Raw genomic sequence first — 121,896 nt, forward strand, 5'->3', positions numbered from 1 at the left:
GCTTCTAGTTCGCCCCACACACTGTTCTTCACTGGTCCTCCTCCTCCTTTCTGGAGAGGAGAGTGATTTCCTCTGCAAACAAGAGGATATGAATGGGGGGGACGACCCCCATCAATTGGCATCTTAGTTTGCCATCCTCTTACCCATAGCAAGCAATATAAAAGGTAAAGGTACCCCTGCCCGTACGGGCCAGTCTTGACAGACTCTAGGGTTGTGTGCCCATCTCACTCAAGAGGCCGGGGGCCAGCGCTGTCCGCAGACACTTCCGGGTCACGTGGCCAGCGTGACAAGCTGCATCTGGCGAGCCAGCGCAGCACACGGAACGCCGTTTACCTTCCCGCCAGTAAGCAGTCCCTATTTATCTACGTGCACCCAGGGGTGCTTTCGAACTGCTAGGTTGGCAGGCGCTGGGACCGAGCAACGGGAGCGCACTCCACCGCGGGGATTCGAACCGCCGACCTTTCAATCGGCAAGCCCTAGGCGCTGAGGCTTTTACCCACAGCGCCACCCGCATCCCCAGCAAGCAATATAGGAGACATATATAGGAGACAGGAAGTGGATGGATACTGCTTGGCAGTTATCTAGTGCTATACATTATAGAGGTTCCCCCTCCCATATTCCTTACCTCATTAATGAGAGAAGAGAAATGCTAAATACCTGTAAGGATGGAGGACATCCCAGCCCTGCTCATTGGAGCTGGGCCACAATCCAACAAGGAGACAAGGTCAAACAAAGGGTGGCTGATGCTCTGAGCAACCCCACAGACACTGTGTGGGGTCTGCTTCTGAATAAACACGGGCGAGATTGCACAGGAACGCAGCAAGTTCCTAACAGGTATGGGGAGGATATTCAGATGAGGAATCAAGATTTAATTTACAAAGGTTCCAGCTGCCATAATACACTGATTGTAGCCTGCATGCTTTGTGGGGCATTACATTTCATCTGGGGACATGGGTGGTGCTGTGGGTTAAACCACAGAGCCTAGGACTTGCCGATCAGAAGGTTGGCGGTTCAAATCCCTGCGACAGGGTGAGCTCCCGTTGCTCGGTCCCAGCTCCTGCCAACCTAGCAGTTTGAAAGCACGTCAAAGCGCAAGTAGATAAATAGGTACCGCTCTGGCGGGAAGGTAAACGGCATTTCCGTGCGCTGCTCTGGTTCGCCAGAAGCGGCTTAGTCATGCTGGCCACATGACCCGGAAGCTGTACGCCGGCTCCCTCGGCCAATAAAGTGAGATGAGCGCCGCAACCCCAGAGTCGGTCACGACTGGCCCTAAAGGTCAGGGGTCTCTTTACCTTTACATTTCATCTGACGTCTTTCTGTGCTCACCGTACACACGTAGGTCCAGATTTTGATTCCAAACTTGTTTCTGAGGTTCCAACCATGGGAGACAACTCTCTGGATCTGGATCTAAGAGGTTCCAGGGCTCTTTTTGTGGGGGGGGGGGGCGGGCAGTCCTCTGGACCCCCCTCCTCTGTTAGTGATGTAACCTGGTTTTGGTGGCAGCTGGCTTTAGTTCACACATTGAATTTCCCATAGAGCCACAGCAGAATGATCTATCTAGCATTGCACTGTGGGATTGTGGGGCTGAGGGCTGGGGGGAGGAATGTAAGGGCCCCCCAGAGAGACATCAGATGTGAGCTCTTCCACGGCCACAGTGATCTGATTCTAACCCTGTGGCCAAGTTTGGGTCATATCTGAACTGAATTTAGACCTTACTACTGCCGTGATGACCACTACTGATGCTCTCTTCATTTGTCCAAGTTAATAGCTATTAGGCTAGAGGCAATATGTGCTTATTTTTATCCATTAATGTTCCTGTTAGGCTGGGTTTTTTGTTTTTTGCTTTTAGCATATGCAAGAGGAAGGGGCACCTACTCACCGAAGACCCACACCTATTGGGTACTATCCCACTATGTTTTACTGCAATTTGAGTGGGTCTGCTCTATGAACATGACAAGCTAGGTAGGTTTATTAATTGCAGTGGGTCTACTCTGAGTAATGCCATGTTGCTCACGTTTCCATGTAATTATTGTTCTGGGAGATATGCCTCTTGTTCAAGAGAAGGTGAAGTACCGATCTGCAACTCATACACACCAGGGATGACTGAACACAGACATGACAGAATTATCCCCACCTGATTCACAGGTGGTAAGACCCATGCAATTAATCCTTCGGCCTCGTCTGTGGGTGGCTACCTTGAGCCCACAAGTCGACTTTAACTATTTAATTAATGTATTTCTCACAGCACACTAGGAGTTCTCTCATCGCACACTCAGTTTAAGACTCACTGCCAGAAAGATATCTGCATCATGCCCAGTCAGATCCTGCTCACTGCCTGGCTTGTTTATTGACTTTGATTTGTAGGTTGCCCCAACACTTGGGGTTGGTAAGGTTGACTTTTCCTTATCTTAATCCATGCAGTAACTCCCATTTTACAGAAGGACAACTGAGGCGGACTTGCTGAAGGCCACCCATCAAGTACATGGCTGAGCCAGGGTCTCAGAACCACAAATATTCAGAAAACGTTACACATCACTTGGGAAGACAGGCGAACCAATGACAGTGTACTGGAAGAAGCAAATATCATTCTTCAATATCAACTTTGTTGGACTGGTCATGTTGTCCAGAGGCCTGATTATCGTCTTCCAAAGCAACTACTCTATTCCCAACTTAAGAATGGAAAACAAAATAGGTAAAGGTAAAGGTACCCCTGCCCGTACGGGCCAGTCTTGCCAGACTCTAGAGTTGTGTGCTCATCTCACTCTATAGGCCGGGAGCCAGCGCTGTCCGCAGACATTTCCGGGTCACGTGGCCAGCGTGACAAGCTGCATCTGGCGAGCCAGCGCAGCACACAGAACGCCGTTTACCTTCCCACTGGTAAGCGGTCCCTATTTATCTACTTGCACCCAGAGGTGCTTTCGAACTGCTAGGTTGGCAGGCGCTGGGACTGAGCGACGGTAGCGCACCCTGCCGCTGGGATTCGAACCGCCAACCATGCGATCGGCAAGTCCTAGGCGCTGAGGTTTTACCCACAGCGCCATCCGCGTCCCTAGGACAACAAAATACCAGTGGACAATAAAAGAGGTTTAAAGCTGCTCTCAAGGCAAACTTTTTAAAATGCAGTATGAGCACTGATAACTGGGAAACACTGGCCTGCGAGTGCTCCAATTGGAGAACAGCCTTTACCAAAAGTGTCATGGGCTTTGAAGACACTCAAACTCAGGACGAAAAGGATAAATGTGCTAAGAGGAAGGCACGCTTGGCAAACCCTCACCGTGATCCACTCCCGCCCAGAAACCAATGTCCCCACTGTGGAAGGACGTGTGGATCCAGAATTGGCCTCCACAGTCACTTATGGACTCATTGTTAAAACTGTGTTTATGGAAGACAGTCTTACTCGGCTAAGAGTGATCACCGAAGAAGAAGGAAGCAGCAGCTCAGAACCAATCTGCATGCCTTCCTTCTAGGACAGATGGAGCTCTTTGGCCCACTTTCCATTGCACCTTCTGCAAAGCAGCTCAGCACCAAATCCTCTGGCTTCCGAAACAGATTTTTAAAAAACGTCCCTAACAAAAACCCCACACAGGGCACACCCTGATGCAAAAGCACAGTTGCCAAGACAGACCTGCTTGCCATAATCTGTACAGAACCGCGTTACTAACATGTTTTTTTTAAAAAATAAAACACACACGAAACAAAGCAAAACAAAGTGCCAGTCCTAATTCACCTCCAGAGTGTAAACAGCTTGAGAAAGGCTTAATGTTACATCAGTCTGATTTTTATAAACATGCTGTCTATTATGCGGGGAGGTTGGCTTAAAGCAGCCTGAATGGGAGAGAAGGAACACATCAAGCTAGTGAAGTGGAAAGGTTAAGGTACTGTATAACCTATTAACCTTTCAACATGTGCCTTTGTCCTTCCCAGTCTGCTCCAAGAAACTTAACTCTTTCCCTCTTGCCCACCACTTCCGCTGTCCAACAGTTGAGTTGTCACTTGCCCTAGATAGAAATGATTCTGTTTTCACTTGCTCACACATGCCAAGCTACTCCAATCCAGTTGCCCGTAGGAAGGAGTGTTCCTCTACTTATTTATCTTTCCCGCAGTAACATGTGTTTGTTTAACAGCCCACATTGTTCCTCCAGCTCAGAACAGATAACATTTCATTTCACTTCTGTTAATGGCAGGGGCGGCCCAACATGGTGCCCTGCAGATGCTGTCGGGCTCTGACTCCCATCAGGCTCAGCAGGGCCAATGCTCAGGATGATGGGAGCTGTAGTCCAACAACGTCTGGCTGGAGCAATGTTGGCTATTTCTGAGATCACCTCACCAAAACCTTGTAACTTCCCACCTCTCCAACACCCTCCCAAAAAATAATAAAAATACAGTGGTACCTCGGGTTAAGTACTTAATTCGTTCCGGAGGTCCATTCTTAACCTGAAACTGTTCTTAACCTCAGTGGTGTAGCATGGGTTGTCAGCACCCGGGGCAAGGCAAGTAATTTGCGCCCCCTAACCCGTGGATTTGCGCCCCCTAACCTGTGGATTTGCGCCCCCTAACCCATGTATTTGCCCTAACCCCCAGATGTTGCGCCCGCTGTGTCCGGCCCCCCCTGCACCCCCCCACGCTACGCCACTGCTTAACCTGAAGCACCACTTTAGCTAATGGGGCCTCCTGCTGCTGCTGCGCCGCCGGAGCACAATTTCTGTTCTTATCCTGAAGCAAAGTTCTTAAACTGAAGCACTATTTCTGGGTTAGCAGAGTGTGTAACCTGAAGCGTATGTAACCCGAGGTACCACTGTAGAAGAAAACAAGTCTTCTGTTCCTTTAAGAGCTTGCAAGAAGGGCAAAACGAAACAGCATCTGGAGCTTTCTCTGGCACTGGAAGACATTTGTAAAGAAGGCTCCTCCTGTTAAATTTCTGCTTTTTGACTCAGGTGTTAAAAGACACAAGAGCCCAGCCATCATTAAAAATAACAACCCCAGCTAGTGATCTTTCTCACTTTACAGGGAGAAGAAAGCTGGTGAGTCAATGGAGGCGCAGACAGCAAACTCTCAGTATTTGGAGCCATGGTGCAACATCCAGGTAGGAAGAAATGGGCTGGAATTGGTGTCCTGAACTAAGAACTTAAGAAGAGCTCTGCGAGGATTTGCACAAAATGGCTATTCCAGCGCCCTGTTGCCAGACCCTTCCAGAAACCACCAAGGTAACAGCTATATTCCCACTTGGTATTCAGAGACCTCTGTGCATGTGCGGTTAGCTGTGTTCTGTGAATTTGTACTGCTCTGATTGTCATGGTTTCCTCTCAAGGAATCCTGGGAGCTGTAGTTTGCTAAAGTTGCTGAGAGGTTGGTAGGAGACGCCTGTTCCTCTCGCAGAGCTACGATTCCCAAAGTCCCCTTGGAAGGAGGATTTATTGTTAAACCACCCTAGAAGGGGTCTCAAAACAACCCTCAGCCCCCAGAACAAGCCTCATTTCCCAGAACGCTCTGGGGAAGCCATGACTCTTCAAGTGGTACAACAGTGCTTTAATGTATGGTGTAAGAGTTGTGAGTAAAATGACAAGGACATGCAAAAAGCACAGTTCAACTAGAGTTAAATGTACAGTGGTACCTCAGGTTAAGTACTTAGTTCGTTCCGTTCTTAACCTCAAACTGTTCTTAACCTGAAGCACCACTTTAGCTAATGGGGCCTCCTGCTGCCGCCGCGCCGCCGGAGCACAATTTCTGTTCTCATCCTGAAGTAAAGTTCTTAACCTGAAGCACTATTTCTGGGTTAGTGGAGTCTGTAACCTGAAGCGTATGTAACCCAAGATACCACTGTATGCAAAATAAGTCCCAGCGGTCACATTTCAAATTTTGAGACAGGGTTGGAGGCACCAGTCAAAAAATAGCTGCCATGGGGTGGGGCATAACAAAATTAGAGAGACAACTACCCCCATGCTTACCATGATAATAATAATAATAATAATAATAATAATAATAATAATAATAATTTATTATTTGTACCCCGCCCATCTGGCTGGGTTTCCCCAGCCACTCTGGGCGGCTTCCAACAAAGACGAAAAATACACAAAAATGTCACATATTAAAAACTTCCCTGAACAGGGCTGCCTTCAGATGTCTTCTGAATGTCAGGTAGTTGTTTATCGCTTTGACATCTGATGGGAGGGCATTCCACAGGGCGGGCGCCACTACCGAGAAGGCCCTCTGTCTGGTTCCCTGTAGCCTCACTTCTCGCAATGAGGGAACCGCCAGAAGGCCCTCGGTGCTGGACCTCAGTGTCCGGGCAGAACGATGGGGGATGAGACGCTCCTTCAGGTATACTGGACCGAGGTCGTTTAGGGCTTTAAAGGTCAACACCAACACTTTGAATTGTGCTCAGAAATGTACTGGGAGCCAATGTAGGTCTTTCAAGACCGGTGTTATATGGTCTCGGCGGCCGCTCCCAGTCACCAGTCTAGCTGCCACATTCTGTTTTTTTTTTAAAATAATATTTATTAAAATTTTCAAAAGTACAGAAAGTAAAAATTAAAGTACGTTCAAAGCCTTATTTTCATACATTAACTTTCCGGGACTCCCCCCTTCCCCCACCCCCACCATATTCCCCTTTCATATTGTTGGCTCCACAAGTTCTCAGCTCTAATTAAAACTTAATTTGTTTAAACCATTATTCAAATTTAAATTTAAATTTATACAATCCTCATATTGAAAGACAAAAGTTCTCTCCCCAGGGCCCACCCCATTTCCATTCCACAATTTCCCCTTTTTTTTTTAATGATACAAACACCCCACACAATAGAAATATAAGAAATAAAAAAATAAAAAGTATAGTAGATAAAAAGAAACCAATTCAGAAAAAAGTTGGCAAGCCTTTGGATTCTAGTTCTCCCCCCGCTGTCCCCGGTTTAATTTCCCTCTGATCTCCAATCCATGTTGTCTGCCTGGAATTGTTAAAATCCATAAATCCCATTTTTCCCCCAACTCCTTGCTGGCTTTTCTTTTTATAATTATTCTTAAAGTTATTTTTAAACCATTTAGCTTCAAATCTTTAATAGGCCTCCCCCCATTGTTCTTTCCAAGTTGTAGTCCAGTTTCCTCTTATTTCTGCTTGTTTCCTCTTGTTCTGCTGCTAGTTTCCTCTTGTTCTGCTGCTAAAACGTTCTTGTTCAGGAATTTGGTAAGTCTGCAGGGATTATTGTTATTCAGGAACAAAAACTTGCGTTCAGTCCCTCTTCAATAGAAAGTTCTATTGTCTCTTTTAGCTGAACACCCTGTAGACACAATATTGCAGCTTTCCCAGAAGATAACCAGTCCTGTAGAATTCCGATGGTATTTTTCCACTCACGACCTTCTTTGTAATGTCCCGAAACTCCTCTAGGGGGATTGTTGTACAGTGGTGCCCCGCAAGACGAAATTAATTCGTTCCGCAATTTTTGTCGTCTAGCGAATTTTTCGTCTTGCGAAGCACGAAATCCCATAGGAATGCATTGAAAATCAATTAATGCGTTCCTATGGTCAAAAAAAGTCCAAACAAAGCCAAATTTGGTACAACAACAGTTTATTAACTGCTCTTTAAAGTCACACATACTGTAAAGAGCAGTTCAAAAATTGAAGGGAAAATAAATTAACTTTATAAACAAAACATGTCTTTGTTTTTAGACAAAGAAAACAAAGTCGCGAGACGTTTTCGTCTTGCGAAGCAAGCCCATAGGGGAAATTCGTCTTGCGAGGCAAATCGAAAACGGAAAAACCTTTCGTCTAGCGAGTTTTTTGTCTTGCGAGGCATTCGTCTTGCGAGGTACCACTGTAACTTTGTTTTCTCTAGTCCAAAAGTCCGATTGTTATCCCTGTTTTCGCCATTTTGTATCCAAGTTTTAACAGATTATAAAAAATTGTAACAAAATTAACCAGCAAAGTCCTCATAATAAAGTCCTCTTTGTATTTCCGACTTTGACAGCTACTTTGACAGCTGTCAAAATCTCCTTCGCTTTTCGCCAGGCTCCCTCCTTAATCACCCCGGTTCCCAGGGGGGGGGGTTACGTTTTCCTTCTCCCTCAATTCTTCCTCCAGCACAGTTCTTGTAGTTTCCCATCGTGGAATTCTTAGTTTAATACAATTCTTTTTAGACCTTGGTTTCCCAGTCCTTGTTTTGGAAGGTTTACAATAGGGAGGGGGACTGACTTCCTTTTTGGATCCCCCCCCCGATCGTATCAAATCCGAAAAAAATTTCTTTTTTTCTCCTTTTAAACCCGGTTTCCAAATTACTCACGGGTTGTTGTTAAAAGTCCGAATTCTCAATGGAAGAAGTCAGCGCTCTCCGCCGGATGGCATGCGGCTTCGCTCGGCAGGGATAGCGAAGGACTCAAGGCACCACGCTTCTCCCCGGCACCCGATCCGTAGCCTTTAAAAAGGCTCCTTCACGAGTCGGGAGGGCGCTAGCGGTGCCAGCCGAGTCTCCATGTCCACGGCCTCCGTGGCCGTGGTTTTTAAGGGTCCCCGCATCGCCGGTGCGGTAGGACCCAGCCCCTGCCGAGCAGGCTCCCTCCGGAGCTCGGAGGGAGTCCGCCATTCGGCGATGGCGCCAACCCGGAAGTCTCTAGCTGCCACATTCTGGATTAGTTGTAGTTTCCGGGTCACCTTCAAAGGTAGCCCCACGTCAGGTATGTCCTGCTAGTCTTGATTGTGGAGATAACACAATATTGATTACACACACACACACACACACACACACACACACACTTATGTTGTCTAATGACAACAGTCCTAGGAAAAATGGTCACCTCACACACAGTTGAATTTCACAGAGAAGGTACCTGCACATTTTGCCCCACAATTCTCTTCCTAGGAGGGTTTGAGACTTACTTTTTTTAAAAAAACAAAAAACTCATTATCTGGGGCACCTGTGAAAGCCTTTGCAGGCACCCGCAGGTGACCCCTGCCTTTTACAATAGCAGTAACTGGTGATAGCATAATCATCTTAGCATGCTAAGTGGGACAAGAAACTGTTATCTCTATTTAGACCAAATGAATAGAATCAAACATCAGTACTAGATTTAATTCAACTGATACACCCTGAAGTCTCCCTTTGAAACCTCCTTGGCAAATGATCATTCATTCATAATGCAGAACACTTCTATATCCTCGGATGGTACCATTCTTTATCAGGGAAGGGTCAAAGGGAGATTATTAAACAGCCAGGAGTCAGAAATCCTTGCGTATCTTCAGCAAATCTCCCAGTTGATCCAGCTCTAACTTCTGTGTACTGCTGCCTTAGATTTTAGAAAACTAAGCCACACTTCAGGAAAGACAAAGGAATAAGCAAGGGGGTGAGGGAAAGTGTGTGTGGTGACATTTCTTAACTCCTGCCACAGTTAATATTTTACACACACACACACACAAACCCTAAGACAAGGACACAGCCATTGTTGGGCGGGGCCGAAATGAGCAAGGGCTTATCCCAGCTGAAACCCACAATCTGTTTTCAGTGACATGGAAACTGCTTACTTTGTTTGTTTGTTTGGTGTGTATAGTACTTCTTAACAGGAACTTTGTTTTATCAGATGTAGAGAGTGTTCTTGCTGGCCATCTATCATGCTTGCTCAGTTGAGATTCCTGCTTGGCAGGGGGTTGGACTAGATGGCCTTCATGGTGCCTTCCAACTCTACAATTCTACGATTCTATAATCTTAAGAAGATTTTCTTAAGGTAGAGCCTGGGTAGCAGTTGCTGTTCCTTCACCTTTTATATAAATAATATTTATTAGTTCTACTTGCATTGTCTGTTTTTTCAAGTTGTGTTTTCTACAGATCAGTTCCATTGGTTGTGAGACATTAGTGCAGTGGCGTAGCGTGGGTTGTCAGCACCCGGGGCAAGGCAAGTAATTTGCGCCCCCTAACCCGTGGATTTGCGCCCCCGAACCCGTGGATTTGCGCCCCCGAACCCTACCCCCTGATGTTGCGCCCGGTGCGGCCGGCCCCCCCTGCACCCGCCACGCTACGCCACTGCATTAGTGTTACAAACAATGTTATGTTAGGAAGAAAAGGGGGAAAGAGGGGGAAGGGGGAATGATGAGTGGGGTGGGGTCAGGTGGCAATGCTTCAATTTTTCTTCTTGGTGTATGTGTGGGGTTTTTGTGTCAGTGTTGCTTGTGCGGGTTCTCTTTCCTATTCGCTTGTATTCCTTTGGTGGTGAGAGAGGTTGGAGGTGGCCTAGGGTGTGGTTGGTTGTCTTTGGTTGGCTGTAGTGAAATTTGTTTTTGTGTGTGAATGGGGTGTGTGTGTGGGTGTGTTTGTGTGGGTGTGTTTGGATCAGGTTGGCCAGCTTGATTCGAATGCTGTTGGCGGGTTCTTGTAGTTGTCTTGTTGGGCTGTGTATGTGATAAAGGGGAACCAAACCGGGGTGAAGGCATCTTCTTCTATTTATCCCTGTGTCAGTTAATAATAATAATAATAATTTATTATTTATACCCCGCCCATCTGGCTGGGTTTCCCCAGCCACTCTGGGCGGCTTCCAATAAAACACTAAAATACAATAACCTATTAAACATTAAAAGCTTCCCTAAACATGGCTGCCTTCAGATGTCTTCTAAAGGTTTGGTAGTTATTTTTCTCTTTGACATCTGGTGGGAGGGCGTTCCACAGGGTGGGTGCCACTACCTAGAAGGCCCTCTACCTGGTTCCCTGTAACTTGGCTTCTCACAGCGAGGGAACTACCAGAAAGCCGTCGGTGCTGGACCACAGTGCCTGGGTAGAACGATGGAGGTGGAGACGCTCCTTCAGTTTATTGGTTAGTTTTTCTAATAAGGCTGTTTCCCATACTATTTGGTACCATTGGTCTATGCCAGTAGTGGCCAAACTTGATCCTCCAGCTGTTTTGGGACTACAATTCCCATAATCCCTGACCACTGATCCTGTTAGCTAGAGATGGTGGGAGTTGTAGTCCCAAAACAGCTGGAGGGCCAAGTTTGGCCATGCCTGGTCCATGCTTACTCCTGACAGCTCTCTCCAGTGTCTGGCTATGATGCTTCTGGCTGCTAAGAGTAGGTGGGTTATGAGTTCTTTGTGTTGTGAGTGGGCATTATTGTCTTGGGAGATGTTTAGTAGGGCCAGTTCTGGGGTGACTTCTAATACTTGCTTAGCTATTTTGCATATTTCATGTATGATGGAAACTGCTTACTTCAATACTCAATTGTTGCCAGGGAATGGCATGCGATTGGACACCTCAGGTGGGTGGCCACAACCCTGTTATTTCTTTCTTCTTTGCTTCTCCTTTAGACTTATATCCTTGCCTTTTGTTGGCAGCTGGCTCAAAGTGGCTAACGAAATTAGCATTCTACGAAACTGCGATGACAATTCAGCACCAAACCAATCCTACTGGAGAGTTTTCCTGCTGGAGAGCTGGATTTGGTACCTCAATTACCCACCTTGACTAATGCCATTTTTAGAGGCCTTTCAGTGGCAACATGGGTAATGGAACATGGAAGGCTGTGATTTGTCTGTCACTCATAGAAGCTGGTGGTCTTCTATGAAAGCAGTGAGGGAGGGCTGGCACTCTTGGCTCTGGTTTTCCTTAGCTGTAGCCAGAGTGTGGCATCTCTGACCTGTGGGACTAATGAGGTCGCTTTGGCCAAGCCATGCCCAGCTGCAGGACCTTGCAGGCACCACTGGTCAACTGATAAGTGGCCCCTGCAAAATCCTGGGCTTGCAGAGAGATATGCAGGGCTAAAAGAATGGAAATGGTTTATTGAATGTCTACAGACAAATGGTAAACAGATAAGGACATTGGCAGGATTATTGTAATAACCTGCAGTTTCGTAAGAATATCTATTTAAAGTAGATGAATAAAAGAATAAGTTAAATTAGGCTATGCAGGGAATGTAAAACAAATTTAAGGAAATGCAGAAAGAGAAGGAAGGAAGAAGTTTTTAAATGTTAGAATGATTGTAAAACTATTGAAATACTTATAAGTGAAAACAATTTTAATTTTTTTTAAAAAAGAGATGTGCAGGGCATTTTGAAGTCCAGACAATCAGCTGATTATATGGCCTTCAAAGCATAGCACCAGGCTTTATGCAAGCATCAACAATTTGATGATCAATTTGATTATTTGGTGTGTGTTTTCTAATGGGCCAAGGAATTGCAAATGTTTTTATAAATAGACAAATTCCATTTGAAGCTTTATTGAAGTCAATTTCTCTTGCATGTTCACATTTAATACACAAAACAGCTTTTGCTTCTTTTATCTATTAAATTATTATTTATTAAATTTATATACTGTTCTTCATCCAAGTACTACAGTTCCCTTTGCTTAATTTCCTTGCATTTTTGGCTGCCTGATTTGTATTTCATAGCATGGTTGGGGTGGGTGGGTGTGAACCAGATTTTTATTCTCATATATTTTTTGACCCAGTGAATCAGCAGCATTGACTCTCCCTGTGCCTAGAATCAAGCCCTTTCCCGTCACTTGAAACATCCATGTGTGCTTCAAGGAGGGGCTTTTTAAAGACATCTGCCCACCCACCCCTAATCCACACCTCTGTCAGGATACTATAAGCTGTCTGAGCCTCAAGTAAGCCAATTCCCTGCTTCCATTTTCCTTGGGGGGAAATGAAAGACGCCCTCAACATTCCATGTCTCAACTTACTTTAACATTCCATAGGTCCTTGAAGTCACTAAGCACAAGCCCTTCTGGGACCATTAATTTGAGGTCCCGTCCCCCCCAAATGTGTTTTTCATTACAAAGTTAGTCAGGTTCTTCTGTGCACCCTAAGTACGCAGAAACCACAACCTTATTTTGTGATGCGACTATTTCCGCTTCCAAATTGATAGGCACCAGATTACCCAAATCTGAAATTAGAAGGAATTGTGAGGATGCAGATTCTTACACTGGCACACTAGGGAGTTCGGGCTAGAATTGTTCCATCAGCAGTACCCACACCCTCAAATAGCTGTCTGGCAGTGCTGTTTGGAGCACAACGTCAGCTGCATGTTCCCCTGAGCGCCCTCTGTGTTTCCATCGGTGTTCTCCTGCCACCGTAAACAATAAAACGAAGTATTTGTATACTGCTCCCTGCACGTACAAGCACTACACAAATATTGTTTCTGTAATCCTTACAATGCCTGTGTAAGGGAGATCGGTGTCATCGCTCCCCTGCTGGAGACAAAGTACCGAGGCTTGGAGATTGTGGCTTTCTTAAGGCCACCTGGTAAGTTCATGGGAACGGCAAAAAATAATATCAGCCAGAAACGTTGTGGTTTTTTTATTCGTATGGTTTTGATTATTAATTGCATTTGCAATTAATTCTTCAAAAAAATGTCTCAAGGTAACGTAAAACAAAAAAATGATGCCAAAAGAAAGCCAGATAGGTAGAACTAAAAGCTGAGAAAGGAAAGGAGAAACAGGGAGCACAAGTTCAACATACTTAGTCACTGTGCTGCGCTTTAAGAAAGAGCTGTCCTTAAAATACTAATAAAAAGGATGGACATTGCTAGAGTGTGTGGTAGCTGTTCTTCACACGGACAGCTTGAGATGAGAATAAGGTCTCTTGCTTTATTTCAGCATTGTCATCTCTTTGGAGAGCCGTCAGAGGACAGACAGAGGATGGCCCTCCATTTGAGGGAGTCCTCTGTTGGAAGGGCTGCCTGGTCTAAGTCCATCTTAAAGATAAAGACCCCTAAGAAGGGAATGCAAGGACTCAACCACAGCAGTCAGGTCACCTGTGCACAGGTGTATGGTACTGAATATATTTCTAAGTTGGTATCCATTTAAATGAGCAATTGCAAATTTTGTCCAATTTTTTTCCAGGTGATGCTTTTCCCTTTTCCCTGGAAAGTTGTCACCCGGAATTTGAACCACCCGTCAGGTTGCGCCAGGAAGAGATACCCATCCATCTGCCTGCATGTGTGAATCAGACCTAATAATCTTCCTTAGTACTTTATCCTAAACTGATTTAACTCACCCACCCCTCCCATAGCAGCAGCCTTTGCAGGGACCAGAAAGTAAGTGCAGAGCCTAATTAATGCCCCAAACTGTTGCTATATCTAAAGCAAGCACACACACTAAAGGTAAAGGTAAAGGGACCCCTGACCATTAGGTCCAGTTGTGGCCGACTCTGGGGTTGCGGCACTCATCTCGCTTTATTGGCCGAGGGAGCCAGCGTACAGCTTCCAGGTCATGTGGCCAGCATGACTAAGCCGCTTCTGGTGAACCAGAGCAGCGCACGGAAACGCCGTTTACCTTCCCGCTGGAGCGGTACCTATTTATCTACTTGCACTTTGACGTGCTTTTGAACTGCTAGGTTGGCAGGAGCAGGGACCGAGCAACGGGAGCTCACCCCATCGCGGGGATTTAAACCACCGACCTTCTGATTGGCAAGTCCTAGGCTCTGTGGTTTAACCCACAGCGCCACCCGCGTCAGCACACACACTACTGCACCTTTATTCAGCAATTCATCAGATAACTTGGAGAAAGGAGCAAAAATGCTTCCTCCAGTAAACACGTTCCACTAGCAATTGAACTGAGTTTATATCTGCATTTTCCAGGACGATTCACATTTCCATATGATGAAACTGAACATATATTACTAGAAAAACCAGAAAAAACAGTGCTTAATGTAATATGAGATAATTCAGCGCAGCAAATTTTAATCAAAATCTGAGATGTAGTAGTTTATATATATATATATATATATATATATATATATATATATATATATGCAGGTTTTGGTGTCCTCGGGTGTCTTCCCGTGTAAAAGTTGGGGTGTCTAGGCGACGTTTCGACGAGGTCTCACTCGTCATCTTCAGGCTGGTGCTTTCGGCTTCTTGTTACTGGAACAGAGCAGGATCTCAGTGTTTGAGTTCCTATAAATACTGTTGAGGGGTGTGGTGTATAGCCTCCAATGTTCTGGGCCGAGAGGAAGTTCCCAGGCTAGTGTGCCTTTTCTTCTTTTGTTCCTTATATAGTGGACTTCTGCCATGGAACAACACCAGTGAAGAAGGTAACCCTGGTTACCCAGGCTTTGTTGCTCTTTGTGAAGGTGCCCCCATAACAGTTCAAGCTTCAGGGTCCCCAAACTGTAGGTTTGCCACTGCCAGGATGGTTTCAGATTGGAGGGGGGGGGCTGTGTGTTGAGATTTCTGCAATTCAAGGGGTTGGACTAGATGACCCTGGGGTCCCTTCCAGCTTCTATGATTCATTACCCTCACCACCCCTGCTTTCCTACCCTCCAACATTTCTCTGATGAAAATAGGGATGTCCCATCCCATAATGATAATTTTACTATTTATACCCCACATGCCATATTTTTCGCTCCATAAGGCGCACCTAGTTTTTAGAGGGGGAAATCAAGAAAAAAAAAATCTTATTCCCCCCCCCCAGCCCCAAAGCTACTGGGGCTGCCGGGGGAAGCCCGGATTCCCCCACCCCCAGCCCCATAGAGCAAACAAGCCAAGACAGCGAGCCGGATCCATCCCGCTGGCTGTCTTGGCTTCCTCTTTAGCCGCGCGCAACCTCTCCAGCTGAGAGAGGCTGCGCTGGGCTAAAGAGGAAGCCATGCGCGGCTATGGCGGCTATCCCTGAAGCCTTCAGAGCACAGCGCAAGTTCACGCTGCCTATCAGCGCTTGCGTGCAAGCAGGAGGGGGCAGGGATCTCTCAGTTAGGCAACGGGAAGCCTCCCTTCCTAGCTGAGGGATCTCCACCTCCTCCTGCTTGCACACAAGTAGGAATGGGATTGGGGCTGCTTTGATGGGAGGCATCGCACTGCCCGAGCCTCACAGCCGCTCTTGGCCCTCCTTCTCTGCCTTCCATGTCTGACCCACTGCAGACCACTTCCCCACCACCACCACCAACTCAGGGGCTGCCCAGGCTCATGGAGAAAGGAGGTAGAGGCCTCGAAGGAAGGGGAAACGTGGCAGTTGAGGTCAAGGCGGTGGCCTCCTCTCTGCCACCGCCATCGCTGCAGCATAAACGTCCCGAATGTGTAGTAATTAATTAATTAATCGAAGTGTCCCCAGATTCATTGAAAAAAATCTGGTAACTTTATACTTTGAGTATCTTTGCTTGGAGGGAAGTGTTCCTGAACTCCGATAGCGCTTCTCACTCCCCGGGATGGAGGGTCGAAAGGGGTGTCTGAATTTGTGTGCAAACTAGCCTAGTGTCCAAAGTTCACGTTTGTTGCCTCACCCCACTTTTCCCTCTGCCCCCCCCCCCCAAAGCACATGGCTCCTGGAAAACTTTCCAAAAAGAAATGTGGTCCTCAGACTGGAAGAGGTTCTCCACCTGAACTGCAGTCACTGATTTACTCCAAACTACGGTGGTGTTTTGTAGACGGTAAGCAAGCTCTTTGTTTTCTGCCTCCAGTCTTTGCAGTCTGAATCTCCCCTTCTCTACTTTTGGACTGTCAGATGTGACTTATTGCAAAATGTCAGGGCTGTACATGTGAGCACAAGCGTGTTTGGTTAAGCATCGCTTTTCTAAAACAGTAAAGTGACGTCCCGTTTGAGAAACAGCCATGATGAATGATTTTAGGTCAAGGAAAGTCATTTAGTATTTGTTGTGTAAATATCTATCTATTATGGACTATGAGTCTGTGAATTATGCAAGCGCATGTGAAATAACTTTCTCCCTTCCCTCTCATTTATTCAACAGAATATAAATGGGTCCTTCAAATCAATTAGGGCCCTTTGTGTTAGAAGCTATTGTGTACTTAAAAACATTTTTTTTTAAAGGGAACATGCATTATTTACTTAAAATAAGCTGATATTCAAGAGTTGTGTTAGCACAGATGCCTTTTAGGATTGTGGCCAGACGGCTGAAATCTGTTAGGCTGCATCCAACCAAGAGATACTCCAAGTAGACCTGTTGGAATAGATAGCTTCAAGTTAGCTATCTTCAATGGGCCTCCTCAGAGATTTAATCATATCATAGAATCATAGAATCATAGAGTTGGAAGAGACCACAAGGGCCATCGAGTCCAACCCCCTGCCAAGCAGGAAACACCATCAGAGCACTCCTGACATATGGTTGTCAAGCCTCTGCTTAAAGACCTCCAAAGAAGGAGACTCCACCACACTCCTTGGCAGCAAATTCCACTGTCGAACAGCTCTTACTGTCAGGAAGTTCTTCCTAATGTTTAGGTGGAATCTTCTTTCTTGTAGTTTGGATCCAAACAGTGTATAACGCACTGTGTTATAACCATCAAATCATAGGCAGTCTTTTTTTTTTTGCCTTGATTCCTTGTACAGATAGATGCTTAAGACACTCTCTTCATAGGCCCTGGACTGGAGACTAACGCTGATGCCTTTTCATGGCTTGTGGCTTGCCTGGGCAGGCAAGTCTAGTTAGGTCCTCCAGGCCTTCCCAATTGGCTTGCGAGGCCATTTTGACCAGCCCACACCCACCAAGCCCTACATCTGAGGTCATATATGATGTCAGGCAAAAGCACATCTGGACAGAAGGAGACCTGCAGACCTCATCACCTGCCAGGCCGTGTGCAAGGTGCTTTGACTGTCAGCTGATTGCTGGGACTTGCAAAGTGCCACGGGTGACATTTTGCAAGTTCTGATGATCAGCTGGTTGCCTGTGCAAAAGCAGGCCACCTGACACTATTGGGGTGTCAGGTGACTAACAAGTGTGAGGCCCTGCCCATCTGTCTAACTTGGCCTTGCAAGGGGGAAGGAGATTGGATCTGGCCTGTTTTAGGAGTTGGAAGGTAGTCAATAAATAAGACAGGAGTCCTGAATTTTGGGCATTGGCTGCCTGTGTGTTGTTTACTTATGGAGGAGTTGATGTGGCCGAAACCCTAACCCTGTGTGTTTGCCTAATAATTAATAATAATAATGTTATTATTTATACCCTGCCCACCTGGCTGGGTCTCCTGAGCCACTCTGAGCGGCTTCCAGCACATATAAAAACATAATAAAATGCCAAGCATGAAAACCTTCCCGATACAGGGCTGCCTTCAGATATCTTCTAAAAGTTCTGTAGTTCGGAGCCACTGCTGAGAAGGCCCTCTGCCTGGTTCCTTCTTAACTTCACTTCTCACAGTGAGGGTACTCCATCTATTCAATTTACATTATTGTAAATAAAAATATTACAAATAAGCCTCCATGTCCCCAGTAAACTTTCTTTGCAAGGGGCACAGGCTGCCCTAGAACTTCCTACCACTCAGGGAAGTGGGAAGCATAAAAAAAAACTACTAGTAGTAGCCAACTACGTTTAACTCAGAGTAGTTCCATTGATATGAATGAACATGGCTAAGCTAGGTCCATTCATGTAAATGGGTTTCCTCTGAGTAAAAGCATGCGTCACGCTTTTCGGGAGAGCCAGTGTGGTGTAGTGGTTAGGAGCAGTGGACTCGCAATCTGGGGAACCGGGTTCGCGTCTCCGCTCCTCCACATGCAGCTGCTGGGTGACCTTGGGCCAGTCACACTTCTCTGAAGTCTTTCAGCCCCACTCACCTCACAGAGTGTTTGTTGTGGGGGAGGAAGGGAAAGGAGAATGTGAGCCGCTTTGAGACTCCTTCGGGTAGAGATAAAGCGGGATATCAAATCCAAACTCTTCTTCTGGATGATCAAGACTAATGCCCGTTTGTATTTTCACTAAATGACAATGATTATTATATAATGTAAAGTTCCTACTGGCCTTCAGCTTTACTTTTGACAAGGTGGGCCGATGGGGAAGAAACAACGAAATCTCTCTGCCCCAAACAATCCAGCCTCCAAAGTGCCGTCACCTGGCAGGCTGCTTGTTCTGCAAAGACACGCTTGCAATGATAATCTTATCTTGGGCTTATCAAGAATGGGAGGAGGCACAGGGCTACCCCAAGGGGAGCAGGGCTGGCCCTGCCGTGAGACAAGGCGAACGCTTTGCTTCAGGTGGAGCCAGGGCCCACCAGCTGCCACCTGTCTCCTAAATGAAAAGGTGACTGGAAGACTTTCTCTTGCACCTGAAGGGAGCTCTGCACTGGCAGAGAGAGGCAAGTTCAACATTAATCCAAGATCAAGGCTGGCAGCGGCTACCATGATTTCAGATCTCACCCAGAGCCTCCCTCTCTGGGGATGGACAGAGAGAAAGAAGCATTTTAGGGTGAGCGGAAGCAAAGCACTGTGTGGAGCCCCACCGACTTCAGCGGGTGAGAGCTGCGCTCGTGCTGCACAACTCCCCCCACCCCTTAAATCAAGGGGCGCTAAAAGTGTCCAGAAGTTTTGGCTGAACGCCGAGTCGCCAATGTAGCCTTGCAAAACGTGCTGACACATTGACTGCAATAATAATAATAATAATAATAATAATAATAATAATAATGGGGGGGAGAGATGGGGACCTTTTAAAGATTCCCGAAACAAGGAAAACATTGACTCCCCAAAATCAGACCCCCGGATGTCACCACCGTGCCAAAGTCTCCACTTGCGTAATTGGCCCCAAGATTTCGGAGAGAATAAAATCCAATTTACCTGTCAAAAAAGTAGGTCTGAATAGGTCGCGGCCAAATGGGCCCCGGGAATGGAGTGCCTCTGGCTGCCTCCAAGCCCCCGTTTCGCTTCTTTTCACTCTCCTCTCCGCAGGCCGCCCTTTTCTCGCAGAGCAGAGAGAGGAGGAAAAGTTGGAACAATCTGCTAAAGAGGCACAATGTTCTTTGCACAGTTAGTCCACTAATTACTATTAAGCTCTAGTTCCCTTTTGTGTTCCAATGGGGAGCCTTCAATGAGATGCTACCTCTTGGGCCTTTCATGGGGCTGGCCTACCCCTTGAATAGCAGACTTCTCCCCCACGTCTTTTCCCATATTAGTTGTCCCCCCTCCCCTCATTCTTCCCTCCCCTCCTTCACCCCCATTTTCTTCAGATGCCTCTTTCCGCCCCCCCCACCTTCTTTACTTTTCCTCTCTTTTTTTGTCCATGTTGTGTAAGGCCCTAAATGAATCTTGACTGCCCCCACGGCCGACTGGAGACGCACAAAAGCGTCCCGTTCCCCCAGCTACAGCGCCATTATGCGCCCTAACAATGTACTAATTGGCAGTGACAATCGTGCTGTTGGGGGAGGAAGGGATTGTAAGGGGGGGGGGAGCTTGGTTCTTTTCTAATCAGCAAGCCCACTAAATAATAAAAAATAAGATAAAATAAAGAAAGGAAGGAAGGAAGGAAGGGGAGAGAGAGGCAGAGAAAGGTATGGGCTGGAGGGAGAGCAACACTTTGCAAGACATGAGGTTATTTTGTTTGGGTCAGAAAAAGAATTAAATCATTTTGGTAGGGGGGTAATGTGAAGCAAGGCGTGGTGGTAACGACACATAAATCGACATTCTCTCTTTTCTGCATGGGGGCGTTATTCTGTCAAGAAAACTTGAGGAGAAGGTAGCGGCGCATGCAGGTGTAAAAGGAGCGAATGCTTCGCAAATGATTTCCACATGAACCTTTTGGCACAGATCTGTTTTCCCTACAGGAACGTATTTGGGGAAGAAGTAACCTGTAAATGTGTTTCCCACACCTCAGGACCAGTATCTCACAGAGAAACAATTCTCATTCCATTCACTTGAGGTGCTTCCAGCCGGTTGTGATATTGTGGGTCAGATTCAATAGTGCACCAGCGAGCTCTGGTTGCGCAATTCAAGTGGATTTTTGCGCTCTCGCACCATAAAACCACATCTTCCCTCTCCCTGAAAAAGAGAACAGTGGCAGCAAAACACACCTGGTGGCTTTAATTAGAAAGATGCAAGTGTCTGCTTAACAGTACAATTAACACCCCATGTTGTCGATACACTTCTTTTTATGCCTCTTAGCAAAACATATCACTCAACTCTGCCAACTCTGGAACCCCAAAGGCTTATGAGGACACAGTGACTGCAGTTCTGGATGGGCAGTGAATATGCATTCATATCCATATTGTGAATTTGCTGGATTCCATTTCTTGTTATGTGTGGCTTGTTGTGCATGACAGGAGCAAGGTCGTGGCTGATATCTGCTTATTCCTTATTGCCGATGCTGCCTTGAGCCACAGCTAGATTTAACCCAACACTCGCTCCTTCTTTGACTGACAGGGCTTCTCTTGCTACCAGTGCTTGAAACCGAACTTGAGATGTTATGCATGCCAAACACGTGATCTTCCACTGAGCTCTAGGGCCCTCTCCAAAGACTTTAAGTATCAAAAACTTGGTGGCATTTACTTTTTTTTTTTAAAAAAATAGCACCTATTCACAACATGTTGTTGAAAAGTACATCACAAAATGATTAAGCTTTGTAATACACCAGCCATTGCCTGCCTAAGCCTTCCAGGTGTGTTGGGCTATAACTCTTTAGTCGTAGTCAAAAACATATGGAGGGTACCAGGTTGTTGAAGGCTGTATCATAGGAAGACTTGGAAATTCTACTGTGCTGACTTTTTTTTTTTAAGGCAATAAGAGGTTGTCCTATTCCAAATATTTCACAATGGGGATTCAGAGGCAAAGGGAGTACATAATATTACCTGCGCAAGATCTCACCCTACTCTCCGTAGTAGAGAAAGTTAATGGAAATAACCCAGATAATTATATTTTATGAACATCTAATCTACCAAGACTCTGGCCTCATTCAAGAGATGCAGGGAGCAAAGCATTGAATGTTCTGTGTATGCAAATAATGATCTGGTACAGGGAAACATATTTTCACCAAGTATCAGGACTGATTGAAAACTTTGCCCAGTTCCCACCTTTACAAGACCAGTTCCCAGGTTGCCCTTTGTCCTGGGATCCCATAGCAGCCGCAGCAGAATCTGTAATCACCAGATCACACAAATTATGCCAGACGTGTCTGTAGTTGGGAAATTAGAGAGAGATGTGCTCTGACCTAATCTGAAGACACATCTGGTAAGTGCCACGTAAATTTTTTTTTTTGATGTAAAGCTGGAAATATACATAAAAACAACAATGTAGGCAATGTTGCCTTATTATTTCTGTCACCCAGCCGTGAAAAGACTGCTGTGAACCACTTCTTTTTGCCATAAAGGTAAAGGGACCCCTGACCATTAGGTCCAGTCGTGACCAACTCTGGGGTTGGCCAAGGGAGCCAGTGTTTGTCCGCAGACAGCTTCCGGGTCATGTGGCCAGCATGACTAAGCTGCTTCTGGCGAACCAGAGCAGCGCATGGAAACACCGTTTACCTTCCCGCCGGAGCAGTACCTATTTATCTACTTGCACTTTGAGGTGCTTTCGAACTGCTAGGTGGGCAGGAGCAGGGACCGAGCAACGGGAGCTCACCCTGTCATGGGGATTCGAACTGCCAACCTTCTGATCAGCAAGTCCTAGGCTCTGTGGTTTAACCCACAGCGCCACCCACATCTTTTTGCCATACACCTGCGTAAAATTTTGGACCTTGTACTACAATGCTTTCTAACATCTTGTCCTTCCTTAAATGCTTTTCCCCATTTGCCTTGTGCCCCCTTCGGGTCCTAGGAGCCTTCATAAGGGCTCGGTGGCTCTTTTAACCTGACCTGTTGGTAAGCTGTATGCTCACTTAAATGTTCATGTATCCTAAATTAATGGTTAAATGTTGATTGTTACTATTTTAGTATTATCTTGTTGTGATGTTTTATTACATATTGTTATTGTATTACTGTCTACACCAATTTCTGCGTGAACCACTATAAATTCCAGTTCTGGGAAAGCATGAATTCAGCTGTGTGGCAAGCAATTCGAAATGTGACAATGGTAGGTGGGGAAAGGGATTTGTGCCCCCCCCCTTCTTCTGTCCCATGCGCCCCACTGGAAGTGGCTTTCCCTGACTCAAGGAATGTTGCATTCATCTTCATGAGGTGTCTAGTTTGGCTTTGAGATTTCGTTTTCTGCATTTTTCTTTTTTTAGCAACATGATTCATGCAAAATTGACCATATTCTATTCAGCAAAACAAACAGTGGTCCCCCCCTTTTAATATAATTTTTGGGATGCAAAAAACTTATTCAAATTACATAAGCATCTACATGTCCATAAGCATATATGTTTCGAATCAGTTCCACTTGCTACTTTGCCTCCCAACAGATCCATGAACTGGAAATCATAGTAGGTGTTCTAGAGCCGAACGCAAATAGTTTTAGTTTTCAGTTGCATGTAAACCAGGAAGTGACTTCTGAAAAGCGTGTGCTTTTTGCCAAAAAAAAACAAAAAACAAGATAATACAATCTCCAGGGATAGAATTGCCGGGAATGGCAGCCTGTCAGTTCTCTTGGGGCAACTCCTAAGGGGGACATGAAGCTACTGCTTTGCTCTGTTGTTTGTTCCATTATTGGGAACCAGAGGCAATGTGTTGTTGAACAGAGATGTTTAGCTGCAGAGGTGTCTAGGGTGCCCGTTTGGCCAGGTGGGGTGGAGGACTGCACAGCTATGGGGGAAGGGAGGAGCCACAGTAAGACGCAATACAGCAGCAGCAGCAGCAACTTTGCCAGGACTCCTTGCTGGGCACAACCCACCCAGTGGGAAATGCAAGTAACTGGATGGGTTCACCTGTCTTAGATGAATTCATCTCATCTTTTTTGTAAGTCACCTAAGCTGGAGGCTATCGCTGCATGCAATGAGTGCTGCAAGTTAATTACACGTATGGAGAAGTTCTGACAAATCAGTTACGCCTGCTCAAAAATGTTTCTCCAAGCCTAATTTTTGTTATGAAGATGAGAAGCAAAGAGTTGCAACAAAGGCCAGGTACAGCAAGCGAAGAGGAATCATCCCATGAGTATCACACATGGCTTTTTTGTTGTTCTTCTATGAACAGGTTACTTTTCAGAGAGGCTTGTTAAGAAGTATTCTCTCGATGCTGGCTATGGTACAGCGTGTGAAATATTGAATTATTTTTAATACGCTATCTTTCCCCTCTCGTGGCAAGGGGCAGGTGTCTTAACGTTATTTTAAAAATTGCAAGCCTTTTCGCCTTCCTTGTAAACAGCTAGGCTCTAAAATATACAGCTATTCTTGAACCACCTGTCTAAACAGTAACTTTAAAATGTGTTTTTTCAAAAGCATGCAAAATCAGCATTTTGGGAGGCCTCCCTGAAGGAGGACGTTCCATAAGGCCAGGGCCCTGGCTTTACCCTTGCAGTCATTATCTGCTACATACAGTGGTCGGATCTGAAGCAAGGTTGCTGCAGAAGATTTCAATGATCGTGTGGTTCAGGGTTTTTCTGGTCCACTTACACTCAAGAGGTCATGCAGAGACAACCAATCCATGCCATTCTGCAGGGCAAGTCTGATCTTTTCTCGACAGAGGCACGCTGTCTCCTCTTCTCCATGTTATGGAGAACAACAAGCCCCCTGTTTCTGTACTTTCTGGCGGCACACACCACTCTGCTTTGTGCCTTGATTTTGTCCAAGTAGTTAAAGCAAAAGGATGGCTTGCCCTGGTCCTCTCTAGATATTGTGGGATGCCAGCTCCCAGATCTGGGAGGGTACCAGGATAGTTACCTCTCAGTTACAGCAGCACTGGGAATGGAGAGCAACAATATGCAGCTCTGCCCATGTGTTCAAGCTTGCATTGGAGAGATTCCTTGAGCCATGGTTCTTGTTTCTTGCAATGGGTTTTCCCCGCATAGTTTGAATGCACAGCATCTGTAAGTTGTACTTCCATGGAAAACCTTCCCCCGTGAAAAGGCTTGGGAGAGACAGGTTAGATGCCAGTGGAATAATCCATGGCAAGAACTCACATCTGTGGCACTGTGGCTTTGCAGGAAGAGGTGCATTCCTCCCTCCCAGCCCAGTCAGTGCAAAACTGGGCATTTGACAAATCCTTTAAGCCTCTGAAAAACCTCAGCTGCTGCAAACAATGGATTCGTTTAATGCCAACTGTAATGGGATTTTTATTAGGAACCAGAACAAAACCAGGACTTCCTTTCACAGTAGGCTCAATCAACACTCATCAGGTGGTAGGAATTTTTAACTGTACTGAGTACCAACTTGGGTTGCCTATGAACAAACTGCAAAAACAACCATTTCAATGTCAGCTGCCCCTCTTCTCCGCCGTTCACCAGGTCTCTTGCTAATCATTCCCAAAGTGAAACCTGACATTAAGAAGCCTATAAATCCACCTCTTCCACGGTCAATTGGTGGATCAACTAGATGCCAGGAAAAGGAAACCCCAATGCTTGTTATTAATAAAGACTGATAGTCTAAGCATTGTGCAGCAATGAAAAAAGATAACACTTGCCTACAGACACCATAGCATCTGGAGACCTGCTACAATTCATTGTAGACATGAAGGACTGATAGTCTTCCTCAGTATATTAATAATAATTTATTATTTACACCCTGCCCATCTGGCTGGGTTTCCACAGCCACTCAGGGCGGCTCCCAACAGAATATTAAAAACACGATAAAACACCAAACATTCAAAACTTCCCTAAACAGGGCTGCCTTCAGATGTCTTCTAAAAGTCAGATAGTTTTTTATTTCCTTTTATATTTCTGATGGGAGGGTGTTCCACAGGGCGGGCACCACTACCGAGAAGGCCCTCTGCCTGGTTCCTTGTAGCTTCACTTCTCACAGTGAGGGAACCGCCAGAAGGCCCTCGGAGGAGGACCTCAGTGTCCGGGTAGAACAATGGGGTGGAAACACTCGTTCAGGTATAAGCTGTCTTCTCAACAGTGAAAAAGGATGGGGGAAAGCATTAGAGTAGCTTCTGCTTCTCTCGACAATGGATGTTCTTGCTGTGTGCAGCCTCCGTTAGCTATTTGACGGAACCAGAGTGTAGTCGCATCCTGCTCTCCAAACCCCAGGCAACTGGCAGTTGTGGGACCAAGTTTTGGTGTGTTTTTTTCTGGTAGAGGGCAATGAAAAGCAAGTTCTCTGCATCTGCTTCTTCTCTGGCTGATGGGCGAGGCCAATGTATTTGTATCACAATCCGCTGAATTTCTAGATTGTTGACAATGCATTTATTCATTCCACATGGGGGAATGGCCACAGGAAGGAAAGCAAAAATGAGTCCAGCAACTGGTTGCAATTCACTGAACTGACAAGAGGAGCAGAGGCAGCCCAAGACATTTTGTAGCCTGAGGATAAGTCAAAATGGCACCACCCTCTCCATGATGGTATGCATGGGCCAGCCCAAAGTTAAAGCATGTTGAAACCCCACTGACTTCATTGGGAGAGCTAAGCAGGCGCTATAATCTTGCTCATTAAAGTCAACGGGACTTCAAAGAACTAAATTTCATGCTCGCTGTTTAAGAAGCACCTTGCACTTTAAATGCTTTCAATAAAGACTATTGTGAAGATACCCATTTTATATTGAACTGTTTATTGAGTGTTGCCTTTTGTACAGTAGGGGTCAGTCGCCCTCAGCAATGTGTTATGGACCACTTAGGCTTACCTGGGAACAAGTGCCTTTGAACTCAAGGGATCTGCCTCACTGTAGAGGAGGTTAGGACTGCAGTGTAAGAGATCAAACCCAGATACATTATCAACACATCATCTAACTCATTTGAGTGGAACTAATAATATAACATGTATTATTCATAAATTAAGCACACTGACGTGATAGCAAATAATTTAAAACATACAATACAAAACAATACATGTAATTGACAAAGGTGTTGGCTCCATTGCAGTTTAAAAAAAACAAACATGTTTCACACACTTACAACAAAGTAAAATTAAAAATAGCAAACCATCTCCAGAAATAAACAAGCAATTGTCAGGTTTAGATAATGCTTGGTTGTATTTCCCTCACTCAAACTGGGGAGAAAAAGCTTTGCATTTTCCAGGTTTGTAGGTAAAATGGCTGAATGTTAAGTAAAGAGGCAGGGGATGGACTTAGATCCCTGAAACACTACAAAAGTACATTTCAGTACAGCTTCTCCTCATACTGGAACTGGGTTGTTTTAGCAGGGCACAATTTTAGAGCAGCTTATTTCTTCCAAAGCAAATGAAATAACTTTTATGAGAAGTTTTGGACTGCCAATCTGACCAACCAATGAATTATTATAGAATGTGAGGTTAAGTTAATTAGATACATCCATTCCATTTGCTGATCCTCTGCTTTTATTGACTATTCAGTCAATCGATGGCTGCTAGCAGACCAAATTATTTAGCTATTTGGGCTGGATTAGCCAACAACCCGTTTAACTGGATAATTCACAAACATACTAAGATCAAATAAAGTTAAATAATACTAACAATCTATAACTGCAATGCCTCTAAAGTAAAAGCAGCTTTATTATTCTAAGACACAGAAAAATTCACGGACTGTGTGGAATAGTGACATGGATCATTTGGAATTAAGCTTTTCAAAAAAAAAAAAAAAAAAAAACCACAACACCACCCAATGGGTGGGGGATTGTGTTAGTGAAAAGGCTGCTGAGCTAACTATAAACTGATTAACAGCTTCATAAATAATATCAGCAAAAAGCTGGATGAATTCGGAGCATTCATCAGAGGGGCAAGTAGCAACTTGCAGGACAGGAAATGGGAGACAATTCAATTGATTTCTTCTTTTTTTAACATTTGGTTACCATTTATAAGTGTTAATCAAAACATGACATGAATGTTGCTTACCCCTACTTTAGATAGTGAGGGGAGCAACCGTACAAATGTTACTGGACTACATCACCCCAAATCATGGATGTCTGAGGGTCACGGGTTGTTCCCTCCTGCTTTAGATAATGACATTTTTTGTATATCACAATTTTAGGAAACATTGCTATTTCAATTATCAGTGTTACCAGCACACCTTTAAAGGTTTGTTGATATTTACTGCAATTCAATTGACTCAAATAATAATGAAATACACTGATAATTAAATCCATACAGAAATGGTCATATTCAATGGTTAGTCACCTGATTGTTTTTAAAAACACATATTTTGTTAATCCATGATATCCTTCATCTACCCATGCAATCTAATGCCCTTCTTTTCTTAAGAGTAACCAGCTAAATTCAAATACCCTGGGCGGGATTCAACATTGTGCTCAAGCTACCAAAGATGTTGACTTGTTATTCATAGGGGTTGACGCTGGCTTCAAAATTACCCTCTTTTCTGTGAGCCAATAATTTGCCCATGTCTCAAATTGGCTCATAGCTACTCTAAGTAAAAGAAAAAAGAAATAAATAAAAAGTTTACATAAAAAGTAGGAAGAGATGTTTCCTAAAGGCTGTTAGAATGTGTTTTAAGGAAACCAGTAATTTGAAATAACTCCTTTCCCTCGTAGCATGGAAGTCAATGGGGCTCAACACGGAAACTCAATAAACTCAACACGACTTGGCACTTTCTCATGCAGAGACTCAGAAAGAAGGGCAACTGTCCTTGGCTTGGGAAACACATGGCTACAGAATCTGAAAGTTCCTGCTGACAAAGCAGGAATTTAAGAACAGCAGATTTGTGGTGCACCTTTTTATATTAAGTGCTCAAGCATCCCTCGCTGCCCTATTCTATTCTGCCATTGCAACCCATGTGACAGTGGCGACTGCTGCCCAGCTCCCAGCTTCCAAGGGAAAGAAGAGGCATCCCATAGTATTGTGCTGCAAACACAAGAAACAAAATTCTGCTCTCTGCCATGTGGACAGGACACCTCCAGCATAAAAGTCCACCAAGGACAGACCACTACTATCAGTAACAAGCCATAGGCAGTGTGAAATGTGATGCATGCCTATTCACTTTGGTTAGTCTTTCCAAGTGGCATCAACAGTTGGCAATTCAATGTTAGGTTAGAGCCTTTGGAGCTGTTGACGGTGCCACAGTCAAGAATTTACCTGGTGTGTGCTATTTCCTTCTACAAATGGCTGCTATTCCCTTCCTTTCCTTTCAACAACATTATACTGTTTTCAGATGTGGGCCCCCCCTTTCTCATGTTACGGTAGATTCTCAGGTCACATATTTCAAGCAGGGGACAATTCTCACGTATCACACCTGTATCTGAATACATTTGCAGAGCTCTTAAATAAATGAGTAAAAATGTTACTAATGGACACCATTTTACAGGTGTGTCCTGGAGCAAGTTTCACAGGATAACATGTTTGTACATGTGCACATATGCAGATGCAGGAGTGACTTACAGAAAAGTAATGTGGACAGCAGCTCCAAGATCCTGCCATTCTTTTCACTAAAGCTTTTAGCTACAGAAGCACTCTATATCCCTACCCCTGCTATTTCTTATGTAACCAGCCTTCCCACACCTCTCATTTATAAAATTCCCGTTTCAGACAGAAGTTTTTAATTTCCTGTTTAAAAGGCACGTTAAGGTTTGGCTTACTCAGCATCCTCCATTTTAAATATATTTGTTGCCTTCAATCTGTAATCTATAAGATACCGGATTAACCTAGTACTCTCCAGATGTTTCAGACTAGAACTCCCAAAACACCCGACCACTGAGCCTGATGGGACCTGTAGTCTAAAATACCCGGAGGGTACCACAGGGAAGGATGCATTAACAGGTAGGTATAAATACAGCTATGCATCATTTTCACAGAACAATGCACTTCCTACAAATTAGTAACCACATTTGCATCAATATATATGCACTGGAGGAAGAACAGGAAATATGGAGAAACTGCACTGAATAATAAAAGATCTGAGAGACTGTGAGCATTTGGACCTAATAATAACCTAAGGTTTACTGCTGCTCGCTACAGGAACAAGCCTAGGGAAGCCTCAGGCTGCTACCTTTGATTAATCTCAGTTTAGTGTTTACGCCCAAACCCTAAACTATGGTTAAGCTTAACTGGTTTACTGAAACAGGTTGGCAGCATCAACCAAGATGTGAAGTTGGCTTGTTTCACTAAACCATTGTTCAAACCAACAAAGGCCAAACTGCAGTTATCCAAAAGGGGAAGCTTCCAATCTCCTCCGTGAGTAGGAAGCACATGAGCCTGAGATTCTCCTAAGCATGTTGCTCAAATGATAAACCATAAACCTCTGAGCACAGCCTCAAAGTGGCTAAAAACAAAGAAACAAAATCAGGCTCAGAGAAAACATTTATGAGTGCCAGTAAATTCTGCTACCTTTTTATGACTCTCTGCCTTCAATGTACAGACTCAATAAGAATGAAGGCTGGAATTCTCCATTGATCTGGCTGGGAAAGCTTACATAAGCTGCCAGTAGGTGAATCTAGGTGCACAAGACTGGTCTGGATAAGGGCAAAATAAATGCAGCATCCGCAAACTTCATTTGACATATCTTTAAGTACCAGATACACAGAACTGGGAGGATTAATGGGCCTCACTCCAAAGAGAGATGAATAAGTGGGCAGAATGTTATGTATTACTAGGATCCTCAGGCAAAAGACAAGGAAGCAAGTTCCAATCTCTATCATAAGACACACGGAAAGTGCATTGCTATTCACAATCTGCTGTGTGCACAGTGTGTGTGGATGCACACCTGACAATCTGCAGCCACCATGTGCCGTGTTCTGTACATGCACTTCCTTATGCAGAATTAGAAACTGCACAAGTCCCAATTTCTCAGCCAAGGTATTCCAAGATGTGCCGCCTCCTCACTGCGCTGAAGCATTTGTCCCCAGCAATTGCTCAGGCTGCTATTCCGGGTCCCCATATAAATTGCAGCCAAAAGGATAGAGCAGCAGAGAGAGAGAGACGAAGCAGACCCCGGCCCTGCGAAACCCTCAGCTCACCATTTCAAAGTGTATGAAGGTGGAGAAAGGTGCTTAGAAAAAGTGGTCAACTTCCAAAGCAGCAGCAAAGCAGTGTGTACATTGTTTAACATCAAAACAGATGCATTTTGGTGTTTAATCGTGCTACATGTGAGAAAAATCACAGGGATTTGCATTGTTGACTTAGTAGGAGATTGGAATGTTGTGCAGATGTAAAGCTGTGCATGTTCTACAACCATGAGCTGCTGTTCCAGCAGTCAAGAACAGTAATGCAAGAACTAAACAGCATTTAGCACTTGGTTCATATAGCGTACAAGGATTGCTATTCTAGTCATCTAGATGTGGATCTATAATTGAGTTTACTTTTTGAGAGGTGGGAGAGGAATGTAGTCTTAAGGACGGTTTACTAAGACATCCTTCTAAGCTGGAAAACCCCCCACAAATACATCTCATAGGCCTCCTGTGCAAAGTACTCTGGGGCCTTTAGGTTCCAGTGCCACCTTTGCTATTTCTGCAAAATAGTTCACCTGGAAACGTAATAATAAATAATGCACACAATATTTCTATTTCTAACAATAAATGCAAAGAGAATAGGAAATATTTCAAGTAAACTACATTTGGCTTTAGACCACCTGGTTGACCTTAGACTTCATGAACGCGTTCTGCCTTCAATCTTCTTAGCAACATTGGCCCTTGCTATTCAATAACCGAAAAGGTGAATATTAGCCAATCTTTCTGCAGGAAAGGATTCTTCCTGGCAGTGGAACGTTGCCTTGTAAGCATTCATTCTACAGTAGGAAAGGGATCTCTGCAGGTTGCCAGCTTCCTCCTTTGAGTCAAGTGTTCTGATAGGACAGTTCAAACATGTTGCAGGCCTCTTCCAGGCTTTCATCCATGTTGAGTCTTCTCCAGAAAGACTTCTGCTTCATCTGAAGCTCCCTTCGCACACACCTGGGGCATGGCACCGACTTCACCTTGCACTCTGAATGGAAGACGGCACCACAGCTGTCACATCTGTGAGAACAAAATCAGATATTTGTATATGAATATGTAGGTTCCTAGCTTCTCTTCCCCACCCCACTGTGCAGAGGAAAGAAGTTCTGTGCTGGCTGTATTCTGACCTCTGAAAGCCAGCCACACCGAGAAACGCTCAGAGGATTCTCAGACATCGTGGAGTCCCAGTGAGAAGGTGTCTTATAGCGTCGGAACATTGAGTTGCACTATGGCAGTGGTTTAGCGAGGCAGTTAGGGCACAATGCTATGTGCAGTTAATGAAGTCACTGGGATTTAAGCAGCCTGACCGGATGCAGGGTTGCAGCTGTTAGTATTTCCTTTAATCTCAAAATCTCTGGAAGATTTTACAAGCTTAATTACTTAAGCATGTTACCCATTCTTTACTGGATTGGAGCACATGCAGGCAACCCAAGTGGGAGCCAAGATGACAGCCAAAGAAAACAGTTGTGCCTTTAGAAATTTTAAATCATCCACATCTGACACTAATGCTGACTTTATCAAGCTAATTCCCCTTTCGTTAGTGATTTACAATTCCTTGGGAAACGCTGGAGACCAATGATTGATGAGAGTGTCATTTTGCATTCATTCATGGCCTCTCCCTTTCCCCTCTTTTGATCACTCTTCTCAGTCAACTGGAGAATGTAAACGCTTATCAGGAATTTCTGTCGAAATGGACGCCGGCAGGATTATGGAAGAGTGAAACACACCTGCCGTTGCTACCCAGATGCATTAAATCAGGGGGCGGGGAGGGAGAAGAGAAGATGGATGATTTCAAAATTAAGAGCAAATACATCATTCAAGCCATTTGAAAAAGTTGCAAAACACAAAAAGACCCACCCACCACCCAAAACTTCTGTATGATCAATAATCAACTTGTTCCTTGATAAAAGGGAACAGATGATTACAAGCAGGAGGACAGGGAAAAGCAGACATGAATGACACTCTTCACGGGCTTTGCTTAAAATCCCACCAGCACTTACGCTTCTAGCTCCCAAAGCCTTCCATAAATCAGCTTCTTCATTTTAACCAGTTATCCCACACTACGGGACGCGGGTGGCGCTGTGGGTAAAACCTCAGCGCCTAGGACTTGCCGATCGTCAGGTCAGCGGTTCGAATCCCCGCGGCGGGGTGCTCTCCCGTTGCTCGGTCCCAGCGCCTGCCAACCTAGCAGTTCGAAAGCACCCTCGAGTGCAAGTAGATAAATAGGGACCGCTTACTAGTGGGAAGGTAAACGGCATCCGTGTGCTGCGCTGGCTTGCCAGATGCAGCTTGTCACGCTGGCCACGTGACCTGGGAGTGTCTTCGGACAGCGCTGGCCCCCGGCCTCTTAAGTGAGATGGGCGCACAACCCTAGAGTCGGACACGACTGGCCCGTACGGGCAGGGGTACCTTTACCTTTACCTTATATCCAGTCATTCCAGAACAGTAGCTGCATATAGCACCCTAATCCCATTCATAGATTATTTGCTCAGAAACAACTCCTACTGCTTAATGGGATTTGGTTCCCAACATGCATACAATTGTGGCCTTCATTAGGGACGAACTGAATCATTGCCGCATAAGCTTTTGCAGGAAAACTTCACATTTCCTATGATAACTGTTGCATGCAGAAACAGAAAAGTGCAAACAGAGAATCCCTCCTGGACAAAGACAGCCTGGTCACTGTGACCCATGCCCTGCTAAAATCCAGATCAAACCTTTGCTCTGTGTTGTACACGGGTCTGTCTTTCAACACCACATGGACATTTCAGCTCAGTACAAGGCTGAATTCCATTACCAAATTGAATCCCCTAATTTTAAAGCAGCTCCTCATTAACTTGCCCTCTTTGAGTCTGCGGTCATTAGAAGTCTTTCTCTGGATAACTCTGGCAGCACAAGTTAAAAGGATGGCTACTGAGGAGAGGCACCTCTCTCTGGTGGGGTCCCAGGTAGCTCTTGCTAGGGCTACCTGCCTGATGCCTCCGCTGCTGAGCTTTGGGTCCCAGATCAATTATCATCATTAGCAGAACTTGTTACTTGCTTGTTACACAAAAAGGTCTCTCCATGACTTAAAACCTATTTAAGATCATAGACCAAAGTAAAAATGCATTATAATAAAAACCCATTTACACAAAGCATGTGCAATTCATTAAAATTGCCAAAAGTAACCTCCAGGAACAGCAGCATAAAATTTTGGCTGCACAACCAGCAGTAAATAACAGCGAACCAACATACAAGACCAAGACTTTTCTATCTGGCCAGGCTTTTCATTAGTATTTTTACTAATAGGGTCTATACTAAGTTGTCACCATCTTCTATGTTACACAATAATTTGGATTTAGCTTTTTGAAAATCTTTCTTAGAGGCTAAACACTTGTTACCTAGTACAGATTTTCAGGTACGGGTTGTGGGACAAAGTGTTAAGGGTGAGCTGATGGTAGAGAGAACAGTGACAGAGAGATTGGAGAGAACACGACTGCTTCCTTCCCACAATGTTAGCACTCAAACGGCAACTTTCCAATGCAGTTTTCAGGTTCTCGTGTGACCCAGATGGAGGGAAACGTGAGGTTCCTAATAAAAAGCAGGTAGTGTTCTGGTCTTTCCCCAAAGGTGACTTTTGTGGGCTGGAAGTTCCACAAGGCCAATTCAAACCTTTTTTTTTTTTTTTGGCTGGTTTGCCCAATTCTATTCCAGTAATATATGGCAACGGTGATAACTTAGGTTGAAAATTTGAGTCAAGTGCATTGTGAAAATCCATTGGATCTGCTGTGCTCTGTTTGCCAGGAGCTATTCTGACTGGGAAGTAACACTTCAATTGCTCAGACATCTTAATTGCTGAGACAATGAACACAAGAAATCCAAATCAACTAATTGGCCAGAGGGTCCATGAATCTGCCTTGCACCTAATTACCATAGCTTTATTTTCAGGAGAAGGAGGTGGGTTTCAGTGTTGTGGTTGTGTAGAAAAGCCAGGAACACCTCTGAACAGTTTCTGATGAAAACTTGTTAAGACACAAGGATCTTGATGAAGCAAATATCCAAGGAATGAAGCCCACAAGTTCCACACATTTCCCCATTTTGACGGGATTTTAATGTGTGTTCCTGAATACCCACTGCAAACCAGCATTTCACGAGTCCGATTTCTCTTTCCTATTAGGATTATTTCACACATTCCAAAAGTGGTTTGCCACCAAATGTACACTCATCAGCTAGCTGCAGTCAATCAAGGCTCTTATACGCATTTGCAGGTGAATATTTGACACAGTGACACGTAACACTTAAAACATCGTTGATGTCAGGCCGAGCACCATGGGTTGGCATCACTGGGTATCTGCCCAGGTCCATGCCCCAGCAAGGGCCCACCACACACCAGATTCTCCTGACACATGCAAATTGCTGCTGGACAATGGAAATGGCTCTACTTTCTGCTCTTCTTGCAAACATGGACAGCTCCTTCTTCCTTGCCACTTCTGCTTGCTCCCTTCTTCAGACCCAGTGGCAGCAATGAGGTAGAGGAAATGTTGTTGCTGCTGCTGGTGCTGCCATTTACATTACTTACCTGCTCCCAATGGCCCCCCCCTCCCCGCAGCCACTCATGCCATCTCATTGGGTAAGGAAGAAGAGACTGCAGCTACTGTCTTCCTCCCCACTTCCAGATTGGGCCCAAAGAGGAAGAGAATAGAGCGGAAGTAGTGGGTGATGGTGAGATGAATGAGGAGGAGCTGCCAGTGCTGGGGTGGACCAGAGTGAGTCCTGGCTAGCCCTGCCAGCCCACTTAGGACCACCTGCACATGTGGTAGAGGACCTGATACACAAAGGGAATGCGTGAAGTCAACTGCAGCCTCCCCAAGGGACTGACAAGTGAAAACGAAATATGGCACTTAAGCACTCTGTTGATTTTGTGTTGTGCAATTCACTATACGGCTTAAGGAGAGAAGGAATCACGAAGCTGAGATGAACCTGCAAAACTTAAAAGCTGAAATCTTTCCCAGCTGCAACCTACTCTAACTTCCATGGAAAATTACAAAGGTGTATCTCCTGGCTGTGGCTGCAAGACCGCTCAGCATTTCAATCAAGCGATCAAACACCTGCTTCTTATCTGGCCCAGGCCACAGCTCGATGCTGCGTCACCCACTTCTCTAACATCTGAGGGCAATGAGAAGCACCTGTGTTGGGAAAGAGGGTGTTCCTTTTATGGCACTTATTTACAAAACAGTCTCATTATGGCTAAGCCTTTATTCTCCTTTTCTCAGATCCTTTTGAGCACAAATACAATGACATTGTGGAGAAGACATTTGTTGCTTTGAAGATGACAAAAAGATGAGACCTTAAAAACAAGCAACTGTGGACTCATTCATGTCTTCCGTTTTGCCTGCAGCAGTCCCAGAGGGGGAAAGTCCACTTTTCATGTTCGGCTGCCTATGGTCACAGCTGCTGTAGGAGTGCAATCGTATGGCTCAGTGCCTAGATTATGCACATAGCGCCAGTGCCTGAAACACCTCTGAATCGCCGTGAAGGTTTTTGCATTTTAAATGATCGGGCGTATGCTCCTGTAGGGCAGTCATTCTTAACACGGGAGATTTGGGGTGGGTGAAATGGTGGGTGGAGGTGCTGGAAACTGATAGCGGAGGCACATATTTCTCCTTAAACTTGTGTCCCAGCCAGCCCCATCCTTAACCAACTTCCTCCCTTCTAGCATTCTTTCCTAGAAGCCACAAGATAATTTCAGCTCTGAAGTGCAGAAAATTATACTTGTTTGCATGCCCTGAAACATATAACACAATAACACATTTCTTTTTTTTTTAAGCAAGATGATTCATTAGTATGGTAGCCAGTGAGATGCTTGAGCAAGTTATTTCATTTTCTGCATAGGCTGGAGTCATGATTGTACAGAAGGGTTGTTCTTGTGTTGTTGTTTTACAAAAAAGTAACACTGAAAGATTAGTATTCCTATGACCCACTGCATGCAACAGCATGTGGGGCTTAACGCTTGTGCAGTTTATGGGCACATGTGTATATAGGCTCAAAAGTGGTAGGCAGCTATGCACAGCGACCCTGCATGCTCACAGCTGTCCTTAGGTCCATGTGTTAAGGTTCGCTAAGATGCGTCAAGTGATAGCCAGGGTCAGGAGCAAGAAAGTTTTTAGCTGGTGGGGGTCAAAGGCAAGTGGTATGATCTACAGCGGGCAAAAGTCAGTTCTCAGAATGGCTGCTAGCAGGCAGATGGGACAGAGGTAACCAGTGTCATCTAGAAAAGCAAACGGTCAAGTTGCAGAGGCAGAGGGTTCTGTGAAGGAAGGTGAAGAGCAGAAACTCAGCGTGGCAGGTTCTTCTCAATGGGAGTCAGGTTGTTTAGGGTGGGCCGAAGAGGATATCCTGGGGTAAAGGCTTCACAAGGCCAAGTGGAACTGCACTGATTCCACCTGACTGGGTGATGCACCAGCCAGTGGGTCTTCTAATGCTTTCTAGGTCTGTATAGTAAAAGCTATGGTTTTCCCAGTAGTGATGTATGGAAGTGAGAGCTGGACCATAAAGAAGGCTGATCGCCGAAGAATGGATGCTTTTGAATTATGGTGCTGGAGGAGACTCTTGAGAGTCCCATGGACTGCAAGAAGATCAAACCTATCCATTCTGAAGGAAATCAGCCCTGAGTGCTCACTGGAAGGACAGATCCTGAAGCTGAGGCTCCAATACTTTGGCCACCTCATGAGAAGACTCCCTGGAAAAGACCCTGATGTTGGGAAAGATGGAGGGCACAAGGAGAAGGGGACGACAGAGGACAAGATGGTTGGACAGTGTTCTCGAAGCTACCAGCATGAGTTTGACCAAACTGCGGGAGGCAGTGGAAGACAGGAGTGCCTGGCGTGCTCTGGTCCATGGGGTCATGAAGAGTCGGACACGACTAAACAACTAAACAACAACAACAACAGAGGACACCTCTGGGTAAAGCAAGAGATTCCTTCAGCAGATGGGCTGCGTTGGTGGCAGAGGAAGAAAGGCACTGGGTCTTGGTTGTCTGTGTGGAATACCAGTTTGAGACCCCTATCCCTGAAGTTGATCTGAAAAACCAGATCAACAATGACCCAACAACAAAATGTTTCCCAGCGCTGACAGGTAGCAGAACCTGGAATTTCGCCATCAGCATTTATCAGCATTTTACTTTGCAAGGAAGAACTCGTTTTTTGAGTCCTTGCAGTAAAAGGTGAAGGAGATCTCAGCGACAAGAGCTTGTATCCGAAAGCTGCGAAAAATTCACAATGCAGTATCTTCAAGCATGTGCAGTGCTATTCCACCACCACAGTGAGTAACGACCACCTGACACTCTGCCCCCTGGAAAGTGAAGCTTTCCTGAGAACACTGTTTCCAGCAGGCTTAAGTCAATTTCCATGTCTATTTAAAAACTAATTGCTGGAGCTGACAGGAAAAAATCAGAAGACCCAACTATTACAACATTTCCACTTGCACTTTACTATTCTTCTATTTTTAGTTTTCATTCCAAAACCCGACACCCAGGAAATCCAAGGAAGGGGAATACTTTAACTAAGCAATGCAAAACCAAGCAAGAAAAAAAAAAAAAAAGAGAGAGAATTATTTGAGCATTATACACCAGTGCTAAGACAGCAGACTTGGAAGTTGTGCATTGTCGGACAGGATGTAAGGAGCTTGCCAGGCACAGCCCACAAAACCCTGCTAATTAACTGAAATGATTGTGTTTGTTTTGGAACCATTTAGCCAACAAAGGAATGTGTCACACCGATTAGCAAGAAAAGGGTATGTAATATATGTGCATTCAAAGCCAGATGAGTGCATTATCCAGGTATTTGCTCTGTTTGCTCAAGGACTGACAAAAAATGAATGCTGAGCAAACAGCCTCCATGCAAATGGAAACGCCAGCTCTTTAAAAGCGGGCGGGGGTGTCCTTCTGCCCTGAGATTTATCTGTCTCAGTAAGAGACAGGCCTTGAGAAATCACATCTGGAAATGGACCCACAGAAAAAACTACTTTTCTACCAGAACTTGTTCTCTCCCTCAGCCCCTGTGAGGATGCCATTATATCAGGATGGTCGTCATCCAGTGCTGACCCTCTGGCAGGTCTTGGCAAGGGCACCTGAGACTCATCGCTTTGCTTTCTTCTTTGTCAAGCGGAAAGGTCAAGGCAAAAAGGCAAAGGGAAAATATATGCAAAGCAAGGTGCAAACACACTTCAATTCCTGGTCATCCAAGAATGCCGTGAATGCAGGGGAACTCTTTCACAAAGTACAAACAGCTTCTTATTAAGGCAATTTATTGTTGGGGGTTTTTTTATATACCACTCTAACAGAGGCTCAAGATTTATTAAAAGTCTAGTTTTGCACTCTTTTAAAACACAAGAGGCATTCATTTTGTTTAGATTTAGTGAAGCTGAACACATGCAAGTGAAGGAGCAGAAACAAAGACATTAGGATAACGGTAAGTTCATCACAATGCACATGTGTTAATATTTATTTTCATCTCCATTTAGGGGCAAAGCTTTAGAAAACTAATTTGTGGATCTACAAAACTGTAAATGTTATATATCCCTCTTAGATGGTTGTGGGAGGGGGTGTTAGTGAAACTTGCTGAACATGCCAGCTTAAATTACCCCGTCCTCCTTCCCGAAAAAACATCAACCTTCTCAATCCGTTTTGGGCACCTACTCCAATTCAAAGGCTATCCATTGTTTTTTGCTGCAACGGACTAACAAGGCCACTCCTCTGAAATTCAACGCCAGGGCTTGTGTTTGCTGATATGACGGTATAAACCTTTCAGGAGAACTACCAGCAAGGGGACGCGGGTGGCGCTGTGAGTAAAAGCCTCAGCGCCTAGGGCTTGCCGATCGAAAGGTCGGTGGTTCGAATCCCCGTGGCGGGGTGCACTCCCGTTGCTCGGTCCCAGCGCCTGCCAACCTAGCAGTTCGAAAGCACCTCTGGGTGCAAGTAGATAAATAGGGACCGCTTACTGGCGGGAAGGTAAACGGCGTTTCCGTGTGTGGCTCTGGCTCACCAGATGCAGCTTGTCACGCTGGCCACGTGACCCGGAAGTGTCTCTGGACAGCGCTGGCCCCCGGCCTCTTGAGTGAGATGGGCGCACAACCCCAGAGTCTGGCAAGACTGGCCCGTACGGGCAGGGGTACCTTTACCTTTACCAGCAAGGGGAATATCACTGTATGGTATTCTTTGCCTACTCAAAAGTGGAAATGCGGAATCAGGCGCCAGGGTCCAACTTGTTCGTAACTCTGCCATCCTAGCAGGGGCTCAGGGTACAGAGGGCTATGAAAATCCTAACAGAGTAATATAAGAACTAGAACAGAACATATGAATCCTAGTTAAACGGGGCAAACATTTAAGGCAACGATTACCTAAATAAGGGAATGCAACCCTACCAACAGAAATCTCAATATATTGAAATATTTGTGAGGTTTTTCTTTGGGGCGGGGGCAGGAGCACGTGAGCCCCTGACTCATACCAAGTTGAAACACCCCACCTCCCCCCCCCAAAAAAAATAGAATGGACAAAGAGGGTTATACTTTAATTCAGAGTGAAACATAGAATCTGCAATGACTGGGGCTGCCAAGACCTGGCTTGAATTAAAAGGCAGCCCACTTGATTTCTTTTAACAAACCTAAATTTAAAGCATTGCCTATGTGGCAATCTTATGAATGAATCCTATTTTAAAAAGAAATAAACTATTACATCTATTAATGGGCAACCTGCTTTCTATCAACACAGTGCCCCAACAAAAGAACATTATCCAATATGCAGACAGATAATGTTCAAACTAATTGCCAAAATAAGAATTAACTGATCAAACTAATTCACTTTTGTTACTGAACCACAACTTCACTGGTACAGCAATATTAAATATTATTTGGAAAATGATGTGGCTATATCAGTGTCATTAAATCTGTTTTTGTATTGAACATGTACACATATATATTACCTGCTGCCAGTGTAATAAGCACCAACAGAAGTCATTACACCCAGATATCACTGACCTGAGATGTACTGCAAATTCTCTCAGGGCATTTAAGATTTCAGAATTCTAAGGCATTTAACCTGTGATTTTAATGCACAGCAAACACTCAGAGTAATCAAATCATTCTGCAGAGAAACTACATGCATTGCACTGGGAAACCTTCTTACATGAAGTATTTTGCCCCTTTCATTATCCTCACGAGTCCCTTGCAGATATCTTTGCCTTATATAGCCATGATCTTAGTTCTCCACAACTTTCCGTCCTAGAAATTACTGTTTTGCAAGTGTTCTCTTTCCTTTCTTAATCAGTGTTTGCACAGATGTGCTCCACACCTCATTTAATATACGTTCAGGGCTTGGACCTCATACTAAAAACAAGGTACTGAAACAAAACCAGCGAAAGATGGGGCAAATATTAGCAGTAAAAGAGGTGCCAGTCAAAAATCTCAGTAAAAGGTGGCACTGGCACGGAACTCTTCTCCCAGCTGGGAAGAAAAACAACTCTCAACAAATTACGCTAACAAAATAATCCTGGCCATCTCACAAACTGCCAACAATGCCCAAGGGAGGATCAACATCATGAATATACAAAACTTAGTTATTTATGACTCACTCCTGGACACTCCATTGAAAAACTCAACTGGGGTGACATAGATGCTTTATCTGTGCCTGAATGACACAGGCATGATATGCAGTCAGATTAAGGGATAAGCATGCATGTGTGAAAAAAGGGACGCGGGTGGCGCTGTGGGTAAAACCTCAGCGACTAGGACTTGCCGATCGCATGGTCAGCGGTTCGAATCCCCGCGGCGGTGTGCGCTCCCGTCGTTCGGTCCCAGCGCCTGCCAACCTAGCAGTTCGAAAGCACCCCCGGGTGCAAGTAGATAAATAGGGACCGCTTACTAGAGGGAAGGTAAACGGCATTTCCGTGTGCTGCGCTGGCTTGCCAGATGCAGCTTTGTCACACTGGCCACGTGACCTGGAAGTGTCTTCGGACAGCGCTGGCTCCCGGCCTCTAGAGTGAGATGAGCGCACAACCCTAGAGTCTGTCAAGACTGGCCCATACGGGCAGGGGTACCTTTACCTTTACCTATGCATGTGTGAATCAGCCCCAACATGCAGCCTGGTCAGCTCCTTTATCTAACAATCCCTGAGTCCAATATGCAGGAAGATGATGCACTCAGTTGCCAATAGCACAACTACTTACAGGCTGATGAAAGACAAGTGTCAAATGCCTGTCTCCTTTTCTCCTATCCTCAGGCTTCCCATACATACAGGGGGCCATGAGAAGGGAATAGACAGTCTGGATACTGACCCCCACAAAAGCTAAATATTCTTGAAACTTGTCGGCTTGGGATAGGCAGGTCCCATTAACCTTACCTTGCCTAGGGCCTCTAAAATATCAGACTTGCATTTACAATCTGAACTGCTTAGAAATAAATGTCTTAAGGAATTTTAATGGTCAGATTGTGAAAGTCCCTCTTGAGTTCACAAGTCCCCTGAAGGCCCCTTTGTGTGTTATGTACACTGTTGTGCTTGCCGTAACTACACGTGTCTAGTGCTTTGCATTTACACACCGCAGGGAGCGGTGCTGAACTCCAGTTCCTTCCAGTTACAGATCTCCCAAATGAATCCCTTTTGACTACAAAGGCTGCAGTTGTAGACATGGGAAGTGGCAAATTTGCATGTACATGTGGTGAAGCAGACCAAAGCATGATGGTACATACCCCATGAATATGCACACTTTCCACTTGTACTGGCTACAAATGCAAGTAGCAGCTGCGGTGGGTGATTACTGGTGGTGATGGTGAGAGGGAGTTTAACTGTAGTCCACATGAAAACCACTCCTTTGAAGCTGCTATTTGCACGGAGAGGAAATTCCTCCATTGGTATGAAGATGCATTTAATGTTGCGCCTCGTTTGGCCTTCATAAAAGGTTTCCACATAGAAAGGAGGTAAGCTGAACTCTTGCTCACGTTTGCATCAGCCCTCTCATCATTACTGTAAATGTGCACACATGCAAAGCAACACATGAAATCACCGTCCTTTACCTGCTTGTAGAAATGTCCTCAAAGGGGTACAGGATCTCGCCGTTGTTACAGATCTCGCAAATGAATCCCTTTTGGCTACAAAGGCTGCAGTTGTAGACATGGGAAGTGGCAAATTTGATTACCTTCCCAAGGAAAGGGGCCAGCTTCCCTTCAATAACCTGCAAAGCAACAGAAAAGAGACCCCATCACCAAGAATCAGCAACAGAAATGACTGGACATTATTCGTGTGTCTCATTACCAAACTAAAACACAATTCAGAGTTGATTAAACAGTGAAGGGCTTGCTGCAGGATGGGGTGAATCAGGCAATTCCGGCTGAAGAATGCCAAATAAAACCCACCTACAGCAACAAGGTAACAGAACATTAAAAAGGTAATTTTACACCTGTTTGGAGATGGGTAAAGTTAGATTGTTTAATTCATTTACTTACAATGCTTGTCTGTTTTTATTTTACTAGTGTTTTTCTTCTATTGTTTTACTCAACTGATAACACTGGAAGAGAAGGGCGAGAGCCTGATTTCACACAGAACTATGGTGTGAGAAGATACTATCATTCTTTCATTCATTCATATATATATATATATATATATATATATATATATATATATATATATAAATTTAAGAGGCATGCAATGGCCCTAGTATGTGAAAATCCACATTTGAATGTTCGCTTAAATGTGCCGGTTCCCTCCACCACGTGACTCAGTACTAGCAGTCTTTCTGTTTACTCAAAATGTTGAGTATCCAATTACCAATGCCAAAACAACTGTTTTAGTAATGATTACTGGTAATAACATAATTATCACTGTGTCTGTATTTATTGTGTTCCATTTACCTCTGCCCTCACTATCTTCAATCTCCTCCCGAACCTTGTGTGCGTGTATATTCTGCTACTCACTGTAATATTGTGTACTGTAGTCCACAAAAACTTAACACTGTAATAAAACTGTTCATCTTTAAGGTGCCGCTAGATTCAATTCTTAAAGCAAAATAAGAAAATGCAGATTCCATAAGAATGCTCACCTCACTTATGCTAAATGTATTTCTTATTCTAAATGTATTTCTGAAGGCCTAAACTGCAGCACATACACTAAATGGAAAAATGTAGGCAGGAAAGGAAGTTCATGGGATGGCTTGGGTCGCTGCCACGGGATGGAAATGCTGGAAAGCCCTCGTTCTTGTAAGAACATCTGTGGCAGCAGGAAGCTGAAATGTTATTGCTAGCCATGCAGACTCGACATCTGTTTGTACTGCACGGAAAGGTGATGCTTTTATTGTGTCCTGCTATAGAATGATGGCCTCACTCTGGACCTTAAACAATTCACAAAGGTCACTACGGGAAGGTGCGGTTCAAGGCCAGGGATCTGATACTGCTCTATTATAACAGACGGTCAAAGTCAGTACTATAAGCAACTTTTTAAAAATCTCTTCCTTAATTAATTTTGGTAATAAGAGTCAAAAGTCTAAACTGGTTAAGGGGAAATGATGTCCAACAAATATGAGGAAACGCAAGGAGCAGCAGATATGTTAGTGATAGAGCATATACACTTGCAGATTAATGTAAACAAAGAAATGCAGGCCAGAACAGAGGAAAAGCGAATGATGCACCAGGATCAGTAATATCCAGCATTAAACAATTCAGTCTCAGCCTTACCGTATAGCCAATAGGCTGCAATAATAAGTTCTTAAAATAATAACACGCAAATTGATATACACAGAAGTGCACAATCTCCATGCTTTACTAAGAAACCAGTACTGGAGGTTTTGCTGGATCTGGATTAGTTTGGAAAGGATGTTTCATGTGAGGGGTAGAAAAGGGGGGGGGGGTTAAGAGATATTAAGACAGCATCTTAAAAAGCAGAGACATCACCTTGCCAACAAAGGTCCGTATAGTTAAAGCTATGGTTTTCCCAGTAGTGATGTATGGAAGTGAGAGCTGGACCATAAAGAAGGCCGAAGAATTGATGCTTTTGAATTATGGTGCTGGAGGAGACTCTTGAGAGTCCCATGGACTGCAAGAAGATCAAAGCTCTCCATTCTGAAGGAAATCAGCCCTGAGTGCTCACTGGAAGGACAGATCCTGAAGCTGAGGCTCCAGTACTTTGGCCACCTCCTGAGAAGAGAAGACTCCCTGGAAAAGACCCTGATGTTGGGAAAGATGGAGGGCGCAAGGAGAAGGGGATGACAGAGGACGAGATGGTTGGACAGTGTTCTCGAAGCTACTAACATGAGTTTGACCAAACTGCGGGAGGCAGTGGAAGACAGGAGTGCCTGGCGTGCTCTGGTCCATGGGGTCACGAAGAGTCGGACACGACTAAATGACTAAACAACAACAACAAGAGATATTATTTATCTATTCATTTATGAATCACTTCCTGTGAGGCATCTTGAGGTACCTGGTGGGTAAGGCTGCATGCTACTGGCTGGGAGGCAGAGACCGGCTGACAAGCAATTTATGAAAATTCTGGCCAGAGCAGAATTTTTTGCAGACAGCACTTGTACCCTTGCAGCCAATTGTCTCTAGTCAGAGGCTACTTGCTGGTACCTAAAAAGAAATGCAGTGCCACCCAGTTGCAAACCACTGAGTAGAGAAGGACTGCGCCATGACTTACATAGTTGCAGATGTGGACAGGATAACGCACTGCAAAGCTGGAACATGCTTTGAACATACAAAACAGTCGTGCTGATGTGGTTCAGCTGCATTAATGTGTTTAACAGGTGGTTTCTAGAATTCTAGAATGGATGCTTTTGAATTATGGTGCTGGAGGAGACTCTTGAGAGTCCCATGGACTGCAAGAAGATCAAACCTATCCATTCTGAAGGAAATCAGCCCTGAGTGCTCACTGGAAGGACAGATCCTGAAGCTGAGGCTCCAATACTTTGGCCACCTCAGGAGAAGAGAAGGCTCCCTGGAAAAGACCCTGATGTTGGGAAAGAGAAGGGGACGACAGAGGATGAGATGGTTGGACAGTGCCTGGCGTGCTCTGGACCATGGGGTCACGAAGAGTCGGACACGACTAAACGACTAAACAACAACAACATTCTAGAATTCAGGAAGACAGGATTTGGAGCAGGCACCCCCAACCTTCGGCCCTCCAGATGTTTTGGACTACAATTCCCATCATCCCTCCTGTTAGCTAGGGATCATGGGAGTTGTAGGCCAAAACACCTGGAGGGCTGCAGGTTGGGGATGCCCAATTTGGAGGCTTTTTGACTTTGTGATTTTTTTGTTTTGAGAGTCTGAAAGATGGATAATGTGACCTCCTTCGATTTGTAAGGCAGACTAGGTAGTCAGACTATATCTAGCAACAGAGGGCTTTGAAGTTTTTTTGGTTTGTTTTTAAAGCAAGTCTGTGATGATGAGAGTTGTACGGTTGATCATTTTACCTATGTGTGTTTGCGGAATGGCAAGCATGCGGTGTATTACTTCCTGGAAGTTTTGCATAGCAGGGAGTGATAGAAATATATAAAACAAAAAACCTGAAATACAACCGCATTAGCAGAGCTTTGAGTTAATGATTGTACGCTGTAGCGGGGCTTCCTCGTGCGCAAGCACCCTTAGGATTGCACTGCTAAATAGTTTTATTATTATGAATATATATAATAACCTGCAATACAGTCTTGAATGTATGTTTTATATTATCTTGCAATGTAATGTACCGTATTTTTCGCTCTATAAGACTCACCAGACCACAAGACGAACCTAGTTTTTGGAGGAGGAAAACAAGAAAAAAAATATTCTGAATCTCAGAAGCCAGAACAGCAAGAGGGATCGCTGTGCAGTGAAAGCAGCAATCCCTCTTGCTGTTCTGGCTTCTGGGATAGCTGCGCAGCCTGCATTCGCTCCATAAGACGCACACACATTTCCCCCTTACTTTTTAGGAGGGAAAAAGTGAGTCTTATAGAGCAAAAAATACGGTATGTTTTACATTGTAAGAATGCTTTAGTAATGTTTAACAAAGGTGTTTTGCACAATTCTGTACCCTTTTCAGTACAGTATGGGATTTCCTTGCCTTCCGGTCACCATGGTGTGCTGTAGTTTGCTGTTCCATTTATTCAATGCCTGCAGAGAAGAGGGAACACTTAACAGCCAAAGTTGCTCTTTACAAAAATAACGCACTGGGGAAATGAGTACAAATAGCTTCTATAGAAAAGGCCTTAAGGAAGTCTCATTGAAAGCTGTACTGTACAAAGAATGTTATCTCCGTATCTTCACAATGTATTAGGCATACGCCTAACATAGTCAAAGTACAACTAGAGAGCTAAATCAATACATGGTGAGAACTTCGCAGGGGAGGGGTAGGGAAACATTGACTCAGCAAGCAAATATTGTGCCTATATTTTCTGAATGTGGTGGCAACACTGTCCATTGTTACTGTTCTATGCCAATGAGGCACTCCCCCAAATAACTGGGCAGAAATGCACCCCAAACTAACTTACTAAGCCACTAGCTTTGTTCATCATGACTGGCCTCAACAATATATTCAGAGTATGCTAAATGCTTACCATTGTTAAACACAGCCAACTGAAATGTTATAGCAGGGAAGTGTCTCCATGTTGTGGCAGCTCCACATGGGACCATGTTGCATGAAAGGAACTCAGCAGCATGGGAAAGTCTCCAGGCCAGCACCAGCAGGCCACCAGGAATGTGTGCTGTTCTGAAGAGCAGGACTCTCTGTGGAGGGAAGGAGTCTCCTTCCCTCTTTCTCTCTCTCATGGGACAATCCATGCGGAGAGCAGCTTTCAAATCTTAGGTGGAGTCAACACCACAGAGAAGCACTTTCTGTGAACTTTACACATTGATTCCATCGTGTTTGAACTGGCCTGCATTTGACAACTCTTCTCTGAGTTAAGGGGAGGCAAAGTCAAGAGATATGGCGGTTGCTCAAAACTACCCAAGGAATGTCATGGCAGAGCTGAGAGCTTAATCCAAATCACCCTGTCCAGTGAACTAATGTTTTGAGTGCTAGGCTGGCTGTCCCTCATGATATCACCTGAAGGGCCTTGCCTGCCTCCTTCCATCTGGGCAGAGAGGGCTCCGTTTTTGTTTTTTAAATTGCTTTTATTTTTTATCTTTGTCATTTTAAATTGCAATTGATATTAAAGCTGTGTTCTTAGTTTTAGATTTTATGATTTATGTGGAAATAGTTTTCCATTTGGTTGTGTACTTTTTGATGTGTTTCATTTATTGCTTATGACTTTTGTTGCATTGGTAATTATGTAAATCTTGTCATGCTGTAAGCCGCCTTGAGCATCGTTTTAACTATGGAACGGCGGCATACAAATAAAATGGTTATGATGATGTTTAAAATTATGGAAGCTTAAAAAGAAAATGCCCCCAAAAGGTCTGTTCAAGGCCTGCCATTTAATGAGAAACGCACAAGCAAAGAAGAAGAAGAAGAAGAAGAAGAAGAAGAAGAAGAAGAAGAAGAAGAAGAAGAAGGAGGAGGAGGAGGAGGAGGAGGGTAGAAGAATATTAGTAGGTAAAATATAAAGTTTCACAATGTTTGATCATTTTACTGAGCCTGATTTGCTAGCTCACCGATACTTCAAGGCAGCTAACCTTGAGCTGGGCATCTCCAGGAAAAGGCAAGTGGAGTTCAACAAAGAGAGGTTAAGCCTGCATTTACCCTCTTTAATTTTAACGAGGGAGCATTGTGTTTTGTGAGGTTGCAGGTTAGGGTTAATAATTGAAGCTAAAGAGGCGACAAAGCCTACATACCAAGGTGCTGTTGCCACTGGGAAGACAGTGCAGAGTCTGCAAATATCTTGTGACCCCACCCTTGTAAATCAGCACGTTAATCATTATCATCATACTGACGATAAGATTCTTTGTAAGTCAACACAGAGGCTGTAATTTCAACCGTCCGTTCACAATCTGAATTATTTCCGTTAAGTTAGCTTTTATTAAGAAAGGGCTCTCCTGGAAATTCTGGTTGGCTGGTAAATTTCTTTTGACATTCTGGGACTTTCAGATTTGAAAACGTGTGATTTGCTTCCTAAGTAATGCACCAAGTTAAGCAGCCGCAAGCACTGGCGTTTTGCTAAGTCTAGGAAAAAGGAGAAAAATGGATTATGGTAGCAGGCCACACTTTTTCCAGACTGGAACTGGAAATAGCGGCTGTAGGTGGCAGAATAGTGTGGTGTTTATAGAATTTAGCAAAAGAGGAAACAGAAGGACTGGACAGTGTGCAATGCACAGCCAAAGACCGTGGAGGACTCTCCTCCACCAGCGGGCAGTGTCAAGAGTGAAAACATTAAGACACAAAGGTTTAGTTTTAAAAACACCACCAATGTTTTGAGCTATTTCTTCATCCACCACTTTTACAGCATGGTGGTGTAATTTTCTAGATCCATTTCAGTTGGGGTTTAGGCCTGGTTTTGGCACAGAAACTGCCTTGGTCACTTTGTATGACCTGTATAGGGAGAGAAACAGAGGGTATGTTGTCCCTGTTCTCCTTGACCTCTCAGCGGTTTTGGATAACCACAGTATCCTTCTGCAACGCGTCATATAACTGCAACGTGCTATACGTAGATCTGCCTTTGAAGACAGTTCAGAAACTTCTGCTAGTGCAGAAATGGGTGGCACGGTTGCTCCCTAGGGCGAGATGGCCTGAGCATATTATACTGATGCTGGCCTGACTGCACTGGCTACCAATTAGGCCCCAGGCCCAATTCAAAGTGCTGGTTTTGACCTATAAAGCCTTGAATGGCTCAGGACCGCAATACCTCAAGGACCGCCTCTCTTCATATGAACCTACCTGGACCCTGAGATCATCCTTTGAGGCTGTTCTTTGTGTGCCTCCTCCATGAGAGGTCTGGAGGGTGACAACACCTGTTGCTCTCCACTTGTGGGGTGCTCTCCCTAGAGAGGTTCGGCTGGTGCCTTCATTATACTTCTTTTAGGTGCGAGGCAAAAACATTTCCTCTTGATAGACATCCTATGCCCTTTTGTGTTGTGGGGGGGGGGGATATTGGTTTGTTGTTGGTCTTATTTTTACTATGTATTTTGTGATTTTCACGTTGTGATTTTATTTTGTGATCTGCCTGGGGATCTGTAGATGAAGGGCAGCATGCAAATTCAATTAACAATGATGATGATGATGATGATGATGATGATGATGATAATGATGAAGATGAAGATGAAGATAGATAGATAGATAGATAGATAGATAGATAGATAGATAGATGACAAACAAAATGTTGTGTTGAGACAGACAAAATGTTGGGCCTGGATATGGGAAGTTCACCTTCAGTTTTCCACCTGAACCACAACACTGGTTGGAGCAAGTGACTATATAGCACCCTCACTCACTGCACAAAAGAAATGTTGCAAGGATAAAACGAGATAAGGAATGTAAGGCACCTAGCTCGCTCCTATGGGCTAAACCAACCGTAGCTTAAAATATTACGCAAACTGCCAGGCCTCTCACAATTGTGCATTAGAGCAAAGACCTGATTACGCAAGATTGCTTTTCTGGGCTTGTTGCCTTCTCACAATATTTAGTTTACGGTCTTAAAAGGATTAAAGCGACACCAAATGCCAATTAAGAACTGGCCCACCTCGTGGCAGCGCTTTCCTCCTATCTGGCTGGAGGGGAGCCGCACCCTTAGCAGAGGCCTTGGATGAAAAGAAAGCAGGGTTCAGTAGCACCTGGGCTCGCTTCCTTGACTGCTGCCTGCTGCTCGTTTCCACTCCGCAAGGTGCTGCTGCTAGGCCAGAGGCAAGACACCTGGAGCCTGTAGAGCAGAGGTAGCCAATGCAGCGCCCTGCAGAAGCGGCTGAACTACAGTTCCCAGCATCCCTGGCCACTGGCTAGGCTGGTCAGGGCTGATGGGAGTTAAGAGTCCAATATCATCTGGAAGTCATAATGTTGGCTACCTCTGCTGCAGAGGTGGCAGCAGCTGTGCCCACATCGTATTGTAGGCCTACGTAGGAAAATAAAGAAGCGTTTAGTGGGATTGTGTAGCTGGACCAGCTGTTGTGCTCAGCACATGATAAGAGAAATGGCTTTATTTCATTTATTTATTTTCATTAAATCCTATGTGTGACTAACCGCAGTTTCTTTGGTTAAAGATCAGACCTGCTGAGCCATTCTTATTTGCACCCACGGTGCTTTCCAAATCATGAAAAGAATAAATGGCATTACTAGTAGTTTGACAACTTTACCAGAATTACGTTCCTCCTGCTTCACACCTTCCCTTTTGTGCTACACTATTCTGTTCATGGAGCACAGGAGCATTAAAGGCTATTATGGAGTGGATTTGTCTTCGATTGTCCTATAATTACACTGCAACAACCACCACCTGGGGCAAAACACCTGTCCATTCAGCAGCTTTTAAAGCCACCTTGCATATCGCATTCACACAATTCCACTCGCACAAGGAAAACCTAGTTTTCTTGGTGCTAAAATGGAACCAATGTGTGGCGTACAGCTAATACAAGGTTTGTTCAACACAGGTTCACCAGGTGCAAATGCATGGAAAGCAGCATTGCTATTACCTGGGAGTAAGCCCAATTCAACTCAATGTGACTTACTCCTAAGTAAACACGGTTTATCATTTATTAGCAGGACAAGCCTAATCAGGAGCTGGTCGCACTGAGTTAAATGGGGCTTTCTTCAAGGTAAGCGGGTTTAGGACTGCAACCTAAATTCATGTGCATTATGGAGTGCTAGCATCAGGCACCAGACCTGTTGGCAGACCAACTATGAGTTATACAGGTGTCTACAAACATGACATAAAGGCTGGCAACATTAACCCTGCCACGTGAGAATCCCTTGCAGATGACCACAGTGCCTAGATACACTTCTTTTCTAATAGAATCCATTCAAACTGATTTTCTTCCAGGGATATGGTTTCAAGGAACATGAGGCATTTTGCTCAAGGTAAGCAGGTCTAGGGGTGATCAGTGCCTGGATGTGAGACTTCCTGGGAACCACATGTACACTGATTTGGGTCCCATGGATGTTAGACAAATCAAGAATGTCACACTTCCTGAATAAGGATCTGGCTAGGACATCGCTAAGAGCACCTAAAGGGCATAGCTGTCAACGTTTCCCTTTTTTTAAGGGAAATTCCCTTATTCCAAATAGGATTCCTCGCAAGAAAAGGGGAAAGTTGACAGCTATGCTAAAGGGTCCCGATCTTCTTCCAACCTTATCATTTCACCATTTTGACTGAAATGGCATGGCAGTTTTCTCACTTAAGAAGAAAGGAAATTGTGGAAGGGGAAGGAGAGAGTGAGAGAGAGACTTTCTGGGCTGATAATAAGGATCCAGCCAGATTAAAAGCAGAATCCAATTTAACGCACCCGAGCCACAACTGTAATTGAATTACATGATGAAAAGTCTGGGATGCAGAAAGGGAAGAAAATAATGTAAATGTGTATCAGGACAAAGAAATCTGTCAGAGTAGCAGCTAAATAAATGCGTGCAGTATGACTCTTGCAAGCCTCCACCCCCTTAATGACAACTCCCCATCCCTCCCAAGGAAAGTTTGATAAGCTACTGATCGCTTCTTGAAAGTCCGCTATCAATACTTGGCGCTAAGCAGCTTGCAAACTATGGTTTTCCCAGTAGTGATGTATGGAAGTGAGAGCTGGACCATGAAGAAGGCTGATCGCCGAAGAATTGATGCTTTTGAATTATGGTGCTGGAGGAGACTCTTGAGAGTCCCATGGACTGCAAGAAGATCAAACCTATCCATTCTGAAGGAAATCAGCCCTGAGTGCTCACTGGAAGGACAGATCCTGAAGCTGAGGCTCCAATACTTTGGCCACCTCATGAGAAGAGAAGACTCCCCGGAAAAGACCCTGATGTTGGGAAAGATGGAGGGCACAAGGAGAAGGGGACGACAGGGGACGAGATGGTGGGACAGTGTTCTTGAAGCTACCAGCATGAGTTTGACCAAACTGCGGGAGGCAGTGGAAGACAGAAGTGCCTGGCGTGCTCTGGTCCATGGGGTCACAAAGAGTCGGACACGACTAAACGACAACAACTTGCAAGGCATTGATTACGAAACTGGCAACTGGGGAGACTGACACCCCAAGTTTAGGCCACTTGCTCTTCTGCAGTTTGATTATCTGAAGAACGAGGCACTTACAAAAAGCTTCACGAAGACCTCTGCTCTCTGGCTTTTCCCTTGAACCGGTTTGCTTGTTCCTATCTCACAACTCCAGGACGCAGGTGGCGCTGTGGGTAAAAGCCTCAGCGCCTAGGGCTTGCCGATCGAAAGGTCGGAGGTTCGAATCCCTGCGGCGGGGTGCGCTCCCGTCGTTCGGTCCCAGCGCCTGCCAACCTAGCAGTTCGAAAGCACCCCCGGGTGCAAGTAGATAAATAGGGACCGCTTACTAGCGGGAAGGTAAACGGCGTTTCCGTGTGCGGCTCTGGCTCGCCAGAGCAGCGATGTCACGCTGGCCACGTGACCTGGAAGCGTCTCCGGACAGCGCTGGCCCCCGGCCTCTTAAGTGAGATGGGCGCACAACCCTAGAGTCTGGCAAGACTGGCCCGTATGGGCAGGGGTACCTTTACCTTTTATCTCACAACTCCGCCAGCAGACAAGTCACTTCCGCGATACAGGCGCTCAACAGCTTTTAATGATTATTCAGCATTTTATGTAATGCTTTTGGAACATTCAAAATCAGTTCACACACATGAAATCTTTACAATAGCAATGTAAGCTAGACTAGTATTTTAAATCTCTAATTTACAGGTGGTGTTCTGAGCCTGACAGAAGCATGGCCCATTTAAAGTCATTTATGGAATTCATAGATTAAGTCAGATTTAAACTGGGGTCTTCTTGGCTCACAAATAACCCCTTAACCACTTATATCGGCTCTCATTCATGAGCTTCTAACAAATGTACGAGCTCCTTTGCCCTGTATCTTTACATCCATGTAGGCTTTATTCCGGTTAAGGACATAAAAGGTATCAGCTCATCTGCCATTAACTGCATTAATGGCAATAAATCATCATCACTGATATTCTGGTTATAGATAAGAAGAGAAGAGTTTGGATTTGATATCCCGCTTTATCACTACCCGAAGGAGTCTCAAAGCGGCTAACAACCTCCTTTCCCTTCCTCCCCCACAACAAACACTCTGAGATGAGTGAGGCTGAGAGACTTCAGAGAAGTGTGACTGGCCCAAGGTCACCCAGCAGCTGCATGTGGAGGAGCAGGGAATCGAACCCGGTTCACCAGATTACGAGTCCACCGCTCTTAACCACTACACCACACTGGCTCTTAAGCAATCTATGTTTAAGGCATTTCTCTGAGTTACCATTTAGGAAAGCTTCTTGGTCTGGAAAGGCTCACCAAGACATAGCTTGACAAAATCTGTATTCACAGTATGTATAAGGCCCAGCTTCTGGAGAAACTAAATTCAATTACCTGCTGTAGGTCTGCCAAGGAGTACAGGTGGATCTGCTGAAGAAGATACTCTCTAGGGAAAATTCTTGGTGAAAAACAAGAATAAAAAGTGAGTATTTGTATAATTTTCAGAGTACAAAATCTCATACAGAAACTTCTTATAAGATGATATTAAAAACACTGAATTCTTCAACCTCCACGAGAAAAAAACACCCTTCCACCATCAACCCAATTTTTAAAAACATGATTTAGAGAATCTGCATTACTTTCACTGACCACAGCATTTCCTGCAGGCCTACCATTTCCTTCTCACAAAGGAAGGTCTTCTTTAAAACTGGCTGGCACACGGTATGATCACAGGCCACAGGATGAAGACTGCAGAGGAAAAACATGCCTCTACAGATGGTTCCAGCTGCATCTTCCTAGAACCCCGTCATTTCCATTTTATCCCAAAGTTTGGAGAAAGACTGGCACAAAATCTGAACCATCCTGGAGACTGGTTGTTGTTGTTTTTTAGTGCTGAATATTAAAGATTTTTACCCATTCACAAAATTCCACACAGCTTTAAACTAAAAACCAAATGACCTCATTTTAAATTGAGAAGTAACAGTGGCATCTTAACAGATCTGTCGTTTTGTATATGCCCACATACAGGGCTTTCTTTCCGAGCCGGAACTCAGTTCCAGCACCTCTCAGGTGGGCACCATTGCCATTATAAGAGAATGCGGGGGGGGGGGCATTCATGGTGAGTTTGGGCACCTCTTTTTCTAGAAAAATAGCACTGTGCCACATGTCTGTTGGTTTTGCCTCCTTTTTCTCTGAACAGTTTCTTGACAGGACATGGTTCTCTAACAACGTTAATAACATTCAAATGACAAATATTAAATTTTTGTTAGGGACATACGATTCACTTTATGATTGTAAACTGCTACAATTAATAATAATAATAATAATAATAATTATTATTATTATTTATTATTTATACCCCGCCCATCTGGCTGGGTTTCCCCAGCCACTCAGGCATAGAAGTTCATCCTAGGTTTTTACCACTGCAAAAATATGTACAATGTACTTCTTGATGAAGAAAAACATTCCAGACCGGTATTCAAAAGTAATTATGTCTAAATCTATCAATCATACAGTGGTGCCTCGCAAGACGAAATTAATTCGTTCCGCGAGTTTTGTCGTCTTGCGATTTTTTTCGTCTTGCGAAGCACGGTGTCGGGAAAGTTTTGGAAAAGCTTCAAAAATCACCAAAGTCTTTAAAAACCTCAAAAAAGGCTACCACACCGCGTTCTATGAGTTGCTCCTCGAAGTCAAGTCGCAACTGTATTAACGGTGTTAAGAAAAAGGAAACAAACTTGCAAGACGTTTCCGTCTTGCAAATCAAGCCCATAGGGAAAATCGTCTTGCGAAGCAGCTCAAAAAACAAAAAACCCTTTCATCTAGCGAGTTTTTTGTCTTGAGAGGCATTCGTCTTGCGAGGTACCACTGTACCTAGGAAAGAAGAGTTGGAAATATCGTTCAAATATAACCAACACACACACACACACACACACACACACACACACACACACGGATGTTTGGGGCAAATATGCTATGAAAGCAGCTTCTCAAAGTGACATTGGCAGAGACGTCAAAAGATATCCCACCTTTTTGGTTCCATAAGAAAGCACTCTATCAGGGATGAAACGCAACAAACACATATTGGAAGCAACAAAGCACATGACCAGTAAGTGAGAAACCGTAAGAAAAGCACACTTATTCCCATTGCCATGGAAACTGGGACAGGGAAGGAGCCTTAAAAATAAGGTCTGCCCAATTTTGTTGACTTTTTATTTTAAACAAAACTCCTATTACTGCAGAAACAGGTCTTGTTCATTTGCAATGGAAGGAAGCAGCAGAATAGCCAAAGCCCACTTCTGATGACAGCACTCCAAGTGCATTAAGAAGCTCTCCTCGTCAAAATCAAAGAGAGCAGAAGGCACTCAGTGGCACTAAGATCATGTGCCTAATGGATGGAACCAGTTGCATCCAGGGTCTGAGTGCTTTAAAGGCAACCTTATGAACATCTGCACAGTCAGATGGAGGTCAATTCAGCCAGGACATCTAGTTCAGCGCAATATTTTCTTTGAAGAAGCACCAGCAAACATTGTCATTTATTCACATTGAGAAATCAGTTTAGATCTTGGGGGGGGGGGGGGACTGCATTGCAAAATAGTTTGGTTTAGAAGAAGAACTAGCACGCTTAAACGAATGTTCCTCCTTTGCTGCAACTTTGGCACAGATTTTTTGAAACGCTTTGAGAAGTATAAAAGAAGACTGAAACAAAAATCACCGCAGCAGGGAGCCAGCAGAGGTTGTGCCTCTGGGTTCCTTTGGGAGGAAAGGCAGGATATAAATTCAATAAATACATAACAATAATAAAAAGGTGCAGATGGGCACGGCAATCCTTTACTCAGACATAAGCCCCACTGAGTTCAATACGACTTACTCACAGTGTGTATATAACTGCAGCCTAAAGGTGAAACGTCAGTGGGATGCAATATTCTCAGCAACAACAATGGAAGGCAACACCAATACATTCAGAACAACAATAAAAATGGTGCAAGCCAAAGCTGTTTCAATCATTCCAAGACTTCAGGGTTAAGGACGTTGGTTTGTTTACTTAGGGCAGGTGTGGAGAACCTGAAGACCACATTACAGCTGTTGGAAAGGGGTGTGTGCCCAAACCTACAACCACACAACCTTTAAACACACAGAGAGCTTTTCCCTTCTCAGAAGGAGGTTTGGTGATGGGGATGTGTACTCTGAATTCCAGACACATCCCATCGCAATCTGTCCGCTGGTGTGGACAGAAAATAGTTCAATCAAACAAAAAGAAATAGAGTATTTTTTGCTCTATGACTCACTTTTTCCCTCCTAAAAAGTAAGGGGAAATGTGTGTGCGTCTTATGGAGCGAATGCAGGCTGCGCAGTTATCCCAGAAGCCAGAACAGCAAGAGGGATTGCTGCTTTCACTGCAGAGTGATCCCTCTTGCTGTTCTGGCTTCTGAGATTTAGAATATTTTTTTCTTGTTTTCCTCCTCCAAAAACTAGGTGCGTCTTGTGGTCTGGTGCGTCTTATAGAGTGAAAAATATGGTAAATAAAAGCTTAATGATTGCATGGAATGGGCACTGTAGTTTTGCAAGCCACCAAAAAGGGAAAAGAAGGCGGCTTCCGTCTGGAAGCAACCTGAACCTTACTTTTAAGATGGAATGGTGGGAATTCCTTTTTTTTAAAAAAAAAAAAAAGGGGGGGGGGGAGGAAGAAAAGGTGAAGCCTCTTCTGGGTGAACAACTTAAGAAGGTACAGAAATAGAAATGTAGGCTTTTGCCTGTTGGTTCAGGGTGGGATTAGAAACATTACATCTAAGTGAGGAACTCGGGCACCGTGGGCAGTTTTTCGTGTGTTTCCATTTCTTTTTCACTGGCAATTAGTTTGAAGCATAACCATTGTGCAAGATCGAACCAGACATTTCATCCATCCTTGGCTCTCAGCCTTATCAGGGATGTATCTGCACAAACAAAAGGTTATCTGGGACTTTTTGACTGTAAACAGAACCCAAGATAAGGCTTTGTTTTCTGCATTTAGGGCGAAGTTGCAGGGTTTGTAGCTATGTCCCTTTGTTAAGAATAAACACTGTCCAAAGGCATTTAAGAGATGATTTGTCATCAGCTCAGAGTAATTTTTCTGCACTGAATTAAGCACTCTGACAGCTAGGCTAAAACAACTGCAAACAGACCTGCCTAAGACCTATGCGAAAAGCCAAAGTACAAAAGTGATAAGCGCAGAGTAAATTCTGAAGTTCACAGTCTGCAGCTCAATGAAATCGAGGCAGGTGGGCATAAATCAAGGAACTGTTCTTATGAGGATATATAAGAAAAGGATTCAAATACCTTGGTTCTCAAATATTATCTGTTCCAGAAGTCCGTTTGACTCCCGAAACTATTTGAAAACCAAAGTGCAGCTTCCGATTGGCTGCAGGAGCTTCTCGCACTCAAGTGGAAGCCGTGTCGGACATTTGGCTTCCAAAAAATGTTCGAAAACTGGAACACTTACTTCTAGGTTTTCGGTGTACGGGAGCCAAAGTGTATGAGTACCAAGGCGTTCGAGAACCAAGGTACGACTGTACTACTGTATGCAAAAAACAGTTTGATCAAGTGCCATTCTCTTTCAGAACAAATAGTGCTGCTCTTGATCTACCCACTTTTAGAAGTTTATGTCCAGAGTAGATTTAAGCCCAGATCCTTTAAAAAAATCTGTCTGACTGTTCAGTCCTATAGACTCGATTGTCCTGCAGCAGTGCAAACTGATTTTGTTTCAATGCTGGACAACTAAAACAGAGCCGCCCAGCTGCTTCCCCCGCCCCCTTGCCAGACAAACAACTTTAGAGTGAAAAAGAAGCACCAGGCTGTGCCGATGAATTGCATCCTAAGATGACCAAAAGGCTCTTAAGATGTGGCTGCTGGAAGCCCCTTCCCCACCTCTTCTGTGCAGCTTACTTCTTCTTGCTTTTTAAAAAAGATTACTGTATTAAACATTTTGGCAAAAAAAGCAAATAATCTAAAGAAGAGGTCTGCACAAAAATGAAATGTCAATGTCAACAAAGTGAATCCAGAAAGCAAAGTAGTTATAACACAGAACTGCTTAATCATCACCATCACCATCATATTTATATGCCACCCATCTGAATGGCTTGCCCCAGCCACTCTGGGCAGCTTCCAAAAAAATATAAAAACACAATAAAAACATAAAAAAAGTTCCCTACGCCCGGCTGCCTTCAGATGTCTCCTAAAAGTCATACACTTGCTTATCTGTTTGATATCTGGTGGGAAGGCACACACCACTACCAAGAAGGAACCTGGAACCCCACTTTTTGCGGTGATGAAATTGCCAGAAGGCCCTCAGAGCGATATGTTAAGTGAAGGTGAAGTAGAAACCTAAGCAGACTTGGCTAATAAGATTTATACTGAGCTAGTTTATTTTGTTCTGAGTTGGCTCCATCATTTATTTATTTTTAATACTGCAGTACTGTTTTGCATTTTGAATATTTGCAATTCAGAATATAATTGGTTGTTCAGAAACATCTTTTAGTGATCTTGTTTCTTTATATCTGAAAAATGAAGTACTGGGCAGGAAGTATTTAAAAGGCTAACCTTTCATCTACTTTGCCACAGAGGCAGTTGCTGTTTCTGCAGGTGTACTTTACAAGATTGCTGCAAGCTTTTCCTAAAGTGATAAATATATGCTGGACATAGGTAGAGCCAATTTTTCAAGCAATGCTTCTGCAAGTGAAAACAATTTTGAATCTCAGTGGGATTTTTTAAAAAGGCAATCTCTTATGAAAGAAAAGGGGCATTTGTCATTTTCTAATATCCAGTGTTTTCTAATATCTCTTCTAAAATATGATCAATGCCATTATCTCCTTTGTCATGCAGCAATTTTAGCAATCTTATAAGAAATTCTACATGCCATTTAAAGCTGGTTTTTGGAAAGCTGTGTTACGTCAGTCCTGCAACAAATACAGCATTTCTAGAGTCCCATGATTTTAATGTCACCTATTCTTTCAAAATCTGCAGTTTTGTAAATTTGGGGCGACAGATTTCCAGGAGCTGCTCCTGTGGAGAGTATGAACTTGAAAATACCTTATGCCAATTTTCAACATGGACAGACCTGCAAGTTTGTGAAATCCCAGATTCTAAGTGGTCCTTTTAGGAAAGCCAGTCAACTTGCCTATATATGGTGCTTGTGTACCATAAAATAAATTCACCTATGATGTTATTACCAATCCATGTAACATGTTTGTACATGCATGCAGGGCAGGACATACTTGTGAGTGGAATGTTGTTGTGTGGAAAAAGTCCTGTGGGTGAGATGGAGAGACTTGAAGGCCAAGGATGGTTTGGGAGGACCTGGCAAATTGCTCTGGCTGAGATTGCAGATGACCTAGTTTTGACATTACAGGAGCCGGAATCTAGTACGAAAAGAGTATTACAACTGATTCAAAACTTTGGTCGAGTGGCGGGATTTAAATTAAATAAGCAAAAAACTAAGGTTTTGGGGAAAAATTTGACAGATACTGAGTTGGAACGGTTTCAGAAAGAGACAGAATTAACTGTGGTTAAAAAAGTCAAATACCTAGGGGTGAACATAACAGCAAAAAATCTGAGTTTATTTAAAGATAATTATGAAAAATGTTGGTCAGAAATTAAGAGAGACTTGGATAGTTGGTCAAGATTAAAACTTTCCTTGTTAGGCCGGATAGCTGCCATCAAAATGAATGTATTGCCAAAAATGTTATTTTTGTTTCAGACACTACAGATTGTAGACAAGACAGAATGTTTTCGGAAGTGGCAGAAAGATATTTCAAAATTTGTCTGGCAGGGCAAAAAGCCCAGAATCAAATTTAAAATATTAACAGATGCGAAAGAAAGAGGGGGCTTTGCCCTGCCAGACTTAAAGTTGTACTATGAAGCTGCAGCTTTCTGCTGGTTGAAAGATTGGATACTCCTTGAAGATACGGATGTATTGGATTTGGAAGGTTTTAATAATGCATTTGGATGGCATGCATATTTATGGTATGATAAGGTTAAGATAAACAAGGCTTTTAAGAACCATATTGTCAGAAAATCAGTTTTTAATGTCTGGACAAAATATAAAGACTTATTGGAGAATAAAACTCCGAGGTGGTTGTCACCCCTGGAGGCTAAGGCCCGAAAAAGAGCCAATATGGAGGCCAATTGGCCAAAATATTGGGAGATATTAGAAAGAGATGGTGACAATTGGAAATTGCAGAGTTTAGAGAAAATGAGAGATAAAGTGCGAGACTGGTTACACTATGCTCAGATTAAAGAAGTGTTTAAAAATGATAAAAAGGTAGGATTCCAGGTGGAGAAGTCAAAGTTGGAAACTGAACTGTTAGAACCTAAGACTAAAGTACTTTCAAAGATGTATAATTTGCTGCTGAAATGGAACACACAAGACGAAATGGTTAAATCGGCAATGATAAAATGGGCTCAGGATATTGGGCATAATATTATGTTTGAAGATTGGGAAAGGTTGTGGACCTCTGGGCTGAACTTCACTGCATGTAATGCTTTGAAGGAAAATGTAATGAAAATGATATACAGATGGTACATGACCCCAGTCAAATTGGCTAAAATATACCATTCGTCGGATAATAAATGTTGGAAATGTAAGGAAAATGAAGGAACATTTTTTCACCTCTGGTGGTCTTGTCCTAGAGTGAAGGCCTTCTGGGAGATGATATACAATGAGTTAAAAAAGGTGTTTAAGTACACCTTTACTAAGCAACCAGAGGCCTTCCTCTTGGGCATTGTCGGCCAGAGTGTGTTAAAAAAAGACAGAACATTTTTTATGTATGCAACAGCGGCAGCAAGGATACTGATTGCTAAGAATTGGAAGACTCAAAATCTACCCACTCTGGAAGAATGGCAGATGCAGCTGATGGACTATATGCAACTAGCTGAGATGACCGGCAGAATTCGAGACCTGGGAGAAGAAAGGACGGAAGAAGACTGGAAGAAATTTAAGATTTATTTACAAAAGTATTGTAATTTGGTTGAATGTTGACCGGGATGTCAGAATAGAAATGATTGTCTACCACTAAATTAGATTTAAGATTAAATTATATGTCAATGAACAAAATTAAGATTATGGATAAAATGATAATTTGTTTGGAAACAATTGTATAATGATGTAAGTGTCTGCGGGAGGCGTGGGGGAGTCCAAAGCAATAATGGAAAGATGCTAAACAATCAATGTTGTTTTTGTAATATGCTTTTGTATTGAAAAAACTTTAATAAATATATATTAAAAAAAAAACAAAAAACAAATTGCTCTGGCTGAGAAACCAACTCACCATAGCAAATCAATTACATACATACATAATTTTATCTGTATCCGCTTTTCCACAGTGCAAACCGTGCCACAGGTGGCTTTCAGCATTCTACATAGCCAAAGTAGTCATAAACAATTTAAACATTTTAAAAATACACAATTAAACTGAACATATTCCACATAAATCACAATAGCTAAAATAAAATTACAAAACCCCAAAAAACCCTCCTGTTTAGGGAAGTTTTCAATGTATGATATTTTATTGTGTTTTTAAGATTCTGTTAGGAGCTGCCCAGAGTGGCTGGGGAAACCCAGCCAGGTGGGCAGGGTATAAATATATTCTTATTCTTATTATATTAAAAGCAAATACCACTTCAGCCTCACGTTCCTTATTTTGACCAGATACACATACTTGATTTGTGGTATTAATTGTGTTGTAATCTTCCATATTTCACCATCTATCTCCCTCTTAACCACTGGTCAATAACACAAATCTTGGTTGATGGGTTGTTGTTTTTCTGCTTATTACAACTTTTGCTATAAAAGCGAAATGAAAACGTTTTGAAAAACCATCTGTGATTGCATTATCAAGTAGGAAATTAAAAGGGAATCTTAAATATGAACTCTTTTGGAGCTACTACGAGAGAGACCACTTCTGGTGGTGGTTCCATGTTGCCATGACGTGAAGGAGAATCACATAGCTCTGCTGTTACTGCTGGCTAACACTTCCACTTTGCTCCTACCGAGGCCACCGCAATGTTGTGCCACTTTTCCTGAAGGAACTATTGAGAGAAAAGGCCCACCGAGGGCCAAAGGGCCCCCAGAAATGGCACATTGCTTCTAGATAGCTCTATTGTACTGGATACAGCTAAGCGAGAAACCACCAGTCCATCAGAGCTGACAAGCGCCATGGCCTCTCTAGGGTCAGATGTTATGGACTGTGACAATGCAGCAGGATGCACTCAAACTCAAGCTATTCACTTTTTTTTTTTTGCAAAGCACTTCTGTTTCTGTACAGTGGTACCTCGGGTTAAGTACTTAATTCGTTCCAGAAGTCCGTACTTAACCTGAAACTGTTCTTAACCTGAAGCACCACTTTAGCCTCCTGCTGCTGCCGCGCTGTAAGAGCACAATTTCTGTTCTCATCCTGAAGCAAAGTTCTTAACCTGAAGCACTATTTCTGGGTTAGCGGAGTCTGTAACCTGAAGCGTATGTAACCTGAGGTACCACTGTAATAATCTTAGCCTTTATTTAAATAGCCGATGCAACAAGCACCCGGGAATCATCAAGAAAAGTGATCTGATAAATCACCGTAAATACTACTTTGTTCAAAGGGAACACAGAGAACTCCAAGACTTCTTTTCGTTCTCCAACATGTTAGGCTATAGTTGCTTCGGAAATAAACTGCAACTCCACCACACAGATTTGGCAGCCATTTCCCCACACTTTCTGTTGTGAACTGCCCTGGGATTTTTGGATGAAGGGTGGTATACAAATCAAATAAAAAAATATTATTATTATTATTATTAGAAATACCCTTGTGTGTTTTAACACACAAGCATGGATAGTAATGAAAACCAGTAGAAAAACAGGAGCAGACTCTTCTCTTTCCCTCAGAAGAACGGCTATCCATGCTGTAAAAGCAACAGGGTGCCATCGTGATTAATCAGTCCGCTCTTAGTTCTCTCTGGACGGCCCTATTAACAGTTTTGTTTCAGCTTGTTTATACCACACTGACAGGACTTCAAGATGGTGTTCTCAGAGCTGCTGGTTTTTCACATAACTGAAACGAAGAATAAGTGGGAACGGGGTGGGTAATAATTTAACCATGAAAAAACCAACTCCTGGATTACCTCACGTTCTGCAGAAATGGCGATTGTGTTACAAATAAGGGCTACAAAATAGGAAATAACATAGTGGATAATCACTGGCAAGGTTTTCGTTCGCAGAACAAGAAACTAGGAAGTGTGATAAAATCTTGCACACGCACACTCAAAATAATGAGGTTAAAACACACACCCACACACACAGAGTGAACATGAACAAAAAGATGGAGAAAGGGAAAAGGATTTATCCTCATGATAAGAGTTGTTATGAGGTTTGAGGGCATGACAGACTGTGTTCAGAGAATTGTAGCTACCAATATGGTTCTATAGTCCAAGGTTAATCCAAACTGACCTGACCACAAAATAAAATTAAGCTATGTTCTGTTACTCAAACACCTTTTAATTTAGCCCATTGGAAACCTTTTCAATATTTTTTTTCTTCCCACTGATTTTATTGGCAGCATCATTCCATGTGCCTACCACGTCTTGCCCCAACGGGCTATGCTGCAATGCTACTTTCCCCCAACGCTGATAACAATTTGATATTTTCATTTCTTGGAAGCCCCCGAAAACCACATCCCAACTTCACCCTCCCTGCCTCCAGCACTATGTCCACGCGCCTGCTTCTTCCTCCGCCTCTAATCCTCCTTTGTTTGGGCACTTTGTAGCTCCCAGCGGTTCTTATTTTCTCAGGTTTGCTTTTGTTCCTGTGCTCTCCTGAATGCCTCTTCACAGCTTCTCCTGGCCCCTTTTCCATCACCTTTTCCCCATCAGCTCTGGCTCTTCATCCTCAGCCCGCATCCTCACCTTCCCCTCTCTGCCCCATGTCTCCAGGCCCTGTAGCTTTTCTCTCTTTGTTTCCTTTGATCTCTTTTCTCCGACTCTCTTCATTGACTTGGTTCAGCCCTCCCTGCCTCTTTATTTTAATCAGAACATTCTTTTATTTTTTCCACCCTTTGGTGTTAATCAAAAGCAGTAATTTCTTTCTCCGACACCTTTTTCTGAACTGCACCCTCCATAAGCCATCCTGCCTTCATACTAATTGAAGGAGGCACTATTACCAGTATTACAAAATGAAGGAAAGGAAAAAAAGCAGAAGATAATGTCGCTTGTGGATGCGTGTGTAAGGGCAAGGCAATAATTTGTAAAGCATTGCACGCACCCTCCTTACAAAGTTGCAGATCTTTTATTTAAAAGAAAGAAAAAGCTCCGTTCAGCAACACACGCTTAAAACAGGAATGTGGTTACCAGCATCTCCCACCTTCCTGACACTGACGACTCCCCTTAGCTGTTCTTGACATTTTGAACCAAGGCACTGACATAGGTTATCTCCTGAATGGCAAAGATCACTTCCCTTTCATTACTGGCAAAACAAGCAGGTGTCAATTGTCTTTCTTCCCCTACCCTGCAACAGGGCACAATTTAGGGAGGATAGCAGGGAATTATCTATTTATATGAAAGCAAATCCACATTATTGTGTTCTGGCCACACACCCACACACCCACATTCTGGCACACCACAGTGTGACCAAGAGACACTACCAAGGTACCATTCCAGTTTTTGGCTTCCTTGGCTCTTAATTATTTCCAGTGAACTCCATGAGACAAAAGAAACAAATAGTTTCTGGGGTTTGTTGCGTGGGTGCAAATCTGAACTTCCCTCCCCTCCTTCTTAGGCCTTGTAAGCCGTGTTCAATTCAGAGGAGGAGGAGGGCACCATTTCAACAGCAGGCCTTACCCTGTTCCTTGCTCTGCCTGAGGCACCGACCTCAGTGATGGATGGGGGAGGAAAAGTCGGGCAGTAGGTGACTCCAAGCCACAGGACTTTAAATGCAGTTCCCCCGGGATGCTAAGAGCTATTGCTGGATCGCCCAGTGGCAATTATATTTCAGACGCATCACTGAAATGCTTTTGCAAATGCACAAACCCCAGCCGAGTGGGAACTCTTCCAGCAGTAGCAGCATAGCCAAAATAACAGCCATGCTCATGTGCTCAAAGTGTGGTGTTTTGGTGCAGCTCAGTGTCACAGCACATGGTCTGCATGAAGCACTGCCAGGCTCAATCCCAGGCATCTAGAGTTGTAAAGGATCTCATGTGGCAGGGCAGGGAAAGACGGCGATCTTGGAGAATTACAGCAAGGCCAGAATACACCATGCGAGACCAGTTGGATTAATGATCTGACACAGCGAGTCAGTTCCATATGCCTTGTATGTATGTAACTTGTTCCAAAGCCTGCATATTCTATTGCTCTCTAATTGGCATGCAATGACTGCTAAGTTTACGTCTGCTGCACAGAAAACCATTCCTGCTGTAAGGCTGTCAGTCTGCGGAGCCGCTCTCTTCCCAATATCCTTAAGAGAAGCGCTGGTGAATCAGAGATATTTTAAGGCCGTGGACCATCCAGTTGCATGGGAAGTATCCAGTTACAACGAGTAGGCAGACACAACGGGCAGCACTTTAATTGCTAGGTCATGGGAACCGAGAAGAGGAAGTGAGAGACAGACAAACAGGGGAAGGGAGCCCCGAGGAAGCTTGCCTGATACCCCTTCTTCCTACCTCCTTCGCAGGTCTTCGGCCACTGCTGCTCTGCAGCTGAACAAATAGGCTCGGAGGGATTTCAGCTGCTGTCTCAGACGGACCACCGTTGTCAGTGGCTCAACATGTCTATACAGCATCGGGTTTTCCTGCTGGATGTCAATCAGGGGCTCTTCATACACATATTCCAGGAACTCTTTGGCTTGCTTTGATACCTAGAAAAGGGGTGGGGGTGGAGAAATCCATTAAGCTTAGCTCAGCCTCTAATAAAACCTCTAAATGCTCACGGGCAATCGATACTATCTCCTCAGCGGTGTTAGACTAGTTACGCTAAAGTGTTCTGAGGTTGTAATACAACCTAATTTACCCAAATGGCTCAAGGGACATCTTTATGCATCTGTATGACTGGGTGCTTGGATAGCACTTGGATGCCTGAAATGCTATTCAATATACTGTCATGAAGAGACAGAGGCTACGGGGGGGTGGAAACAACTGAATTCAGATATTCAGCTAACCTAGATTCAATTACTGGAAGCTTCTACAGAACATACTGAACACACACACACACACACACACACACACACACACTGACTTTAAGTGTGCATATGAATAGCAGATTCTGCAGAACCTAATCTAACCGCACTGGCAAAGCCTGGATAAAATACAGTATATGCTGGATCAAAGCTCTCTCATTACCAGAACTGTATACTGTTCTTGCACTAGAAAGGCATTTGGGCTGGAGAGCTGTTTTAATTCAGCTCGTGTCCGTCCTCTGATCCTAGTATCTGCCCATAAATGTTTCTATGTGAATGCAAAATAAGAGGCTCCTATAGGTTTTGAGGCATTCCACCCTTGAAACTAACCAGACAACTGAGGAAGACTATTACTTTTATTACCACCCTGCCCACTCCCCAATGTCAGCTCAGATACCTTTCCTTATTTTACTCAAACTCATCACAATCCTGCAAGAAAGGCGACTGTTATTTAATAGGATGAAGTACTGAAAGGCCATTCACCTGATTAAGACATTCAATGGCTCTTCATAGAGCAAGGTACAGTTGTGCAGAAGTAGTAATACAACCAACAGGAAGCACTACTTGGCAGCAACTTGTATGTGTGTCAGGGTTAAAACAACAATAATGGAGCACTGTGCTTATGTGAATCGTCACTAGGACACAATACATGCAGTGCTGGCTCAGGGATTTTGGGGGCCTCAACAGGATCTTTTAACATGGAGAAGATGGGAAAGGCAAGTCAGATACTTTGTGTAAAGTGGAAAGGGGAGCTGCGGTAGTCTAGCGGGCCTCTGCTGGATTTAGGATTTAAATGCCCAAGCTCCCAATCTGGAACCAGTGGAACTAGTGTGGTACGCATAAGCATGCCTGATCAGATACGTGGAAAGTGTTGGTACATCCAAACCAGGCCAAAGGCCATAGCCTGATGAAGTTATACCAGGGGTCTGCAACCTTTAAGACAAAAAGAGCCACTTGGACCCGTTTCCGAAGGGGAAAAAAACTGGGAGCCGCAAAACCATTGCGACATTTAAAGCATGCGCACCGCTGCCCTCCGATCTGACAGCGGGTGGGAAGGTGACGTCGGGACGGTGCGTGACTAACGCACGCACCGCCCCCATGCGATGCCACAGCCAGTACAGCGCCCGCCACAGTGGGGAGTGTCGGGGCGCACAATGCGCCTCCTCCCCTCACTAGTATCCGCCCCGGAGCCGCGGCAAAGGTGTAAAAGAGCCACATGCGGCTCCGGAGCCGCGGGTTGCAGACCCCTGAGTTATACAATGAATTTCAGGGCCAAGTTGGAAATTGAATTCAGTTCTCCAAAGCCAACAATTTTGCTGGGCCCTGGAAAGCCATAATTGCAGTGTTCACAGTAAAAGCAGGATGACTTTCACTCCGCAAGCCCCCTGGAAGCTGTCTGGATCTATTGAACAACTTTATTTTGAATCGTACAGTGGTACCTCGGGTTAAGTACTTAATTCGTTCCGGAGGTCCGTTCTTAACCTGAAACTGTGCTTAACCTAAAGCACCACTTTAGCTAATGGGGCCTCCCGCTGCCGCCGCGCCGCCAGAGCACGATTTCTGTTTTCATCCTGACACAAAGTTCTTAACCCGAGATACTATTTCTGGGTTAGCGGAGTCTGTAACCTGAAGCGTATGTAACCTGAAGCGTATGTAGCCCAAGGTACCACTGTATTGGCTCTCCAGTAGAGGAAAAAGGGAAGATGTAAGAGTAACAAAGAAATAAAAGGGGAAGCCCCAGAAAAGGGATACTCAAGTGTTTAGATCTGAGCTTTCCCAACTTTTCATGTCGGTGACACGCTTTTTAGATATGCATCATTTTGCGACACGGTAATTCAGTTTTACTAGCAAACTGCAGGTGAATCTAACCCCTTTCCAGGCCTGGGAGGAATGCAGGGAGCATTCGTGTGACACACCTATATGCTGCAGTCGGCACACTAATGTGTCGCAACACACAATTTGGAAAGCTCTGGTTTAGATGTTATATAAGTCTTTTGTGCACCCAAAAAAAGACTGTTCCAAAGTCATCCAAAATTACCAACTCCACTAAACGCTTGGTGCTTACTCATAATTACACAGCTGTACATTTTAAGACACAGGTGGGACTGTAAAATGAATTAAAAGAGCATGGCTTTCCAGATGTTCAACAAGCTGCACTGAAACAGTCATTTGTCAGCTGCTACAATTAAACAGCAAAACGAGCCCATTTTTTCTCAGTGCTTAGAACAAAGTAACAAAACAAAACAAAAACTCATAATATATCTTCCTGCACACAGTTGCTTTCACAGAAATTCCATTCAAAACAGTGAGATTTAAAGCAACTATGCATAGGACCATAAGCCAGAAAGTAATAGTGTTGGTTTAAAAGGGAAAACAGAACATGCCTCTGTTTTTACTGAATTATTATTTGAAGTGCTCAGGTTTTCCCTCTTTGTTCTCTACTTGGTCCACACTTGGTCATCTGGATATCGTGGATTTTATGCAGCGTGTGGCTATGGGGTACAAAACTGAAGACCCTCTCTGAAGACACGAAATGGAATAGATTAAAGTGATCTTCCGGACCTTTTCGGCTTTATGATATAATTAAAAAAATTAACTGCAACACCTTTGAGTTTAAGGAAAAAATCCATCAGATAATTGCTACCAAGTACCGAAATGAACAGTGCTCAAATTAATGAAATATAATAATCCTAAGAATGAAAACAAGCTTTCCCAACACATTTTTAGGGGCAAAGTATGACCATGAGAGACTCTCTCTCATTGTTCATTTCTGTATCATTTTTTGGGCAGAGGAGTGAGGATGGAAACTAGCTGCACAGAACTGAAGAACTGTTATCGTTTTCTCAAAAGTTTAGGATGTAATAATAATAATAATAATAATAATAATAATAATAATAATTTATGATTTGTACCCCGCCCATCTGGCTGGGTTTCCCCAGCCACTCTGGGCGGCTTCCACAGAGACCAAAAATACACTAAAATGTCACACATTAAAAACTTCCCTGAACAGGGCTGTCTTAAGATGTCTTCTGAATGTCAGGTAGTTGTTTATCGCTTTGACATCTGATGGGAGGGCGTTCCACAGGGCGGGCGCCACTACCAAGAAGGCCCTCTGCCTGGTTCCCTGTAGCTTTGCTTCTCGCAATGAGGGAACCGCCAGAAGGCCCTCGGCGCTGGACCTCCGCGTCTGGGCAAAACAATGGGGGTGGAGACGCTTCTTCAGGTATACTGGGCCGAGGCCATTTAGGATGTACACCCTTTTAGTTGGCTATTGTCTCAAAATTATACATTTTGGCTTATGGATTACCTGCCCGGTCACTATGGGGCATGCTACAATTAATTCAGAAAGGTGAGGAGGCAGGCAGTAGAGAAGAATTGCTTATTTTTCCTTGCTATCCTCCTGCACTTAATTTGTGCTCTATCAGAAACTCAGCTTTGATCCAAGAGTAGGTAAAGTGCACAGCTTGGAAAATGAGATTTTGAAACTATGATAACCCAACCTCACCTGCTTGGAACCTTGTCAGAACCTTGTTCACGAGGAGCTTCAGGGACAGCAAAGGACAAGGAATATCAAACAAAGTCAATTCTATTTACAGTCAGGGCGTTGTCTCCTAAATTCTCAGATCAGCAAGTAAATTTGGCCTGAAAGCTTCTAGAGGGGTCAGGGAGCATCGCCTGGCTCATTCTGGCCAGTTGTGTCTAAGGGTCCAGCATTGGGATAGCATGAAAAATCATGCAAGGAACATGAGGCGACATGAAAATTCCCCTAGTAGCATTATTCACACAATCCATGTCTCCAAGGATGGTTGTTGTTGTTATTTAGTCATTTAGTCGTGTCCGACTCTTCATGACCCCCTGGACCAGAGCACGCCAGGCACTCCTGTCTTCCACTGCCTCCTGCAGTTTGGTCAAACTCATGCTGGTAGCTTCGAGAACACTATCCAACCATCTCGTCCTCTGTCGTCCCCTTCTCCTTGTGCCCTCCATCTTTCCCAACATCAGGGTCTTTTCCAGGGAGTCTTCTCTTCTCATGAGGTGGCCAAAGTATTGGAGCCTCAGCTTCAGGATCTGTCCTTCCAGGGAGCACTCAGGGCTGATTTCCCTAAGAATGGATAGGTTTGATCTTCTTGCAGTCCATGGGACTCTCAAGAGTCTCCTCCAGCACCATAATTCAAAAGCATCCATTCTTCGGCGATCAGCCTTCTTTATGGTCCAGCTCTCACTTCCATACATCACTACTGGGAAGACCATGGCTTTAACTATATGGACCTTTGTTGGCAAGGTCAACAAAAGGATGGAACATGAGAAAAACCCAGATTTCAATCATATTATTCCGTTTTAAAAATCAGTACTTAAATAAAGTGGAGACTCTTAACTCAGCTCTTTTCCTGTCTGCTCAAAGTGCTCGACACGCAGTTCCTTTTCCATGTTACTGTACAAATCTATGGAAAGGTCAAAATGCTTTCCTACATGTGCCATGTGGAAACTGTATTCCTTTGGGCAGAAATCCCTGATTAATAGCAAGAACCGAGCCCAGCTATAAACACGTTGAATAATAATTTAATCATAAAGTACTGGCAAAAAAGCTTACATATGACTTCAATGGGACAGTTGCACATTCTGAAATACAGGTGGGGCCATAAAACCAATGTAATGTTATGGTTCTCCAGATGGCTAGGATCAATAAGCTGCAATAAATGCCCCATCTATTTGTCAGCTGCTACTATTATTTTTTAAAATAAACAAGAAAGAAAATTGTCAACTGGCAGCCCCATCAGACACAATAAATCTGCAAAGACAACATCACAAATCTCAAAATTACAGAATCCTTTGAGAGAGAGAGAGAGAGAGAGAGAGAGAGAGAGAGAGAGAGAAGGGAACCTTTGCAGACATTGTTGATTTGCACTGATCTCTTACAAAAATAATACTAAAAATTGGAAGCAATAATTTGAAGATTAATAATGACACAAAACACTTGTATGTTGTTTTATAATGGTTTACCAATGGTGCTGTACACCACGAAATGAAATGCATACACACATATAAACATACAGAATATAAATGTTGGTATTGCTTTAAAAACAAAGGGGCTTTTATCCACATATTGCAGCTATGTGAAAGAACAAGAAAACTGTGGAAAATATAGTATTACAGATATTATAAATGAAATGTGTAAAATTAAAACCAGAACTGAAGCTCTGCTTGCTGCATTTTGTATTTTGCAGTATTCAAATGCCAGTTCTGTATACAACAGGCGCAGCCAACGACATTTGCTAGATTTTGGAAATGTTAAAAAGAGGCAAATAACAGAGAGAGGGTAAAGGCTTGGGACTTATTATCTCTAGTTAAATGAGCAGGTTAGCAAAAGGAAGATACAAATGATTTTGTGGAACCTGCACAGTCCGCTTGCGATATAGTATTTATGCCATTGTGATAATAATATTTTGTTTGAGGCCGCCCAGAGTGGCTGGGGAAACCCAGCCAGATGGGCGGGGTATAAATAATAAAAATAAACTATGATGATGGTGATTTAAATCTTTTAAATCTAACGTCAATATGCTCCTCTATAAATGATTTTATAAATTAATGAACTGTGCTATTCAGTGAGAATTAAGATTATTAAGATTATTGAATGTGAATTACTGCCTGAAAGTGAATTTTTATATTCTATGCAGAGTATTTACGTTGTAACTGTATTTAGGTTTTGTATATCACCTTTTCTGGCAATTTTATTGATTCTGCATGTACAAAAAACATGCAACGTAACATTCATTAACAAGCACACTCAGGTCTCCAATGTTTACATTTGGAGGGAACATTACATTTGGGTCAGCATCACTGACCCAATAGCCGATGTACTTTAGCGCAACAAGTCTCTCCCAAAGCTGGCATGAGATCCAGGTGGACAAAGATCCTCTGCTGATATATTAATGAACGTGATAAAGAGAAAACAGATGGCTTCTAAGGCTTCTCGCTCAGCTTGGCCCACAGCCAGCCTAATGCTATGGCTTAGTTTCCCCCTCAATAGAGCACGGTGCCAAATGTGTTCATACCAGTTCTCAATCGAAAAGTCTGAAGTGGTCTCCTGGTCTCAGCCACAGTCGTCCTCACAGCAACCAGAAGAAAAATTGTGAGGTCTCTGTGAGCCAAGCTGAGGCCCGAGAAGGCAGCAAGACCAGCCACAATGGCACAGACTGATGGGCGATCCTAGAATCTATCTATCTGTAAAGGTAAAGGGACCCCTGACCATTAGGTCCAGTCGTGACCGACTCTGGGGTTGCGGTGCTCATCTCGCTTTATTGGCCGAGGGAGCTGGCGTACAGCTTCCGGGTCATGTGGCCAGCATGAGTAAGCCGCTTCTGGCGAACCAGAGCAGTGCACGGAAATGCTGTTTACCTTCCCGCCGGAGCGGTACCTACCATATTTTTTGCTCTATAAGACTCACTTTTTCCCTCCTAAAAAGTAAGGGGAAATGTGTGTGCGTCTTATGGAGCGAATGCAGGCTGCGCAGCTATCCCAGAAGCCAGAACAGCAAGAGGGATTGCTGCTTTCACTGCGCAGTGATCCCTCTCGCTGTTCTGGCTTCTGAGATTCAGATTTTTTTTTTTCTTGTTTTCCCTCTCCAAAAACTAGGTGCGTCTTGTGGTCTGGTGCGTCTTATAGAGCGAAAAATACGGTATTTATCTACTTGCACTTTGATATGCTTTCGAACTGCTAGGTTGGCAGGAGCAGGGACCGAGCAACGGGAGCTCACCGCGTCACGGGGATTCGAACCGCCGACCTTCTGATCAGCAAGCCCTAGGCTCTGTGGTTTAACCCACAGCGCCACCCACATCCTATATCTATCATCTATCTATCTATCTGTCTGTCTATCTGTCTATCTGTCTGTCTATCTTCCCTACCTGCACACTTATATTCTAATAAATAAACTTTGGCTCCATCCATTCTTTTCCCGATGAAAGGACAAATTTTAAGACCACAAAGCTAGTTTGCCTTGCTATACAAGAGTCATCTGTCTTAAAATGGAATAAAGTAGTCCTTTGTATTTGGATATGGAATTTCCAAGATTGCCACATTCTTGCAGCTCACGTTAGAGCCACTGTAGCGGTGAGAGTTTTGGCCTTAGATTGGAGAGCTCCAGGTTCAAATCTCAACTTGGCCACAAAGCTTAACTGGTGACTTCCCTCTCACTCTCGCCTAATTCTAAGGCTTGTTGGGAGAATGAAATGGGGAGAAGCAAGCAAGCATGTCACATTGAGATCCTTGGAGGAAAAGGGTGAATAAACTGTTCCAAAGAGCTCCTGATTTCTATTCAGCCATATTTATCACCAAAGCTTCCTTATGAAACAAATCACCATCTCACGAGGGAAACAAAGTCCAAGACCTACTAAGAGCTCCAAAAAGCACTTCTAGTTTGAAAAACCTGGTGATGCTTCCTCAGTGATCAATCAAGTTGTTGCAGGTTGAACTGAAGCAAACAGCCACAAAGATAGTTGCGTGGTGTCAATCTTGGTTGTACAAAGCAACGGGGAAAGACTCTATTTCAATCAAGCTGTGAACGGCCAGATGAAACACAGCCTACCACTAGCCAGATATTTTTGCCTGCGAAGTGCTTGATAACCCCATCTCCTGTCCCAGGGCAGATAGCAAAAACAGGATTTTATCAAGTTTCTGGTAGGCATGGTACCAGCATGGTAGACTGAGTTTGACCTAGTGGTCATACCATGCGCAGGTCTGAACTCCAGTTCCATAATCCCAAGAATTTGTCTCATCAGATAAAGACTCAGCGAGGATTTTTCTGTGTCTTTTCTCCATATTAAATGTACTTAGTAAGAACAAAATGTCACGTGCACCAGGGTAAGTCAGATATTATTCTGCAAAATGAGTCCAAAGATTTTGCCTTTATAATATTACTATTTTTAATGTAATTAGTTACATTATAATTGGGAAGGATATATGGAATGAATGGGATGTGAGCTCTGCAAAGTTGTCAAAGGGGGTTGGTTGGACAGGTTACTCATGGCTATAAAGAGGACTTGGTTTATTAACTACATTCCTTGGAAGAAGAAATGTCACATTTCAAGACAGTTGTGCTCTTTTGCTCACTGGCACCCTGATGTGGTTAGAGAATATGACCTTTTGTCATGTAGCCCTTGCAATAATAATAATAATAATAATAATAAAGTCTATGTCAGTTAGCAAGAGACTGAGCAAGTATAAGAACTTTCGGGACAGAACCAATTTTGGATGAAGACCTCTGCAGCACCCAAGGAACAGAGCGAAGCTTCCCACAGTTGCTCCATTCAACATTCAAAGTGTTGGTGCTGACCTTTAAAGCCCTAAATGGCCTCAGCCCAGTAAACCTCAAGGAACAGCTGCACCCCCATTGTTCAGCCAGGACACTGAGGTCCAGATCCGAGGGCCTTCTGGCAGTTCCCTCACTGCGAGAAGCGAAGTTACAGGGAACCAGGCAGAGGGCCTTCTCGGTAGTGGCGCCCACCCTTTGGATGTCAAGGAAATAAACAACTATCTGACTTTTAGAAGACATCTGAAGGCAGTCCTGTTTAGGAAAGTTTTTAATGTCTGATGTTTTATTGTATTTTTAATATTTTGTTGGAACCCGCCCAGAGTGACTGGGGAAACCCAGCCAGATGGGCGGGGTAAAAATAATAATAATAATAATAATTATTATTATTATTATTATTATTATTATTATTATTAGTAGGTACTAGCCTGCCTATCTAGTTAGACATAACAACTGTCTTTGATAAATAGATCAATTGTGAGTGTGCTGCATGTATAGATGAAATTAATTAATCACTTCTTTTGAACACTGGTACTATTGCCTTGACCTCTGTGCTTTCCTCCTCTGATCCCAGGTTGCATCCATGACGGATTGTAGCATTACACTTTTTCTAAGATTTCCCCCATGGCATCCAGTTAAGACTGCAAAACAGTGTGAAAATACACCTCCAGTTGCCCTGAAGCTGGTCAGCGCAAGCTCATCTTCATTCTAAATCCTGCTGTGCTTGAGTGCCTCATATTCCTGATCCAGCACAATGCTGAATCACTGCCTCCAGTGCTTTGCTAGATTTAGACCTCTGTACACGAAGCAGCCGTGTGGGCAGGGAACGGGATGACACGTAAAACACAGTTGATATTACACATGAACAGTGAGTTCCGAGTGAACAAATGAAAACACATGCCTAGTTGTATCAACATTACCAAATAAGGCTCATGCTATGGCGCATACATTGATTCCCCTACGCAGAACTGTTGCAGAGAAAAATAACAGGTTCACATTTCTACCCGGGAGCAGCAATAAGAACAGGAGGTGAGCGCTCTCAATGGCTCCATTTGACTCATTCTGTGCTCTGGAGATTAAGCAGCGCCAAAGTTTCCAAAATAATTTGCAGAGGCACAGACATTTGCGGTTGGGAAGCATGTAATGAGGACTGAAATCTCAGCAGGTCTCCGTGAGGCTTCATAGGAAATGTCTTGTGCACAAGTGAAAAGGGTGGAAAGCCAGAATTAAGAGACAACCTTCTGTCTGTCAAAGCCGGTCAGCGCTGCCCATCTCCGATAGCAAGTTGACATCAAACCCTGCTTTGGCTGTGATACCCAATGGATCTCAGCTCAAGGTCCCCACAGAATTCCTCCAGATATAACGGTATCTGAGCAAGCGGTCTTGCACTTGTGGTGACTTTAAGTGTCAAAGCATAGGGGAGGGTGTGCACCTTACTTGGGCTAGGCCAAAGAAGTTCAGCCAAGACTCCCTCCACCACACAAGCATTGTGGGGAAGGGAGAAAAATCTCAAAATGTTCAGACAGAGGTGGGTTTATGTTTAAGACAAGGTGTCTGAGCGTTTTCCCTTTAAACGGCCTCAGTCCAGTATACCTGAAGGAGCATCTCCTCCTCCATCGTTCTGCCCGGACACTGAGGTCCAGCTCCGAGGGCCTTCTGGCGGTTCCCTCACTGCGAGAAGCCAAGTTACAGGGAACCAGGCAGAGGGCCTTCTTGGTAGTGGCACCCACCCTGTGGAACACCCTCCCACCAGATGTCAAAGAGAAAAATAACTACCAAACTTTTAGAAGACATCTGAAGGCAGCCCTGTTTAGGGAAGCTTTTAATGTTTAATAGGTTATTGTCTTTTAGTGTTTTGTTGGAAGCCGCCCAGAGTGGCTGGGGAAACCCAGCCAGATGGGCGTGGTATAAATTATTATTATTATTATTATTATTATTATTATTATTATTATTATTATTATTATTCCCTCTCTTCCCCCAACTCATTTCTACAGAAAAAGAAAGCTTTGCCAAGTGGTGACGAAGCTGCACCCTCAGAACTATTCCCTCCTCATGGGGGACAGAGTGCATGATGGGAACATGCTATGTCACGAGGTTGTGTGGATTCCAGGGGCTTTCTTGGGGATGAGGAAGATGGCTTCCCCCGCTGCTTTCGCACTCAGCGCAACTGTTCATATGGGCATTCGTCACTAAGGGCAGGAGAAGGGATTCCTTCATGTCCTACCTTGTATTTTGAAGTGTCCCAGTTATGAACCAGCCGAGCAGGAATTAGAAAGCTGTCGTCCACGTGGCAGATGCTGCAGTAGTACCACCCGCTGTAACTGCACACCTTGGCTTTGCCATTGGAGAGGCCTATGGACCGCTGACAACCTGCCAATACGGGGGGGAAAGAAAAAAAAAACAGCTTTAAAAAATGCAGGACTCTTAGCAGTATTGGAAGGAAATCTCCATAACTACACGCTGCTGTGTTTTAGTAAGCGAGTGAACACAGAATATATAATTACTTTTCAAAACAGAACAATTACAGCTCTAAATAAATATTAGCAGAATGAGAGAATGAGGCATTTTTGATAACTGCTTGTGTGACATTCCATGCTATCCTATTATAAAATACAGTTGTACCTTGGAAGTTAGACAGCTTAGTTCCCTGAATGTTTTGGCTCCCGCATGTCGCAAACCTGCAGCCAATAGGAAGCTGCGCTTTGTTTTTCGAACGTTTTGGAAGTCGAACGGACTTCTGGAACAGATTCCGTTCGACTTCCAAGGTACGACTGTATAAGAGTCTGAACCACACAAATCTCTAACATGTCCTCATATGCTATGAAATAGTTTCAGGAATCCATGTACAAGCCCAGTTTCATATTACAGTGGTACCTCTGGTTACATACTTAATTCGTTCCGGAGGTCCATTCTTAATCTGAAACTGTTCTTAACCTGAAGCACCACTTTAGCTAAGGGGGCCTCCCGCTGCTGCCGTGCTGCCACCGCGCCATTTCTGTTCTCATCCTGAAGCAAAGTTCTTAACCCGAGGTACTATTTCTGAGTTAGTGGAGTCTGTAACCTGAAGCGTATGTAACCCGAGGTACCACTGAACAGCTTAGCAACTGGAAGCCCAGAGCCAAAGTGGGTCTCCTAAAGAGATAGTGGTACCTTGGGTTACATACGCTTCAGGTTACATACGCTTCAGGTTACAGACTCCACTAACCCAGAAATAGTGCTTCAGGTTAAGAACTTTGCTTCAGGATAAGAACAGAAATCGCGCAGCGGCGGTGCAGCAGCAGCAGGAGGCCCCATTAGCTAAAGTGGTGCTTCAAGTTAAGAAAAGTTTCAGGTTAAGAACGGACCTCCGGAACGAATTAAGTACTTAACCCGAGGTACCACTGTACTGTATTGGCTGTTCTTCCTGATGACCATGGTAACACCATTTGCTCGGCAGCCTGCTTTGTGGAATAGGTTAGGGCAGGGGTCTGCAACCCGCGGCTCTGGAGCCGCATGTGGCTGTTTTACACCTTTGCCGCGGCTCTGGGGTGGATACTAGCGAGGGGAGGAGGCGCATTGTGCGCCCCGACATTCCCCACTGTGGTGGGCACTGTACTGGCTGTGACGTCGCATGGGGGTGGTGCGTACGTTAGTCACGTACCGTCCCGACGTCACCTTCCCGCCCGCCCGCTACATTGTAAGGGGCATGTACGCTGGTCACTGTTTTGAAGGGGAGTGAAGAACACACACACACACACAAAAAGGTAACTTGTTAATTTAATGTTTATTTCTATGAGGAGGAGTAATTCTGAGGGGTCAAACAAAGAAATAATAAAAAAGTGACAAAAGAGTTATTTTTATAATGACAAGTTTTGCGGCTTCCAGTTTTTTTTCCTTTGGAAACGGGTCCAAGTGGCTCTTTTTGTCTTAAAGGTTGCAGACCCCTGGGTTAGGGTGTGTGAAGAAGCTTCTCAAAAGCACCCTTCTTACAATTCTATGATTCTAAGAACACTGGGCTTGCTTTGAAACAATGTGCTCTTAGAATGCTCAAGCTGATAGCAAGTCACACAGATTTGGGGGTGAGGGAAAGGGGATTGTTAGCAGAGAGGAGATTTTTTTGGTTCAGGCACTGATTACATGTGTCCACAAAAGAAGGTTTCATGGAGGCCCTGAACGATCTGCCGTGAATGTCAGGATGCACAGATTTTGCTTATCTGTAAAGTCCAGGTGAATATGCCCAATATAGGAAGGAGAATGTACATAGCTCGCTCATACAGCCCATGCAGAAGGTCCCAGATTAAATTCTGGCCATCTCCAGGCAGGGCTTATCTGAAACGCCGAAAGGTTGTTTCTGGTCCATGTAGACAATACCGAGTCAAGATCAATCAGTGGTCTCGCTCAGTAAATGGCAGCTTCCAATGTTCCTAATATATAGTGTGGGAGGAGTTAATTGGTTCAATTTAGCATCTATTCAAGCCTATCAACTTCTGCGTCTGGGTGTGCCTTGCCAAATTTTACTTTTTTGAACCCAAAAAAGTGTCCAAATGGTGCATCCTGGAGATTCAATTGTTTTGATAAATTCAAACTCTGATCTCAGATTCAGTGATGATGTGAAATTGAATGCTTGATTCCGAGCCTGCTTCTCGTTTCTTCCATATTTTTTTAAACTTAGGAGTAACCATCAACGTGGCTGCAGAGTATATAGCAAGGGGAAGAATATTCTGTGAGAAACCTGACTGGGAAAAGTTGACAACAGGAAGCCGAACAGCCATAAAAGCTTCATTCACAGAAATTGCCTGAACATTTTCAGGCATTTCAACTAGAAACCACGAGGGCTAGAAACATGAATCTTAAAATAAAAAGCTGGAATTCCCAAAAGTCAAAGTTCTCTGCCAGGTACCGGTCAGCCCTCTACACATATGCAATCCTGAAGAAGGCAGCCCTTCCTCTAGAAGTCTCTATTCTCTTTGCTCTATGACCTCTCCCAAGGAAGCGATTGCTGCTAAACCTGTTTTCACGCAGCAAAGCCATTCGCTTTCCACTTGATTTGTACTTGCCCTCCATTTCCTTGACAACACATTTTTGACCTGGGTCACACAGCAGAATGCACACAAACAGCCCTGTGTAGCCGAGTGAATTGCAAAACGACAAACTTAAGGAAGAGAGAGAGCTGCAAATAACAGTACAGCATCTTCCTGTCCCATTAGACACGACCGCTGAGGTTGCGGCGTTCTCCCTGCCCCATCTGTGTTGAAACCGTTCAACATCAACATCCCTCGCCTTGTGCCTGTCGCCTGTTTTATTTTACAAGGACCGTTATTTCTACAACCCCCTCAAATCAAGTTATGAAAGCAGTCGATTCCTTTGATGTTAGGAGGTTCAAAGTGATGCACGGTGACAAATGTATCTCAGTGGCAGACACCAATTAAGCTATTTGCAAAAAATAAAGAAGGGAAAGAAAGAGGTGGGAGCAGTGCTACAGCACAAGGTTGAGTACCTCTGTTGCATAGAGTCTGGATTCTAAGGCTTACAATGCCATTCCTTTCTTAGACTTCAACCCCCCCCCCTCTTATTAACACCATTACATTTACTGGAATGAAATGCCATTGGGTATCCCTTTCCACACTCGCCCCCACCCTCAGTACAGGATTTTTAGGGATGCAAGTGGCCCATTTTAACTTGCAAGGGCACCTCTGTTGAATCAGCAAGCAGCAGCACTCTGTTCAAATCCACACAGGAATTTTTATGGCATCAGACGTACAACATAATATTGGTTATTGATTACTAAGACAGGGGTGGGGAACCTTTTTGGTCTCAAGAGCAAGATTCTGTTTTGCTCCCAACTCCTCCTTTTCAGGGTCTTCCAACTCTCCAGTTCTATGATTCCTTTGTACATGGTGTTGTATGTTTTAGGACGCGGGTGGCGCCATGGGTTAAACCACAGAGCCTAGGGCTTGCCGATCGGAAGGTCGGCGGTTCGAATCCCTGCGACGGGGTGAGCTCCCATTGCTCGGTCCCTGCTCCTGCCAACCTAGCAGTTTGAAAGCACCTCAAAGTGCAAGAAGATAAATAGGTACCGCTCCGGCGGGAAGGTAAACGGCGTTTCCGTGCGCTGCTCTGGTTCGCCGAAGTGGCTTAATCATGCTGGCCACATGACCTGGAAGCTGTACGCCGGCTCCCTCGGCCAGTAAAGCAAGAGGAGCGCCGCAACCCCAGAGTCGGTCACGACTAGACCTAATGATCAGGGGTCCCTTTACCTTTTATTACAACAACAGCCGATTGAACGGGCAGGAGGAAAGGGAGCATGGTGCTGAAAGCCTGAAAAGATAAAGTAGGTACCAGGCAAACTTGAGGAGAAAGAAGGGCCCTCTCCCTGGCTGCCACACACCACACCTCAGGGGGCTGGGCCATCCCGAGGAAGGCTCCCAAGGAAGATATCTTTGCCTAGAAAATCCATGGTCAGCTGGTATCACCTTTGAGGAAGCATTCTGCCATGTGCGCGAGGACGAGGAGGAGGAACACCTCTTCTAAGATGACACCTGCGCGCATGTCACAGCAGGCACTACCGAAAACCAGAGAAAATATTTGCTCTTCAGAATTCCTTGTGCGTCATTGTCTTTGAGAATTGCATGCCTGGGGAAAGAGACAGTCTTTAACACACTGAGCTTTGTGAGCTGCTCCGGGAGCCTGGGTTAAAAATATATATTCCATATTCCTCACGCTTGGCTTTTCAAACTTCAACAGATTCAAAAGTGCAAACAAATCCAGATCTTTAGGATCCGTTGGCTATGGTTTCTTTAATCAGGTGGCAGCCCTAAGGGGGGTGGGGGGAGGCAAGCACAATGTGCTCTCAGATAAGACCCTGTTGCAACACACATATGCAAGCAGTCTGTCCATGACCCTATGTGCCATCTTGCTAGGTCATCTGCTCTGCAGGCTTCGCAACATAAATTGTTGGCAGCCTGAAGACCTTTGCACAAGGCTCTGGTGACCAGTTTATGTCAACAGACAGTATTTGCGGGTTTTTCTGTGTGTGCTGCTCAGGAAGGCCATCGGAGAAAGCACAAGTTAACTCTCCTGCTCATTTCTCGGTAATTACAGTTGTGGCTCTGCTCTGGAAGGGGAGAATGAGATGGTCTGCAGACCACCATCACTGCCCGGCAGACAAGAGAGGTAGAGGGCTTCACTTATGCTGTGAACAGTTCTGCGCTCTGTGCATGTTCATTTGGCACAATTGCAGAAGTCTAGCAACTGGGTAGGGACACGGGTGGCGCTGTGGGTTAAACCACAGAGCCTAGGACTTGCCGATCAGAAGGTCGGCGGTTCGAATCCCCGTGACGGGGTGAGCTCCCGTTGCTCAGTCCCTGCTCCTGCCAACCTAGCAGTTCGAAAGCACATCATGTGCAAGTAAATAGGGACCGCTTTGGCGGGAAGGTAAACGGCGTTTCCGTGTGCTGCTCTAGTTCACCAGAAGCGGCTTAGTCATGCTGGCCACATGACCCGGAAGCTGTCTGCGGACAAACGCCGGCTCCCTCGGCCTATAGAGCGAGATGAGCGCACAACCCCAGAGTCGGCCACGACGGGACCTAATGGTCAGGGGTCCCTTTACCTTTACCTAGCAACTGGGTAGGAAAGCTTTCAAGCGCTTGAAAAATTCAACAGTCCTTCTTCGCCTGTGCATCCTGAAGCTGGCACACCACACCAGACACAACACAGCTGGCAGTGCACAAAATGGACCACGGCAGCAAGAATCTGGATGCTAATAAATAGCTTGTAGAATGTCCTGGTACAGACAGGCCTGCGGTGTTTCACGCAGAAAGGTTCTGCCTTTTCCCAATCCCATTCTCCTTTCCCCAGCCTCCCCCTCATATCACGGGCAGTGGAAGGAGAGGTGGAATACATATGTAGTAATAAAAATAAATAACAGAAGGACTCCAGAGGTCTCTCTTATTGCTGGCCAAGTTGCACCAGCCTTTAACAAGGCAAACCATTTTTAAATAAAAATTTAAAAATCCTGCCCTTTGGAATGTTTGCAAACCTCAAAATCTAAGCCAATAAAACCTGAGTGAAATACTACACTGGTTATCTCGCAAAGGTGAATACGCTGCAGGAGAAACCTTCACCCTTGAAACTGGCTGACTTTTTATTGCTTGGATTTCACAATCTCAGCATCACAAAACCACCAAGTACAACAATGCGGCACATTGCACACCTGCAAACACGTCTCACCCCCGCCCCCCGCAATGTTAGAAGCAATAAAGATGATGCAAGGACTGGGGAATAGCATGTTTCAGAGCTGAGTGGACCTGCTCTTTGGCGAGGTGAGGAATAAGGACGGGAATGGGGAGCCAACCGTTCCCCAAGCAATGCATTTCTCACACGCTTGCCTGAAATGTGGGGGAAAGGGTTTTGCCTGGATTCAAAGGAGGGAAGGGTTTTTCTCCTCTTATTTATTTCATAAAAATTATACACCCCTTGCTTGAAATGGATCTGCAGCGGATTCAGGGCAGCGAAAAGAAGAGCTTTCTCACACACAGTATCATTAACATATGGAATCTGCTAATGGCACCAGTTTCGAAGGCTCTGAAAAGGGATTAGCCAAATTCATAGAAGGGCATTCTTATCGGGGGGGGGGGGGGGGTGTTAATTAAAGATTTTTTTGGCGGGGAGGGTTTTACAAAAGTACATACATCGTTTCTGTTTTCAGATCATCAAGTCCTTTCTACAGATAAGTTATATTCAATGTGAGACATTAATGTTGTGGTCAATACAAGGTTGGGGGAGAAGGGGGAGGACAGTAAACTTTCATTCTCTTGCATGGTTGCTACTAGCTGTTCTAGATAAATGACAACTCCGATTTTGCCGAATACCAGTTGCTTCCAAGGGGAGGGAGAGGCAAGTAGGAAAGACATGTTGATTTCATGCACCCTGCTTGTAGGCTCCTTGGAAGATTCTGGTTGGCCACCACCGCAAACAAACATGGGTGCACAAAAGATCTGATCCAGAAGGGTTTTATGTTCAAGGATGAGGTACATTCTGTTTTTCTTTTTAATCTTTCGTTAGATAGGACCTCACCTTGACCGAGGCAGAGGGCAGTCCGTCCTTCCTTCCCCCTAACCAAAAGCCCCTGCGCTGAACCACTGCTTCCATCAGCCGCAAATTTGCACATTGCAGGAAACATACTGTGATAACAACAATGCTAAGGTAAAATTGTGGCACCAAGTTTGTGGGCTACATGTGCATGCATTATACACAACTCCAGACCTATCGGAAGGTTTTCAAATGCCCCTAATATGCAAGAATGATGGCATGACTGGTCGAGCGTGGAAAATGGCCCTGCACCAAAGCATTCTGAAGGCAAAAAAACCCACACACCTTCATGCATATGAACTGAACACATGCAAACAATCTCACTTTATTTTGAGGTCTGGTGAAAGATAGTGGCCAAGAGTGCCAGTCAAGACCAGGACAATGACAGGGTATCTCTGGCTCGTGGGCCCATAAGGCAATTTCTGACCAGCCTTCCTTCATGCGAGTGACTTTGTTAAATGTGGCATGCTTTCTGATCCAGCTCGTCAGATGAAAGTGGCTTCCTACCCCTAGACTAGGATCAAAGAGACCAAAACTTAAAACACAGCTGCAAAGCTCATTTGGTAACGTTGGCCCACTCACAGCCTCTCATTTTAACATATCTCATGGGGTTGTTGGGTGGGGGAGAACCACAAATGCCATTTTGGAGAAAAGGTGGGATACAAATGAAATAATAAGGCAGCGAAGTCCTTGGTTCTGTCCTCATGTCAGCCATGAACAGTCACACACAAACACTTTTGCAATATAGAAATACTGATTTTGGCCACTGACAAGGTGGGAGTCAGAGTCCATATATATATATAAAGGTAAAGGTAAGGTAAAGGTACCCCTGCCCGTACGGGCCAGTCTTGACAGACTCTAGGGTTGTGCGCCCATCTCACTCAAGAGGCCGGGGGCCAGCGCTGTCCGGAGACACTTCCGGGTCACGTGGCCAGCGTGACATCGCTGCTCTGGCGAGCCAGAGCCGCACACGGAAACGCCGTTTACCTTCCCGCTAGAAAGCGGTCCCTATTTATCTACTTGCACCCGGGAGTGCTTTCGAACTGCTAGGTTGGCAGGCGCTGGGACCGAGCAGCGGGAGCGCACCCCGCCGCGGGGATTCAAACCGCCGACCTTTCTATCAGCAAGTCCTAGGCGCTGAGGCTTTTACCCACAGCGCCACCCGCGTCCATATATATATGTGTATATGTGTGTGTGTGTGTGTGTGTGTGTGTGTGTGTATATATATATATATATATATATATATATATATATGGAAGGCCTTTTGTTCCCCACTCCTGGTCTATGGAATCACCATGAAGTTTACTATACTTAAATAACATATATGAAGTCGTTTGAATTCTCTAACACATTAATATAAATTATGATTATGATTCCAAGCTTCATATCTGGGTTTGTAGCAGATTCTCCCTACCCTGGAATTGTTCGCTTTTCTCTTACAGCTGCTTGACTTCCCCCTTAAGTCTTTCCTATTGCAATGTGTGCATGGGAATCGGAAGTTTACAGGATGCCGACAGAGGCATTTAGCATCCTAACACTTGAGCAATAAGAAAAGCCATGTAAAAATAGTAAATGAACTGTATAACAATTGGGTCCATAGGATGAGGTTGCCATAAACAAAACAGGGTGGGAACAAGCTTCCTTAATATGTTTATGCAGCACAAACTATAATGGGACCCCTGCCTGAGCTAAGCATATATACCCATTTCCTATTGCAATGCTTAGGCTGCAATCCTCTGCACCGTTACCTAGAAGCAGGTCCCAGTAAACTCAATAGGCCATGCACAGGATCGCACTATTAGGCTGCAATCTTACTGCAAGTTTAGTAGGAGGCTACCCCAGTGGACTTCCTTCTGAGTAAAGGAGATTAGGAGCACAGTGCACATCCTAAGCATGGTATAATTACTAGCATTATTCTAGTCCAGCAATAGTTTCAAATAGCTTCAGTATCTCCTGAACAATTTTACTACATCCTTTAGTTTAATGCATAGCACAGACAAGGGCAGATCTTTTTACTTCGTATTCAAAGGACACCCTGCCACCAAAACAAAACAAACCAAAACACAAAAGCAACACCCCAAAATAACATTGCTGAATTAATAAGAAAGGGCTTTAAGATAAACTAATTCATGAAAGACAGGATTGCAATCAACAACTGGGAAAGATGCCTTGATGGTCCCTTTGAAACACTGGAGGTGATGAAATTCTTTGGCCGTTTGGCACAGCACCACGGACAGTTTGTATCTGGATCTGACCACTGATGCAGAGAAGATCCTAGGTGCTGAAAAGGACCTCACAGCAAAACAGAATCAGACACACTTATTCTGGTGGGAAGAGCTAAATGCAAATGGACAGAGTAAAACCTCTTCTCTTCCCAGGCCGAGTGAAGGCATCCGTTCCTGAAGGAAAAACTTTTCCCCTCCGTTTTTGTTTCTTTAATCTGCCCTCCTGACCCTGATACACTGAGAATCCATTTCCCCCCTTCCTCTTCTCCTTCTGCCACATCCCCAGGCCTGATATGGCTGCCCTGGCTTCTATCCGTGGTTGGAAAAATGCTAGCTGGCGCCCAAGATAAACTTGTCTAAAGCTACATTCTTCCTTCTCCACTTCTGAGTGTCAGCTGTTTGTCTGGAAGCTTTTGCTGCAAAAGCTTTTAACAAGGAGGATAGGAAAAGGGGGGGGGGGATGTAGAGTGCAATTCAAACAAAACCAACTCTGGCCCCCCAACCACCACCACCCCAAATCCCTGACACAAGAAAAAACAAAGAAAGAAACAAGGATGGGGGGAGGAACCTTCTCCCCAGCAAATCTTTCCAACAAACTCCTCTATCAGAGGTTCATTGTCAATCAATTAGTCAAGGCAGTGGGACTTAGTCGGTTGGGGGGCAGTTGGAGAGACAATGGGTCATATTACTATTTAATCACTTTTACTAAATAAATAAAGCAGCCCTAAGGTGCTGTCATGTCAAGGGAATTTACAGCAAAACAAAAAACCCCAAAGAAAGAAAAAGCCTAATTTTTCCATTACTTTTTTCCTCCCCTGAAGAACAAGAGAGGGTTATTACTGTAGCCTTAAGTCTCATCTTTGTGCAGCTCCTCTTTGATTCCCACTCGGACCCTGCCACTTTCTGGCACTAATTTGTCAGGCTGAACAAAGGAGGGATTTGTACCTCCTGTAAGGTCTCAATTAGGAAAGGCTTCTGCTGTATTATGTGCCATTCAGACAGGACACAATGATGGTAATTACAGGAATTTGCACTAAATGGCTGAAGAATTCGCAGCAAAACTTTTTTTCCTCCACAAAGCTTGCCCCTCTTTTGCAGCTGTGGGGGAATTGGATGAGGGTAGGGGGGTGGAGAGAAGGGAAGGGTGGGCCTGAGGCCTACAAGATGCAATTACCAGCAGTATTCCTATTCAGTTAAACAGCCACCCCGCAAAGTTAAGACAGCAGACATCTTTCCAAGTGGGAAAAGACCTTCAACAAGGACTTTCAACAGACAAGCCCGGTTCAGCCCAGTTTCCACAGCACGGCCTTTCCACTCGTTAGCTTTAACGCATTTATTATGTCGTTAAATTAAAATGAATGAATAATGGTAATGCATCTTTTTGTTCTTCCCTTCGGGAACCCCAGGGCTCTTTTCATGGGATTATGTGATCCATCTAGAATGAGCTGCAAGATTGCATGCACACACCTCAAGCCATACCCAAGTTCACCTTTCCTGGGGAGAAATGTCGGTGTGAGCTAGGAAATCACAGCTAACTTGAACAGTGCATGAACCTCTATAGGGTTCTCCAGCTGGTAGTTTTTTTTCTGAGGCACGGATCCTGCCAGAATGGCTCAGTAAAAACAGTAAAGTGCACCTTTCAGCCAATGCACAGCTGGAAACTACTAGCATAAATTGCCAGTGCAATGCTGCATACAGAAAACTGGGTTTTGAGCATACAAGGCCCAGGTTAGAAACCCTGCTCAACGACAAAACCTACTGGATCGCCTTGAGCTACTCATGAGATCTCAGGTCACAAATGCACATGCAGAGGTCCCTGGAGAGTTTCTGTTCGGAATGTGCCCATGCCCAGATAAAGAAGGGTACAAGGCTTCTCTACAACCTTCTGCTGCGATGGCAAAACACCGGGACCCTACACACACCTGCCCCCACCTACATCACCTCCAAAGTGTTTCCTTGCTGGAAAGATCTTAAAGGTAAGACTGGAGAGAGAAGGGGCTGCAAGGGGGCTGCGGAAACACTAGTGAGCAACCTGGGCTGCGTGCACAGATGCAACCGGCAGTGTCCAGCTTCAATATTTGCTAACATTTTGCCTTGCCTTCAATGTCTGTATCTGTGTATATCCAATACCTCAAGGACCACTGCTCTCCATATGAACCGACCCAAGAAGAAGAAGAAGAGTTTGGATTTGATATCCCGCCTTTCACTCCCCTTCAGGAGTCTCAAAGCGGCTAACATTCTCCTTTCCCTTCCTCCCCCACAACAAACACTCTGTGAGGTGAGTGGGGCTGAGAGACTTCAAAGAAGTATGACTAGCCCAAGGTCACCCAGCAGCTGCATGTGGAGGAGCGGAGACGCGAACCCGGTTCCCCAGATTACGAGACTACCGCTCTTAACCACTACACCACACTGGCAATCATCATCTGACGCCTTTCTTCATGTGCCTCCTCCGCAAGAGGTCTGGAGGGTGGCAACATGAGAAAGGGCCTTTTCTGCAGTGGCTCCCTGTTTGTAGAATGCCCTCCCCAAGGAGGCTCACTTGGCACCTTCATTATGCATCTTTAATCGCCAGGCTTGAACGTTTCTCTTTAACATACTATGGCTTTTTAAAAGTGTTTGTGGGAGCAGGGCTATCGGGTTTGATTTTGTCCTTGGTTTTATTATTTATTTTGTGTTCTCATTTTGTATCTTTATGTTGTGAACTGCCCCGTGATCTTTGGATGAAGGGCAGTGTACCAATTTAATAATAAATGAACGTGCTCCTGCTTTCACACTGACCTTCTTCATAGGAGAACTTAGGGAAAGCTCCACTAGGAATTTGCCTGAACTCCTTCTGCTCTCCTAGATGGGAGCAAAGGCAGCTGATCTTCCACCCACTTTCAATATGAATGGGGAGAAAGTCAATCAGGAGTAATAACTTTGGGTCGAGGGTAAAGGTTTTTTATTTTTGCAGAGAAGTCAGCAGAAATGGATTATTGGGTGTGATGCAATAAAGGGGAAACAAACATAGTGAGCAGCCTCTCCCAAACTGGTGCCCTTCAAATGTTTGGGACTACAACTCCCATCAGTCAGTATGGGATGGGAGTTGTAGTCTAAGTGTCCAGATGTTGCTAAACTGAGGAAGGCAGGGGGAGAGGAAATGGCTGGTTTATTTTAAAGCTAAATGTTCCTTTTTTTTTTAAAGAATAATGATTACTATTTACAGAACAAGCACACCAGTCTCTCACTTCTAGAGAATCTCTATATGTAACTGTGGTGGGATGATGAGCTGCTTGTGCGTAAAATGCAAGTCCCTCAGAGTTTGATCAGGTTTTCAAACCTCTGCCTGTGACGGAGCCCCTCCGGCATGGCTGCGTCAATCGCTAGTAGAATCCGAAAGTGGTTGCTTTCGGAAACGTTTCCAACATAAAAGCTCTTTCACGGAAACACGTCTTCTGGACTCTCTGCGTGACAGTTTCCGGCGAGGCGTGGGTGTCCCTATAGGAGGTCCTGAGACCTCTCCACTGTTTTCGCTGGAAACGTCTCTGAGCCACCCCTCCGACTCACTTTCCCTGGAAGTTCCTGCTCGCCCCCTACTGGTTCCCTCTTCAGCTGCTCCGTCTCTTTCAACCTGAGGGAGCCTTTGCACCTCCTGTCCTTCCGATGGCAGTTCCCTGACATCCACCTCCCCTCCAGGGCCCCCTTCACCCCCTCCCGTCTCCTCCCCTCCGGGCTGGGAGGAAGTAAAACCCCTGAAAGAACCTTCCTCATCGTCCGAAGTTTCGAACACTTCCCTCCACCTGCTACTGTCCCTCGTCTCTCGATACTCCTCGTCTTCGGAGTCTATTCCCTCTTCCAACTCCGACTCCGTGAATCCTTCCATTTCCTGTTCCTCGTCGGTGGTGCCGAAGTACTCCCTCCTAAACCTTTCTACCGGCTGTGGTTTCCTAGGGAATCTTTGGTGGAACGTTTCTGTTAAAACCTCGTCATTGACCTCCCCTGCAGTCACCCAGGTGTTTTCTGACTCCGGTTCCCCTTCCCACGCCACCAAATACTCTACCTGATTTCCCTTCCACCTGGAATCGAGGATTTCCGCTACATGGTTGCTGCGTTCCCTCTCTTCCAAGGCTGGTCCCCTGACGTGCTCCCCTTCACGTCCCCCCCTGTATGGTGACAGTAACGACCTGTGGAACACTGGGTGCAATTTCATGTGGTTGGGTAACCGGAGTTTGAAAGCCACCGGGTTGACCTGCTGAATGACCTCAAAGGGTCCCAATCTTCTGGGCCTCAATTTCTTACAACCCCCTTTGAACGGCAACCCTTGGGTTGACAGCCACACTTGATCCCCCACCCTTATGGTTTCACCTTCCCTTCTGTTCTTGTCTGCCTGCTTCTTATATTGTGCCTTGGCCCTTTCTAAGTTGAGCTGGAGCTGATGATGGATCGCTTCCATCTCTTCTACAAAATGTTCAGCCGCTGGAATGCTCCATCTCTCCCCTCCCTCCCCTGGAAATGCCCTGGGGTGACACCCGTAATTAGCCAAAAAGGGGCTCATCCCTGTGGACACATTCTCCGCATTATTGTAGGCAAATTCTGCCAGCGCCAACTTTTCGACCCAATCGTTCTCTCTGTCATTGACATAACACCTCAGATATTGTTGAAGAATGCCATTTGCTCTTTCCGCCTGCCCGTTGGTTTCAGGGTGCCGGGCCGTTGAAAAATTGACTTCCACGTGCAGCAAGCTCATGAGCTTCCTCCAGAACCTGGAAGTAAATTGTTTGCCGCGGTCTGAGATCACCCTCAAGGGAGCCCCGTGCAACCTAAAGATGTGTTCTACAAACAACTTCGCTGTTTCTTCCGCTGTGACTGCATGTGAGCATGCTGCAAAGTGGCACATCTTTGTCAACAGGTCTACTACTACCATGATGGCTGTCTTCCCCTTGGACTTCGGCAGATCCGTCATAAAATCTATTGATACCGCTTCCCAAGGCCGTTCTGGTGTGGGTAATGGTTCTAATAACCCTGCCGGCGCCCGTCTTTCCCCTTTGGCTCGCTGACATTGGTCACACCCTCTTACATACTCCCTTACATCTTCCCTCACCTTGGGCCACCAGAATTCCCTGGTAACCAACCACATGGTCTTGTGTTGCCCAAAATGTCCCGCCGTGGGGCTATCGTGCAACTGCTTGAGTACTCTCCCCCTCAATTCACCTTCGGGTATATACAGTGCCCCTTTGTAATACAATGCCCCATTTCTTTCCTCAAAACCTTCGGGGCTCTCGCCCTCCCCCCTGAGTCCTCTGAGCTTATCCTGGGCATATTCATCATTTTCCGTTTCCTCTACCAGTTCTCGTTGCCCCACCAGCGCCGCCCCACACACCCAGCGGTCCTCAGGGATGACATGTCTCTCTTCAATCGCCCCCTCCCCCTCCCAATACTCTGGTTTGCGTGAGAGAGCGTCCGCCCTGACGTTTTCTGGACCTGGCACATAACAAATTTCAAAGTTGAATTTAGAGAATTCCTGTGCCCATCTCACTTGTCGTTGGTTGAGCACTCGAGCTGTTCTCCAATACTCTAAATTCTTGTGGTCGGTGCACACTTGCACCTTGTGTTGTGCCCCAATTAATAAATGTCTCCACCTCCGGAACGCTTCGTGAATGGCAAGTAGTTCCCTGTCATACACCGTGTAGTTCCTCTCGGATTTATTCAGCTTCCGCGAGAAGAAGGCACACGGTCTCCACTCTGACATACTCCTCCCCGGTTGAAGAAGTACCGCCCCTACCGCCCGGTCGGACGCATCGGTTTCCACTCTCATGGGTTTTCGTAAATCCACATGCAGAAGTTGTTCTTCCGAGGCGAAAGCCCTTTTCAGTTCTTCAAATGCTCGCTCCGCCTCCGCCGTCCAAACAAATTTCTTCTTGCTGCTGAGGCAGTCGGTGATGGGCGCCGTCAAGTGGGCAAAGTTCTTGATGAACTTCCGATAAAAGTTCCCAAACCCCAAGAATCTTTGCACATCCTTCTTGGTCTTCGGTGTCTTCCATTCCAGTACCGCTTGGACCTTGCCTGTATCCATGGCCAATCCCTTGTCTGACAAGCGGTACCCCAGGAATTCCACCTCCTTGGTATGAAACTGGCACTTCTCCAGTTTCACCCACAGCTGGTTGGCTTGCAGCCTGCCCAACACTTCTCGAACGTCCCTCACATGCTGCTCCTCATCCTCCGAATACACCAACACGTCGTCTAAAAAGGCCACACAGTTCTTGTAGAGCAAAGGCCCCAGAACGTGGTTAATAAACGCTTGAAAGCACGCGGAGCCTCCTTGTAGACCGAAGGGCATAACGAGGTATTCAAAGGCTCCCAAAGGGGTGAACATGGTGGTCTTCCATTCATCCCCCTTCCTTATGCGTATCAGATTGTACGCCCCCCGCAGGTCCAGCTTTGTAAAAATCTTTCCCTTCCTTACCCTGGTCAAAATGTCATCAATTCGGGGCATAGGGAAAGCCAGGGGTTCCGACACTGCATTCAAGGCCCTGAAGTCACACACAAGTCTCGGCTTATCTGTGTTTTTTTTGTCCACAAAAAACACTGGGCTGCCCCCCACCGCTCGGGACTCTCTGATGAAACCTCGCTTCAGGTTTTTGTCAATGAACTCCCTCAGCTCCTGCATCTCCCTGTCGGACATGGCGTACAGCTTGCCCACTGGGAGTTGGGCCCCAGGGAGTAGGTTGATTTGACAGTCAAAGGGTCTATGCGGCGGCAGTTTGTCTGCTTCCCTTTCGCTGAATACGTTGCTCAGATCTGCGTATTGCGGGGGCACCTTCCCTCTGCCCATTACTTCCATCCCGGCTAGGGTGACTCTGTCTCCGCCCTGAACCTTCCCCTGCTTGCAGTGTTCTAGGCAATGCGCTGACCCAAAGGAGACCACCCTCTGATGCCAGCCCACTAGCGGATCGTGTAGCGCCAGCCAGCTCATCCCCAAGATGATGGGAGCTCCTCCCAAGGTGGCCACATTAAACGCTATCCGTTCGGTGTGCCTTGCCACCCTCATTATCATCGGGACAGTCTGTTGGCTAACTTCTCCTCCCAACAGCTCTCTGCCATCAATCGTGGTCACCTGCAAGGGATTACTTAAAGGGATGGTCTGTATCTGGTGCTCAGCTGCAAACTCCTTACTCATAAAATTACAGGAGCTGCCTGAATCCAAAAGCGCCTTGACCTGTAGGGGGTGTCCATTTGGCAGCTCTAGTGACACTTCTATCACTAAAGCAGGTCTGGGTGGTTCTGGCGTGGGCACTTTCACTGCTCTTTGGCCTGGCTGCTGTGCCCCGACGGTGGCAGCCAGGCGTTGGCTTTTACTTGCTCCTTGTTTTCCTCCTCCCTTTCCCCCACAGCTCCTGCCATCCCTTGCCATTCCTTTCTTTGTGGGCAGACTCTGGCAAAGTGCCCTGGCTGTTGGCAGAGATAACATTTCTTGGCGCTCTTTCCCTCCTTCTTCCGCCCTTCACTGGGATTTGAAACTGCGCGCGCCCGCGCTGTTCCAACTTCCATCGGCTCTGCCGGCGGGAAAGGTGGCTCTGGAATGTCCGGAATGCGCAGTTCCCTCCAACGTTCTCCTTTCCCTTCCCGCCTTTCCAAAGCTCTCGCTTCCTGGCGCGCTCCTATGGCCAGCGCGGATTTGGTCAACTGGTCCATAGACTCCGCCCTTGGCCCCCGGGAAAGTTCATCTTTAACGGCCGAAGAAAGCCCCTCTTCAAAAAGCATTTGGATGGGTTCCGCCGATAGGTCCCACCCCAATTTATGAATCAGCATAGTAAACTCAGTCCAGTACTCACGGACAGATCGGCTCCCCTGTTTGCAAGCCATTAACTGCCTTCGTACCACCCCCTGCTCAATGTCACTGGAAAACATCAGGTCCATGGCACGAAAAAACTTCCTCGTGTCCTTTAGTATCTCATTATTCACTGCCATCAGGGGTCGAACCCAATCCTTCGCCCCCCCTTCGAGATGGCCAATTACAAAAGCCACTCGCGATTCCTCGTCGGGGAAGTCATCATACTGCAGGTTGAGAGCGTATTGCATCTCAGTTCTAAAGGCATGATAGTTTCTGGGATCTCCCCCGAATTTCTGCACCAATCCTGGCACCTTTCTGGCTATCGAGGTGGTTTTCTCCTTTCCCTTTTCTGCATCCTGAGCCCTCCTCTCCTCAAGCCTCGCCGTTTGCATGGCCAGCTGGATCTCCAACGCCCTGTACCTTTCTTCCAGGCTTGGACCTCCTCCAGCTGCTCCTGCTCCTCCGGTTCCGGCTGGGTCGCTCATGATGCCGCTGCTTGCACAAGCTGGCTTTCAGTGACTTTCGGATTGCTGTGGTGGGATGATGAGCTGCTTGTGCGTAAAATGCAAGTCCCTCAGAGTTTGATCAGGTTTTCAAACCTCTGCCTGTGACGGAGCCCCTCCGGCATGGCTGCGTCAATCGCTAGTAGAATCCGAAAGTGGTTGCTTTCGGAAACGTTTCCAACATAAAAGCTCTTTCATGGAAACACGTCTTCTGGACTCTCTGCGTGACAGTTTCCGGCGAGGCGTGGGTGTCCCTATAGGAGGTCCTGAGACCTCTCCACTGTTTTCGCTGGAAACGTCTCTGAGCCACCCCTCCGACTCACTTTCCCTGGAAGTTCCTGCTCGCCCCCTACTGGTTCCCTCTTCAGCTGCTCCGTCTCTTTCAACCTGAGGGAGCCTTTGCACCTCCTGTCCTTCCGATGGCAGTTCCCTGACAGTAACTAAATAAGAAATTCAGCCTGCCAGAAAGGGGAAACCCACAATTTGCCAGCCAAATACTTTCCAAACACCACTTTTCAATTAAGATCCGTGAAATATGGTTGCTTTTCCGGGCTTTGACCCTAAACTTACTAATGCCAAATAGCTAAATCTCTCCTTAACATGCAGGAACAGAATGATGGCAATAAAAGGGTTTTTTTTTTTTAAAAAAAAAAAACTTTCAAAACAAGGTTGGCTGACCTAAAATATAAAGACAATTTACTGACACTGCCCCCTGCTGGAAAGACTAATTGCTGCATTCCTGGGCATCGGCAATTAGGTGTGTTACTACCACAAGATCCCGTCCAAAACCTTTCTCAGCCTCCTGACCCCGTTCAGCGGCTGGGGAGGCACAGATAAGTATAGGCTGTGCCCAGTGGGGCTTAAATTTTTATTATTTAATAAATCTGAATACTGCCCTTCATCCGAAGATCACAGGGCGGTTCGCAACATAAAAATACAAAATGAAAACACAATGTGATGATGACTTCCAACAGAGAAGCATGGCCCATGCTTCTCTGTTGGAGAGATAAGGTGTCACCTTATTTAGGCAGCCAGGTTGCCCAGCCTGTTCCCCAAGTCTCCACTTGGATTCCTGCTGGTGCAAATCAGGACCTACTTAAAGGACCAGGTGCCAGCAGAAGACTTGTAAGCGCTGGCAGCTCATCACAAGCCCATGCATTCGTGAACCATGCCAGCACAGCTAGTGATACACAGAAAGAATGCCCAAGTTATAGAATTGCAACAGGAAGCTGTGCAAAACTCAGCAGAAAGCCCTTATACCTTGGAAAGGCATGTCAAGTAGAAAAGGCAGGCAGAACAAGTACAAAACGTCCGACATTTATTTGCTTACCCGCACACTTGAAACTCTGGGCAGTCAGTCCTCTTTCCAACGACAAGGTGGTCAGGATGCTCAGAAAGCTGGTGGTAACCGACTGGCGTTTGATCTTCCTATGCTCTTTTCCGCACGACAGGCCTTGGGTTTTGTTTCTGAGCGTCACTTGCAGATTCTGACCCAAGCTCCTGGTTGCATTGGCGGCAGACTTCAAGGCCTCCATCCATTCCTGAGCTCTTTGACGGGTTTCTGCCCGCAGACGAAGCACATCTTGAGGAAAGATAACCTGAAAGCAAGAGTCACAATCATCCAGAATATCAGTCTGGACAGACAGGCACACGTCAATGTTGTAGCTCAATAGAGGGTCTTCGTCAAGCCCACCGGTCTGAAACGCCGTGAGGAGAGACCGGCTGAGTACAAAATGGAATGCTTTCCAGTTATTCTGGAGTGTCAGTCTGTAAAGAGTCCCTGATTTGAGAATGTTTTGGTAGTCCTTGATGTTCTGGGTCAACAATGCGGACTGGAAGAATTGGGTAGGTTCCTTCTGTAAACCACGATTTTGGATGATGCCGCTCTCATCGTTGTCTAATTTCTGCGAGCGCCCCAGATCTCCCTGGGGCCTCATGAAAGAGGGCACTGAGGAATGAACAGCTTCCCAAAGCTTCTGTCCCCAGTCCAAGGCCTCCCATGGAGACTCTGCCTTAAGCTGCAGGTGCGAGTTATTGAACAGCACTGCATCAACCACATTCATTTCCACATTGATGCTTTGGAAATGCAAAAGCAGGTAGACAGTAGGAAGGTTCTGGTTCCCACTGTTGTCAAGCCAATATAGGTACAGTTTGTATGGAGTGAGTTCTGCGCAGCATGTCTGCCAATAGCTGTCATGGTTGTTCTTAATTTCCAAGTATCCTTTCTTCAGGATATTTGAGAACGTCGGCTTGTGTTCTAGAAGAGAGTTGAAATAAATGTTAACTACAAATATTTTAAGGGACGCGGGTGGTGCTGTGGGTTAAACCACAGAGCCTAGGACTTGCTGATCAGAAGGTCGGCGGTTCAAATCCCCACGATGGGGTGAGCTCCCATTGCTCGGTCCCTGCTCCTGCCAGCCTAGCAGTTCGAAAGCACGTCAAAGTGCAAGTAGGTATAAATAGGTACTGCTCCGGCGGGAAGGTAAACGGCGTTTCCGTGCACTGCTCTGGTTCACCAGAAGCGGCTTAGTCATGCTGGCCAGATGACCTGTACACCGGCTCCCTCAGCCAGTAAAGCGAGACGAGTGCCGCAACCCCAGAGTCGGTCACGACTGGACCTAATGGTCAGGGGTCCCTTTACCTTTACCTTACAAATATTTAAAACTTCTTTCTCTATTGCAGTTTCTCAAATGGTGGGCCTCAGGCCACTTTCAAGTGGGACTCAGTGCCACAGCCCAGCCAGGGCCTTCTCACTCTCCTGCCATGCTCACTTACCATGCTCTAGTCTCCTGGTTGGACCAATGGCACTGCCAGCAAACCTCCCCGTGCAAAATTAAGATGACAGGAAGCAGAGAGAAGGGAGATTTTCCCCGGTGTTATCAGACAGCAGCAGCAAGAACTGAAATGTGCCCACTGGTCCAACAAGGTTGGCAACCCACCTGCCAGCTGTTCTTTAGCTGCAATCCCTGGGGTTGGACTAGATGATCCTTTATGTCTCTTCTAACTCTAGCTATATGATTCTTTATTATGATAACCCATCCTGGGAACTTACACTGAAGGGCAACCAAGAAATCTAATAAACGAGTAATTGTCGTCTGCATAAGTTTTTCAAGTTTGCAGATGGGTCCATTGGCCCAAAAAGTTTGGCAAGCCCTGATCAAATCACTCTGGAAGTTATGGTAGTTTTCAAATACAATGAACAAACAATTGGGTTTGAGGTATCAATGAAATGTTTCCTTTGGCTACGTGGAAACTATTGTCAAAAATTCAGATTTAGAGTATTCTGATGGCAACAAAGATGTCTGTTGCATTTTGTTGGGAAAAGGACCCACACCAGCACCCCAAACTTGCAAAATGGCTCCACTACATTTGGGTCAGAGTTATGATGATTCAAGTGATTTAATCAGATGTACATTCATGAAAATAGGGTGACTGAAAACTGCAAGTGGAGGGACTTGGCTTGTAGCTTTGTCAGTTACTGCCCACTGGGGAGTCAAAGCACTTACTGGTAACTGGACTAGGACAATCGACTTGTAACAAGAGAGACTAACAATTCCAATTAATTATTCCTTTTCACTGAGCCGTAAAAACTCAGGAGTTGATTTCAAGAATCTGAACATTATTGGCAATGTCATTACATGACACACGGGTGCTTTTCAATGGGCTTCATTATACTAAGAACTACTCCTCAAAATAAATACAACGAAAGCAGGAAATTACCGTATTTTTTGCTCTATAAGACTCACTTTCCTCCTCCTAAAAAGTAAGGGGAAGTGTGTGTGCGTCTTATGGAGTGAATGCAGGCTGTGCAGCTATCCCAGAAGCCAGAACAGCAAGAGGGATTGCTGCTTTCACTGCACAGCGATCCCTCTTGCTGTTCTGGTTTCTGAGATTCAGAGTATTTTTTTTTCTTGTATTCTTCCTCCAAAAACTAGGTGCGTCTTGTGGTCTGGTGCGTCTTATAGAGCGAAAAATACGGTAAGTGAATCTAACAGCAAAGAGTATGACAGATTTACAACTCAACTCAGATGCAAGAACAACGGAGTCCATTACTTCCAGTTACAGGATTTCAACCTTAAGGTGACATAGCAGGTGATAAAGGTGAGAAACTCTGAAGAAACAATAACTGAAATTACATTGTGAGTGGGTAGGACTGAGCGATATCTGGTTTTCAATACGGCAATATATCACCAGCTAAACATTGCAATACTGTATACCAATACATCACAATGTCTGAAATGATGGAACCATGTAGAGGCGAACAGTAGGGCTGGGCGATAACTGCTTTCCAACATTGTGATATGTCACCAGCTAAACATCACAATATAATGATATATCACAATGTATGAAATAAGGATGGAACCATGTAGAGGTATTGGCTGGTTTTCCCCACATTGTGATTTTTGCATAGCACATGCACACACACACACATCATGATTTGCAATATATTGCCAGGTCAAAAGTTATGAAACCGGTATCACAATATGGACTTCAAACTGGTTTTGGACGATGTATCACCCAGCCCTAACAGGAGTTCCATATTAGTTCTGCATAACTTGCGTCTCCTGCACATACCTGACATCACAGGATGAAGCGGTCAGACCTCACCTGGAGTACTGTGTCCAGTTCTGGGCACCACAGTTCAAGAAGAACACTGACAAACTGGAACGTGTCCAGAGGAGGGCAACCAAAATGGTCAAAGGCCTGGAAACGATGCCTTATGAGGAACGGCTAAGGGAGCTGGGCATGTTTAGCCTGGAGAAGAGGAGGTTAAGGGGTGATATGATAGCCATGTTCAAATATATAAAAGGATGTCATATAGAGGAGGGAGAAAGGTTGTTTTCTGCTGCTCCAGAGAAGCGGACACGGAGCAATGGATCCAAACTACAAGAAAGAAGATTCCACCTAAACATTAGGAAGAACTTCCTGACAGTAAGAGCTGTTCGACAGTGGAATTTGCTGCCAAGGAGTGTGGTGGAGTCTCCTTCTTTGGAGGTCTTTAAGCAGAGGCTTGACAACCATATGTCAGGAGTGCTCTGATGGTGTTTCCTGCTTGGCAGGGGGTTGGACTCGATGGCCCTTGTGGTCTATTCCAACTCTATGATTCTAAGCGAATCCCTCCCGGTGGCATTACTCTCTCTTCTCTCTCGCAAACGCCTACTATGCACCCATGTTCAGGGACTATGTGCTCCCACTGGGCTCTCCTACCTTCTCTTTTGTGGGTTGTGCTTCTAAACAGTGGTTTAAAGAGTGCAAAGGAATTTGATCCCTGCCTATAGGGATGCCTGGGGGTCTGCAGGGCTGGCTATGCCACTGGTGGGCTAGGTAATACATCGCCCAAAATTGGTTTGAAGCCCACATCATGGTAACAGTTTCGTAATATTCAACATGGTGATATACAGTGGTACCTCAGGTTAAGTACTTAATTCGTTCTGGAGGTCCGTTCTTAACCTGAATCTGTTCTTAACCTGAAGCACCACTTTAGCTAATGGAGCCTCCCGCTGCCGCCGTGCTGCCGGAGCACGAGTTCTGTTCTCATCCTGAAGCAAAGTTCTTAACCCGAGGTACTATTTCTGGGTTAGCAGAGTCTGTAACCTGAAGCGTATGTAACCCGAGGTACCATTGTATTGTGAATCATGATGTGGGGGTGGGGGCTATGTAAAAAATTGTGATGTGGGGAAAACCATGAAGCCGGTCGTCGCTTCTCTTTTGATTCCTGCTGCCCCTGTTGTACTATAAAATAACAGATGTAACAATATGTTAAAGATAAGTAAAATGCATCAGTTTTAGAACCCTAAGTAGTAGCAGTTGCCAGGACATTACCCCGTTTGCCTCTAAATTGTTGCATCCTTATTTCAGACACTTTGGTATATCATGATGTTTAGTGGGTGATATAATGTGATGTTGAAATTCAAACAAAGGGGGGGTGTGCTATGGCACTGCCTTGCACATTGAGTGTGCAGTGACACAGAGTTTTTCGAGATGCATTGCCACGATTGTGAGTTCATCGGCTCCCTCCACATTTGGGTGTTGCCACTGATAGAGAGTTTCTGATTGGTGGGGAATGGCAAAACTGCCAGGGGTGCTGGGGGGAGTGCCTGTCACTTTTGCATTTCCTGGGTATGTGTATGTCTCCCTCCCAGGCTGAGCATGCACTGGATTTGGTGCTTGTGTAGTAACAACGCATCTTCACGCCTGCCGTAACGCGAGTGCATAACATCCAAAACTCCAGCTTCCAAAAAGGAGCTTTATTTCACATAAACTGCTGGGGCAGTGTGGGGGGGGTTTAATTAAATTCAATCTAAATTGGAAAAAGAAAAGGCCTTTTAAAAAAAAAAGTGTTGATGAGGCAAGGGTATAAGGAAGCAACCAATTTGATTTGCCTTCCCTCTCTGGTCCTAACATTCGTTGGGATTTCTGCGCTAACTCAAAAGCCATTAATTTATTTGAAAGCCACACGGATCCCTTTGTAGTGCCGATCATGCGTATATATTCCACAGTTACCTTCCCTTTCTGTTAATCATCCAATAAGAGAAACAGCGCGGCTACCGCAGACCCAAAGTGAAACTTCAGCCCGTTGTTCTTGTTTCCATAGGTGACACTTCCTGGCTTCTCACAGGTTTTATGCCACACTCACCACTGTTTCCCCTCCCTCCTGCCTTTAGCTACCCACAGAGACTTGCTTGTCTTTTGTTGAAAAAGAGAGAGAGAGAGAGGAGCTGTCTCTCCTCCCCATCTTTCACAGCCAGACAGTCTCTCTGCCAGCTTTTTCTCTCCAGCTCCTGTGAACTGGCTTCATCCGCTCCCACTTAAACTGGGACAATGACAGTGGCCGGCTTGATTAAAATTCAAATGCAGCAGACCCTTCTGATTTGAGAAGTGGCCAGCTCCTGACATAGACAGGTGGAATCACAGCTGCCCCCCCCCCCAATCTTTCACTCTGGTTCCCTCCTGCCACCTCACCTGCCTGGTGTACAAAAGCTGCATAATACCTTTCCGCTGAGTGCTTTCTGTCCACCCTCTAAAATGGAAGCAGCGTTTCTCTTCACTCTTTCCCCAAACAAGGAAATTAAATCAAGGCAGAGCAAATCAGAGCCCATCATAGAAAATAGGAGATAATCACGCCAAATAGCCTACATCTGGGGTGCCTTCCTTTTAAAAAAAAAAAAAAGTAATTTCTTGAGAAATAAGGACCAAAAGAAGAAAACAGCGAAGAAAACAACCTGCTGAGAGCCTTATAAGATTCCTCTTATCTACAGATTATATCCCTTTTCTTGCTGTATTAGGTCTCATTACAATCTTTTTTTGCATACGCTGTGTTTCAAAAACAGTTGTTCACAGAGGCCAACATTTCTCTCCTTTTGTGCTCAAATAGTCTCCCCAGGTACTGGGGAGGAAACATTTGAAAGTGGCATGAGCAAAACCTGGGATGTTTATCACGGATAAATAATCTTGTATTGGTGGTCTGGTCTGCAAATAATAGAAGAGCTGACTGATGGAATCAGCCCCCAAATCCATCTGGTACAGCCTTGTAAGGAAGCCCACAAAAGATACCTGCAAAGGAAGGATAGAAATGCAGCTAGCCTGTCTAGGACTGGCAGCTGTGGGAACTGAGAGCTCCAGCCCCCCGCAAAACTGCCCCATCCCTGCTGAGCAGAGAGGAAAGGAGTTTCCCCCTCAGGCAGCCTGCTTGGTTGCTATCCTGGGTGCCAAGGATGGATGGAGAGCACCATGTTGGCATGCAGTCCCTTGTTGCCCATGGCTATCAGGTGAGTGCTTCAATATAAGGCTGAACAGGTGCCTTGAGGAAGCTTGAACATGGCATGGAGGGGCATCCATGCTTCCTCAATGGCTTCCCATCCCCAGTGGCAGACTGCCTTGCAATGCAGATGTTCCATTTAGCTCTTATGCCTAATCTCCATTTATAGGCCTGTTTTCCATGAATCGTCTGACTTGGTCAGGCCACCCCTGGAGTACTGTGTTCAGTTCTACGGAACTCTCTCCCTTCAAAGGTGCTCATCATATCCAACCTAAACTTTGGATTTTTAAACTGGTTTTAAAAAAAACAAACGTATCTTCCAAGTCGCCCTTTCCTAGTAGCCCTTTCCATGCTACAAAATATACAGTTGGCCCGCCACTTAAGCGAGGGTTCGGTCCTAGGGGCACATGTGCAAAGGCAAAATCATGCAATATCAGGAACCCCTGGAACGCACGCCCCCCCCCCCCCCGCACTCCCAGAGCCTTCCCCAAGAGCACCTCTGGGAGCATTTCAGTGACCTCTTGCAACCTTCCAGATCCTAGTAAGCAAGGAAAATCCACTGGGTGCACGGGACAGGGGGAAATAAATACATGGAGAGTGGGTAACGTGAGTTTTCCCTGCTCTCCATTTATTTATTTAACACACACATAAGGTTGTGATCACATATGTAAAATGAGCAAAAGTTGCAGGCCCATTGTAGTATAATTTCTTCTTTTAGCAGCCTTTGTACTAAAAAAACAACACCCCAAATCCTGGCCTTTTTATAATTGCTAATGCTTTCACCTTTATTAATTTTTTATTATTTTAGGTCATTGCACTTACAGTGTTTTCCTTACACTGTGATGCTCCTTGGGCCAAATATAAATAATTTGATAAATTAAAGTGCTAAAAATTAGCCATAGTGTCAGGACTGCATGGGCTGACCATCCTGGGATTCAAAGTCACTACCTTTGTCCTCATAGAAAGAATCAGCGAACAGAGCATCCTCCAGATTCTCTCCCTTACTTCCAGATACTGTAGTGAGCTGGGTAGCATAATTTAGACAGGCTGCAGAATCAAAGTCTTCTACTGCCAAATGTGTCACAGAAATATTTATATTTACAACCGTAACTCAAGTTGAGTTCCTCTGCTTTTAAGGTTGAGAAACGGGCAACTTGCTTGAGACAACCTTTGCAACCCATGGTGGGAATTGGGAACTGAATTTCGAAGGTTCACAGCTCCAAGTCCAACCTGGGATTGTGTTGCCTCACCGAACCTGTCACTTTCCGCCTTCGAAAAGAGATAGGAACCAAAAGAAGAAGAAGAAGGAAGCCAGGTGTAGCAAAGTATCAAGCACTCACCAGAGTTCCCTTGAATGTCCTCTCCCTTTTCGAATCCAGTTGGTGCAAATGAAAGTTTAGGACATCGATTGTCTTGATTAGACGGCTGCTGTGAAGAAGCATCAGCTAAGATGACACCCCAGTCTATGTGGCTGACGTCTGAGCGTGACCGGTTGTGGCCTGGCTTGAAAGTGGCCGTTTCCTCACTCTGCACTATAATATCGTTCACAGAACGGGGCCGACCCCGCCTCCTCTGGCAGATGTTAAAAGCCGAGGCCTCCCCCCGTTCCACCCAAGAGAGGTTGTCTGGAACCATTCCCCTTTGTACTCCAAACTGTTCTTTGGCAGGAATTGCAGTCTGCACTTTGGTTTCCAAGAGTCCGTTTTTGCAGTGCTCCCAAACGAGGTTGGTTTTCCCCAAAGTGATGTTCCTCAGGTCTCCGCAGGCTGCAATCCTATTAAACACCTCGTGGCCGACCAGCTCAGGAACTTCCTGGACCCCATAAACCTCTGGTGGCTGCACATTCTCTCGTTTAGCATCAAAGGTGCTAAAGAAATCTTCCGTCACTTCCAAGGCCGGGCTGATGTCATCGACCTCCAACGCCTCCATTTTATTGGCAATCAGACCAGAAACTTTGGGGGAATTTTGTCAAAAAACAACATAAAAATTCCAGGCACAGAAGAGGAAGGTGTCTCTGGAAAGATTCTGACACTGCTTGAACGAGGAGGTGATGGGAGCTAAATGATTAGGGTTGCAACTGGCATTGGCCTTCAGACGTTTGGCTTGTCTTCCCTTTGTAAACGTGCTACTGAAGAATAACTTGCCCTCTGACTTACCAGTCTAAATGGTAAGATAGGATGGGAGGGAATTGGCTGTGCAGTAGAAGTCCGCAGAATCTGGATTTTCCTGTAAAACATGTTACAAAACCATGTTAGTGAAGTTGCTCTCTCACCAGAGACAGGGTGAGTGGAACACCAGCAGAGAGATGCTGTTCTGCATGTCTTATCTGCAAAACGCCTATCAACACTCAAATGTTATAGGGTTCTCCAAGTATGGGCCATAACTTCACTAGACTAACTAAAGGAAGATTGCAAGTGCTTCAAGTTCCCTCAGGCTGTAGAAAAAGTGGTGCAAAGGGAACGGAGTTTAGGAGTCTGAGGGGGAAGATGCAAGGCGACGAGGTAGAGAGCTCAAGGGGTAGCCAACATTCACAGACACTTGGCTTCTGAAGCTCTGGGGAGAGGAGAAGAATCAGTGGGGCAACAACCATATTTTCCTCCTTAGGCTTTTTGGTCCCAAGAACACACACTTCAGAGATGTCTCTATCTTAATAGCCCTCACAGATATTTTTTCTTTACAACTGATCACACTTCTTTTGTCTAAGACACACTTGCACCTGATTGTGTTTTCTTGACCTAAGAAGCCCTTTGTGGCAAAGTCCAAGTACATACATATTTATCACTCAGCACTGTTAATTAATATACGTTGCAGAACATTTCCTGGGCAGGTATATACCCTGTTTGTTATTCTTTAACTTGAGTGGCTGCCTGTGAAAAGGGTTTCAGTGCCAATGGCACTGTGACAAACAATTTGTTTACATCTCTTGATTCAGTCAAAGCAATTGACCCCATTTTCTAGTTAAACTACTCTTGTGTTCTTCAGACCAAACACATCTAGTAACTTAAATAGCCACAAATTAACACCCACCAGCCCATAAATACTGTGATTTATTTTCATAATTTAAGCTAGCAATTAAACTGCCTAGACATTGAACAATTTAGTATACTCTGTGCAAGGTTAACTGACTAAAATGCTTTGATCCGCTGCTATTTTTACATGGCAATCTTATACAGGTCTACTCACAATCAAGCCCCGTGGAGATCCACCAGGTAAAATGCAGCCTTGGAGATCACTTTTTCTTAGATTGGCATGGTAAGCATTTTCTGCCGCATCACTTGGGTACATCCAAAACTATTTTACTGCCAAAATATTTATCAGTTGCAAATCGCAAGCCCTGTGATGGGAAGACATGAGTCAGCGTCATTGTACAAGAGTGGAGAAACCACGATGCAGCGAGATTTCCACAATCAAAGGAGATTCCCAGAAGTGTTGGTAACTCGGTTTTCAAATAAAGGGTAAGGCGGACCAAGAAAAAGAAAGAAAGAAACCTATCATCTTTGTTATTACTGACAAAATGTCCAACGTAATGACAGGCAGAGTGTGAGCCTGTATACTGCTCTGGGGAAATGCAATACATCTTCGTGTGCTCTGGGCCAGAAATATACTCTATCCCCTTGTGAGAGGTCTGTCAGCGGAAGGCCAACCAGCGTCACCGCTGGTTTTGCCCTCACCACAATAGTGTGTCCTCCCACCCACCACACAAATGCAGCACTGTTCTCTTCCCCATAAGAGAGAGAGGCAGTGTTTAGAAACTCAAATAATATAAGATAATCACCAAATGGCACCTTAAATCTAGATTACCGTCACTACAGCGGTATGACTAGGTGCCCCCCTCCCCCCGGCCGGGTTTGTTGTTGTTTATTTCATTTCTATACCACTTTATGTTTTAAAGAAGAAAAAAATCTCAAAGCAGTTTACAACACATTTAAACATCAAATGAAACAACCCAGGATAAAACCAAGTCAAGCTTCAAGGAAAATATAGTTTGCTTTCCCCATACAGTGGTACCTTGGGTTGCAGATGCTTCAGGTTACATACGCTTCAGGTTACAGACTCCGCTAACCCAGAAATCGTACCTCTGGTTAAGAACTTTGCTTCAGGATGAGAACAGAAATCGTGCTCCGGCGGGAGGCCCCATTAGCTAAAGTGGTGCTTCAGGTTAAGAACAGTTTCAGGTTAAGAACGGACCTCCGGAACGAATTAAGGTCTTAACCCAAGGTAAGGTAAAGGTAAAGGTACCCCTGCCCGTACGGGCCAGTCTTGACAGACTCTAGGGTTGTGCGCTCATCTCACTCTAGAGGCCAGGAGCTGGCGCCGTCCGCAGACACTTCCGGGTCACATAGCCAGTGTGACATCGCTGCTCTGGCGAGCCTGCACCAGCAGAGCACACGGAACGCCGTTTACCTTCCCGCTATAAAGCGGTACCTATTTATCTACTTGCACTTTTTAAGGGTGCTTTCGAACTGCTAGGTGGGCAGGAGCTGGGACCGAAAGACGGGAGCTCACCCCGCCGCGGGGATTCGAACCGCCGACCATACGATCGGCATGTCCTAGGCACTGTGGTTTTACCCACAGCGCCACCCGCGTACCCAAGGTACCACTGTATTTATTTTCCTACTTAATTTACAGAGCTGCCCCATGGCAGAAGGACTCTAGGAAGACAGTGGGGTGTAGTGGTTAGAGTGTTGGACTAGAACTTTGGAAATCAGGGTTCAAATCCCCACTCAGTCATGAAGCTCACTTGGAGTCAGTCACAGCCTCCTAACCTACCTCACAGGGTCATTGTAGGGACTGACTAAAGAGGGGGGTGAACCATGTACTCCTTGGAGAAAAATGTGGAAGACTGACGCAATAAATAACCTCTTCTGCTTACCTGCTTAAGAAAGCTGGAGGGGAAAACCAGGTGGAGATGTCAGTCGCCAACCTTGCATCCAGGTATCTCCACCTGGTCACAATTTGATCCATGCCAGTCGCAAAACGCGCCTGGCACTTGGCTGATTTCTAACACTGGAAAGTGGCAACTGTTTGCTGATGACAGTGAAAATAAAGACATGCACTTGTGGATAACGCTGGAGTGTGTGTGTGTGTGTGAAGTAAATACCCCCACACCTGAGTGATATCACTGTCTTGGCAAGTGGTAGTTTTCTCCCTCTCTGAACTAAGGAGGAGGCTGCAACCTGTTTATTTTGTCCCTTGGCACCAAGCCTGCTACCTCCATGGCTCTATCCTGGGTTCTGCTTCTAAGTCAAGTAGCAGAGTTCACTATTAAGGACACAAGAGTAGCCTGGAAACTGGCATGGGCAAATTAAACCAGGTGTGGGGAACCTTAGGTCTGCCATATGCTGCTGAACTACAACTCCCATCATCCCTGGCCATTGGTCATGCTTGCTGGGGCTGATGGGGGTTACAGTGCAGCAACATCTGGCAGCCCTAAGGTTCCCCACACCTGGTTTAGGTAGCTGATCACAGGAGCCCCTGGATTCTTGTTGCCAACTTCGGTTTCAGCAGTTCAGAAAGAGGGCTACCAGATTCAGACCCAGAGACTGCCTGAAGCTTGAAGAGCTGCAGGGCATAAAGAGAGTACAGTGGTACCTCGGGTTACATACGCTTCAGGTTACAGACTCTGCTAACCCAGAAATAGTACCTTGGGTTAAGAACTTTGCTTCAGGATGAGAACAGAAATCACGTGGCAGCAGCAGGAGGCCCCATTAGCTAAAGTGGTGCTTCAGGTTAAGAACAGTTTCAGCTTAAGAACAAACCTCCGGAACGAATTAAGTACTTAACCCGAGGTACCACCGTATGCAGCAGCAGCAGTCTATCTGACCCTCGGTGCTTTAACTGTTTATCCATCCATTCTGCAGGGTTCAGTGAGAGTCCTAAAGAAGAGAAAGGCCTGCTTTTCAAAAGCAAATTCCTATTCCTCAGTGCCTGAAAGACATGCTGAAAAAATGTATTGGCAGTTTCTGTTGTAGGAGTGAGTGGAGACTTCAGATGTTATGGGAGATTTCACTTTATTCAGCCTAACAGTTTTCCCTCTAGTTTCCATGCCCCTGAACTAGCAAACCTGTCTAAATACAGTGGTGCCCCGCAAGACGAATGCCTCGCAAGGCGGAAAACCCGCTAGACGAAAGGGTTTTCCGTTTTGGAGGTGCTTCGCAAAACGAATTTCCTATGGGCTTGCTTCACAAGACGAAAATGTCTTGCGAGTTCCTGCAGGGGTTTTTTCCTCCCCCCCCCCCTTTTTCCCAAGCCGCTAAGCCGCTTATCAGCTGATCCGCTAAGCCGCTTAACAGCTGATTGCTAAGCCGCTTATCAGCTGATCCGCTAAGCCGCTTAACAGCTGATCCGCTAAGCCGCCAAGCCACTTATCAGCTGATCCGCTAAACCCACTAAGCCGCTAATAGCGCTAATCCGCTAAGCCGCTAATGGGCTTGCTTCGCAAGACGAAAAAACCGCAAGACGAAGAGACTCGCGGAACGGATTCTTTTCGTCTTGCGAGGCACCACTGTACATATTAGGGCAATGCCTTTATTGGGCCAATAAAAATGTCATAAAATACTGTGCAATTTTGGCTGGCCTAATAAAAGTAGTGCCCTAATATTTGGCATTTTTCTTATAGGTCGACTCAGCTACCTGTATATTTTCTACATAGAACTGAATTGCACACATCTAAAAGCCGAAATCTGAATTCAGCACGGCTTCATCTACAGCATATCTATATGCAGGGAAAACCAGAGTAATCTTAGCACTATGGAGACAACAAACCCATTCTGAATTAAACCAGTGAGAAATGATCCAAGATTAAAGGAGCCTGAGAAAATCTATCAATGTTAGTGTTAGTGTTAGTCAGCTAAAGATTATCCATCACTCTCCATGGCGATAGATGTAGCAACAGTAATTCATACTACAGCAGCAATTTCAGTCTCTCTCACATGCATGACTTTAAATGCAGAAAATGAAAAAAGAAACAGAACTGTTTGGCATATACAGGAGCACTTCTCTAAAGCTCTGTTAGAGCAGCTTCTGGTAAGCAGGGCTGACTATCCAGGCTGACTATCCCTCTGTGTTACTGTCAGTCTGACTTCCAGTCTGAAACCACTCAGGAGCAGGTGACAAGGAAAAGAAGAAGTGGCTCAGTTCAGAGGTTGAATGCAAAGCAAAACACTGACTCACCAGGGAAATCATGTCATGCAGTGACCTTTCATGTCGTCACCCAGAATAAGCATTTATACCCAAGGCTCAAGGTACCGAATCTTCCTATCAACACAGCAACACTGAGAAGCAGTCAGAGAACATCCTGGAAACCCTTGTCTTTTTCGAATACACTATTTAGCACAACTGCTGCTGCTGGCTTCTAAGAAACCTTCCTCACACACACATACCCAAAACACTTCTGATTAAACTATCAGTACCAGGGGTCCCCTGGGACGCGGGTGGCGCTGTGGCTTAAACCACTGAGCCTAGAACTTGCCGATCAGAAGGTCGGCGGTTCGAATCCCCACGACGGGGTGAGCTCCTGTTGCTCGGTCCCTGCTCCTGCCAACCTAGCAGTTTGAAAGCACGTCAAGTGCAAGTAGATAAATAGGTACCGCTCCAGCAGGAAGGTAAACGGCATTTCCGTGCACTGCTCTGGTTCGCCAGAAGCGACTTAGTCATGCTGGCCACATGACCCGGAAGCTGCACGCCGGCTCCCTTGGCCTATAAAGCGAGATGAGCGCCACAACCCCAGAGTCGGCCACGACTGGACCTAATGGTCAGGGGTCCCTTTACCTTTACCTTTTTACCTCGGGTTAAGTACTTAATTCGTTCTGGAGGTCCATTCTTAACCTGAAACTTTTCTTAACCTGAAGCACCACTTTAGCTAATGGGGCCTCCTGCTGCTGCTGCCGCCGCACTGCCGGAGAACGATTTCTGTTCTCATCCTGAAGCAAAGCTCTTAACCTGAGGTAGTATTTCTGAGTTAGCAGAGTCTGTAACCTGAAGCGTCTGTAACCTGAAGCGTATGTAACCCGAGGTACCACTGTACTTAGTCATCAGTGTTTTCTCTAACAGGCTACATGTTTCAGTTCTGGATAAACAGACCCTGTTTCACTCTCAGAGAGATTGAGTACTCAGTTAGTACAAAAATACATTGACCTTGGAATTCTCTTACTAACAGAACAAAGCCATGCATATGTGTGCATTTTCTTTTTGCCATGGAGGCAACTCTGAAGCATCATCTATGCTCAGCAAAAAAACAAAAGCAAGTCATGCGGACATTGCTAGAGATGAGGTCATTAAGCAGGGAGGCTGATGATGAGATGGCTGTTTATAACCATACTCCCTTTTTCTATACTTCCAGTTCCTGTAACTGAACCAGGAAGGAAAAGAAATGTGGAGTCTGTTATACTGCTTCACGTGAGAGAATCTGTGGCAGCAAAAATGAATAAATCAGGTAATTTCAAAAGATGCTGCAGCACTGTCTTTTGGATGCTAGGGGCATGCCTGTGCGTAATTTAAGCAAAAGGAATTCTCTGTGTATTCAACAGAACTTAGATCCTAAGTAAAAGGAAATTATGCTATTGAGAATATTATAACCAAAACAGGAAAATATTTCAAATATTTGCCAGCATCAAAAACCAGGAGGATTATTCCAACCCCCATTTTCAGGGCAGTTTTAAAGACGAATGTGCAACATTTAAATGGTCTTATTTTTCTCTCTTTCTGCAGAATAGCCATGTGCAGCCCAGGAAAAGAGAAGATAAATAGACTCCTCCTCTTCTTTCTACTGAATCCAATTCGCAACTGTTGAATCCTTCACTTTCATCTGGATTATTCCATGGCCTGCATCCTAGACTGAAAGGGGGGATACTCTGAACAAAGTACTGACATACTATAGTGCAGCCTTGTAAATAAGTTTACAACAGTTACTAGCCCACAACATTTTTATAAACATGCCTACCTGCCTTATATTCCTCTGCTCCAACCCAATCTTGGAGGGAGTTCTATCCCTGGCTACCTTAAAGAGCACTATTAAATGACAGGTGAATGTACTGTCTCCTATAAAGTACAGTGGTGCCTCGCAAGACGAAAAGAATCCGTTCCGCGATTCTCTTCGCCTAGCGGTTTTTTCGTCTTGCGAAGCAAGCCCATTGACAGCTTAGCGGATTAGCGCTACAGCTGTCTAGCGGCTTTTCGCGATCAGCTGTTAAGCGGGTTATCAGCGGAACAGCTGATAGGCGGCTTAGCGGCTTAGGAAAAGGGGGGGGAGCGGAAAAAACCGCGGGGACGCGCAAGATTTTTTCATCTTGCGAAGCAACCCCATAGGGAAATTCGTTTTGCGAAGCGCCTCCGCGACGGAAACCCTTTCGTCTAGCGGGTTTTCCGTCTTGCGAGGCGTTCGTCTTGCGGGGCACCACTGTATGTCCTAACAACTCCATAGCAGAAAAGTTGGCTTTTGATTGGCAAGTTGATCAAACTGGCTCACTTCCTCTCTAGTCAATATCAGTCCACAAGGATGGAGTTTTGCTACAGTTTATATACTTGATATTCAGTCATTCTGAGAATGGTGTATTTTTTTTTTTTTTTTTTTTTAATATTTTATTAAGGATTTTCTTGTTTTACAGAAGTGTAGTGCCTCATATATATTTTTCCCCATGTAACATTTTTACAAATCCGTTTCATTTGTTGAGGCATTAGGGGGAGAAGAAAATAAAAATAAAAATAAAAAAAGGAGAGAAAAGAGAAAGGGGGGTGGAGAGAGGGAAGATGGATAAGGGTGGGATTGGGTGGCGGTGTTTCTATTATGTTTAATGTGTGTAGAGTTTGGTGTCAGCGTGCTTGTGTTGTTCACTTGTGTTCCTTTGGTGGTGAGAGAGGTTGGGGTTGGCCTAGGGTGTGATTGTTTGCTTGTGATTGGCTGTGGTGATCTTTGTTTTCGTGTGTGAGTGAGGTGGGTGGGTGTTTTGGATCAGGTTAGCCATATTGATTTGTATGCTGTTGGTGGATTATTGTCATTGTCCTGTTGGGCTGTGTGTGTGATAAAGGGGAGCCATACCGGGGTGAAGGCATCTTCTTCTGTTTGTCCCCGTGTCAGTTTCAGTTTATTAGTTAATTTTTCTAGTAGGGCTGTTTCCCATACTATTTGATACCATTGGTCCATGCTTACTCCTGACAGGTCTCTCCAGTGTCTGGTTATGGTGTTTCTGGCTGCTGAGAGCAGGTGGGTTATGAGTTCTTTGTGGTGTAAATGGGCATTGTTGTCTTGGAAGATGTTTAGTAGGGCCAATTCTGGGGTGGTGTCTATTACTTGCTTAGTTATTTTACAAATTTCTTGTATGGCTGTTGTCCAGAATAGTTGGATTTTGGGACACTCCCACCACATGTGGAAGTATGTGCCTGTGGAGGTGCACCCTCTCCAGCATTTTGGTGAGGTTCCTGGGTGTATTAGCGCTAGTTTCCTTGGTGTTAGGTACCACCTGTAGGTGAGTTTCAGTGTGAGTTCTTTTCTTTTCGTTGATATGGATTTAAAGGGGGGTTTAGACCACATTCTGGTCCATTGAGTGGGGTTTATCTCATAGCCTATGTCATTCTCCCATTGATTTTTGATTGCGTCTAGGGGATTTGCGAGATTTTGGAGTAGTATTTTGTATATTGCGGATACCATCCCTTTACCGTTTCCCTTTGTTGTTAGGAGGAGGTTTTCGAAGGTTGTCAGGGGCCTAGTTGCTGCTGATTTTACTGTTGGGTTGTTTAAGAGGGCATGTAGTTGGTGTTGTGTTAACCAGGGCATTTGGGTGTCTTCTAGTTTGTCTTGTATTTCTTGTGTTGACAAGGGTTTGTTATTTTTATAAAAGTCTATTAGGCGATACAAGCCTTTGGTTCGCCAGGTTTTTATCTTGAGGTTTTGTGCTGCATGGTGGAATAATGGGTGGTATGCCAGGGGGATTAGTGGGGATGGGGTTGGGGATAGTTTGCCTATTTGTGTTTTCCATGCTTTGAGCATGGTCTGTGTGTACCTGTTAAGTGTTGTGGGAATTTTCTTTAGTTTGTTTGGGAGGAGTGGGTATGTTGTGGTGCAGGTGTTTTCAATTGTGTCCCTCTCTAGGTGTACCCATTGTTTTGTCTCATCTTCTAGTATATATGGGATTATATGGCGTATTTGGTTGGCGTTGTAATATGCTTCTATGTTGGGGATTCCCCATCCTCCTTCTGAGGTGGGGAGGTGCAGGTATTTGGGGCTTATTCTTGGTTTTTTATGTGAGAAGATGAAAGAGTGTAGTTTTCTCTGCCAACTGTGAAGTTGGGTTGAGGGGATCCAGATTGGGAGGGTTTGGAATAGGTAGGTTAGTTTTGGGAGTGTGATCATTTTGATCATGGCTATTTTGTCTGAGAGAGTGAAATTCATGTTATTCCATCTCTTTAGGTCTTTGTTAATTTGTCGCCACAGGGGCTTGTAGTTGTGGAGGTATAATTTATTGAGGTTTCTGGTTATTTGTACCCCTAGGTATCTGAACTTGGTGTGGCAAAGTTTTATTTTGGTGACCTTCGTGAGTTCTTTTTGGGTGTGAGGAGGGGTGTTGAAGCACATAGCTTCTGACTTTGTGAAATTTACCTGTAGGCCCGACACCATTGCAAATGCGTTGAGTTCTCTGATTAGGGAGGTTGCTGTGCTTATGGGGTCTGGTGTTGTGACCATTAGGTCATCTGCAAAGAGCCCTAATTTATAGGTCCTGCCTTTTATTTCCACTCCCTTGATGTCTGCGGCTGCTCGGATGCGGATTGCTAGGGGTTCCAGAGCCAGGATAAATAAGAAGGGAGACAGTGGGCATCCTTGTTTCGTGCCTCTTTGGATAGCTATAGTGTTAGAATCCATATTGTTAGTTCTGCATTTTGCTGAGGCTTGGGAGTATATTTGTTTGAGGATTTGTAGGAAGTTGGGGCCAAATTTCATGTTAGTTAGTACTGCTAATATGTATTTCCACTCCAAGCAATCAAAGGCTTTGAGTATGTCTAGGGACATAATTGTCAATGGGAGTTTGGTTGCCTTGCTGTGTTCGATCAGGTTCAGTAGTTTCCTGATGGGGTCTGTTATATTGCGGCCAGGGACAAAGCCAGTCTGGTCTGGGGCTATTAACTTGTGTAGGAAGATTTTTAGGCGGTTGGCCAAGATTGATGTGAATATCTTGTAGTCTTGGTTTATTAATGAGATTGGGCGGTATGATTCTACTTTGAGGCTGTCTTTTAGTGGTTTTGGGATGGAGACTATTTTGGAGTGGGTCCAGGTTTTGGGGATGGGGCCTCCTTTTATGATGTCGTTGAATAGGCGGGTCATGTAGGGCATCAAGGGTTCTTTGAATTTCTTATAGAATTCTGCTGTGAAGCCGTCTGGGCCTGGGGCTTTGTGTGGTTTCAAGTTTTTGAGGACCGCATCTATTTCCTCTGGGGTGATAGGGCTATCCATGAATTCCTGTTCCTCATCAGTTAGGGTAGGCATGGTCAGTCCTGCTAGAAATTTTTTGATTTCCCTCTCTGGTGGGTTATGGGAGGTGTATAGGTTGGAGTAAAATTCTGCAAATTCTGAAATTATTTCTTTGGGGGAGAATGTTATGTTGCCGTCTTTTTTGGTGATGCAGTGTATTCTTGTTTTGAGTGCTTTTTTCCTACATCTATTTGCTAGTAATCTGGAGTTTTTCCCTCCATATTCATAGAAACGTTGTTTAGAGTATAGAATGTTGATCATTGTTTTGTTGATTTCTAAGGAGTCTAGTTCTCTCCTTTTCTGTTCTATAAGTTTGAGGAGTTTTTTAGATCCTGTTTGTTTGTAGCGTGATGAGAGGGCTGTGATGTCTTGTTCTATTTTGCTAATTTTTGAGGAGGTTTGTTTTTTAAGGAATGTTTTCTCTTTTATGCAAGCTCCTCTGGTGACCGCTTTCATTGCGTCCCATAGGAGGGGGGTTGTTGTATTGTTTACATCGTTTTCTTTGAAGTAGTTTTGGAGGGTTTTTGTGAGACTCTCTCTAATTTGTTTGTTTGTAGTTAGGATGGGACTGAAGGACGAGGATGGGGTGGTTTGTGTTCCTTCTCCTATTTTAACAGTGACTTCTACTGGGGCGTGATCTGTGATTTTAATGTTACCTATGTTTGTTGATTCTACTGAGGGAATCAGACCCTGTGTGAGTAGAATGCTGTCCAGTCTGGACACTGTATCATGGCGTCCCGATTGGAATGTATGGCTGATGTCTCCCGGGTTTTGCTCACCCCAAATGTCATAGAGACCCCTGTTTTTTAGCATTTTTAGTAACTTGTAAGAGTTCCTGGTTGTTGGGGGTTTCCTTCGGAGGAAGGTTGCCCATGGGGTTGTGGGGTGGATATCTTTCAGGGATATACCTTTCATATTTAGATTGAGGTCCCCTCCTAGGATTGCTTCCCCTTCAGAGAAGGAGAGGAATTTGTTTAGTGTTTTCTGGAAGAATTCTAGTTGTTTCGTGTTTGGGGCATATATGGAGCCGATTGTCAGTTTGATTTTGCCATCTAGTGTCCCTTTAGCGAAAATGAATCTGCCTTTTTTGTCCTTGAGGACTGTTGTGGCAGTGAAGTTCAGGTCCCTACTGAGTATTATGGCTACACCACGGGCTTTCCCTGAGCCTCGTGCGACCCACTGTTGACTAAAGCGGGGGTCGCTCAGGAGTTTGCTGCCTTTGGGTGGATTGTGTATTTCTTGTAGGAAGGTGATGTGTGGTTTCATGGTGTTTATGTATGAGGTGATGCGTTTTCTTTTGATGGGGTTTCCCAGCCCCCTCACGTTTAATGTAATTGCTTTTAGGTTAGCCATTTTGTTTGTCTATTATGTGGGGCGATTCCCTGCCAACCCGTTCGGGTTGTCTTGTGTCTCTCTCTTCGTGTTGTTTAAAGAACCAGTGGGGTTGCGCTGACCTAGGGTGTGGTGGGTGGGGGGCTAGTAGGATTAGAGTGAGATTTGGGTTAAAGAGTAGGGGGTAAGTTGTAGGGAGTTTCCTATATGTAGTCATATAGGTGTTTGTTTGGGGTATTTTGGGCCATCTGGCATTTAGCCAGTTGGTCCTAGGTCTCAGCTGGTGTGGAAGGCCGTGTTCAAGGACAGGCCGTCCCCCCTGTTGTCTGCGATAGGGGGTGATCAGCGAGACAGTGTGAAGTGACTTTGTAACGTCGCTGTCAGGTATAAGGTTTGTAAGCAGTGTTGCCAGTATTATGAGCAACATTGTTGGTGTGTTGGGGTGGGGATGTGGGTGCTGGTACGCTCTGGTGCCACCATAGTGCTGGTTGGGTATCAGATTTTAGCCTGATTGTGGGTTGTGTTATTAAGGTTGGAGTTGTTTTTCCTTAGTATGGAGTATGAGGATGTTGAAGGTGTGGGTGATGGGGAATGTGGTTGAGGTCGTCTGGACTGGTGTTGGGGTGGGGATTTCTGTGGGGGTGCGGGGCTGGGGGGGGTGTTGATGGTGTTAACTAAATCTATGTTTTGGGGGGGGAGGGGAAAAAAAGGGGGGGGAATCACCAATCCTTCAGTTTGTGGTTTTTTCCTGGTTGCTTCTTTCAGCCGGGGTTGTTGTTGTTGTAGGGTTGTCCATCTGCGATGAGTTGGTTTGGTTGATCTTGGTCTGGTTTCTTGTGTCGTATGGCCGGCGGGACGGTTCTGAGCATGATGCTTGCCTGTATTGGTTTGCGTTGTTGCGCCGCTTCTGTTGTATCTTTTTCTTCTGTACCATTGTCCAGTTGTTTGCTGTTGTTTCCTCGTGGTTGGGGCTGTCGCTTGGTGGGTTTGTCGGTTTCCATTCCGGCGGGAGGTCGAGTTCAAGGTTCTTTAGTAGTTGCAGGGCCTCAGGTATGTTGGTAGCCATGTGTTGTGTTGTGTTCGTTGTTACAATGAGGCGGAAGGGGAAGCCCCATCGGTATTTGATCCCTGCTTGTTGGAGACGCTGGGTGCATGGGCGCAGGCTTTTCCTCCGGTTTAGGGTATCCTGAGATAGGTCCTGTAAGGCCAGAATGGGGGTTTCTCCATATCGAAGGTTGCTTGAGTTTCTGAGTTGGTGCCATATTTCTTCCTTCTTTCGGTAGCGTGTGAAACATACAATGATGTCTCTCGGGGGGGCGCTGGGTTTTGGCATAGGTTTTAGGGCTCTGTGAGCCCTCTCCAAGTCCTCTGCCTCAAGTTTCAGGCTTGGGATTGTGTTTTTCAGCCAGCGTATAATTAGGTCTGCTGGGCTTTTCTCCTCTGTTTTTTCAGGAAAGTTGCGGAAGCGGATGTTACAACGTCTATTGCGGTCTTCAAGGTCGGCTTGCTTAATTTTCATCTCGTTGTGTTCTGCTTCCATTTGGTTTACCAGTTCGTCCAGTTTCTTGTTCACACGTGCGTTCTCCTCCCGGTATTGTTCTATTATTCTTTCTTGCATTTGGTTCTTGTTCTCTAGAGCTTCCACTTTGGAGGTTAGATTGTTGATTAGCACCTGCATGGGAGCCATTGTGGCCTTCAGTGCTTCTTCTAATCGTGCTTCCATTTCCCTCAGATCTCGTTTCGTTATTGGGTGGTCATCATCTTGAAGGGGAGCTACCATCTTAGCATTGTTTGCCATCTCCCTGGTTGGTGTCATCTCGGTCTCCCTGATGGTTTTGGTTTGAGGTTGGCTTGGCGTCCTCTTGGGGTTGGGCGTGTGGTGGTTAGGAGTTGTGGCAGTGGTGATTCCTGGGTATTGTTGGGTTGCTGAGCTGATCAGGCTTTGTTGGCTGGTGGCTTTTACAGAGCGTTTCGATTAGGTGGTCATTTGTGTCACTTCTAGCCTGTGTTTTAAGAACTTCTCTAGGGCTTCTGTAGATGCCTCAGCGGTGCCGCCGAGGCGGGGGGGGGCAGGTAAGTAGAGATGGGTATACTAACGGACAGACAGTTCATATAAAGGGAAGGGGGTTAGCAGGTAGAGATGCAAGAGATTAGAGGGTATATGTTTAATTTTCCTCCATTTTTAATTACTTTCCCACAAGCAAAAAATAACAACAATAACCAGGGGGAAATATTATTCTTAAGAAAAACAAATCAAACAAAACCATGCAGTTATTTTTTGTTCTCCAAATGGGTATATGGAGGAAATTTTTGTTTTAAAAGAGAGTGGTGGTCGTAGCTGGGGGCGAAAGATTCCCCCCTCAGGAGCAGGCGAACAAGAGCTTTAAAAAGAGAAAGAAAAGAAGAATAATTGTATGGCTCTGCTCTGTCTTTTAAAAAATAATAATAATAATATGTCCCCCCAACCACCGCCACCACTCTCCGTCTGCAGAAAAGCAACCAAAAATGTACGGGTAAAAGATAAAAATGAGAATTAAAGGTAAAAAAAAAAAAGGGGGGGTGTCTTTAAATAAAGCTTTTTATTTTTATTTATTTTTTTAAATGAGTAAAGTATAGGTAAAAGAGGGTAGGTAAAAGAGAGTGGAAAGTCTGGGGCGGAGTGGCAGTCCCAGGAAATGGCCTGTGATGGTTCAGGGCTGTTTTCTGGGTACTGCCATTTTAAATCTTAAGAGGGGGGTTTGAGGTGGAAATAAAATGAGGTTTAAATTGAGGATGTGTGTGTGGAAAAGTGTGTCTTTAAATAGTGAGTAGAAAAGATAGAAATAAAAGTAAAGATTCAAATAAAGGGTGGCTGCAGCAGCAGTGGCCCCTCTTTTAAAAAGAAAAGTGGTAAAAGTAGGTATATGGGGGGGGAGGGATAAGAAAGATGTATATATATATTTTCTTTAAAGGGAGGGAGGGAGGGGGAGGAAAGGGTTAAAAAAAGGGGGTGTTAAAAAAAAAGTGGGGGGAGGTTGTTTTTTCTTTTCTGTGGTCTCCTTTGTTATGCAGCTTCTCTGTGTTCTCCTTGCCGCTGGAGCTCCCGGTAGGGCTCAGCCACGTGCGTTTTTGTTTTTTTTTTCCTTCCTCCCCGAAGCCTATTTTGCCTTCACCGTGCTCACCTACCTCTCCTCTGCTTTCCCGTCGGCAGAGATGGGGGCAGCAACGGTAAATTTGGGGCTCCTTTTTCTTTCTTTCTTCTTCTTCCTCTCTCTCCCTTTCTTTCTCCCTCTTTGCGTTAGTTCCACTGTCCTCCGGGTTTTGGAGCTCCTCTCGGCTGTTGGGGGGGGGTCGGGTGCCTTTCCGGCTCAATCAAGGTCGTGGGGGGGTGTTTTGGCTCCTTTGATAGATGCCCGGGCACCCCCAATTCCTCTCCGTTGGCAGTGCTGGCAGCAGCAGTTCTGGGGGGTCCGGGAATCGGTCACCAGAGCCTTTTACTCTGGCTGGCTTCAGGAGCTCTTTTCTTCTGCTGCTGCCGCCATGCTGCCTCGCCGGAAGTCCCTGAGAATGGTGTATTATATAGTTTATGGTTATTGTGAAAGAATCTGTGGCAGTGAAAACTACTGGGATTCAAGTAACTAACAATGCAATCCTATACATATCCTCTTAAGAACCAGCAAGTTCAATGGAAGTCACTTGCAGTTAGGACTGCAGCCTATACTGGATTAAAAACAGAACAAATGCTAATCCTAATCACACTTGCTCATGAGTAACCAGTCTTATTAACATCAATTAGATATATGTATGGGTGTGTGTTTATGTATGTGCATATATGTGTGTGTACATCTCTGTGTGTGTCTGTACACACACACACACACACACACACACACATATACAAACACACATTCAAAATTAGCCAGGCGCCAGGCACATTTTGCACCTGCCTATTGGCCACTTGCTACCAAGTGAAGATGCCTGACATCATTTGGAGGGCATATCTGGGGATCATTGGATCTTGACTATTTTCACACACTAATACCACATTATGTAGGAACAGGCCAATACATATTTAGACTGTCCCTGGATAAAGTGACTTTTCTTCTTTCAGTTCTCAAAGCTCTTAACCTAGCTCAAGGTTGCCATCTGAACTAGCCAAATGTTTAACAGATAATCACAGCCAGTCCATTATTTGAAAAAATAAGACTTTCGAACCGTCTTGCCCCAAAATAATAACTATAACCTCCTCCTTTTTCACACTTTGCATTCTGGAGTAAAAATATGTGCGTTCTCAAGGAAGCCTGGGTAGCATGGTACACTCAGAACACACATAGTAAACTATTTTCCATAATGCTTAAAAAATAATAATCAAAGAGAACATTAATATGCTTTTAACTCTGATTCAACAATCTGCATGCCTTCAGAGGGCACCACATATGTGGTACACATGTATTGTGCTAGAGAGCTATTCTTGTAGAGTCTTGCCTGAAACAGGGAGACCCAGCCTCAAATCTGCACTGCACCACAAAGTTCACTGAGTGATTTCGAGGCACCTGCCATCATTCAGTTTAAAGGAATTCAATTTATTCCATAGGGTTGTTGCAACGATACAAGTAGGATGGGGACGGGGAGAGGGGGATAGGAGCCTCTTACACACCACCTTGGAAGAAGGGCAGGTTAAACACTACATAGAGAAGAGAACGAATATATATTAGATGCAGCAACAACGACAAAACACAGTTTACATAAAAGGCTTAAGCCGACTGCACAGCTTTGTGCTTGTCCTGCAGTTACTGCCGTGGCTTCTTTGGTGAAAGCTGTAACTGCATCCATGGGATGACCTAATATTGCATAATTTAAGGAGCTGGGAGGGGAGGGGAGGACGGGGGGGGGCAGAGGATGAATACAGAGCCAGACACAAGAAATGCACAACAACAAACAACAACAAACAACAACAACAACAACAACAACAACAAACCCCCAAGCTGCTTGATTTTATAAGGATGCCCGCCTCCTAAAAGTGCCAGGCTGCAGAGCCTGCAGAGCAAAGAGGGCACCTGGCACAATAAGGAAGGCGCCATAAACGCCCAGGCTGGACCTTCGGGATGGTCAGGGGCAGAGCCGGCCTTTCCACTCCCATCTGCGGAGCCTCCAGGGACTCAGCCGCAAAGGGGCTCAAGCCACAAAGCAGCCTCGACCCGGACACGCGCCGCCCGGGGGTCCCGCATTTATTCCCGCAGGTTTCCCTTGCCTTCTCTTCCCGTCCTCCTCGCTCCCTCCGCCAGCGGCCACAGACACCGGCAACCGCCCTCAGCCTTAGCCGCCGCCGCCGCCGCCTCGGCTCTCTCTGTTTACAAGCTGCCCTGGCCCCGGTGTTCGCCTCAAACGCTTCCCCGCAGCAGCCAGGGAAACCGGAACCGGCAAGAAGGTTCCGGCAGGCAGCCTGTTCCGCACTCCTCAGCCCCGCCCAACATAAAGATCATGATGACGATTGTTTTTTATTATTATTATTATTATTGTTATTATTATTATTAGACCGCCGTATACCCGGGGGGTGTCCTCAGGGCACTTCACAAAATACAATCAAGGTACAAAATCACAAAATACATAATAAAAACAAAAACAACCACCTAAAAAAAGTAGTAGTAGTAATAATAATAGTATAACAAAATAATAATAATAATAATAATAATAATAATAATAATAATAATAAT

General features: G+C 45.0%; 1 protein-coding gene and 1 long non-coding RNA gene across 5 annotated transcripts; one reads left to right on the top strand and one right to left on the bottom strand.

Annotated features, from left to right (window-relative positions):
- Positions 1-26,219: 26,219 nt before the first annotated feature.
- On the bottom strand, positions 26,220-121,579 carry PLEKHM3 (pleckstrin homology domain containing M3). Of its 4 annotated transcripts, none has more exons than XM_077918415.1 (9): positions 121,434-121,579; positions 105,598-105,748; positions 103,755-104,640; positions 95,986-96,912; positions 77,273-77,418; positions 66,232-66,425; positions 53,969-54,032; positions 42,579-42,736; positions 26,220-31,556 (listed from the first exon to the last, which is right to left on the bottom strand). In XM_077918415.1, exons 3-9 carry the CDS (start codon positions 104,341-104,343, stop codon positions 31,379-31,381), a joined length of 2,256 nt encoding a protein of 751 aa, XP_077774541.1. In that variant the 5' UTR covers positions 104,344-104,640; positions 105,598-105,748; positions 121,434-121,579; the 3' UTR covers positions 26,220-31,378. The 4 variants fall into 4 exon arrangements, with proteins under 4 accessions (XP_077774541.1, XP_077774543.1, XP_077774551.1 ...); XM_077918417.1 differs by lacking the exon at positions 121,434-121,579 and adding an exon at positions 107,288-107,486; XM_077918425.1 differs by lacking the exon at positions 105,598-105,748 and having other exon boundaries at positions 121,434-121,571.
- LOC144325428 (uncharacterized) lies at positions 110,698-111,446 on the top strand. The gene is made up of 2 exons (XR_013390574.1): positions 110,698-110,848; positions 111,124-111,446. It is a non-coding gene; the product is annotated as an uncharacterized LOC144325428 (long non-coding RNA).
- Positions 121,580-121,896: the final 317 nt, after the last annotated feature.

The sequence above is a fragment of the Podarcis muralis genome, chromosome 1, assembly GCF_964188315.1.
Source record: "Podarcis muralis chromosome 1, rPodMur119.hap1.1, whole genome shotgun sequence".
NCBI classification, from domain to species: Eukaryota; Metazoa; Chordata; class Lepidosauria; order Squamata; family Lacertidae; genus Podarcis; species Podarcis muralis.

Coding starts and splice junctions, on each gene's coding strand:
- PLEKHM3 (XM_077918415.1), bottom strand. CDS start 104,343: ATGGAGGCGTTGGAGGTCGATGACATCAGCCCGGCCTTGGAAGTGACG. Junction 77,419..95,985: donor CCAGAGTTTCAAGTGTGCGG/GTAAGCAAATAA, acceptor CCGTATTGGCAG/GTTGTCAGCGGTCCATAGGC. Junction 66,426..77,272: donor GGGACACTTCAAAATACAAG/GTAGGACATGAA, acceptor CCCCTTTTCTAG/GTATCAAAGCAAGCCAAAGA.